Consider the following 121150-nt stretch of genomic DNA (forward strand, 5'->3'; position numbering starts at 1 on the left):
TTCCCCGGTTTCACAGACAAGGCTTAAACCTAGTCCTAGACTAAAATGCAAGTCTGAGCTGAAATAAACTTGCACTGACTGATCTTAAAATATATCAGTGCCTTTGGTTTGTCTCAAGATGCACAGTAGTGATGTTTTTTCTAAGGCACGTTTATAAAAATGACTTAAATGTCCTAGTTGAACTATAGTCTAATCCTGGCTTAGTCTAAGCCCTGTCTGTGAAACGGGACCATTATGTTTAAGTTTAAGTGTCACTGCTACATACTATTTACCACATTGTAAACGGAGACCCACCCCCAGCACTCAACCTAAACTTGTTCGGGTATACATGCCCATAGCTCAACCAAAATCAGACCAGCCCTTATGGTCCGTAATCGGGCCGAATGTGGCTAAATGTGCCGTGTCTCAGTGCAAATCAGGCCAGATCCGCACCTCCACAGCCTAGCCAAATCTGGCAACCATTACTGGGCCAGAGCTGGCTCACTTTCGGTGAGCCGCTGCCAGAACACAGCTGAGTGAGGCGACACTCAGCCGCAATTGGCCAGATTGTGCTGGCTACTTGGGAGGTTTATGATCTACAATCAAAATAGAGAGAATAGCAAATATGTAATTACTACAACACTCATTTCTTGATATAAATGACGTCAAAAGTGAAAAAAATTGGTCACAAACTGACCACCAATCGCAACTTTCAGACACCATTTTTAATTTTTTTTTAACTGTCATGGAATAAGACTGTGGGATATTAAAGGAAGTTAAAAGATACATCTGCCTTCAAAAAATGATCAAATTGAGGCATCTCAGAAGTGAAGCTAACATTGGATTCAGAAGTGCCTTGATGTTTTCCTGCCTTGGAATGCATCCCCCAAAGGCAACATTTTTCAAACTCAATCTCAATTTTCATTTAAGACAATCTCTTGCTGTACTTGTTGTGCATTTGGTACTGCTGTAAAGCAATCCGGGCTTTTCACAGAATTTTGCACCTAAAACTTACATTATTATTATCGGTGTACTATATCAGAATTATTTGAAACTGGTATTTCAAGGTAAAAAAAGAAACAAACTTAACTAGTTTGTTTCGAAACTAAAACATAATTACCTTGTTGAAAAAAGTTTCTGTGATCCAGGGAGCATGTACACTAATATTGTTTGTTACTCCAACAGAAAATTCATGAATATTAAAATATTATATTAAAATAAAACGGAATATCGCAGACACTGGATATTTCAGAACACCTGCTTGTAATATCTTCTGCTGTGTCCAAAATCGCATAATCTGAGTCTCTTAACTCTTATCTCTTAACCAGTAGTCACTTCCAAGCCATTTCCAAGTTTCTGTTCTGATTTATAACTACAACGTCATCTGACAAAATCAAGATACACATCAGTTAAAGACGTTGGCTGTACTGTGTGTTTACATGTAAAATGAGCACTCAAAGAAAAATATAAAAGGGACAACGACTTTACAGTTAAGTTACAGTTATGTTTACATATTAAAATAATCACAGTCATGGAATGGGAGTGAACAGGTTTTGCCAGTTCTAGCTTTTCAGAATCATTACATTGCCTTAATGCTCTAAGCAAAATAAAGAGAAGACGTGTGGAAAAGTCCCTATGGTGTAAGATAGGTGTGGCATTACATATATCAAACCATAAATGTCATTTCAAACATGACCATCTTCACCTTCTCAGGAAAAGAGTTATTTGTTGTAAGGTTTCAAAATGAAAATAATGCAACTAATGTTCTACAGTGACCAGACAGACATCTTACATAATTAAACTACTTTAATGTACAATTCAGCCACAGAGTAGCTTACACTTTAGTGAGTTGAAAAAGAACAAGAACAAAAATATGATACAGCAATGACATCACAGGGTCCTATAATAGCTGTGAGATAAATAATCAAGCCGTCTTGTTGAACGAGAGAGAGAGAGAAAAGAGAAGGAAATTATTTTTAGGTTAGGTTAATGCAGAAGAAATGAAGAAAGAGAACATAAGACAAAGAGGAAGTGTAAGAAAAAAGAAGATCAGAGAGGTGAAAAGAAAGCATACAGAAAATGAAAAGCACCCAAGGGGCAAAATTTGTAAGAAATTAGCTATAAGAATAAATAATGAGCCTTGTGCACAGTGAGAGTCAAAGTGAAAGAAATTGATTAAAAAGATTTGCACGAGTAAAAGCACAGCAATCAGCCCACAGAAGGAATGAAATAGAGAAAAAACAAGAAGCGAAACAGAGAAATGGAAACAAGAATAAACCAGACAGCCAGAGAATAAAAGGAAAAAACAAATAAAGCAGGTAATATTAAAAGGCGTTGGGATAGAAATTATTATCAAAGTGTAAAGGAGATTCTATAGGACTAAAAGAGGAAGTTTAGTAGTAGAAGAAAACAATCAAGCAAAGAAAGAAAGAAAGAGAAAAAAGGATGGAAGAAAAACAAAGAAAGACAGAAAGAAAGAGAAAAAAGGAAGAAAGAAAGAAAAATATAAGAAAGAAAGAAAGAAAGAAAGAAAGAAAGAAAGAAAGAAAGAAAGAAAGAAAGAAAGAAAGAGAAAAAAGGAAGAAAGGGAAAAATATAAGAAAGAAAGAAAGAAAGAAAGAAAGAAAGAAAGAAAGAAAGAAAGAAAGAAAGAAAGAAAGAAAAATATAAGAAAGAAAGAAAGAAAAATATAAGAAAGAAAGAAAGAAAGAAAGAAAGAAAGAAAGAAAGAAAGAAAGAAAGAAAGAAAGAAAGAAAGAGAAAAAAGGATGGAAGAAAAACAAAGAAAGACAGAAAGAAAGAGAAAAAAGGAAGAAAGAAAAATATAAGAAAGAAAGAAAGAAAGAAAGAAAGGCACAGAACATTTCTCTAGAGATGATAGAAAACATCTAAATAGTCTTCAAAATCAATGTTGATTCATTTTTTATCATTTGCCATTTAAAAATTATCTTAAGTAGACATTAATGCGCATAGCCTTTAGTTAAGAAAGAATAAAGTATTTGAAAGCAAACAGGCAATGGAAGTAAAGCACACAACAGGTTAAAATAAGCATGAAAGGAGTTTAAGTGGCAAAAGAGAAGAATAAAGACTGAAAAAGTATACAGAACTAGTTGTTGAAGCAAAGATAGCATTTGAACGATGAGTGGACCACAAATGACTGCTCAGCATGACTTAACAGGAATTGACTAGAGAAAATCAAAGAGGAAAGCACCTTAAGTTTTTGTAAAAAAAAAAAACCCCAAAACAAGATTTTGAAGTAGCTCCATAAGAAAGCAGGTGAATAGTTTGCATTAGTTTAGAATAAAGATGTGTTTAGCTCAGAGGTAGATTACATTGAGAGAGAACATGTATCACCAACCCCAGTGCCATTGCTGTATCTCACAGTACTGCTTCTGACAGCAGAAAAATTACATGCACTCGAACACTCCAAAGACACTCCAACACGCACACAGTCCTTTACATACTAGACAGGTTCAGAGTTTTGCATTTCTCAGTCTGGGGAAAGTTCCACTAGAGGTATCTGTCTTTATCTATCCTTCAGCAGTGCAACAGATCCAGAGGTTGTAATAAAATCTTTTGGGACTCTTTGTTCCTGTGAGGCTCGATAACTTATGATAATTTCTATATGATAACTTCCATATCACGCCATGATGAAAGTATCTGTATGTACTGTACATAACATGATCAGCTAGACACTGTCTGATAAGTAAGTACTATTCTTTTTTTGGGTGGGGTATTTTCTTAAATTAAGAATTAAAAGTCCATAAATATAATTAATTATATTTTAAGCCTGGATTCACCTTTTTTCCCTAATAAATATTATCAGTATTTACAATCTCAAGACCAAACAGTTCCTCAGCAGATAGAAGTTCACACAGCAAGCGAAAGTCTCTTCGTTTGTCAGACGTGAGTCACAGAGCTGATTTTATTCAGTACGGAGTAAAGCGGTTGTAGCCTCCACGGTACAAACTTGCCTGATTGTAATAGAAGAAATAGAAGAAATTAGACATTTCTTTATATCAAGAAAGTGTGTTTAATAACAACTGACTGTTTTCGCCATGTGTGGTAAGTTCACACTGTAACTTACCATTGTTCCAACTCCATAAGTGGTGGTGGGTCCCACTGAGTGATGGTAGGGGTCTGTTGCTGTGGCATAGACTCTTCCGTATCTTAAAATAAATGAATTAATGAATTAATAGATAGATAGATAGATAGATAGATAGATAGATAGATAGATAGATAGATAGATAGATAGATAGATAGATAGATAGATAGATAGATAGATAGATAGATAGATAGATAGATAGATAGATAGATAGATAGATAGATTAAGGTTCTTACCCATCACTGTATGTGGCTGCTGCAGCTGCTGAGGCGGTCTGGGCCACTCGATATGTGGCTGGATATCCTCCCTAAAAACAGGATGGTTTGAGTATTGCATTACATTGTTAATCATTCATAAAACAATTTGAATTGCAAAAACATTTTTTACTACATGAACTCTCCCAATGGAGCAACCTGGTGTTAGGTTAAAATTCATTTTGGATTTTAAATGAAATTTCAAAACATCCAACTAGATTCAAGGTTACAGTTTGAGTTAGGAGTTAGGTTTGATAAAAAAGAAAATAGGCTATTAGCTGATTAAAAAGTCAGTAAAACACTTTGGAGATCAATTCTATTCAATTGACATTTTATTTAGAAACTGATGCTGCGTTTACACTGGCAGAAAAAAATCAGAACTTTTGCCCATATCTGACACAGATCGGAATTTGATGCATGCGTGTAAACAAAAATCTGCACGAGATCCGATTTTTTCGTATCCGATCTGAGCCGTTTCCACGTTCTTTTAAATCAGATACATATCCGATATCTGGACATCCGACCTACGTCTAAACACACATATTCTCCACAGAACTCCCAATGCGAGGGTGACACGTTTGCTCATAAAGATTTTTAATGGGGCAGTCGTGGCTTAATGGTTAGAGAGTTGGACTTGTAATCCGAAGGTCGTGGGTTCGAGTCTCAGGCCGGCAGGGATTGTAGGTGGGGGGAGTGAATAACCAACACTCTCTCCACCCTCAATACCATGACTGAGGTGAGACACCGAACCCCCAACTGCTCCCCGGGCACCGCAGCATTGGCTGCTCTGGGTGTATGTTCACTACTGTGTGTACACTTGGATGGGTCACCATACTTGGCCACACACCCCTTCCCTTAATGGCATTTTAATGCCGGCGTGCTATATGCGCTCGCATTTTATTGAGATGGAAACTAGGTAAGAAATTGCACATTCAGGAGCTGGTTTTCAACCCCTGCCCCGTGAATTTTGAAAATACAACAGCTAAAAGCTACATTATATTTCTCAGCAATGAGGTGATAACTTAGCAGTTTTTGTAATTAAACCGACAAGCTTGTTCGCAATGCTTCACAAATCACTCTCTCCCTCGCACGTGGGTGCATGCGTTTGTTCGTTCTCTCACTCTCTCGCTCTCATTAATTAATTTGAATTAATTTCAATAAAATGCGAGCGCATACAGCACTCCGGCATTAAAATGCCATTAAGGGAAGGGAAGGGAAGGGAAGTGGTGTGTGGCCAAGTATGGTGACCCATACTCGAAATTTGTGCTCTGCATTTAACCCATCCAAGTGTACACACAGTCGGCAGGCAAAGCTGCGGCGCCCGGGGAGCAGTTGGGTGTCTCACCTCAGTCGTGGTATTGAGGGTGGAGAGAGTGTTGGTTATTCACTCCCCCACCTAGGTGATAACTTAGCAGTTTTTGGAATTAAACCGACAAGCTTGTTCGCAATGCTTCACAATCACTCTCTCTCTCTCTCTCTCTCGTTAACTCAGTCGAATTAATTTCAATAAATACAATCTTATATAAATATATATATATAGTGGTGTGAAAAAGTGTTGGTCCCCTTCCTGTTTTTTTTTTGCACGTTTGTCACACTTTAATGTTTCAGATCATCAAACAAATTTAAATATTAATCAAAGATATCACAAGTAAACACAACATGTAGTTTTTGAATGAAGTTTTTTTATTATGAAGGGAAAACAAAATCCAAACCCACATGGCCCTGTGTGAAAAAGTGCTTGCCCCCTAAACCTAATAACTGCTTGGGCCACCCTTAGCAGCAACAACTGCAATTAAGCGTTTGTGGTAATTGCAATTTTGGCCCACTCATCTTGGCAGAATTGTTGTAATTCAGCCACATTGGAGGGTTTTCGAGTATGAACCGCCTTTTTAAGGTCATGCCACAGCATCTCAATAGGATTCAGGTCAGGACTTTGACTAGGCCACTCCAAAGTCTTCATTTTGTTTTTCTTCAGCCATTCAGAGGTGGATTTGCTGGTGTGTTTTGGGTCATTGTCTTGCTGCAGAACCCAAGTTCGCGTCAGCTTGAGGTCACGAACAGATGGCCGGACATTGTCCTTCAGGATTTTTTGGTAGACAGCTGAATTCATGGTTCCAGTTATCACAGCAAGTCTTCCAGGTCCTGAAGCAGCAAAACAGCCCCAGACCATCACACTACCACCACCATATTTTACTGTTGGTAGGATGTTCTTTTTCTGAAATGCTGTACTTTTACGCCAGATGTAATGGGACACGCACCTTCCAAGAAGTTCAACTTTTGTCTCGTCAGTCCACAGAGTATTTTCCCAAAAGTCTTGGGGATCATCAAGATGTTTTCAGGCAAATCTGAGACAAGCCTTTATATTCTTTTTGCTCAGCAGCGGTTTTCGTCTTGGAACTCTGCCATGCAGGCCATTTTTGCCCAGTCTCTTTCTTATGGTGGAGTCATGAACACTGACCTTAACTGAGGCAAATGAGGCCTGCAGTTCTTTAGATGTTGTTGTGGGGTCTTTTGTGACCACTTGGATGAGTCGTCGCTGCGCTCTCTTGGGGTAATTTTGGTCGGCCGGTCACTCCTGGGAAGGTTCACCACTGGTCCATGTTTTTGCCATTTGTGGATAATAGCTCTCACTGTGGTTTACTGGAGTCCCAAATCTTTAGAAATGGCTTTATAACCTTTTCCAGACTGATAGATCTCAATTACTTTCTTTCTCATTTGTTCCTGAATTTCTCTGGATCTCAACATTATGTGTAGCTTTTGAGGATCTTTTGGTCTACTTCACTTTGTCAGGCAGTGAATCCTATTTAAGTGATTTCTTGATTGCGAACAGGTGTGGCAGTAATCAGGCCTGGGTGTGGCTAGAGAAACTGAACTCAGGTGTGATAAACCACAGTTATGTATTAATTCTTTAGAGAAATGTATTATATATATATGATTTATATATATATATATATATAATACATTTCTCTAAAGAATTCTACCTCAGCTGTAGATAAAATAGTCTAACAAATTAAAATTGTTATTTTCCGGTCTTTATCTGATTTTGTGCTGCAAAACATCCAGGACAGCCATGGCTGGCAAATAATAATGGCCATTAGACGTGAATTATTTAAATAATTTTAATAGCACGGCCATTTAAAACCTGAGGGTCTACCATGTGCATAGTAAAGCGATCAATGCAGACAATCCTTTTGAGCAGGAATTAATGTAAACACAGATATCGGATACCAGTCGTGTCTAAAATGAATGCAAACAGACAGGCCAAAAAATCGGATATGGTCAGAAGATCGGATCTGTGCATTAAGACTTGCAGTGTAAACGCAGCCTGATATTAGTTGTAGCAGATATTTAGATAACAGTGCACCACAAGATCCTGGCACTGTACAAAATGTCACATTATCTACTTCTCGTAAACCAAAGCTTCAACAGCCCTCACCATTGTTATTCATAACACATCTTGTGTTTTTTGTTTTTTTGAGCAATCAAGTTTTTGTGGAACTGCTCTTAGAGAGGCTGGTAAATAAAGAGAAGTTGACTGGTAACTTACATAGATCTCAGCACCATACAATCCATCTTGATACACCACTCTGCAGGAGACAAAGTAGGCAGTAAATTACATAATGGCATAAATACAATAAAAAAATTACAATTAAATATAAGCTTAATGAAACTGAATGTAAATTACATAACATATGTGCACAGAACTTTGCTTTTTTTCAACCTATAAATACTAACTAAATGTTTTATGAATGAATGAATGAATGAATGATGCATTTATATAGCGCTTTTATTGTGTATTGCCGTACACCCAAAGCGCTTTACAATCATATGGGGGTCTCTCCTCAACCACCACCAGTGTGCAGCATCCACTTGGATGATGCGACGGCAGCCACACTACAACGGCGCCAGTGCGCTCACCACACACCAGCTACAGGTGGAGAGGAGAGAGAGATAGAGCCAATCAAGTGGATGGGGATAACTAGGAGGCCATGATTGATAAGGGCCAGTGGAGGGAATTTGGCCAGGACACCAGGGTTTTACCCTACTCTTTACGAGAAGTGCCATGGGACTTTTAGTGACCACAGAGAGTCAGGACCTCGGTTTAATGTCTCATCTGAAAGACGGTGCTTTTTACAGTATAGTGTCCCCGTCACTATACTGGGGTGTTAGGACCCACACAAACCACAGGGTGAGCACCCCCTGCTGGCCTCACTAACACCTCTTCCAACAGCAACCTAGTTTTCCCAGGAGGTCTCCCATCCAGGTACTGACCAGGCTCAACCCTGCTTAGCTTCAGTGGGCAACCAGTCTTGGGCTGCAGGGTGATATGGCTGTGCTTTATAGTATCAATGGTCATAACAATATCTACTGACCCTGGATAGGCTGGTACTGCGGCTGGTGTGGCGGCGGCTGCAGCTGAGCGGATTGTATTGTAAACTGCCCGACCACGTCCACGAAGGGCAGAGCCTCTGTAGGCCAAGGTCGGTGTGGGAACAGGGTAAGGAAAGCTGGCGACTAATAAACCAAAAAAAGTGAAAATTAACACCAAATTACATACAGTCAATCTAGAACAGGAAGTTTCTAGTAGCTATTATATTTTAACTCAAAAATGGAATAAAAGTCAAGATTAAATATACCTGTGTAAAGTTCAGGGGCATACATGGCTCCCATTACTGGATTGATTTTCCACCCAGCAGCTACAGGATTTGACATATAGGTGAGAAGATGAATTTGAAGTTGAATGTGAGGAGTAACAAGTATATAGCGTAAAATATTGGGCAGAATGTTATGAAGGAATCTCACTGTTCACTAATGGCGTCTGAGGCTTTTTTGTTACCACCCTTGCTGTGGCATTGTTCACCTGAGAAGCAGAATTATTTAGTTGTTCAGTTGCCCATTCTACCAATGACTGGAAACTTATCACCCTCATACCTCAATCTTCCTTCCTTCAACGATCGTTCCGTTGAGCTTCTCTCTCGCTCGATCTGCTTCCACTGCACTTTCAAATGTCACAAATCCAAAACCCTAAAAAAGGATTGAAATCAGACTGAATCCCAATTGAAACTCAAAAAAAAAAAGAAGTGACCAACTCGACACAACTGGGAATACTTACTGACCTTTGATCCTCTCTCATTAAAGATGATCTCCACGTCTAGAATCTTGCCAAATTGCTGAGAGATAAAAGACAGATATTGACTAAACAGATTTCAGGTGAGAGAATGGGTTTAGCTGAAGGGATTATTCACAGAAAAATGAACATTCGGTCATCTTTAAGTCATCTTCATGTTGTTTCAAACCTGTATGACTGACTTTAGAGGATACTTTGAAAAATGTTTTTATTTTGTCCATATAATGAAGGTCAGATGGTTCCAGTGTTGTTTTGGACCCCACTTTTGTTTTGAAACTTTTTTGATGAGTAATCCATTACATTCGGGACAAAAACTAATTATATTACCCCAAACATTTGCCTGAGGTCTGGGTCCCGAAACCTAAAAGGAATATTGGAAACATGGAGCCTTTTGGGTTGAGCCTTTCCAGCTCCGTCTTCCTCTGTTCCACTTCCTGCTGCACTTCCAGATGCCACAGAAACACTGAGAGACTGTGGGTCAGATGTCACAGGTGCTAAAGAATCGTCCTATGATGGAAACAGGAATGAAAGATAGGGAGGGAGGACAAGTGGAGAAGGAGGCAACAGACATAGAAAGAATGTTGAAGAGAAGAAAAACAGAAGAAATATTAGTATGCATTTCATTACAGAAAACCCAACTACTGCTACTCTATTGTAAGATTTCTTGTCAAACTTTATTACAATCTAACATTTTACTGGGAGAAAAACTGGTTTTATAAAGTGACCACAACAAAACGCAAAGGAGCATTCCTCATCCAGTGATTCCTCTCAAGCAAAAGTGAGGAAATGTGATCAAGTTCCCATTTTAGTGAGCTGTCTAGGTACATGCCTGTTAGATATAGACATAAAAACACAATTTGCTTTAAAAATAGAGCACAATCTTATTTTAACTTCAGTTAACTCATTAAATCAGCAGCTGAAAGTGATTAAAGATTACTAGCATACTCAACAACGTGTCATTTTCTGAGCGCTGCAACTGAAAGATTGTCATATGTAATGCATGGTTACACAGCATTTCCTACTGCACTGATTGTGCATGACTGTGAATAAAATGTCCCCATGCAGATCAATACATAGGAGTATTTGTGCTTCAAACCCAACACATCCACTATCCCACAATGCATCACGATGCCAGTTCGTATGTCTGCACATCCTATACCTCACCAAACAGCACAAAACTGTTACTATAAAAAAAAGGATTAAGTCAAAAAAGGTGTATTAAAAATGTTCAAAAAGAGAAATAGCTAGAAGAAAAAGTAGCCAAGCAGAGCATGAAATGAGGAAGGGAAAATGAAGAAAAGGTCAAGAAAATTAGGTAATAAAAAAAAAAAAAAAAAAAACAGGAATCATGTGACGTGAATTTAAAAGCAGTGGAAAAAATGTTATTCAAATGATAAGAATGGTCATTAGAACAAGAAAGAAGGACAGACAAATTGCCAATTCTTTATCTGTTTCATAAGGATGGAAAAAGTTGAAGCAATAAGGCAAAATGCCCTCTGCTTTAACTCATCCATAACAGATCTGAAGGTTAAAGGGCAACAAAACAGTTCTAATCTGAGCAGAAAAAGGGGGTGCATTCGGTTCATCATGTTCCCTTCCTTTCATTCTACATGAATGTTTGATTCATGTAGAATGAATGTTTTCATTTTTACTATTTTTTAACCATCATCCCAGACATCCCTCCTGATCGATTTTTTCCATCTTTCATGCTGTACATTACTATGTTGTGATGCTCATTTAATTTCATTTTAAAATTAAAAAATATTTTATTTTATTATTGTCCATTTATAGATTATTGCACGTAAAAATGTATTATTTATTTGTATCAGCCAGAATTTAAATATTAATGTATCCCTAATTTATTTAATCCTTCTCACTTTCACGCCATTTCACCAAAAGCTGCATAATGTCTCGGTCATTCTATTTCTCTATTAAAATTAATTTCCACTGCATTGCCCAATAAACAGAATCAGCATTAGAAGATAAAAAACAATAAAGTAGCAAAAAAGAGAAATGATGGGTGTTGTTGATCCTAATATGTCAAGAAGGTGAGGAAGGGTCTAGAACCGAGTGAACCCCAAAACAGAAAGTGAAAGACAGAAGCTCTAAACACAGGGGAATTCAAGCAGCTTACGTATTTCAGCGACTAACTTTAAAGGTCAGCTTTAAAATTGCAACATCGTATACTGCTATTCTTGGAACCAAGACAGAAAATTGTATATTAATAAGGAAGGAAGAGGCAGGAAACACAGAGATTTACGCACAGACACATACACACACACACACACACACACACACACGCAAACAAATCATGGTTATGGTTAACTCTGAGCTGGCCGGGCTGATTGCTAGCTGTAATGACTACCACAGCAGGTGTCACACAGAAAATACTGCTGAAACACCATCATCGTCATCACCATCATCATCATCATCATTACATTCATCCAGAGACACAGGCCAGGGAGGGTTTTTGGGAGAAGTGACAGATTGGGGAAAGGTGTGATGGGAAGGTATGTGATGATATCACGTCACGATGCAGAGTGCTTTTCTGACTGGACCTGGGAAACATAGATGAGGGGGGAGGGGTCATCCCGTCCGACTCCCCCCCTTGACCCCTCCCTCCACGGCGGCGTCTCATAGTCCAAATATCTGGCGCTCTCTAGTGGTATAAGCAATGTGGACAGAAAATGGTGTGACAGAGAAAGAGAGAACTCATTGCATGAACCTTTTCAATGAAAAAATACTTTCATGGTGAAATATTATTTTCAATCCTTCCCACAATTCCCTTGGCACAACTTAAAATGCCTTCTGCAATTACTGTACCCGATGAGCCATTAGTAACACAACAATAACAATCATACACTTATATGGCGATACACATTAAAGAACATAAAGCTATGGCATGAGTCCAAAAAACAATATTTCAGTAATTACAGATTGTCAAGACAATATTTACATCTGGATTCATGACTGACATCTCATTACTGGTGCCTTAAAAAAGCATAAGTAAATGCATTTCTTTGTATAGGTCACACTTAAAAACACAAGATTGAATTTATCAAGTCAAAAAGTCATAGCAAATAATAATTTGTTCAAGTTTGTTCAAGTATTCCAGATTGATTCACTGCGTGAGATACACAGTATATAACAATATGTGTCATATTGTTGAGTAATCACAGGGATTATATCAGGAATTTTCTAACTTTAATGCCAACCACCCCAAAATTGTATGATTCTTCTTCTGATTCTTCTATAACTCAGGTTAACATGTAAACTTTGATAACACTAAAAAATACATTTTGTAATATTTATTTTTTCTCTTGCTCTCAAATTTTCTGCAGAAACAAGCACCACATTGTGGCCCCCTGGGGTTCTCCTGACCTCAGTTTAAAAACTCCTGGCATAAAGTATTACTTGGAAAACACCTGATTCAGAATCAAACTGAATGAGATTCAGTTTAAGAGTAAATGTAGAGTAGAAAGATTATTTCTAAATTAAGATTACTTCAAATTATTCCCTCTTAGAAAAAAGAACTAGAGAGTATAAAAGGAAGTAAGGACAGTATTTCTTCCATAATAAGTCTAAATATTCTTCTATATGGTGCCCTGAGCTAGTTGAATTGCCATACTTGGACAGAGCAAAGGAAGGATGTGTAAAGGACACAAAGGTATTTTTAGCTATCTCAGTCCAGGGGATCCCAGAGGACCAAAGCATGAGATTATATATCAGCAGCCTATACATATTCCTGGCATACCTTCTCTAATGCAAATACGTGAAAAGAATATACACTGATTGCACTACACAATTTACCGCAGTGGGACATTGCTTCCCACTGTAAAATCTTATTTTTTCATACTCACATTGATATGCTTGGTTTTAGGTGAATTAGGTTATTTAAATAAATGTTTGTGCTTGATTTTTTTTTTTTCTTCACTATTTCATATGTTAAGTTAAAAAAACTATTTATTTATCCACATGTACTTTAGATGAAGCTCCCCTTTGTAAACTGATGTTTAAAACACCTTTATCTTCTGAATCCAGTCATTTATTGATTGTTCTTACCGTGGTATTGACAGTTATAGACTCTGACTCTGTCCCGTCATGCTGAGAGCCCTGATAAACTCTCAACTGATGATGATCTGAATATTCAGAGTTTGGATGAACAGCGCTGAAATCGAGGGGTGGCAGCCGAGCAGCAGGTGTGGGTGGGCCTTGTCCAGGTGGAGGATATGTTGGAGGCGGGGCATAGACCTGGGAAAGTGAAGGGTCACCATTGCCTGGCCCCGCCTCTTGGGCAGCGGCACCCTAAAATGAGACAGAGATGCTGTTTACTAACAGAAGCTTATTTCTGTAAACTCATTGAGTCACGGTAACATAGGTTTTACATTACTTTAACCCATCAAAATCATTTTTACAACTTTTATATTATTATACAAGATTCAGCATGATTTTTGACAAGTATTCTTATCAGCAACAAATTTTTCCACAAAAGTAATTTCTGGAAGGTATTGAAAATCTGCTTTTCTAATAGAATAGTCAAAAAAGCATTTACAACAAATCCATACCACCTTCATTTTGGTAAAATACTTTTTATTACACCAAAACTGACCTGAATTTACCAGCTATAAAGAAGCCAACACTCTGTTACAGCAAAACCAAGTCTAACATCAAATAAAGATCCTGACAAAGACACAATGTTTGAATTTAGGAGTATAAATCAGACATCTCACCCCTTCACTGCATTCCGCAGGCGACCCAATACTCACCAACAACTGACGCATGCTTTAATGCAAAGCTTTCACCCGCCCACCCCACCATAAGTCCCTCGCACCCACCAATCACAGAGCACCAAACCAGTCTCAAGGGGGGTCTTTACACCAACTGTGTTCATTTGTTCATGTCAATCATCAACCCATTTCCCCCTCCTACTCTTAGGCACTCAACAGACACACGACTATTTGGATATAAGTTAATACTAACACACAAACAACTCAACTGCTCTGTAAAACTCAATGATCCTATTCATGTTCAGTGAAAAACAATCAAATTGATTTATTTATTTAAACCAGACCAACCAGATTCCGGTGACTACTGAAGTGTGTGCATTGTGTATGCAATAGATCAGGTAAAACAGGTAAGATCAATCAAACACATTGACGTAACAGTTTGCTTAGAATTCTGCAAACATAGAAAATGGGAAACTTAAGATATTAAATTCACTCAAATAAAAACTATAACACTTTTTATGCAGAAAATTCATATTATTGTAGTATCATCAAGCTTTGGTTAACAGACTTTTGTAACGTAAACCTTTAATTTTTTGTAGGTTTCATTACTGAGTCTTTAACATAAAATAAAATTACATAAAATAACATAAAATAATAGACGTAAAGAAATGAAACCAGTTTGAAGCTTTTCACACACACACACTTTTCACTTTTCATATGTTTACTCTTTATCAGCTGTTTCGCTGAGCTGATAAGGCAGAGTAAATTTAGACTTCACTGATAAACTGTGACACTGAGAGACACAGCTTTCTTATCATAGCTATTTTTCAGAACTGGGATATTATACACCCCAGTTACAATGTTACTTACTGATTACAAGAACATGGCATCTTACCTTCATTCCTTTTTTTTTTTAAAAACCCAGGAGCTACTTGACACCCCTGTAAAAGATTTACGAGATGTAAACAGGTGTTGTCTGAAACACTACAGCATTTTGAGTACTGCTGACTCAAAATGTCACTCAGTGTGCCGTTGCTGCTGGCCATAGACCAAGTCAAAGATCTTCAGACTTTGGAGACTTTATCCAACAAGTACAAACAGTACACACATGTTGAGATTTTTACATACACTTATAACTTGCATACACAACACCCTTTCATGTTCTACTGCAGAAGATATGGATAACAAGCATAAACGTGATATCATTGTTCAGACACACTTAGTTGCTATCTAACATGCAAAGGTTTTCTTCTGAGATTTTTTTCATAAACTGTTCTGTTTCCTGTTTAAATAACCTAAAATGTATTTTCTGTCACACTGACTGATAGGAGATTTCCTCCCCCTCACACACACACAGGCCTCATCAGCTGTCAGGTTTGGGGTTATAGATCACAGGCAGGATGCCAGGTGCGTGATCTGACAGCTGCGGGATCATTCAAACACACACACAGAACTGATGACAAGAACTGCTTATGTACTCCTATTACAAGGCTCTGTGGAATACTTGATTCTGATTGGCCAGTTTTGGCATTCTGCGGTCAGATATCTTTGTATAATGACGGCTAAACAATACTGTTTTCCCTGGCAACCAGATTCTTAAATCTTCATCAACAGACGTTTTATCCAAAGCAATGTTATTTTAGTATTTTTGTATACTAGTATAGTATTTATACATATTGCTTTCTTATATTTTTATTGGTTTTAATCCTTTTGTTGTCATTTTTATAATTTTCAAAAAAATATGTTATGATAAAATTAAATTTCAAATAAATATTTTTAGTTTCAGTAGTTTTTTTGGTCATTTTAATTTTTCATTGTAGAGTACTTCAAATTTAAGTTATTTGTCAAGGCAACATTTCTCTATTTTATTTTATCAGCTTTATTTCCATTAATGAAAAGACTTCAAGACTTTAATAATTAACAATAATAACAATGATTCAAAGTGATATAAAAATCTGAATAATTCAAGTGACATTGTTTCACTCGGCAGTCTCTTTTTTTAATAATTTAGATTTAAATTAGCATTTCATGAATTTATTTATTTATAAGCGATGTAATATTGGTTGTCCTAGTCATTATTTCAAAAATAAACAACATTCGAGTCATATAATATTCCTCAGATTAACATCATTGTCCATTTTATGGTTTATTTTATGATATTGAATGTCTGTTTATTCATTGCTCCATTAATAAACAGACATGCACACACAAACACACAAGCCAAATTATACAATTTTGCACGAACACATAAATATCAACCACAATAACCACATAATTCAGCTCAAACACAAAAGGTTCAATTATGTATGTATAGTATGGCAGATGAATAGCAACTAAAGGAGCAGACGCAACTAAGAAAATTCCATTGTCTCAAGTCCTACTCTTTAGATGACATAATCTATCACTGTGTATCACTTCAGATAAAGTCAAGAGGCAACCTAAGACATCTATTTCTATATCTGTGAGAGGGAATCTGCAGCGAGAGGAACAAACTAAAAATACAGTGAGTGTAACAGAGAGAAAGAGCAGGCACAACGTTTATCAGCGGTCCTGGAATTTCGCTCTCACACATACAAACACACAATCACATAGTTCCAGTAGGCCACCTTGCAGGGACAAATATAACTAACAACGGGACACAGCGTCCTTCACTAGCAGAGAGAAACACATTTGATGTCCTCACTGCAGACCTATCGGTGGATGACTGTTTAGTACATACACAAGCCTTTAGCTTGTAAGTGATTGGTTGATTTATACAACATATTACCTGACATGTGACAGAAATTTTTTTAAATAACAATACAAATAAAAACATAATAAAATGTAAAATTAAAAAAACAAACAAACTCCAAAGAGAATGTGAAAGAAGAAGATACAGAGAAAAAAGGGACATGTTTACCTGTACAATGCTGGGGTAGCAGGAGGCTGTCTGGGGATAAACAGGGAGTCCATAGGGCTGAAGGATTACAGTAGGGGAGGACAGCATGGTGCATAGCCAGAAAAAAGGACAGAAAAAGGAAGAGCTAAAAGGGATGGGAGACTGGGGGGGAGAGAGAAGGGAAGGTGAACTCTCTGAATCAAGAAAGTACCAGACTCGGAAAGTTTAGAATCCAAACAGAAGAGAAAAAAAATCCAGAGGTATGAAAAAGAAAAGGAGAAGAAGACTGGGCTGCACTGATGGCTGGTGTCACAACTTCTAGGCGACAAACAAAATAAGAATTAAATAAGGTAGAAATAAGACCCTCTCCAAAAGTTGAGAATGCCAAGTTGGTCTGTTTCACATAAGGCAGAGGAGATCAGCACTGAAAGATCTCTGGTGGACACAGCATGTGTGTGTGTGTGTGTGTGTGTGCCTGTGCCTGTGCCTGTGCGTGCATGTGTGTGTCAGTGGCTATATTTGATAGACAGAAACACATGTTCAGAGTTGTGTTACACTCCTTTATAAATAGTCCACCTTCTTCCTTTAGTTAGTATCACCAATAGAAATTACACAGCTATACAGAATTTAGTCCAAATTTAATGACACAGATGTTTGCCATCTGGCGTCTACTGAAACAGACACAAGTAAAAGGTAAAATCTAAAGACACAGACAAAAAAAAAAAAAAAAAAAAACTATTAAGATATAATGAAAGAGCGTTTTGTTTTGCCTTGCACACCTATTAAGCTATCTCCACCTATAAATAAATAAATAAATAAATAAATAGTTTAAGGCATTTACAATTTTACAGTGTAAGAAAAACTCTATGCTCATTATATCCGTCAATGTGAACCTTAAGCTGTTTCGTACATAGCGCCTAATTAAAACAGAAATGCAGCACGGAATTAAAATCATTCCAATGTCATAATCAATTACCAATGTTAAAACAGTTCAGAAACACGGCGATCAGGTTTCTCACTTGTAAATACGACTTTATTGGTCATTCATGTGCTCGGAACTCATAAATATGATATTTCCAATTCTAACTTACGTTAATTATCTTCTGTTCACTCAGTTCTAGATAATAAGCTTTTTAATTTCCTTTGTGGATCTACATAAAATTCTCTCTCACTTTTTTTATTTATTTATTTTATATTTTGACCAGTAGAGGGAAGCGAGCAATTCATAAAACGTTGCGTTAACGGAAGACACTTCTTGCCGTACTCGCAAAGCTTTGTGGGTAATGTAGTTTACAAGGCACTTATAAATATCCGGATAGGCTGAGAGCACGTTCTCTTTCCTTTGCGAGCCTGACACAGACAGGTAATGGCGGCAAAAACCTCCGTATTTCTGTTCTAATGTCCCGTTATTCGCAAGTTTAACATTCTCCCATAAACGTTATTTAAGGTATTATGTAGTAAGGGGCAGTTTTATACGCGCAGTACCTCGTTAGTAGGGTAAGTTATATTATGTCGAGAGATGAGCTGCAACGTGTTTCACAAGGCGCTTTCAGGCCTAGTCATGAAGTGTTACATTGCGCTCTTTTTCATATTAACAAGAGTCTTGAGCTGTTGAGTTTAAGGTTTTTGTATTAATTTCAGTTGCTGAATCGGAATTTGGTTCCATAATATATTTTGGCATAAAGTGTAATGTAATTAGCAAAAAAAATACGTTTAGACGCTGAGCTTACTGAGTGTTTAAGTTTAAATACGTTACCACTCTAAATTTTTATGATATTATTTATTCACAGGCGTCAATAAGTCGCCATGCCGGTGGCCAGGACTTGGGTTTGTAGTAAGACATATGTCACCCCCAGACGTCCCTTCGAGAAGTCACGTCTCGACCAGGAGTTGAAACTGATTGGTAAGGAAAAATTTATTGCATAATTAATTGTGACCAAAAGGTTTCTTATTTTTTAAATCTGAATTTTTTTTCACAGGCGAGTATGGCCTCAGGAATAAGAGAGAAGTCTGGCGGGTGAAGTTCACTCTGGCCAAAATCCGCAAAGCTGCTAGAGAGCTCCTCACCCTGGATGAGAAGGATCCCAAGCGTCTCTTTGAAGGTAAATTAGCTGATTTGTCAAATTTAATGGCCAGTGATTTAAAAGTGCAAGTCAGATTGTCAGTGTTGCCAAGAATTCCTCGTCAATGAGGCCATGTAACTGCTTATGATAATTTAATGTCTGCTTTGCATCGATCACTTTCCCCTCCCCATTCACATTTAACTTTGACTTCTAGGTAACGCTTTGCTCAGGCGTCTGGTGCGCATTGGTGTGCTGGATGAGGGCAAGATGAAACTCGATTACATTTTGGGCTTGAAAGTGGAGGACTTCTTGGAGAGGAGGCTGCAGACTCAGGTCTTCAAGCTTGGCCTGGCCAAGAGTATCCACCATGCTCGTGTGCTCATCCGTCAGAGGCACATTCGGTAAGATGCTGAAGTATACAAAATGCATGTAGTTAAGGACTTTTAACCATGTAATCTGCAATTTCCTGTACATGTGGGTGTATAATGGTTACCATCCTGATTGTCTGAACCTGTGTATTGAGGTTGTCTTCCTCTCTCATTAGCTGACCATGTTTAAACTTCTCCTGGTGAGAGGGAATGAAATATTCTGCAAGGTCAATTCGGTGATTAAACCGTATACCTTTGCTTGTAAAAAAATAAGCCCCGAAACCTCAGCTTCCCATGACGTCTGGGGTGCTTTGTTGCACGAAACAGAGTCTACCAGGTAATGTGGTTGCTTTGGATAAAATAAGAAACTACACTTCTCTTGGCCAGTGATTTAAACTTAAAACTGTCAGATTGTCAGTGGTGTCAAGAATTCCTCGTCAATGAGGCCTCGAGATCAGCAGCCTCTGTTAAGTCTTAAATAGCCTTTGCACATTTGCCAAGTTATTTTTCTGATGTTCTGCAGGGTGCGTAAGCAGGTTGTGAACATCCCCTCCTTTGTGGTGAGGCTGGACAGCCAGAAGCACATCGACTTCTCTCTCCGCTCTCCATACGGTGGTGGCCGCCCTGGCCGCGTCAAGAGAAAGAACGCCAAGAAGGCCCAGGGTGGTGGTGGAGGCGGTGATGATGAAGAGGAGGATTAAACCCATTCCTCTCGGGGGGGGGGGAAGAACTCGGCAGTGCTTGCTTTTTCTCTTCTCCCTCAAGTTTAATAAATGGTTTATTCCAAATGATTCGTCTTTGCTTGTCATTTGAGTAACTAGATGTTTTATATAAACGCTTACTAGTAGGTATAATCAGTATTTGAAATGAATTGGCCATAAAGGTTTAAAATCCATATTTGTAGAGAAATCACTTCAAATTAGCTGCACTGTTTTAGAATACCGAACACTCTATAATGAACCCCAGCTAGCCTAAGGGTTGCGTTGTAAAATATTTGCCAAGTCTTGAGTTACATTGTGTAAAGTGTATTCCAGTGGGATATGATAAATTAAAGTCCGACCTAATATTTCCTGAGAATGTTTTTGATTAATTACCTGCTACACGTAAACCACTCAAAGAATAGAAAAGTGCAGTAAATGCTAAAACTATTGGTGCTGCAAACCAGTGTTGATACCAAAATAATCTTAAATACTAGTTTGTAATTTAAAACAACATAGACAGGGACATTGTACGTGCATTAAAAATTAGGTGGATAGAAAACTGAATACAGAAAATATGGCTAATCAGGTTTATTTTTTCTCCCATTGTGAACGGAAATATATTTAAAATGTACATAAACATTTAATAGCAGTTTACTGGATTAATTGCAGAAAAATAGTTTGTTAAATTCCAGACATGTAAACCCACCTTCACTGGGATACATCAGCTATAAGCAGCCATCAAATCTAAACTGCCACTTCAAAGACATTCAAATGATAAAATACAGTTTATGAAATCTTATATATTCATATCTTTCTGATTGCACTTGGAGCTAGTCACAACTTACCTTAATACACAGTTTTAGTTAAAATATCTATTTACTTTATTGTGCTTTGCACTCTTCAATGGATCTTGAAGTCTGTGGAAGGCTTTTTTGTGCTTAGGCTTCAGAATAAGTGACATCCATCTACAAGTCGTCCTGGGGACTGGTTTGGCCTCTTGTCTCAGTGTAGCCCACGTTGCTTGTCTGCTCGCTATGAGTGAGACAAAATACGAAACTATAGACTTCTGTGAGCAGCTGTAAGTTGCATTGCACTTAAGATACCTGTAAGATATTTTATGCATTTGTTCTCACCTCTCCCCATCCTTTTCCAGTGTTTTAGCAGTGAGAAGAAGAAAAGAAAAGATGGTCATCCTTTAACATAACTGCAAAAATATATTGTTACAATTATTAAGAGACAATTGGTGTGTTACTGGTATTTGCTGACCTTTGGTCGTTGCCCTGCTACACCACCTGCCTTCTTTGGTACTCCCAAGGTATCGAACGAATGGCTTCGTACCCTAATAGCTCTCTTAAGATGGAGAGAGATACTGATTTGAAGCTCATTTTAATGTCAAACAGTAAAAAGCACAATCCAGTAACGTGATCAAGGCCTATTGTCTATTATTCTCTTTGTGTTTTGAGATTATCTACCTTAAAGTTCTCAATGAATCCTCCTCCACCCTCTGGAACACTCCTCCACCCTTCAGTGAGGGGGATGCTGGGCTGTGACGGCTCTCCCAACATGCATTGAGATCGGGAAGACAGTTCAGACTGCAGTGCTTCCAAAAGAGATGAACGTGTACGTAACTGAGATCATAAAAGGAGAGAAATAGAAGTGCAAGTGTTGTAACTTGAGGCTTTGACATAAATTAATGATTATTCAATATGCTATGTGTCTGGTTACCTCCAGTCGACTGAATTTCTCAGCCTTGTAGCAAGAGATTTCAGCATTTATAAGTTTGGTCAAGAGGAACTCTCTTAAAACTGAGCCCTGGAAGTGGAAATTCAGAGCATCATTCAGAATGAGATCCAGAGTGCGACTTGCATGTTTTGTTGATTTTATAAACCTTCACATATGATACTTGTAAAGGAAATTGAGTTGGTCTATAACCCTGTTTCTTATTTTAAGTCGTATAGTAATTAACTGGATTGATGTAAGAAAGCTGAGAGCTGCCTTGTTAAAACTTCTGAATTATTATAAGGCATGTGATCCCACCTCTGTAAAAATGGCCGGTGTAGGAAGAGGTGGGCCAAATGGGGGTACATCCTCCCTAGCGGTGACAGATACCTGTCAATCAAACAAGAGGCTTTGAAGCTGTGTTGCACAGTGAGTGCTGATAAAGTGGAATGTAGCGATTTATTTATTTATATTTTTACCTGAAATGATCCCCCATCTCCTCCCTCTCCCTCATTCTCTCTCTTTATCCTCCTCACTGCAATGAAACAATGCAAAAAGTGGGATCTGATCACATCCGAAATGAAGGGAGTGTTACCCTCTTGATAGACCAGGGCAACAATATCATTCCCAATGTGTCTCTTTCTCTGCAACTGAGGGGAAAAACAGATGAGTTGTAATTCAAGGAAAACGAAGTTGGTATAAGTATATTGTTATGAAGGACATTTTAGCACTTATCATTTTGTTCCATTCTGTGATTTAGTAGTAGGGATTTCAGTGACTCTTATTTCAGGTTATATTAATACACCAGTAGGTGGCGACAAGTGTCTGTCTTTTTGAGTGAATCAAATCTAACTGAAGTGTTATGTTCAGACGCACTATTCAGGAATAAAACTCATTACTTTACCATAATGCACTCATTAATATGCATGATGGTAAAGTAATTTGGTAAAAGATGTTAACTGAATATTTATATCTAATAATAGGCTACTTTTATCAAATTTCACCTGTTGTGTATCTCCTTCTGTGAACGGTAGTTTAGTGGCAACATGGAACATAATCTCACGTCCATGGAAGGAGGTGAAAACCGCTTCATTTCCTGTCTGGCTATGAGACACATCCAGACCTCCCCTGAAACTAGGAGATGGAAAATGATGATTTCCTTTTGACAGGTGACAACACAATCAAAAGTAGTGTTTTGTTATTAATGTTAATAATGATATTGATACTGATATCAATCAATACGAATAGACATGAGTCTTAACCCTCTTACCCAGTAAATCCTTGCAGTTTGACCGTCTGCCCAAGTATTGATAAAAACTCCAAAAACTCCTCACTTTCCTCATTGTTACTAAGAATATCTTCCTCTGTTAACTATGTCACATACATTGGAACAAAATACAAAACACTTTTACTTTTACAGACTGAAGTCGTAGTCAACAAAACATAAAATAGGTGAATTAAAGAATCATATCTTAGTATCGGCATACCTGTCCTTCTCTCTGGTATAAGGCACCAAATTTAAAGTTTTGAGACACTCTGTGTTCATCAAACGCCATTATGATCTCTGGGGCCTTTAGATGCAGAAATAGAAGATAAATGAAACTGTATTATGTCAGAAAAAAAAGATCAATGAAAATTGTGTTGATTTTGTCAGAAAAGTTTTTACATTATGACATTTGTCAGTTTATAAAATCAGAATGGATCTTTAATTAGCTCTTCCACCAGATCATATTAAACAGATTTGACTTGTACCTTTAAGTAACTCACAGCCTCAAAAAATGTGATGCTGACACTTGAGCACAGCATCTAAAATAAAACAAATCAAAACAAATGAATCTTCTATTCACTTTCATTTAAATGTAAATCAGGTAGAACCAGTTGTGCTGTTGTGAAATACCTTTGCCAGCTCCACTGCCGTGGGGAATTGTTGAAAGAGAGAAACAGAGAATGTGCCATGAATTGAGCACTCCTTCATCCTGATTAGATGAAAAAGAAAACTGATCAGCATCGTCTTGTACAGTCAGTAACTACTGTACATCATTATAATGAACAACATTTAAGGTGCTCACAAAATACACACCTCAAAATGACTCTCAGGCGATTTTCCTCTTCCTCAAGACAAACAGACAAAACTAGGGGCCCAAGAGAGGGGTCACAGGCAGTGAATGAATGATGATGCTGCAGCAAACATGAAAGACAAGCATGAGTGTGTGAGGGTCTCTTTAACAAAGTTATAAGGGTTTGAAGTTTTTCAAATGAATGAAAGAAAATAAAAAATGATCACTGACTCTGTGGCGGAAGAAGTCCTGATAGACTTTAGCTTCACTGTCTCTCTCCATGATGTCATAGCTCTCCAGACCAAAAACCCCTTGTGAGAGAGTAGGGCTGGTCTCCACATGTCTATCCAGGGGAGGGTCGATCCAATAACCTCCAGATTTAGGGGGCAGGATGAGAGGTAAGTCATCTCCAATCTTTAACAGCCGTGTCTGAGTGATCAATAGTTATTGTGTAAGTGGGAACTTGAAACTATATACTCTTCAAAGGTTCTGAGTCAGTAACATTTTTTTATATTTTTGAAAGATGTTCGCCAAGGCTACATTTATTGCTTAGTATGTAAAATATTGTGAATGATATTGTGAAATATTACAGTGTTTAAATGTGTTTTCTTCCAATGATGTCAAAGCTAAATTTCAGCAGCCATTTTTCATTCAAATACATCTTTCAAAAAAGTCTCACCAACCCCCAACTTATAAAATAGGAACAAGTAAATGAGGATGTTTCTTCAATTACAGACACTTTTGGCCCTCTGGACTTTTAGACAAGAAACTCTTTTAAATGCTTTTAAATGCACTCTTACAAAATAATTTAATTTGTCTACTAACAATGCTATATATATAATCAATATACTGTATATACATGCATCACTAGAACTGTCATTTAAAAAAAAAAAACATAATTTCCATCACAATGAAACTTCCACCACATCTCAAATTATGTATTGTGTTTAAAAGTATTCTGGGGTGGGAATGGACTAAAACAGTAAAATACATAAAAAATCTTGGTCTTCATATATTGAAAATGGTATATAAAAGTGCTTAAAGTTGAAGAAACACCCCTTATGATTTCCTAGTATTCTATAGACTGAAACTATACCATAAACAAACAGTTTTGGGCTAAAATCCCTACCCTCAGAGGTGGTGGGAACTCACAACGCTGTTCATCCAATCTGCTACCCTGCAGACAAACACAACCACAGAGAAATCATCAGCATCACTGCAACAGAGCAAGACAACTGTATTTACACTGTTGCTGTTTACACAGGCGAAGAACGTGGAGAGAGAGAGAGAGAGAGAGAGAGAGAGAGAGAGAGAGAAAGATTAGAAAGAAAGAGAGAAAGAAGTTACCTGTAGCTTTTCAATGATTGCAAACAATTCCGTGACCTGCAGCGAAATGACAAGGGAATGACAGAAACAGTGAAAGTCTCAAATAATGCACCCTACCAGGTATAATCAAAACATTACTGATGCAGAATGTGAATTGTCCAGTTTCTCTTCAGTGTTTGGAAACGATTCATAATTCAGATATGAAAATCTGGAGAGACGGTCTTCTCCATATTGTCATTTTCAACATCTTTAGAACAGATTTCTTACCTTCTGACTGGACGGTGCAGAAGTGAGTGGCTTAGCCTCACTGGAGGGGGAATCCAAAATATCCAGTATGCTGTGACCCATGGATTCTGCACAGCTGTAACAGAGACAAGCATTCTGGAAAAGTCTGCATGCGATAACTGAGTTCAAACACCTGAGCACAGCAACAAACCCAAAGTGTAGCTGACCTGCTCTCATTTCCAGTGATGAACTTGTCAAGCCTGCGTACAGCATAAAGACGCCACATGACAAGCAGTCCTTAAGCATTGTGTTCAAATTACAGCAGCGGCTGAATGTTATTTTTTATATCCACTCACCCTCCGTAAGCTCCGAATGTGAAACTTCTTTTCCTGGAGAACAACTTCTCGTTTCTCTCCTCCATGGTAAGTGTTTATTACAGACAGCCACAGAAATATGCTAACCAGGCATGCAGGCCATCACTCCTGATGGTGAATTAACTTCTCTCTGTCTGTGTGTGTGTGTATAGCTCTCTCTCTTTTCTCTCTGCCCCCTGCCACTCTCTCATTTAATCTCTCCCTACATCCTTCCTTGTCTCCTGCTGCCTGTTGACTGACAGGAGTAACTCTTGCATGCCCATCTCCTGCCACTGACATCAGAGGTCGGTGAACTACTGCACATATACAGACCAACTAAAAGCCTTTGAACAGATACAATTGTGAATATTCCCTTGCTGAAATCGTTTAAAAGCGTTTGTGTAGCATTTATGCAGCCGCTCTAAAAAACCTGCCCTGGGAGGAGGCAAAGATACGTGAATGGGCAATGGACTATTGCTATAGACCTGTTACCCTTTCAGTAAGCAAGATTCATCAATTATTGACCGAACTCTCTTAGAGAGAGGAGGCAAGGCAGCAGGGGAGAGAGGGCGAGAGGGAGGGAGCAGGAAAAAGAGGAAGAGAGAGAGGGGGTCAAGAGACTTTACCGACAAGAGAATAGAGAAATGAAAAAGTGATATTGAGGGGGCCGACACTCAAAAATATCTATATATTTTTTCCTCTCAGACAGGAATCTTTATTCATTTTTGCCTTTAACTGGTCATAAAAATATTTATTTACATATTGCTTAAAATGTACAGTGGATATTGCATATAAAGTAATTACATGTAAAAGTGTTACACTGCATTTAATTTGTAAAAATTACACTGCAGTATAGTTCCTCAACCTGGAGTGCGTGAAGTCCTCAACCTTTGACCTTAAACCTAAATTCATCTTAAATTTAATTTATCCTCTCACCTATCTACACATGACATGAGTGTTGTGTTAAAAGCAAATAAAGATCAGGAATTTTGCATGCAGGCAAAGGATTTCCGCATGCAGATTTCACATTGTGGAAGAATGGTCATGGTGTCACATGAATTCGCCATGCTGACCAACAAAAAGTGCTTGATTTGAAAGCGACATTAGCTACTGATTTTGTGTTAGCTACACTTTTGGCAATCTTTTTTTTTTTTTCAAAAAGTGACTGCCTTTTTACAACACGCTGTGTGCGATTCTGCTACTACAACAGGACAAATGGATTTTAAACATTCACTTTGACGCATCCACTGTAGACAGTTGCTGTGTCTGCAAATCCCCACTGTTTTCTCATTCACTGATCCCTGTGCCAGTCCGCTTGAAGGAGTAAATGAAAACGAGTGAATTCAGGCTGCCATTTTTGCATATGTTTTGCTTGCTGTTTGATGATCATTTGGTAATTAGCTAACTGGCAAGTTCCAGTTGTTAACGATCTTGAAATCTGTCATGGTGGTTTTTGCCACTGTGTTGCTATGTGGTTGCTAGGTGTTCTGAATGTTCTTAGCACATTGCTGTGTGGTTGCTGGGGTGGTTTTTAGGTTGCTTTCTGGCCCAAGTCAAAAGAGTCTTCATTTAGTGTAAGTATGGTGTTTTTACCCACTTATATTGGAAAATCATAACTCCAATTTGCTAAGTAACATAATTGCTCCCTAAATACTGTATCAACAATAATCAATAACTTTTTTTCAGAATGGTATTTTCAATTTTCTTTATATCAAAATATATGAATTCTGTCTGGTATGTGAACAACTGACCTATGGAGAAATAAAACTAGAACTATGTATTTTTATAGTTCCTTATTCTAAAAATTCTTCTATTTGAGCAACATCACGTTTTCTCACATTGAATTCGGTAGATCTCAGCCTAACAGATTTGACATTTGAAAAAGGAAAAAAAAAAAAAGAAGCTGTTTTGTTTACACACTGTCCTTAAGATCACATTAAAAAGTATAAATAAATAATAATGATTCTGGAAGTTCTTCTTAAGCTCTAGAGCTTCACTATGTGTCTTTCTGGAAGATCAGATTGAGAACAGCCAGGAAACAGGCCAGAACCTCTTCTTCACAGAAAACACGCAGTTCATCGATTTTCTGCTGTATTGCTTCATTCTTTCTCAGGTAATTCCAGTAGAAATCTCTGGGTTCTCGTCCATTTTTGTGGTAATGTCTGATCACCATGACGGCCCTGTCAGAGGTGAAGCCATGTGTTTGTTTTGCTGCCCTGTTTAGGATGTACATGCTTGAACTTGATAATAGTACTCATGTGTTTCATTCAGGTGTGCATGACGACCACCATTTTTTGGTTTGGTGAAGATTTTGCCCACCATATCTCCAATGGTTCCTTTACACTCAATCACCATTTGTTCACTTTTTTCCCCTTTTACTTCTGCTAAGAAGTCCAGTCTTCCAGAGAGGAATCCAAAGTCTACTTTGTTACCTTTGGTGTACCTCACTCTCATGTTTGTACCAATTTCTCGCAGCTCGTGGTAGAACTTGAGGCATTCACGTTCATCTCCTGGGTTCTGGAAATATTTGCCAAATCTTTGTGGAGAGGAGGTTGTCCAGAGTGCTGACTCGTCAGCATAGTCTCTGTTCTCAATGTCACGGACATTCACACCGGCAGAAATATTTGCAAGATTGTCTCCAACTTCTAAATGTCTCCAGCTCCTTGTCTGTGTTGTAGCATACATTGTGGGTGTAGAGATGGCTTTTGTCTGGTATTTGTCCCTGAACCTGAATCCACAACTTGTGTTTGATACATTCTTTCTCTACTGCGATCTTAGAGATTCCTCTGAATCTTCTCTTTTTTCAAAGAAAATCATCAGTGTGAGTTCAATCATTTTTCCATTGTCTTTCAGTGGCAGTAAGTTCTTTAGTTCCCGGCAGCTGAGACGTGGAATGCTGTTAAACTGAAACTTGAAGTTTTCCAGTTGTTTTACAATATCCTGTGCTTTCTGAATGATGCCTGCATTCTCTGAGAGCCTGATGACTTTCTGGTTCAGGACACCATTGGGCAAGTTAATGCGGAGTGACTTTAGAAGTGCTAGGTAATCACTTACTGATATTCCACTGGTGCTTGAAACAGGCTGAGCTTTTTCAGGCAAAAAAAACCTAGAATAGTGCCCAGATGCTGGTTTTGAACTGCCCCCAAAACCTTGCATTTCTGTTCCTCTTTCATTCTTTCCACCCGTGCTTCCAGTCCAGCCATACCCCATTCTTATTTTCAGTTCTAGCTCGTAAAAGTTGTCATTATCCCGTACCTTCTGTCCATTCAACCAATTTCCATTCTTTCAGCTCCCATCTTTCAATTCACCCACTCTGGATCTGGAAGCCTCCATGTTTTTTATCTTTAAAATTCTTTACACCTAGAAAACATTACCATTGGGGAAATTAACGTAATAAAAAATTTATAAATACAATAATATATATATATTTACTTTAATACGGGGTGGTGATGGCGCAGTGGATAAGACACATGCCTTTGGTGTGAGAGACCCGGGTTCGAATCCACTGTGAGACACCAATGTGTCCCTGAGCAAGACACTTAACCCCTAGTTGCTCCAGAGGCGTGCGACCTCTGACATATATAGCAATTGTAAGTCGCTTTGGATAAAAGCGTCAGCTAAATTAATAAAATGTAATACTCCACAACATTAGGTATGTAAAACATGCAACAAAACATATTCTTCCACCTCAGCCCTTTTAAAAAGGTTATTTAGTATTTCAGTATAATAGTAAGATAAAATAATATTTTTTTAAACAAGATTTAATTACATATTTCTTTAATTCATTATAATGAAGATATCAACCTGATTATATGATGTTAGGATAAACTAACACTTTAAAAGTCAGAGGACTGAATCATTATTGTATACAAATTACGGCACCTGGAAATTTTCATGTCACACCCTGTCATGTGATCTCTACAGTATATGCTTTGTTAGTCATAGGATTTTATTTCTTCTTTTAAAATGTTAACATTTCACTTTTGTTCATCTATGTGAAACATTTATGTTTTTTTAATAATTATGTTTGTATAGCAGTTGTGTATATTTTCTACACAACACATAATCAGTTTTGTCCTGACAGTACTAATATTTCTTATACATAATATACTGTATAATACGTTCCTTCTCTAAAAGTATAGAGAAAATATATACTTACAGAGGTTTTCATCTGATTCAAGCAGTCGAATAATGACAAGACTTCACGCGCATACTTGACTACCTGTGTTTATGTCGTCAGGTGAGACGTCAGCTGAATAAAAGGTCAGCCCAGATTATAAATGAGCCCTTTCATTTTCCATTCACCTGATTGCATGTGTGTTCATATCATGCTTTCATTTGGTTTGTAAATCATTAGATGTCAGTGTAGGTCATACAAAAATGACTTGCATAAATCTCTTTTAAAGATTAACCTGTTTCCAATTTCTGAAATAAATGTTTTCAAATTAAATTATTTTGAATAGTTGAATATATGAATTATGAATAGAATTATTAATATGTTTTAAAATATAAATAATATTTGAATTACGTTTTGTTTAAATACTTTTTTGAAAAATGTGAAATGCTTTAGGCCAGGGTTCCTCAATTAGTTTTCGCTGAGGGCCGAATTCTGCCAACAATACCAAGCCAAGGGCCACTGACCTATATAGGCTACATACATACATACACACATATATATATATATATATATATATATATATATATATATATATATATATATATATATATAAATTATTCTTATTATTATATTATTGTTGCTTTTGTTAAAATAGACACACGATGGTCACAAGATAAATATTCAGATATTTTCCCCCAGTAGTCTGTTTTATTCAAACAATTATGAACATTTAGATACAGAAGAACTTTGCCTGCTGAATGTTAAAAACAAATGAACAAACAAAAAAATCTGGATCTCCATGTCTGCCATGCAAATCAACTATTCCTGCTCAGCTCCAGACTGGATCTCTTCTCTCCACTTTCCGTAATTGCAGATTCAATTATGAGATCTGTCAGCATTAATATTTTCACTTAGATTTTGGGGGGGATCAAACTGTAACACCGTGTGTCCCAACCAGACGTGACGCGACGCGACGCGATAAAAAGTATATTTTCCATGTAGTTTTTGTCCTAACCACCCGCGACAGTGACACGTGACAATCAGCGACAAGGTTTTTTAATTATTTTTTTTCTGCGACGTCGCGAACATACAAAATATGACAGTGATAATCGCAGGTAATGATTATGTGGTTTATTCTTTGTTAAAAGTGTCTAATATGAGTTTGAATATTATTTTGCGTGAGGTTTATAGCCATTAGTGAAAGCAACAATAGATAATTTACCTCAGATCTTGAAAATAAATTAAAACTTAAGCTACTTTAAAACTGTGAACTCACTGCAAACCAACATCCATTACAAAGATGGTTTCACTCACTCAAAACTGTTCAGTCACATTTCAATTACCTATTTTCCGTGTCCACTTTTCTTTACTTCACATTTTCCATGTTTTTGCTGTCACATAGTATCTACACTGGACGCGGCAAAGCATTGCAAATCATTTGTTCTTTGTGTCAGTGCGTCTTAATGAACGAGTCAGCAGTTTTCTGTCGGGATTTGTCGCGCAGCGCTGCATCCAGTGTAGACAGCATCACTGATTATAAAGTCTATTGTATTTTGTTGCGTCGCGTCCGGTGTAGACACGATGTAAGCTAATGTCGCTTTCTGATGCTGCGTTTGAAATTTCATGACACATTATTTGAAATGAGCGTGGGCGAAACATTTTTCTCTCGCGGGCCGAATGTGGCCCGCGGGCCGCCCATTGAGGAAGCCTGCTTTAGGCTGTTTATGCTTATTGAATGAAAGAAAGAAAGAAAGTGAAAGTGTTTTAGTGGTTCACTATTTGATTTTAATTAATTAATTAATTAATGTTATTTATTTATTTATTTTTGACACATATTTGCACTTTTTATTTGAGAAATAAAAATATTTTATTTTAAATTCAAGAGGTGTTCGTGTTTTCGCTGGATATTTTAATCTTCTTTTTTTGTTATCTCTAAACTGTATTAGCGCATGTATTGCAGGTGTGTATTTATTTATTCATTGTACAGACAGAAAGACAGACGGACGGACTTTTATTGTGTAATTATATGACACCGCTGCAGACTTCTATCTGGCACGTCATTTTTGGCGCCGGAAATAGAATAGTAAACAGTGCGGGGGGCGGAGTGGGGCTTCATCGCTTTTTTTTTGAGCCTCATCACAATCACCGTTGTTTGAAGAATTCCAACAATACTTGCGAACGCAAAAATAAATACTGGAACTATATTATATCGATATTATAAGCACCGTTTCCTGCTGGTTGTTTCCATTACGAGAGAGGGAGGCAAAAATATTGCCGATCGCAGAGAGGTACAATTCTGTCTGTTTGGCACTTTGGGAGTCGCCAGTTCGCCAACATTTTTTGCAGCAGCGGATGAGATACTGGGGGTGGACATGGTGTCTATTTTCACCCTGTGCATTGCTTCAGATCGTGCACATATGAAAATAAATAAGTGTGCATGCTGTTATAAAGTCTAGTATACATCGCAACTTATACGTGAAGATATTGCACAGAACTAATGCAGCAGAACCGCGATCATTCATCACCCGCAGATGACAGATAACCTTTATTTATTCATTACTAATGCTGTATACATTAAAACTACTTAACATCGTTGGGGTATTTTAAAGATATTCTATCTAAAGGTTTTAATATGTTAACAAGTGTGCCTGTGCGAAAGTGTTCTACTACTCCATTGTTTTTATTCCAATTAGCTGTTTTAATTAAACCGTAAAGCATTAAACCTTTTGTTGATGCATATTTTTCTCTGGTGTTCTATTACAAAGTTTGATTGACTGGTCGTCCATCCAGTGAGCATGGAGGCAGGAGAAGACCAGACCAGCTCCAGCTCAGCCAATAGCAGTGCAGCATCAGGGGGAAACTCCCGCCCCCCACAAATAGCTCAAATGTCTCTGTATGAAAGGCAAGCCGTGCAGGTGGGTCACAAAGCCACTGCGAACTCCACTAACAGCCAAATTGAAGTGTAATTTAAATCATTTATTCATGTCAGTGCCACTCTGAGACTTGAATTGTGGGAAATGCAGTTGTCTGTACTCTTGAATATGTTTCCAGGCATTGCAGGCATTACAGAGGCAGCCCAATGCAGCTCAGTACTTCCAGCAACTGATGCTGCAGCAGCAGATCAACAGCGCTCAACTCCATAACCTGGCTGCTGTGCAACAGGTCAGACGCAGTCAGGAAATCATATCAAGCAAAATCCACAAAAAAATTATTAGTGATATTATCCCTGGTGAATGAGGAAAAACAACCAAAGTATGCATTTTCTTTGCAAATCTTATTAGCTTTTTAAAATCTCAGTCCTGGTGTTTTAACTTGAGGAGTCATCATTTTTACCTGGTTGGGTAAATTAAGTTCACTACTGTTCATTAAAAAAAAAAAATCAAGGACACATTAAATTGATCAAAAGTGACAGTAAAGACTTATAATGTTACAAAAGATTCCTATTTCAAATGAATGCTGTTCTTTTGAACTTTCTAATAATTAAAGAATTCTGAAAGAAATCCACAAAAATGCTAAGCAGTGTATTAGTTTTCAACAAGCATAAGAATATTCAGCTTTGCATCACAGAAAGTTTCCTTTTAAAATATTTTCATAATATTTCTCAATATAACAGTTTTTACTGTTTTTTTAATTAAATAAATGCAACCTTGGCATCTTGGAAGACTTCTTTCAAAAATACTAAAAAATATTTTACAGACTCCAAATGTTTGAGCAGTGTATGTGATTTTGTTTTACACATGTTGAAATATGAATTAACATGTCTTATATTCAATAAATAAGCATTGTTTTGAACCTTATTTAATTGTAATTGTTTTTCAGCAAAGCGTTTGTGAATTCATAGCTTTCGTGGACTTGCATTGTAGTTGCAAAATTTCCATTATTTTTTGCAAATGGTAATTTATTACTATGGATTTTTTGTAAAATTATTATTGCTAATAATTATTTTATTTATTTGTATGAATATAATGTATTTACCATAATTTCTGTTATTCTTATTATTGTTATTACCAAAACAAATCATAAACGTTGTTATTAATTTTACACCAAAAATATTGTAAGTGCTGTAGTGTTATTCTACAAAAAAAAAAACAGTATTTCACCCTGAGATATTTCTTTTTTATATTTTCAGGCAACTCTTGCAGCCAGTCGTCAGTCCAGCTCTCCCAGTAACAGTGTCTCTCAAGCTACAAGTTCAGCGCAGTGCACAGTGAGTGCTTTTACATCGATTAAATGTGTGGCTTGGCTGATGGAAATGATGACTATGCTCACTTCTAATTCTTTGTTTGTGAAACTGTGCTTACGGTTGTTGACGAGTCATTTTGGAACGTTTTATTAAATAGAAGCTAGAGCTGATCTATGATGTGCCTGTTTTAGGTCAACTTAAGTACAACATCTGGTGGAGGGACCATGTCAAACCCCCGTCCAGTGGGACCTGCCACCTCTGCAGCCTCAACAGCCCTTAGCCAGTCAGTTTTGCTGGGTGGAAACTCGGGTGGACCGGGTCAGATGTACCTGAGAGTAAGTGTCTTGTCAGAGTGCACTTTAATCCAGACCTAGACCTAATATATGTTTTTACGGCTTGTAATAACACTGTACAACAGTATTAAACTGTTTACCTGGGGACTGTTAATGTAATGTTTATCCAAGCTCACTCTTTTCCCAAGGGTGTAATTTGATTGGTCTTTCCACTCACAGGTAAACCGCTCTCTCAGGGCACCTCTCACCCCTCAGCTCATTTTCATGCCTGGTGGTACGGCGACAGCTGCTGTGGCAACGGTTGCCCAACAGCAGCCCCAGCAGCTGCAGCAACAGGAAACAGCTCCCACATCCTCAAGTAACCTCTTAGACAATGATCAGGTGTGACATTCGGCCTTCTAGATGTGTCATAATCTGGGGCAATCTAGTAAAGGATGAATCCTACTTCCTAAGCAACTTCACCATGCGATGAGACCAGGTTGCTTGGTTTTTGTGTCTTTTTTGTCCACAATGAAATCTTATTGGTCTAAAATCCTGCGGAATATCACTGTATATTAAACATCAAAAATATTCTCTCTTTTTTTGTCAAATAAGTTTTTGAATAAGATTTTGAAGATGGATGTGCAATTTGACATAATTCGTCTCTATTAAATGTACAAAGAATACAATAAAAATTATAAAAGAGAGAGAAAAAATAACACATGACAAACCATCCCTTACAAGACCTGTTTACATTAAATTGTAAAGTATGATGAAAAAATATTAAAACATTACATTAACAAATGATGCATTAGTCTGTAGGGTTTCCATCAAAGTAACAGAGAAAATGGTGACAAATTATGTCAAACTGCTCAAATTTTCCCTTTAAACAGTACCTAATTCGTTCCAAATGTAAAGTAGAAATCATCTCTCCAAGCCGTAGCTTGCATGCAGGAGCCTCCTTTTTCTTCCAGAATAACAGTATTAACTTCTTGGTTGTAGTTCAACTGTATGCAAGCAGTTTGAAACATCAAATATATTCTTAATGGTTGTGGTTCTGTTCCATAGCATTTCACTGTCAGTTTTGAATAAAAAATGACTTGTCAGTGGAAATTTGTCTCGTCTGGTTAGACCATAGTGTTAAGATCTTTGTTCATTGTGATGTTGGTATACCCTTCTCCTTTCCACACTTTTCATTGTTTTGGCTCTTGCATAATTTCCTTTGTCTCTCTCTTTTTAGGTGCAGAACTTGGCAATGCGTTGTGTGTCCACTCCAAGAGTGGCTACTGTGAAGACAGAGTTTGCAGACAGGAAGGAGACAAGTGGTGATGATTAAAATGAAGATATTACAGAGCTTAACAATATGCTTTTTTCTGTTTAGCCAGTCGAGCCAGTAGTTCAGATTTCCGCTTGCCCTGCTCCAACACACAATTTTTTTCAACTTAAATTTTCATTTATAAATCATAATGTAGTCTTAGTTTTTATCTATTATAATAAATTTATTATCATTTATCATGTTTTATTTTTAAGTTGTATAATTAATCAATTATCTAACTTTTTAATAAATTAATATATTTTTCACATATACACATTCAAAAGCTTGGGGTCGGTAAGATTTTTTTTTAAATGACAGTTAAGAAATCTACATATTTCAAATAATAAAGTTCTTTTGAACATTATTTTCATTAAAAACTTTAAAAAAAAAAAAATCATGGCTGCTGAAAATTCCACTTTGCATTCACAGGAGTAAATTACATGCAAAAAAAAAATAATTTACAAAAAGTAATCAGTTATTTCAAATTGTAGTAATATTTACAATATTACTGTTTTTACTGTATTTTTAATCAAATAAATGCATTCCTGGTGATACTTTTTTCTAAAACATTGAAAACTTATTTATAAAGAAAATATGCAATTGCTGGATGTTATGCACTTATAAATATAGAGGAAACTCTAAGCCAACAACATTCATAAACACTTTGGCTGAGGGGAAAAACAACAAAAAACAATAGCATACATGACAAAACGTCCTTATCTGACAAGTTTAAATATTAACACATTTATTACTAAATGTCACAGAAAACAAATGTTTAATTTTACAAGTCATAATAATGCATGTAAACAGTCACTCCTTATTGTATTGCCTTGTATTGCATTTCAAATTCCCAAATGTATATGTCTGCTGCAATCATTTCCCAGTTGCACTGACTATGGAATGAACTAAAGTTTGTTTTTCTCTCTCTGGCCTTTAAGGCTCATTCCCACTTAACCAGCAGACTCCGCAGCAGTTTGGTCAGTCAGCCCAGCAGATCCAACCACAGACTCAACCGCTCACCAACACCAAACTGCAAAACTGCTCCAACACCACCAATCCCAGCATGCCTGGTCTCAACATGAAGGGCTCTAATCAATCCGCTGTCACCCCACAGCAAGCTGGAGGTTCCTCCAATCCTCCATCCTCCTCGCCTTCCCCCTCGCTCCCTCTCTCCCAGCTCCTTCTTTCTCAATCTGGCTTGTGCCAAGCTCGAGGAGTACCAGCTGCTACAGCCACCGTTACCCACATCCTGGTGCCCACTTCCAATGTTCCTACATCTTCTCAAGGCTATCCAATGGGCACAGTGGCAAACAAATCTAACATGACTGCCCAGACATTAGTGGTGCAGCCACTCCAGCAAACGGGGGCGAATCTGAGCACTGAAAAACTGGGTCATGGAACAGGACCTGTGCCCATTCAACCTAAAATGGCTCAGGGGCATCGGCTCCCAGTGCAGATGCCACCTCGCCACCCACCTCCCATTCTCCCAGCACCACCCAACAATGGCCAGGCCACGGGATGCCATCACCCTCCCCACGTCCCAGTTCAGCTGGTCGGAGCAAGGCAGAGCACAATAGGAAACTCTCAGGCTTTAGCAGTGGCCCAGGCTCGGACCTGTTGTGCCCAGCAGGACGCTACGGCTGTCGTGCCCATCAATAACTCTGGTAGCAATGTTGTTACAATGGTGACTGCTGTGGAAATGGGCGGAGCCGGCATGTGCCTTAAAACAGCCCAAAGTGCCCTCCCAATGTCTCAGATGCAAACCAATCAGAGCCCAGCGTTGAGTCAGGGTAGTTCTGCTTCGGTCACACACTCGATGGATGGACAGAATAACTCTGGAGATTCTGTTTTCATTCAGCCTGGACCAGCTCATGTTAGTAGATAATGGGTGAACTGTATTTCCCTGTGGTCTGTCCATGCTGTGACACTCATGCAATCTTCCTTTTGTTGTAGACGAAGCCTGGGATTGGTCCATTAAAAAGGAAATCTGAATCAGATTTACCTCATGAGATGTCAGTTGAGGCCGTCAATGCAAGTCCGTCAATGCAAGACTCCGCTCCTCCTCTCTCACCAGCTCCCTCACTAGATACAGGTGGGCCATAGGCAGGAATAGTATGACTTAGTCACAGTGTTTATTGCAAAATACTTCTCTTTTCTTTTTTTTCTTTTTTTGGAAAATTATACGCTATCTTATAAAGGTTTGGATTAGTACGATTTTTTTGAGAGAAATTAATACTTATTGAGCGAGGGCATGGTTAAATTGAGAGTAAACATCAAAAGTAAGAGTAAACACATTTATAATGTAACTAACCATTTCTATTCCAAACAAATGCTGTTCCTTTGGACTTTCTATTCATCAAAGAATCCATTATCCACAGAAACATTATCATTAATCAACTGTTTCCAGCATTAATAAAAATAAATGTTTCTTTTCCATCACAGGAATAAATTACATAAAAAAATATATTAAAATAGAGATATTATTTTATATTGTAAAAATATTGTTTTTACGGTAATTAATACATTTATCCTTGGTGAGCTTCGTTTCATTAGTTATCATAGTGGTTAATACTGTATATTTACCTCATTTCCCACAATTTTTACATTTAGATTACATTTTCTATAATCTAACACTCACTTAAAGTTCATCTTTAAAAACCATAATAATTTATTAATGCTGTTAAATGCAATCTTTAACAGATCTCAAAATGAATATCTGTTTTTTTACACTGTACTTTATAAAATTGTGATGCCTTAATTGTACATCTGACGTTGTTTTGATGTTTTGCAGTAAAAATGTATTTTTATCTTGTCACATTCAGTTCATACCTGCAAGTTTGCATCTAACATATATATATTATAATATAGCTGATGAACTAATATAATTATTAAATGTAGCAATACACATTATATTTATTAAAAATGATGTTTGTGATTAGCAGTGCAGTAAACACTGTTGAATCATTATTTATTCTTCTCATTTGTATGAATGCTTTTGCTCTTCTTCCTGTCTATTTGTTGTTTAGTCCCAGAGATGGCGTTCTCCTCTCCTCCTACTCTCTCTCTTTCTCTCCCTCTTCCTCGTGGAGGAGGACAGGGTGATCGAGCACCTGTCCCACAGGCTGTGGTCAAACCTCAGGTCCTCACTCACCTCATTGAGGGCTTTGTTATCCAGGAGGGAGCCGAACCTTTCCCTGTGAGTGTATCTGCTAAAAACAAATCTAGTCTAGCATTTTTTTTTTAACCACAAAAGAAAAAAAATCCAGTGTTAAGACACTCATTCATTAGTGGACCAGAGGTCTGAGAGGAATAGAACACACATAAACTTTTCCTTCTGATTGACAGGTGACTGGACCATTGAAAGAACTTCCTGTGGCTGTTCCACCCATCCTACATCCAGATAACACCCGCTCTGATAGTGAGTTTTTGTTTCAAAGCTGTGGAAAAATATTTCCTACAATGAAGTTGTTCAGACACATTTATATTCTCTCTGTCACTTACACATTGTGTCTATATATCATTTTCAGAATTAAAGTGTGAATACTGTCTAAGATTTGCACCGGCCAGCCAGTTCAGACGATCAAAGCGCTTCTGTTCCAAAACCTGTGCCAAGAGGTGAGACCAAAATCAGCCCATATCATTGATAGATTCTTAAAATGTCTTATTAATAGAAAAATGTAATTAATTATGAATTAACCTGAAAGAGTATGTGCTGTGTTTTGTATTGTGCTGTGTGTTTTATTTACATCCAAACCTTGTCATACAGGTACAATGTCAGCTGCAGTAACCATTACCGTGTTAGTAGGGGTCTTGAGGGTGTCGAACGGCCACCAGGGGGCCCTGTTGTGCAGGATGTTATTGCTAGACGCAGGGGTCCTCGCAGAAGCAGCTCTGAGATCGCCTGTGCTAAAATATCAGGCAGGCATCTTCCTGTAAAGGTGAGATAATGGACATTGCAGCAACCTGATAAAAAAATATATATATTTTATGTACAACTACCATTCAAATGTTTATGGTCAGTAAGATTTTATTTAAATACTTTTAATTAATACTTTTATTCAGCAAGGATGTATTCAATTTGTAAAAAAAATTTTTTTTGTGCACCAAATCAGCATATTAGAATGATTTTTTTTTAAGGATCATGTGATAATGAAGACTGTAATTATGGCTTCTGAAAAATCAGCTTTGCCATAACAAGAACAAATTACAGAGTTGGTGAGCATAAGAGACTTTCAAAAACATAATTTAAAAAAAAACCTTTTGATCTGCAGTGTAGATATATTAAGTCACCCAAAGGGAACTGAAAATCATACTTATAACAGATGTTATTCTGTTATTTTTAATGAATATACTTTAATCATTGTTTTTTCTTTTGCAGTGTCGTTCAGAATCTAGTCGTTCTGAGGACATTTCCAGCTGTGAGGGTGAGGAAGAGGAAGACTTCTTGTCACTCTCTCCCAGCTCATCCTTCTCATGCCCAAGACCAACCCACTGTGGCCCTCAGTTGGATGACACAGCACCAAGTGGTCTCCCAGTGGATGAGAACCACTTCCTATCTGGCAACCCAGCTCACTGGAGTGTGGAGGAAGTGTGTCAGTTCATTTCTTCTCTTCAAGGTTAGTGTTCTGATGCTCCCCTGGATGTATGCTTTGTGTTCACCTGTATGTTTACTATATTATATCATATACTCCATCTCTTGCAGGTTGTGAGGACCTGGCATCCCAGTTCCTGTCACAGGAGATTGATGGCCAAGCGCTCATGCTACTAAAGGAAGAGCATCTTATGTCCACTATGAACATCAAACTCGGTCCTGCCCTCAAAATCTGTGCTTCTATCAACAGCCTGAAGGATTGAACAAGGAATGGAGGGAGAGAAGTAGCAGGATTAGAGTTTTATACTTCTGTCACCAGCCTGGGAAACTGAAACTGATGGGCATGAAAAGACATTGGATTTAATGGCTGACCTAGAGATTAATCCAAAAAAAAAAAAAAACAGGAACGAATGACATCTGAAGGGGAAAACAAGTGATGCCTTATTAAAGCAAATTATTTACCGTAGTATTTTTGTTTAGACGTGAAAGTCTGGATTATTAATGATATTGTTTTCAATGATGGCTAAATTGGAACTGACTAGTTCTCTCTTTAATTTCTCCTGTTTTAAACAGTTCTAGAAAGAATAATGGGAGTGATCCTAAAGGACAAATAGCACAAAGATAATAATGTATAATCTTTAAATGACAGAATCGATTAGTTAGGAGGTGATAAACATACTACGTCTCGATTCTGGATTTTGAATGTGCTACATGTATAATATCTGGGCTCGCATCTCTTGATTTGAAGCCCTCACTGTAAATGTGTAGTCCTTTTGTGTTTGTCAGTTATGTTAAACAAGAGTAATCTAAGTATGACTGATAATGCCATTAGAGAAAGTAATCAATGTTATACCTGTAGTGCTTTTGACTATCAGTCAAAAATGTGAATAAGTTGCCTTTATAAAAAAATAACAGTATGTTGCCTCTGGCATCTGCATCTTCCTTCAGGGCTTCCCTTATTTTTCCCCCAAAAAGTCAACTTGAGTGTCATTTCACTATTGTTTGGCAAGCCTGTTGTTTTTTTGGTTGATCAGCACTTGATTAAGGGATTGTTGATTGTCTTCAGTGTGCCATTTAGGAAGTTAATACAATTAGATTTCCATACACTATATAACTCTGTCTGCTATGAAACTATAGAAATGCTCATTGCAGCCATTGGTGATTTCATACTGCAGCTTTCTGCGTGTGCATACCTGCTTCACTGCGTGTAATGGTTCAGAGACTGAGAGATGGAAAATCTGTTATGTTCTCAGTACACAGTATTACTGAATGGAAGTAGGTTTTGTTTCTTTTGTAAATCACAGACTGAAGGAATGATTGGATAACTGATCCTAGACCAATAAATTCTTTTTTTTTTCTACAGTAGATGGTTAGGAAACTTTACATTTGTATTAAAAAGTTGCATCATTATTTTTGGGTACTGTTTACCAGCTTCATAAACAAGTATTAGTAGCTTTGCCTGAGAATCTTGCAGCACTGGTATGATGAGGTAGTGTGTAAATGAGAGAGAGCGCATAAGAAAGCTGAAAGAATGGCTGAGTTTCTTTGTATGCTTAAATATGAATAAAGAAGGTGCTGTGACATTCACATCCAGTTTCTCTCAAGTCTTTACTTCCTGCTTGGCAAATTAGTATTCGTTCATAGTCCTCGTTTTAAAAACGAATTGATGACTTTGTCAATTGGATAATGCACGTTTCTTTCTTTTTTTGTGAATTTTTAAACAAATTCAACTAAAAGGCTTGATCTTGATTATTGGATTTGCAACGATTGAATAAATATCTTTATGTCTAATGTCATTGATTCATACAGCTGTGGCTGCTTTTGGATAATGTTTCCAGGGTCACGTTTTTGAAAATGCAGTCGCGGGAAAAAATACAGAGCCGTTGGTTGCAGGTTTTTTGTAATTTATCACAGGCACCAAAAAAGGCTAAGAAAATTGAGAATCGATCCGTTTACTATATATTATTCCTTGGAATGAAAGAGCGAGGAAAGAGGAAAGGAGAAACTAGAGATTACGTGAGTTTCACTATATGTTGTTTTTTTTTCATGAAGATGTTTAAAAATTTGGGGAAGATTCGGTGATTGAAGAGGAATGAAATGGGCCTACAGATTAAATAAATGGCCACATGCTACATATAAGTCTAGCTAAACTAATCCAAATAAGATTTAAAACAGAATATATAAAATCAAAATGTTTATTTTAAGGTCCATTATGGAAATAACGCAGCTGTAAATTGTGATTGGGTGGGGGAAATTGGGCTAACGTTAGATTTCATTCCTTTCGGGTGGGTTTTGAGCACTTATCTATAATAGAGAACATTATATATTTATATATAGATATATATTATATATCAATATAAAGTGGTTTTGAGTCAGCCTTGGGCTGGGACCTGTCAACCCTGATATGGAAGAAATCTTTTTTGCGGAGCAAACATAGACCAAATGACTGCCCATACTGTGTCTAAAAAGTAAGTTACTCGTTTAATTGTTGTTTATTAAGCTGCTCTATAAGAATAATATCACACTCCCAGTGTTGGGAACAATTCTGTTCCTGTAATAGTGTTTAAAATATTCAAGGGTTGAACAAATATTTAATTTTGTTAGAGTAAATGTGGAAATGTACCTGCCACGTGTGGCTGCATCTGCTAAATATGTCTGTCCTGAAAAAATTATATATATTTTACTTTATCAGATGAGTCAAGTAAGTTTGAAACTTCTCAGTGTTTGCTTTAAACTCCACCTTTTCACAGCATCATGTTCAAATATATAACTGTACAATAAATTTAGGATTTAGTTTATGGCAACATAATTGCAATTTGTTCAATGCATTTTGAAGAAAGGATAATATCTGTAAACCTTCTCTAAAATTAACATTTCATACATTCAAATTTTTTTATGTCAGTATGGCTGGTCAACACTCAATTCACTCAGCAGGAAGCACTGAAGATACACAGTTTACACCACAAACACAAAATATATTTTTTATATAGTAATTATAATAAAATAGCATTATGAAGAGTCGTGTGAAGTTTAGAAAACGGTGTAGTTGTTGGATTCTCCATATCCTGCTTCCTTCAGATACTGTTCAATATTGATTGGCTCAGGCACACGGATAACACTGCTGTCATTGGCACTCTTCTCTCCTGATTGGAGTTTACGCCTGACCTCAGCCAATGAGGGGCGGTCATGCTCCTTCCACTGACAGCAAGCTTTGATAAGTGAGTAACTGGAGAAAAGCAGTAGTAACAATTGATTATTTTGAACATACACACTGTATAACCAGGAAATTAAAATATAATAAAAAAAACAAATACAATAATTTTACAAAACAACAATTCTAAAGGTGCATTTACAGTGAGTTGGAGCAATTGTTCGGTTTCTTCAGGGTTTTCCCTCGCTGATGATACTGTAGAAGTTCCTTTGCAGGGATTTCAGAAAAGGGGACCTCACCTGAAAGTATAAAAAATAGGATAAAAATGTGAGAGAAGTTAAAGGTGAGAGTTATTTATCATTGTAAGCAAGATACAGTCAACTTGAATCGTCAGCAAACTCACCAAGAGTCACCATTTCATACAGTAGCAGTCCAAGTGACCAGCTGCAAAAAAGATAAAGAAATACAGGTATTTGAGCTGAAAACATGAACATTGTTTTTCCGGATAACATGTATTGTGCTTTTTACTTACACATCACTTTTTGGAGTGGCTGGTCTCTTGGCCAGTAGCTCAGGAGCCTGCCACTTTTTACTCCCAGGATCTTCACTGTGATTAGCACTTGCTGATGTCCTTGCATACAAGTCACCCAAACCCCAGAGTTTTGCAGTACAAATGTTGCTGACTAACACACTGCGAGCTTTGATGTTGCAGTGGAGAAGATCTTTGCTATGGAGAAAATCCTACAGAGAAAGAAGCAAGAAAGGTTAGAAGATCTCAAACCAAACTATCACACGACACCATCATTGGTGTCATATTTGTTCCAACTATAGTGCTTGCTTATATTGCCAGTTATAATGCTTGGATTTTAGAGCATGAGAAATTACACTCACCAGTGCAGAGGACACATGTGAAGCCATAGTGAAGATCTTTTTCTCTGTCATCTGGTACATGCTGTCTGGCCCAACATTATCCTGTTTAATACCAAATAACAAAAGAATTTGCACCAAAAGAAGTTTATTTAGATGCACAACCTTTGAAATCAACAACATAAGATAAATGAAGCATTTTAGAACTTTCAAAAGTTCACTTATGGCCTATGTCCCACCAGTTGAGAACCGCTTCTATAAAACATCTTGGTCAAATCTCTTACCGGTCTACATCTCCACAGGAATCCGAGCAGATCTCTGTTCTCCATCTCTTCAATAACAGTAATGAGAGGAGCTCGCAGGGATATAACTCCCAGAAGCTCCGGTAAGAAGGGATGGGGCCCTAACTGGGAAAGAAAGGATGCAAATCCCAAGAATGACTGACTTTCCTGGTTACTGGCTGAATCTGAGTATGAGAACAAAAAAAGGAGTGTGAAACTGGAATTCAAGATCTCAGTCAGATTTTATGACTATATCATAAATCACTCGGGCACCATTGAGTACACGCAGCACCACATTTCTGTTTTCCATACGAGCCCTGTAGAGTGAGACGGAGCTGTCTGACTTCAGAGAGTATGATGCTGGGAGAGGAGACACCCCTTTGAAGTTCTCCGGTAGTCGCTGTCGTGGAAGTTCCCTGGGCTTTGTGAAGGCTGAAGCTGTGGCCCCAAAAGAGCCTCCGCCATCGGTAAAGGCCACATTGTTGGCATTGAAGGAGGCATGTTCATGTCTATAGGAGTCTCGAACTGGGCTGAACGTCATGTAAGATGTAGTGTCCAATGCTATGGGCTCACCTTCAAGAGCATTCAGACCCTGGGGAGCTACGTATAGGGAGATAGAAAGAGAGACTGTTTAGGTGGGATTAAATTAATTAAAAGTATGAAAAACAGAACAGGATATTTCATAAAATATATTATCGACCAAGTGTCATGTTTGTTTACTTGAAGTCAATATCAAAACCATTTTGTGCAAATAGTCTCAATGTGTTGATTAGAGATTAGTTAGGCCCTTGCCATGACACACATAACCACAGTGGTTTACATTTGAGATGCAACATTTATGCTTAACACTAAAGCAAATACTTAATCCCTGTATTATGTACAGACATTATGTATGTTATTAATTAGGAAATACATTTTTGTGATTAACTTTTTATTCAATTGTAAAATGTACACATCAATTTTGCTATGCATCATACATGTAACATACATACATTTTTTTGCATATAATACTGTACAACACATTGATATATATATATCAAAGCAACAACAACAACAAAAAACTTTTATTAATGTATGACACTCTTGGCATGTTTTTTTTTTTTATTGATATAGTAATATATAGTATAAACGGATCGATTCTCATACAGTGCCCTCCAAAAGTATTGGAACAGTAGAGACAAAATTGCTCTGTTGGCTGTGGAGTCAAGACATTTACAAATATGATTAAAATATGAATATGAGACAAAACTACAGAATGTCACATTTTATTATTGGGTGATTCAACACATAGATGTTTTACCAGCTAAGAAGTTCAGCACTTTTAGAGTTTCATCCCTCTATCTGATGTGAGCATAAGTATTAGAACAGTTGCCGCACAGGTCTTTCTAAGTGATCAGCTGTGTCCTGTTGCATTAATTCTTCAGATATTAAAAGCAGGGAATGTGTTGTATCAGTTATATCCATTACTTCTGCATTCTGAATCTTGCATTCGATGATGACACACACAAACCAGGATGAAGACGAGGGAGCTGACTTTGAGAGAAAAGCAAGCAATTTGGATGCTAAAAGAAAAGAGGAAGTCAGAGCTCTAGCAAAAACAAAGGGCATGGAGAAATCAAGAGTTTGGAAACCACCAGCGACACCAGCAACCAACAACGACCTGATCGGCTGAGAAAACAACAGTAGTTGATGACAGACAAATCATAAAAGCTGTGAAAATGAACCCTAAAAGACGTGTCTGTAAAATCACTAACGACTTCCAGAAAGCTGGGGTGATGCTCTGACAATTTACTGTCCTCAGGAGACTTTGACACAGAATTACAGATGCTACACAGCAAGATGCAAACCTCTGACTAGCACCAAAAATAGAAAGGCAAGATTAGAGTTTGCAAAAAAGCACAAAGGTGAGCCAGAAGAGTTTTGGAACTGTGTTTATGGACCGATCAGACAAAGATGAACCTTTATCTAAGTGATGGGAAAGCAAAAATGTGGAGGAAAAAAGGGGACTGCAAATGATCCCAAGCATACAGCCTCATCTGTAAAGCATGGTGGAGGTGGTGTCGTGGCATGGGCATGCATGGCTGCCTCTGGAACAGGCCCTCTCAACTTTACTGATGACTTAATGTATGATGACAGTAGCAGAATGAATTTGGAAGGGTACAAAACCATCTTGCCTACCAATATTCAATAAAATGCCATCAGATTCATTGGGAAGTGCTTCATATTGCATCAGGACAATGACCCAAAACACCCTGCCAGTTCAGTCAAGGCATTTATAAGGGCAAAGAAATGGAAAGTCTTAGATTGCCCAAGTCAGTCTCCAGATTTAAATCCGATTGAACATGAATTTCACCAGCTGGAGAGCAGAGTAAAGGCAGAAACTTCCCAAAACAAGCAACAATTGGAATTGGCTGCATTAAAGGCTGGGAAAAGCATTTTAAAGGATGAGACCAAGAGTCTGGTGATGTCTATGGGTCCCAGACTCACTGCTGTGATTGTGCGCAAGGGATCTGCAACTAAATAATAGCTTTTAATCTTTTATATCTGCCTTATGTTCAGCTGTCCCAATACTTATGCTCACATCAATGAGTGGGATGAACTCTAAAAATGCTGTTCTTTTTATTTGGTAAAACATGTATTTGTTGAAAAGGCTAATAATAAAATGTGACATTCTGTAGTTTTGTCTCATATTCATCTTTTAATCATATTTGCAAATGTCTTGACTCCACAGCCAACAGAGCAATTTTGTTTTTACTGTTCCAATACTTATGGAGGGCACTGTATATGTAGACACTCACCATCAATGCCTTGCAAGTTTCTCCTAGTCCTGGTTGTTCGACTGGACCTGGGTTGCAGGCGATCCACCTTCTCAGGACAGAACTTCAGCAGCAGCAGAAACACCAGCGTGACCAAGAAACTCATCAAAAACAACACCGGTACGATTATCACTTCCTGTTCATGCACACGGATCTCTGAGGGAGCAAGTCACATGTTGACAAGGAATATAAATGACTTTTTTAAATTTTAGCTAACAATTTTGGATACATACTCGTCTAATGGTGATGATGCCTTTTTGTTTTATCTGACAGACATGATCTACTCACCACACAATGTGTCTCCAGGTTTACATTCAGAATACGCAGAACTGGAAGTGGTAGCCATGCTGCGCAGAGACAGAATGTGGATTTAAAAGGTTGGAGATTTTTAAAATGAATTGTTTACCAAAGTATAGCTCTGTGTTTCAGGCTGATTTCCAAATATGGAGAACACTGAAACAATGTAGATTTTAATAGTCTTCTATAGTGGCAGTATGAAACATCATGCTGAATTCTGGGTCAGTGTAACATGATCAGTGTTTCTAATCAGCATAAAAGGCTTTGGGTAGGTGAAACACATGTTTGTCAACATCTTCAATGTTCATGAGTGTTTTTTGTTTTTCAGGAGATAACCCCAGAAAGAAAAAAAGGGGAAAAATACTAGGAAATAAATTTCACATGTAAATATTTACTGTGTACGTAAGTAAATTATGTGTGTGTACATGATGAGAGTATCTTGTAAGTATAATCTCATAGACACTGCACTACACACTTGTGCTCCATGTGCAATATGAGATGACCTCATTTGTGAACAAACAGTGAACACCCAGTCTCATGGTTTCTAAATGTCAGGACTAATATTTGCTATATTTTGTGTGTGTTCATGGCTGCAATTGTCAGTCGTGTTGTGCTACTAGATGAATGTGCTCTTTCTATGCCTATAAGTGTGGCTAAATGTGTTTTCAGACTGTGAAGTAAAAGGCCACTGTGTTATTTCTGACATATACACGGAACAGCCTTTTTATGTGTATTATGATGCTCAACCTGTTTGTCTGCATTTTTCATTCTCAAAGACGACACAACGACACGTCGTATACACAGAGGTACATAGAGAAACCCACATAAGCAACTGAGATGTATTATACATATATATCTTGACTTAGTAAATGTATTTAAAAATAGTGTATTTAAAAATTGTCCAGTACTTTTATTCAGCAAATATTCAGTTGATCAAAAGTGACAATAAAGCATTTATAATGTTAAAAAAAAATGATATTCCAAATAAATGCCATTCCTTTCTTTCTTTCTATTCATCAAATAATCTGGAAAAAAATGTTTCACAATTTCCACCAAAAAAATTTTCAACAATGATTATATTATTTGATTTCTGAAGGATTATGTGACACTGAAGACAATGCTGAAAATTCAGCATTGCCAACACAGGAATAAATTACATGAAAAAAAATTTTAAAATAGAAAACAGTCATTTTACATTTTAATAATATTCAAATAAATAGTCTTTTGGGGACTTTCAAAAACATTAAAGAATCATACTGACTCCAGTCATTTGAATGGTAATATAATGCTCTCTCTATAGTGTATTTATCCTTCCTTGACATAACTGAGGAATGTTTTGACACCAACATATGTGTTCTGTGCACTTTATAATACAAACTAATTCACAATAAATAAATGATCAAATCATCTGACAGCTAATTCCACAAGTAGGCCTGCATTGTAAACAAAAAAGTCACGTATTTCACTTTGCTGGCTTTGTCTGCAGGTCTGTATTGACCTACCTGATGGACGATGTTGTTGTAGGTGGTCTTACTTCTTGATGTGCAGTCTTTTCTTGTGTCTCAGATTGTCTCTATTCATATAGTTTTCCATGATGGTAATGATATCCAATTGTTGAATACATCACATTTTCCCATGTTTTACAGTGTCATCACTACCTCTTATTAGTCTTACTTGTTTCTAGAGAATCCCCTTATGGTGTACTGTATACTAAGCCTGCTTGTGTTTATCTAGGTTGCACCTTTGTTGGTGACTTATCTCCACCCTTTTCACATGTGTGCTGTCTCTTCTCTTGCTATTGTTGGTAACACCCTCCTTATATGTAGTGCTAAATAATTTTTTTTACGGCCAAAGGGTTTATTACAGTGCCAAGCCATTTCTACATTTCATAGAGTATCATTTACAGCTGTCAAACCCTGTGAAATTACACTATATCCAGTTAAATGCTCAGACTTTGCCTTTATTTCTACTTGTGTTAAACTAATCGCATCTATCATACTCAGCTCATGTGACATTTTCTTATTCCTGAATCTAGCCTAACCAAAACCTGATTATCCAGCTCCTCAAGTTTATCTAGGATGTTCAGACATCCAGGCATGACTCAATCAATGTCCATTAAAAACAGTAGAAGAGGGCATGCAGGTTTACCTTTCATCCAGCGTTTATGGTTTAGAATGAAAACTGTTTCGTCAGCACTTGCATTCAGTGTCTGACAGCTGATGGTTTTAAGTAGGCCTTCAAATAGTCCATAGTAAGATTGTACCATTCAACATTCAGTTGCATCAAAAACCAGTTAACCAGTTATCGGTTAATCAGCAAGCCATAAATAAAAAGTAAACAAATAGAAATGACAAAGGCCAATTTTTTTTAAAATAAGTCTTTACCAGCTAAAACTACAGAGACCATGCTACTTCTTTTATATTATTTTATATTAATATTAATCATATTTTAAGTTCTAGACATATTATCTGACATGGACAAAATATTTTACACCCTTTGTAAATAAAGTCATTTATTTTATTTTTTGTAAAAATGTAAAATTTTCTGGTAGTGTTAGGGTGTGGGTTAGTTTATAGTATTTATAATTAACTGTATACAGTAGCAGATATAGAAAATGATTAAGAAGGTGGCATGATGACTCTGAGGCATGGCAGCAGCACTAAGTGTCCCTGTGTAGTTCATGTGTATTTCTGGTCTGATATACATATTTTGTGTTAATGAATGTGCTGAACAGTTGCATTACCAGTAAACTGTACTGTTTAAAAACCATCAAAAATAAATATTAAAATATAAATAACCAGGGCACCAAGACTTTGGCTATTAAATCAACATATTCTAAATGTCTCTGAGATTGTAAGAGAGTAGGTCTATCATTAATGCATACACAAGATATTAATAATGCACAGGCTGCTTGGATGACATAAATGACACATTTTAGTGCATCAAGTTTGAGAGCAAAAAAAAAACCTACTGTCTTTTGTGGACATTATGGAAGGTCAGAACACCCTATAGCAACTGCCTACTCTTCCTCTCTCTCTCTCTCACTTTCTCTAAGTCTCTCTTTAACTAGTCAAGGCCTTTATTAAGCCAACATAGTTAATCAAGTTAAGATTCTTAACTATTTATCTTGTTGATATTCTGAGACTCGAGTTATTTGATTCAGACCAAAAAGATTCTTTCAGATCATGATTTGTTTGTTGATGTTACATTTATGCCAGTAGGTGGCGACAAATGAGCCACTGAAACAGGCATTATCCTTTTAAAAATTTGCTTGACCACAAATGTCCACTAATGGTTTTCCCAACAAATGACAACAAAATAGATCTATTTTTCCGTGTTCATATAATCATGAATGTAATAAACACGGACTAGTTTGGCATAATTCTGGGGTGGCAGATGGGGTGGTAGACAGACTTTGCTCAGGCATTTCAGAACGACCAAAACAACATTTCAGATGCTGTGGAACGAGATCAGTCCGCTGCTAGTCAAGTTCTCATCTCATAGCGCAAAGTCACATGAATTTTTTGATGGGCTTGGAGGAATTTATTTGCAAAATGCATTTCCATCTCCCATTATTCACATTAACCCTTTTTAGTCAAAAACCACCTCAAGCGAACATAAAAACCTTTTTGCGAATTAAGGGATTTTTATTCGAAATTTGGTGTTTCCATCACTTGTTTCTCATGTGATACTTCAAAATGCGCATTAAAACAGGGTGATGGAAACATAGCAAATGTCCTCTTTTAGATATAAACGTGTGTGTATGTGTTTGCTGTTGAATTGAAACCATGTCAATTTACACCACTTTAACATTTTATTTAGAAGTTGTTGAAATAGTATGGAGCAGTAGTGATCACATTGTGGCTTTGGACTTGTTAGGGTGAGGCCCCATCCACTTCTCCCCTGGAACACAAAAGAAAGAGAATAACTGGACAATAGCCTTTCTAAAAATAAAAAGGAAAATTTAAATATGTCAATAAACGATATAATTATCCAATTTTATTAATCAAACACATTGTTGGTTAATCGGTTAATGCAATGCTATCTCACGGCAATTCGTATGTAGCCTATTTTACGAGGTGGCTAATTCGTACAAATTCATAAGACCTCACTCGTACCATTTAGTACGATTTGTCTAAACCCCAGTGACGGGTGGGTTTAGGGGCGGGGTTAGGTTTAGGTCATTCATACAAATTCATACGAATTGGCAACCCTAACCCTAACGTACGATTAAGCAAAAATCGTATGAATTTGTACGAGTGAGGTCGTACGAATTCGTACGAATTAGCCACCTCGTAAAATATTTACGAATTGCTGTGAGAACGGGCTGGTTAATCAGTTAATTGTCTACATCCTATAAAATTACCGATGAAATAAGCCATGAGCTCAAATCTGTCAGAACCAAAGAAGACCTCAGCTTTCCCGTTCACATGACACACAATAAACGGAAGACCAAAGCACTGCAAAAGTAGGGAAAAACTGTAAAAGGAGGTTTTATGATATTTTTACCACAAACACATTTTGGTGGGAAAGACTGCGGGTGCAGAGACACAAGTAAAATACACTGACTTTATACTCCAGTGCTTCCTGTGTGATACTCTTCAGCTTGTCTTTGATTGGCTGAGATTTAGAGAGAGTCAGAATTTCCTCCAACTCGTTGGCTGAGAGACCTGCCTTTAATCCTGCCTGTGCAGACAGACATTGGAGAATTGTAGTTATATAGCTGTAAGTTTGTTTTCTTGGTTTAGCATTGATAAATATGCCAGTCTCCATCTTCACTCTTAAAAAAAGGTTCCTAAATGGTTATTTGGCAGGGTGTATGGTTCCATGAAGAACCTTTAATATCCAAAGAAACTTTTCATTGCACAAAAGGTTCTTTTGTAGCACAGAAAGGTTCTTTATAGCACAGAAAGGTTCCAGAGACTATTTTCACACTCATCATGTTGTAAATATTTTTGTTTCTGGAAAGAGAGATCAAGTGAGCTAAATTGTCCTGTCTGGTCCAGAACTCATTCCAGACTCATTTTCTATTAGTTGCATTCAATTATAGTGTAATAAAAAGTATTAATTTTGAGTTATATAAATAGTGTTGTGGTGTTTATAAATTTAAAAAGACCAGTAGATCCTTTCATATCTATTTTAATGCTGTTTTGCATTAAAAATATATATATGACTCAAAAAAAAATTATTAGGCTAGTTATTCAAGTTTAGTATAAAAAAAATACTGCAATCATGTTTTAAAATGAAATAAAAAAGGCTGAGTGAAACAAAATCTTAAAATATGAAAGTGCCACTTTGTCCCACTATCCATTTTGCACCTATGAATTGGTCATAGAACTACAAAATGAGTTTAGAATTTGCGATTTAATATAGATTTAATATGATGTTAAGTTGTTTATGTTTAGCATTTTTGTAAATTTTTCATTTTAAGGTCTGGTGGTTTTGATTTTGTCTGGATGGCATGCTGTCCTAACACTAACTAGTCAGAGCTCAGGTACCACCCAAAATGATGCCATAACCAATCAGAAAAAGAGAAATATATAAAGTCAGGTGATCATCGAGTATTCAGACTTGACAGCGATGATTGATCATGAAAACGATGATTGCAGTGACTTTAAAAAATAATCGATCATTGTCAAGTCGGAGTACTCTAGTACTTGTGCACATCCCTATTAAACACATATACACAGTATTGAGGTATGATGTATACTGCATTGATGTATACTGTAAATGCAATAAACATTTTAATCATACATCTTGTCAAGTCTTGTAACTTCTGGATTTTTTTTTTTTTAATGAACAATCCTATTAAAAATATATATATAGTATGATAAATGTAAGGATATTGATCTGGAAGAAATGGGGCCATAAAGAACCTATTCATAAGTGGTTCTTTCACAAAATGGTTCTTCAGGGAACCAAAAATGGTTCTTCTATGGCATCGCCACAAAACCCCCTTTTTGGTTCTTCCTGGCTCCTTTTTTTAAGAGTGTTGGTGCTAAAATAAGTAATGACATAATTTTATTGACTTCATTTCATTTCTTTTTCTCAGTTATAGATTACCTCAGTGAGTGAGGCGGGCTGGATAATGTCCTGATGAGTGCGCCACATTCTTTTCCAGAGCTCTCTAGACACCCTTTCCAGTGTGTCTCCCTTTTTTTCCTTCTCTGATACAACTGTCACAAAACGCATTGCATTCAAAGAGTCTGAGATTGCAATGGAGAACAGAGGAACAAAAAAGAATAAAAGACATGTAATTCTCTTAGTAGCACATAAATATCTGATTGGATGAGTTAAGTTTAGCATGCACTTACAAAACCTTTTTTTGTTCAAAAATCTTTTTCTTTATAAGAGAAAGAAAACAAATATGGATTGCTTTCTAAATCTAGTCATAAGAACCATCTGAGAAAAATGTTGGCTTGAATACCTTTCTCAGAAAGGCTTGAAGGTTGAAACATTGGGACTCCAAAATACTCCGACAGCCTCTTTAGATCTGAGACCATGTATAGAAGTTTACTTGGGGGGGTGGTTACCTTTAGGAAAAGAATAGACTTGATAATGGTTTCTGTCTTCATCTATAAATAATGCAAACTGTCACATATAGTTGGCAACGTTACAAATGATACTTCAGCAGTTACAAGATTATTGCTCTAGGAAGAGCTTCACATTTAGTGAAATAAAGTGATTAAATAATTATATAAGGAATACATTTACTGTCTGGAATATCTTAAAAGCTATGATAATTAATGTGACATATGTATTTAGATTAGTTGTGATCATGTCATTTCCCCATTACCTGAGCCATATATGACTCCTCCTAAATATGCTGGTTTGAATTTGAGGTCGATATTCCAAATATTTCTATAGCGACATAGCACCTTAAAAGACAAAAAATCAACACATGCATGATAATGATACTGCATTAGCACCGATGGTATGGCAATGAAGTAAGGCCGAAAAAAACAATACACACCTCAAATGCCAGCCAGGAATAAGGAGAGGCAACATCATAAAATAACTCAATCATTTTTCTGGAACTGGACATCTATAATAAATAATTTATATTATAACATTTGTAAAACCAAACGGATACATATAGAGAATAATAGATTAGTATTGTCATTGAATTTACAGGCATGGCACAATACCCTTGGTGTGTTCTTGTTCTTGATCTGATTCTGTTTAATAGAAGAAGGGTGTAACTGCAGGTTGGAGATCATTAATAAGGCAGTGCTTTTTCTGCTGTGGCACAGTTTCGATAGGTAAACAATTCCACGGCACACCACTAAGCATTATTATATATATATATATAAATGATAGAAAGGGGAAAAGTTTTGTTTGTTTTCAATAATTAAATAGTGAACAGTGGTTGGGACAAAGAAAGAAAAGACTTAGGCTAACCCCTAACCTTAACTGTATTTCCCCCTTTTGGAGTTGTACTTCCCCATTTGGATTTTTTCCACTCCAGTTTGGAGTTCTTCTCCCCTTTTTGGAAAACAGAAATCACCAGCCTGCAACCTACAGTATAATGGTGACTGACAAATCAGCTTAGCTGGGATCACTATGTTTCATATGCTTTGTAACTTTGAGCATGTTCTGTAGTTTCTGGGAGTGTACCCTCAATGAAAAGAAAATTTGTTAAAGTAGAATACGGTTAGAATGAGAGACTGATCAAGATCCATTAGTAATGACAGAATGCCATCATATCATATTCACAAATCCAAACACATAAAGTGGACTACAATATACAGTATATTACAATATATTATAGTGGCATTTACAGGCATGATGACACAATACCTTTGCTGCATTCTTGTTCTTGTTCTGATTCCTTTTAACGGGAGAAGGGTGTTGCTGCAGGTTGGAGATCGCTAAGGGATGGGATCTACGAAGAAAGAAAAGACATAGGCAAACCCTACCCCTAACTAACTGTCTGCCGTGTACTCTCCCTTTTAAACTTTCTTCAAACCTGTTTGGAATTCTTTTTCCCTTTTTAGAAATCACTTGTCTTCATCTGTGTGTTTAATGGTGGTTGGCAAACCAACTTAGCTGGGATCACTATGTATCATGTGCTTTAAAATTCATTAGCGCATGCTATACCGTCTCTGGGAGTTCAGACATGCTATATGTACCTTTCTGATTAATGTTCGGACCAATTCCAAAGAAGTGACTGGTTTTACCCTCAGTGACATGGTCTCACTGTGGTACTTGCACCCTCAGCGAAGAGAAGCCTTGTTAAAGTTCAATGAGAGACAAATCAAGATCCGCTATATATCGTCGACCTGATTGCAAAGACACTATTTAAACTTATTGACACATTATTTTCCTTTTTTGATATTGTGCAGTGCTTTGACACAATTTGCATTGTAAAAAGCGCTATATAAATAAAGGTGACTTGACTTGACTTGACTATTTATGGCAGAATACCACGCATTAGTTATGATAACTTAACAACCATTATTAATATGTTACGTTCCGTGGTTATTTATAATAATGTTGGATGCTACATGCTGCTCTGTGGTGCGGTAAAGTTAGTTTTAGGTTTGATATTGGCTGGATATTCACCCTGGCTGCTTTAGGGACCATCTGCAAATTTACCTCTAAGTACAAAACGAAGAAAAATAATTAATACAAATTATTTTTCTAAAGCCATAGTAAATTCCTTGTGGGTAAAGTGACTGAAAATATTTACATTTTTTTAATTACTTACTTTTAAATGTTTTAAATTTCCCCTAATGTATGTACTTACTACAGGAGAAATTTTGCCAATATCTCCCTTACTGTATGTACAGTACAATAATATTTTTAGAAAACAATTACTGTAATTCACCAAAAGGGTTTATTCATGTTTTAAAGGTTGTAGTACATTCCTAGTGGCCAGGCTGACTTACTACAGGGGAAATTTTGCCAATTTCTTCCTTACTGTATGTACAGTATACAATTATTCTTAGAAAACAATTACTATAATTCACCAAAAGGGCTTTTTATGTTCCAAAGTTTGTAGTACATTCCTAGTGGCCAGACTGACTTACTACAGGGGAAATTTTGCCAATTTCTTCCTTACTGTATGTTCAGTAAACAACTATTTTCTTGAAAACAATTACTGTAATTCATCAAAAGGGTTTTTTGATGTTCCAAAGGCTGTAGTAGGTTTGTAGTTACAAGACTGACTTACTACAGGTGAAATTTGGTCAATCTCATCTTTACTGTACATTCAGTACATAATTATTCTCAGAAAACAATTACTGTAATGCACCAAAAGGGTTTTTAATGTTCCAAAGGTTGTAGTACATTCCCAGTGGCCAGACTGGCTTACTACAGGTGAAATTTTGTTAATAATCACCCTTACTGTACATACAGTACATAATTATTCATGGAAAACAATTGCTGTAACTCACCAAAAGGGTTTTTCATGTTCCAAAGGTTGTAGTACATATGTGGTAAGCAAAACCAGTTGTAATTTGAGTCATTCCATAGTTTTAGCATTGTTAATTCAATGCTAACAGTAATACTGTAGAGAACAGGTGAATATTGTGTCGTTTAGGATTGATTATGTGGTTCCTTTTTATTTTTTTAAATTACATTAACTTTTATTTTTCCTTTTAACTTTTCTGTTATGGGACCAATCTGGGAAATGAATCGAGTGTGAAGTGACAATGGAAAATATCTTATACTATGCAACGATCACACTATATTAATCTTTAGTTTAACACTGAAGACAGGAATAACGACTGCTGAAAATGTAGTTTTGCCATTACAGTAATAAATTGCATTTTAAAATATATCGAAATAGAAATATATATTTTTTCTATTATTGAAATTTATTTTTAAAATTTAAACTGCAATAATATTCCACAATATTACAGTTATTACAGTATTTTTTTTATTAATTAATGCAGCCTTGGTGAGCAGAAGAAACTCACAACTTCACAAAAAAAAAAAAAAAAAAAAGGAGTATACACACAAATATCTTATTTCAGTCACCACGGCTAGTTTTTTCCTCTCTTTCAAATTCAGTATGTTTATACTGTGAGAATAATGTGAATGTACAGCATTTATAACATTTTATTTAGAAATATGGGAGAGCAGTGATCACATTTTGGATGTGGGATTGTCAGGGTGAGGCCCCATCCACTTCTCTCCTGTATCACAAAAGAAAGAAAGACGAGGATTGGACAATGAATAGCACATTTTAAAATATTTTTAGATATTAATATCCCAAGGTTAGATAGGAATTTATGGTTTAAAACCTGATCAAATGCAATAAACCACCAAGAAAACTGGGTATAAGTAGTAACCATTAGACTATCCTAAAAATCCATGGTTACCGATGCCATGAGCCATGAGCTCAAATCTGTCAGAACCAAAGAAGAGCTCAGCCTTCCCGTTCACATGACACACGATGAATGGAAAACCAAAGCACTGCAAAAATGGGTGGGGGAGAGATCACTCTAAGGGATACATATTACATTTTTACCACAAAGACACTCTGGTTAGAAAGACAGAGTGCAAAGATGCAAGTGAACGGCACTGACTTGATAGTCCAGTGCCTCTTGTGTGACACTCTTCAGCTTGTCTTTGATTGGCTGAGATTTGGAGAGGGTCAGAATTTCCTCCAACTCATTGGCCGAGAGACCTGCCTTTAATCCTACCTGTGCAACACAAAACAAGTCTGTTTTAATATAGTGGTGAAGTACAACAGAGGTTATCATATAGATGTATAGTTTTATGGCATAATAATAGGAGACAGAACCTGTAAATTAATTCTAATTAGCAATTTTACAAACCAGGTTCTGCATCTGACACCTCTTCTTTTAAAAACAGCTAATCTTGGGTATAGGATACCTCAGTGAGTGAGGCAGGCAGGGTAATGTCCTGATCAGTACTCCAGATTCTTTTCCAGAACTCTCTAGACACCCTTTCCACCAGCACGTCTCCCTCTTTTTCCTTATCTGCTACAGCTGTCACAAAACGCATTGCATTCAAAGTGCCTACATGGAAAGATGGACGATGAAAGAGAATAAAAGAGATTGTGACAGAAAGTGATTAAAATACATCTTTTCCCTTAAACAAAGCATACATGACAGAAAGAAAAAAAATAAGTATGGCTTGCATTGTGCATCTGGTCATGGTTTGAATACCTTTCTCAAACATTGCCTCAAAAACGTTTGAAGGTGGATACAAAGGAACGCCAAAATATCCAGACGCCCGCTCCAGATCTTTGGTCATGTAATGAAACTTATTTGGGACCATTCCAGGGGGCCGATTGCCTAAAAATAGAAGAAACTTCATAATATATTATTTATAAAAGTACACTTTTATAATGCTTTGATTAATTAGCTGTTGCATGATTATTGCTCTCATGACAGTCTAATATTAGTTCCTTTTGACCTATTTCAGTATACAATGCAACATAAATACCATTCTTTTGTTATTAAAAAAAATAGATAATGCATTCTGAAACTAGATAAAAACACATTTTCATTAAAGAATCTAGAACTGTTGTTTTTAATGATATAAATATACACACACACGCCCATTACCTGAGCCATGCATGACTCCCCCTAAATATGCTGGTTTAAATTTGAGGTCGATGTTCCAAACATTTCTATAGCGACACAACACCTTAAAACATAAAATCAACACATTATACGAGAACATCTTGAGTAAATTGGATTGCAATTCACAACTTTAAAGGAGAAAAACAATACGTACTTCAAATGCCAGCCAGGAATACGGCGAAACAACATCATAGAAAAACTCGACCACTTTTCTTGAACTGGCCATCTGTTAAGAAAATAAGTACTTTCACAAAACCGAGCTTAAGTATGTATTATAATATGAATTATTAGAATAATGTCATTTACATGCACACGAGCACCTTAAATTAACCTTGGCGTCACACGTGTACTTGAAGAGAATCCGTGTTAAAGTTCAACACAGTTAGAACGAGAGATTAATCTACATCCATTTATGGCAGAAAGCCCCTCATTCGCTACGAGAGACTAGCAACTAGTGATGTACGGTTCTTGAACGAATCGTTCTTTTGAGCCGGTTCTCAGGAAGTTACAGTAGTGTATATAGTACAGTAATTATGTTTTATATTCGCGGTTGTAGCTAGAAGGGATACAGCTACCGGAAACCAACAATAAATAATTTTTTTCTACCTATTAGATTGTGTTTTATTAACGTCTACACCTACCCCAACCCTAAACCTACCCCTTACAGTAATGCAGATGCATTAAATATTGTTGTTCAGCGTGAGAAAAAGGACGAAATATTGATGTGCGCATGCGTACTAAGCCCTGGTAGGAAAATCTGACGGGTAGGATAAAATGTCAGGACACCGGTTCACAAATCGAACTGAATTGAACTTTAGTTGATGAGACCTGAGCTGTATTTACTAATGTCAGTTCCGCTCTCATTACGGCTCCAGATGTCAGAAACCTGACATACTTAGTCGAGCCAGGCTCCATCGCTGTGACACGGCGGGATTTTATACGTTCCCATAGCAATCTAGAGTGATCGAATTGAAGGTGAATGCTCTTGGTTACTTACGTAACCTCGGTTCCCCGAAATGAGGGAACGAGACATTGCTCTTATTGCCGTGTCACTGAGCTCAGGATCTTGAGTGCACGTTGCTTCAGTCAAAGATTCTGAAAGTTGTACAAGCACTGCTTTATATAGAGTGGGATTCCCGCTCATATTTCGCGCGCTTGAACACCATTGGCCAGTTTCACAGTGATACAATAAGGGTTCAGTAGTATTCGAGGGAAATGTATTTCCCATAGCAATGTCTGTTCCCTCATTTCGGGGAACTGAGGTTACGTAAGTAACCGAGAGCGTTTTCGGATGCAGCCCCTGTTTCAATCAGTGCTCCGCCCCCAGCAGCAGTGAAAGTCCCCGTCTGTTGAAGGGGTTGCCAGATATTCAGATGGCGGCTGTTTTTTCATAGACATATAAAAGTCTATTGTTTTTTTAACCGTTTAATATAACCATAATATTTTAACCGTTATCTTCCTGAAAATGGGAAATAAATTACGTTTATTATTATAAACCTTATAATAAAACCTGCAGTATTTCTGGTCTTCAAATGTCTCTTACAGTCAAAAAAATGAAAAAGAAATATCTCACATTGCACAAGCAATTGTGGTAAATGATAGGACTTTTATAAAGCTATTTTTTACAAGACCATAAAGGTGTTTTGCATCTATTTTTATTGTATAGAAAAAAATATATATATAATTTGTCTCCTCTTTCCCTCTTTTTTTTGTTAACAATTTTATCATTCACGGAAGCGTTTGTTAGGAATATCTGGCAACTCCATGATCCATGAACATATGCGGTAGTAGGAAGTGGTGAGGAGACAACGAGCCAGTGCGGGCGGATAAAGGGGACTGCAGGATATTTTAATATCCCTCAGAATAAATCGTCTTACGTACATCCCCATATATCGCTGCTGTAAGTATTGCTCTGGTTATTTCAGAATTATAGGTGGCATATATGATCCACTGTCACTGATCCATTGTCAGTCTGCTTATCTGTGAGGCCAGTCTATTAGATGCATCTAAAAAAAACCTGACTATTCAAATGTCAGATTTATGATAAACTTAAGATAACTTATGTTGAATGACTGGTGCCTGGAAGTGAGTGCATGAGCTAGAGACCTGTCATGACAAGTTGGAAATGTTTGGTTCAGTAAAGTCATTAATTAAGTACATAAGCATTACCTCAACATCTCATTGTTTCATTTTTAGTAATGTCAAAGATGGGATGACTGATTAAATGTTTGCAGTTTTCCAAACTGAATAAAGGGATAGTTCCCGTAAAGTTTTTTTCTTCCGTACTGTGGAAGTCAGTGGGGACCAGCAACCGTTTGGTTACCCACAATCTTCAAAATATCTTCTGTGTTAAACAGAAGAAAGAAACTCAACTGAAGGGTGCATAAATGATGACAGCTTTTCATTTTGAGGTGAACTCTTCCTTTAACCCAAGCCACATACAATTGAATGTTAGATTAATAATGAAATATGATCTCTTAAACAAGAGGTTCTGGACTCTTGCCCTCGACCTTTGATCAAGGTCGGTGCTAAATTCTGCAGAAAAGTGGACCTCGGGGACCAGAGTTGAGAACCCCTGTATTAAACAAGTGAGACAGTTGTTATACTTATTGTTATATATGTTATTGGTGTTAACAGAAAGATGTCACCAGATGAATTAGTCTACCTAGGAATCCTTGCTGCATCAATTCCTGTAGGATTCCTCTTCCGCTACCTAAGTAAGTCTGCCCATGTTATTCTTTATATTAATGTGTGAGAAATAGGGTGAATACAGGTGAAGCTGGTTAATTTTACATTGACATTGTTTTACAACTTTTTTTTAGAATGGCTCAGCCCATCACACAATGTTGTTTTGTGACAAAAAGTACAGAATATTAAATAAATACTACAGCTTGAAATCTAACTTCATCCACACATAGACCTCAGCTAAAAACCCCGTAGATCACAGTTTTTAATGGCAAATTATTTATTATTATTAGAGTAAATGGGTCGAAATGTAAATATATGTTTGTCAAATAAATATACAAAATTACAATTTATTGCCTTTCCCAATGTACAAGTGATGCCTCATTACTGTATGAATACTTATTAATGCTGATTGGAGTAATGAAATAATAATGACAAGGATGATTAAGCTTAAGTGTCCCTCTATTCACCCTTATATAAAGCACAAAATCAGCATGAAATGAAATTTCACCCTATCCGTTTTAAATGCATGTTCTAAATTTTCTTGCAAATGATTCATCCATGTATATGTTTGATTTAAAAAAAAAACGTTTTTGACCTTGTAATTTTTAATCAAAATGTCATAACTGGATCTTCCAGTGATGTATACAGGACTTCTCCAATCATTTATTCCACTTAAACATCACCCCAAACTAACCACCACCCTGAAGCAAGCTCACTTTCATCTTCCTATATTGTTAAGTGTAATGCCCACGTCTCAAAATCCAGTCAAGAAACTGATGTATGGAACCAAGTTCTCGCCATAATTATTATTATTATTATTATTTTGATAATCCATTTATTTTCGGATGTGTCACAATAGAGAAGTATTCAGAATCGTGACTTTAAAATAACTGCCCTCGATCATTTTGCCGTGTATTATTTCCCAGGTCCTCCAGTCAAGCAGGGGGCAGCATTGCTGTTAGGTTTGATCATCTCGATAGCAACCTGCGGGATCCACACTCTACACTCTCTATGCACAGTGTTAGGAACATGGCTGATTATAAAGATGAACTGGCGGTTAGTATGAAATGTAGCTGTCAGGACTTTTTACATTGGATTTGGCGTGATTCCCCTGTTTGACTTTTGTCTTGTTTAAAAAAATATATATATATATATTTAGAAGTGCCCCTGCTCTGTCTTTGGGTTGGACGTTTCTGTACCTCCTCTTTTTCCGTCTGGTCACCTGGTTTGGCCTTCCTCAACCAACACCTTTTGCCAATGCTATTCAACTTCTTTTAACTTTGAAGGTACAAGCCAATAAAATTAGACACATTTTCCATGTTTTAATCGCTTGATATGTATTGAATGAGCTTTGTGTTGAATGCACAGATGGTCAGTTTAGCCAATGAGATTCAAAGTTATCACTTGGAGAAGAAAAAGGAAGTGAGCACCTTCACCAAATCCCCAGTGGTGGGAGGACTTTCCCATGAGCCTTCACTTTATGACATTATATCATACAGCTACTGCTATGTGGGCATAATGACAGGTATTTTGCATGATTTTTGTGTTGATTTGATTATGTGGGAATGCTTTAGAATCTATTCAAATGTACTGTTTGTTTTGCATGTATGCTAACATGTCTCTCTTTGTTTCTCTCTGCTACTAGTTCAATTATGTGTGAGTCCAATTTCTTTTTATAACTGATTGTGTTTATTATTGCTCCTCTTTTGCCATGATTTGTCCTCCCAAACTGTGGCTCATTTTTCATTCCAATTTTCCATTTGTTTCCATACCTATATTCCATCCTATCTTTGCCCATCTGCTTCATGTCTTCATTGATAACTCTTACCATTCTCTTCTCACGTTCCTTCATTTTCCATTCTTTCTCCCACCCACTCTTGCCGGTGTTCTGCAGGTCCCTTCTTCCGTTATCAGACGTATGCAGACTGGTTGCAGCAGTCCAATCCTCTCGCATTGCCAGGTAAAGAGCCCTGCCTGCAGAGGCTGAAGATGGTGCCCGTTTATGGAGCTCTATTCATAGCCGTCAACTCCGTCTTTCCCTTGTCCTATGTCCTTACTGATGACTTCCTGGACCACAACTATTTTTACAGGTACCTTTTTTTGGGTTATAATACCATTCCAAACAGAGTCTAAAAATTAAATGCCAAAGGAGATGGTAAAATTAAATCATACATTATCACAATTTGTTTTCATATTGAGAGTCATAGTGGTATTATTTTTCAGGCTTTTCTACATGGTGGCAATTTTCTTTGTATTCCGGATGCGTTTCTATTCTGCGTGGTGTGGGGCAGAGGCTGGCTGTATCAGTGCAGGTCTAGGCTGTTACCCCCAGAGGGCTCTGTCCAAATCTGGAGGAGGGCCAACGGTGAAATATAGGTAGGGTGTATAACTTCATTGATAGAGTTATAATGTGCTTTTACAATTTGACTGTAACTTGTAAATCTGATAACTTTAAAGTCCACCTACAGATATATTTATACCAGGAAATAACAGTTATGATCTTTGGAAGAATACAATTGAACTTTAATTATACAAGAAGATAAATTTACCTTTTACCGTAACAGACTTGAAGCAGGATCTAATAAAACACAGTGTCAGACGACTGCAGGGTCACAGTTGTGTCACAGAAATCTGAGCGGCTCATTTTTCACAAGCTTACAAAGAAAGGCTTACCAAAAAAATTTACTGTATTGTTCTTTTTCACATTTTCTGGGTTGGTAGATGGACCAGTTTATAACACTTAAACATGGAAAAAGTGAGATTTTCATGTTATGTCACCTTTAAAAATACTGAAAACCAAAATCGGTCTTTTAATGAATGGCATGACCATTTTCATTTCAATTAGAAAAAGTCTTGATTTTTAATAAGTTGAATATGTTTAAGAATAACATTTAGTTGGCATCGGCAATCTAAATCTGTAAAACCAAGGGAAATGAGCATGCACAATTAAATCAAACAGTACAGATAAATAAAAGTTGAATCTCTTAATATCAGCATTAACTAATATGGTACCAATATATTGTGCACTCCTAGTGTAAATGGTAATCACAATAAAAAAGGCCATATTTCTTAAGCGTGGATATACAAGGCCGTTAAGCTAGAATATCTATGGGAAATTAGAAGCTCACTTGAAGTTTGATAATGTTAATGAAATTTTATTTTTGTTTCAGTCCTGATCCGGACACAGCTGTGGAGTATGACTTTAAAACGATCCAGAACATTGACTGTTATAACACAGATTTCTGCGTAAAGGTTCGGCATGGCATGCGCTACTGGAACATGACAGTGCAGTGGTGGCTTCACCACTACATCTACCCCAACGCTCCTTTCAGAGCATATGCTCTCAGGTGCAAGCATGTACATTTGACCTTTCAACTGCATTGTGCTGTTATTGATCATCCCTAATCTTTAACTTTCTTTTTGTTTTTCTCTCTCTACTTATTATGGCAGGGCTGGATGGACTATGTTAATCAGTGCTTATTGGCATGGCCTCCATGTAGGTTACTACCTCTCTTTTCTTACTATCCCACTGTGTATCGCAGCAGAATCGGCCATGGAGTCATCAGTCAGAGCCCGTCTAGGGCCGACGGGCCAGAATGTCTTTGACTGGATCCACTGGTTCCTCAAGATGAGGGCTTACGACTGCATGTGCATGGGTTTTGTTCTCCTGAAGGCCAGCGACACCATCTACTACTGGAGCTCCATATACTTCATAATTCACATCATCGCTGTTGTTTGTATAGGAGTAGGACAAGTGATGAAAGGAGGTAAAAAGAGCGAGAGAAGGGAGCGAGGTGAAGGAGAGAAAGAGGATGTGGTAAGAGAGAAGGCTGAGTGAAACGAATGTGATGCGATGATCATGCTGATAACCGGAGAGTTGGTATGTTTGCAAAAAAAAACATTTCCCAACATGCACTGTAATAGCCATCAACTGCCATTCAAGGTATTTTGCTTTTTAAAACACAACACAAAAGTGTAATGCATGATGAACCCAAGGACATCAATCTGAATTTTATTAACAGTGAAAATAGCTTCAAATATTTCCATAATTACGATAATTCTAATGTTATCGTTTATTTTATTACATATGTTAAAGTGATTATTTTTGTTATCTGATGATAAACAGTGCAACCAGATTAATTCTGACCAGGTTAGTATTGTTTAAATTATGTTCTTTATGTAAGTTACAACTGGAAAGGAGTTTGTTTTGTATTGTTTTGTAGTGGTTCTTTGCTCATCAGTGACCTTGGGACTCAAATTAATCTCCCACACAGAGTACTTATAACTGAATCCATCCATTTACAAAAAACAACAACTAATGAATGTTCAGTGTTGGACCCGTTTCACTACTTTGAGCACAAATTTGTGGAGATTTACTCTCTCTGTATTGGTGTCTTTAAGGTAATACAACCTTTATGATAAGGTGTATGGATTGTCATTAAAAGTTAGTCTGCCTTGTTTTTCATCCATTCTGATGGATGGATTAAGTATCCATTGATGGTTAATGTTTGTGTCATATGTAACAATTAGTGCTGTCAAACGATTAATCGCATACAAAATAAAAGTTTTTGTTTGCATAATATATATGTGTGTTCTGTGTATATTTATTATGTGTAAATACACACACACACAGTATATATTTTGAAAATATTTACATGCTTATATTTATAATTTATATTATAAATATATTTAATATATAAACAAGATTTTTCTGAAATATATATACATGCATGTGTGTGTTTATATATACATAATAAATATAAACGATGTACGTATATTATGTAAACAAACACTTTTATTTTGGATGTGATTCATCGTTTGACAGCACTAGTAACAATATTATTATTCTACAAAGAATGTGAAAGTAGTTAACTTTCACTTTTTCAGAAAGTAGGAGTGAATGTTTCTGCTATTTTGTTCATTTGTTTTTTTTAGCTTGATACCACATGATGTGAAGTGCATCTTAAAATGATCAAGTTAAAATTTTGCACCAATTAACATGTTACAAAGTAAGATCTTCTCAAAAGAGCTCAAAAGTTTTGTTCTTACAAAATCAAATTATAATGAACAGCTCTATTTTAAAACATTCAGATTATTTTGTCCTCATACACTGGATGGCAGTGCTGGTGTTTAGTTAATTGATCAGTTCAGATTGTGTCCTGGTTCCTGTAATATCTACCTGATATGTTGTATCTCAAATGTTTACTTTCTGGAGTATTAAACACAGGATGTTCCACTCCAATCTTTGAGTTTTTGTTTGAAAAAAATCACAGTATTTTCATTAAAACCACAGTGATTTATTTATTTTTTTTTTTATCCTGGTGAAATGGAGACAAAATGTGTTAACAAGTATCATCTGATTTTGACAAGAAGTGGCGCCTCAAACATTTTTGTGATGGATTTTTCTCCCCCCTACAGTAATAGCTCACATTCGGCCTTGACTTGAACTACTCTTTAAAAGTTTGGGGATTGTAGAATATTTATATTTCTTACATATTTTTTGAAATAAATTATTTTTTACCATTTTAAACTCTTTTCTAATACGTTTTATAATTAAATTGATTATTTATAAACATTTCAGTTTTAATTGTCACATGATGCTTCAGAAATCATTCTAATTTGCTGATTTGGTGCCCACAAATTTTTTTTTACTATCATTGTTGAAAAGTTCTCAATATTTTTGTGCAAATTATGATACCATTTTTTCAGGATTTTTGGCACTGAGAGATGGAAGTTTTTATTATTTAATTCTCTTGTTTATTAACAATGTGTGATAGTGATAAGATTTGATATTCTGTTAATATAAAGACTCATTGGCTCATGCAACAAAAAGGTTATTCCCCTTGTCTCTATGACAACACTTTTAACAGGCAATAAAACACACGGAGACACTGACCAAAGCTCATAACCAGCTTATAACTTTAACTCATAATTTTTCAACAAATAAACTTAATTCTTCAAATATTAGTCATTACTTAAACAGTCACAAGCAATTTAGTAAATCTGTTACGAGTCCACAGAGAAAGCAAAATGCTTTAAAATGTTCACACATTGTAACTGGATCTCTCAATAGGTTGCAACTGACAAGACACAATTAGTCTACCTATAGCATGCAGCTAGTGATCAGCTGGTAATATGTACAAGGAAGTGTTTCCAAAGTTTATTTCCATGAGACTCAAAGTCCAGATGACAGAGTCCTGACGCACCAGTGTTCTTCTCCGTCGTTGGGAATTTGCCAAATTACAGACAGCTGCTGTTTCTGGATTGTGCTGTTTGTCTTTTAGTTTGTTTTATGTGGAATCCAGGTTGATAGTACCTGTTTTCTGATGGAGCTGAGAGAATTCAACAATCAAGTCCATCCACATCCAGGTAAGACCGTGTGAATATGTGTGTAACAGAAAGTCAATGTGATACATGTGCAAGGTTAGCTAACAATTAGTCCAGAGTTTGTTTTTTGCTGTAAAATGTACATTAACACTACAATGAAGTAATAACTAAACCTTTTGAATATAATCTATATAAATTCTGAAAATGCCTTTCCCATAAATTACAAGGTGATTCAAACTTTTTACTTCTAATATAAAAATGTATTTTATTTGAATATATTTACCAAAAAATTATTTAAAAATGTTAAATAAATCTAATTAAATTGTAAAATGCCATACATATTTTTACACATGTTTTAAATTGATACTATTTAAATATATATATATATATATATATATATATATATATATATATATATATATATATATAAAACAGTAATTAACAATACAATTAACCATTGTTCTCTCAATATAATGCAGATCTAATACAGTTAGGTCTTGTGACATTTATTATACTGAATAGTGTAAATCTAACCTTAGTTTCACCCATGTTCAGTGTGAAGTCTATGGTGTAAAGTCGATGTTATTTTAGAAGTGTTGAAGAGAACTGGCAGGGATGTGCATATATAGGTCAAGGCTATGTATAGAAATGTAGTGCATAGAATATTTTAAGAGTTCATGGGGAAATGCTGCTCCATTTTGTTCTCAGTCCCAGTTTTTAACACAGCCATTACTGTACTTGACTATAATGTCTCCAAGTACAGTTAAGCGTCAGTATTATCCATTCCTTGCCATGTATAATTTTTATATAATTGTGAAATACATCTCTGAACATGTACAGACTACCCTAGTCCTCACGGTTCCCTGAGGTTGCGGACAGTTCCAGTCCAAGACACAAGTGCGGTTCAGTTTAATTGGGTCTCCCCACCTGAAGATGCTGAAGACTCCAACGAACCTCGAAATCTCCGTGAGCTGCCACTGCACATGGGTCTAAAGAAAGCAGTATGGTATACATGCATTATCGTTTTATATAAATTTACCAGGGTCAACTTTTTAACTTTTACATTACCAATATTTAGGGATACCTTTGGATTGAAGAAAAACAATTCTTGTTGTTCTAACTAAAAATGTTGCTTGTTTTCGCTGTCTTCTTCCAGGCAGGTGCATCAGATGAGAGTTCCAGTAACTTCTAGCTCTTGGAACATCAAACAATCACAGACATTTCGCCGTTTCTGTGAGGTTGCCAAAGACATTCTCAGCTATCTCGTTCTGTGGAAGAGGGGAATCCAAAGGATAGGAGGTGATGAAAATATGAATTAATGAACAAAAATGAGAAATGCTGCTCTCATTTGCACATACATGTGTTTTTCCACCTTAAATGATAGGTAAATCAACTGGTCGTCTGAGATAAGACACCAAGAAAGAGCTAAAATATAAGCCTAGTGGAAATGGAAGACACAAGATCATTAAAAATAAACTTCATCCACTTGTTTTTTTTTTGTAGGTCACTTTGGTGGAGGAGTCCAATCCTACTTCTTGTTCCTGAGATTTCTTGTGATCCTCAACTTCCTGTCCTCCTTGTTAATTGGAGCATTTGTCCTCATTCCCAGCATTGTGTTTCGCTCCATGAACTTAAACTCCACCATCGCCTCCCCAGTCAATCTAACCGGTATACAACACAACACAAACTTCTCATGCTCGATTGCCTAATTTCCCTCAAATGAGAACATTCTAACTGGTTATCAGATAACAGGATAATGGTATTCATAAAAGCAGCAAGACCAGTCTGACATGTTTAGTGCCAGTTCCTTTACAGTTTAACTTCACAAAGTTATGTTAGATTAAAAAAACAATAAACTCACATGATGCCGTGTTTAAAAGCATTTTTTTTTTAATTCAGTTAATAATTCATTATAATAAATAATCCTTTCAAAGAAAACCTTATTACTTTATAAACGGGTTGGCTGTTGTGTTTGATTGACTAAACTGGGTTTTTTCTTCCCTGTTCCGATATGTTTACCTAATGCAAGGTTGTTTCCTGCAGCAATCCTAATAATAGGATTCTCCCTAATTTCCCTAGCCCTTTACTCCTAATATGATGGGATTCAGGGAAAAACACTATTAGGAATTAACCCTCTTTGTCGAAATACTAATATGCAGACTAATATACTTTTTTACATTTAAAATGAATAAAAAGTAAATATTATGACATTTTAAGAATGCTTTGTCCATTTTCAATGAACTGAATTAAGTGTACTTTAATAATAATGTTCTATCTATCTATCTATCTATCTATCTATCTATCTATCTATCTATCTATCTATCTATCTATCTATCTATCTATCTATCTATCTATCTATCAGATGTGGAGATATGCTTGCAGTATGATCCAAAACCTGGTGCCCTTCTGGTGTTTTACACATACATTCTGGACCTGGTTTCAGGAACAGTAAGGGCACGCATTCAGATTTTTAACATATCTGAATACATAGTATGATGCACTACTGTTTGCGGTTTGAGTTTAAAAGAGGTCCCTTATGCCCACCAAGACTGTATTTATTTCATCAAAATACAATAAAGTAGTAATATTGTGAAATACAATTACAGTCATTTTTAATGTAATTTATTCCAGTGAAGGCAAAGCTGAATTTTCAGCAGCCTCCACTCCAGTCTTCAGTGTCACGTGATCATTTAGAAATCATTCTAATATGCTGATTTGATGCTCAAGAACCAAATCTAATTATTAATTGAACACAGTTGTGCTACTTTGTTTTTGTTTAATGGATTGTTGCTGAATAAAAGTAAAAAAAAATTACAGTAGTGTAATTATATGAATTTAATAACATCTTCAGCACTGTCATCAATTTTTAAATAGCAGCTTTTACCAACATTTTCATTTAAACTGAATTTAAATACTTGAGAAACAATGTGGCAAATGGAATGAGAATTAATGAGAATTATTATTATGCTTGTTTGTGAGCCTGAAATAATGTGAAATTTAATTATGACTCTGAATCGAAAATAAATAGAAAATGATCTCAGTTTATTTAGTTTATCTGAAATCATATTTTTTGTTGTGAATATTTTCTTAATGATCTTCACTCATCACAATTATCTTTTTCTTTAGGGTTTTATGGAGTATTCGTACCTGTTTTACGGCTATTATAATAATTCAGTGATTGAGGGTAATGGCTTCTCTTACAACATCCCTCTGGCCTATCTATTGACGGCAGCCTTCTACTTCCTCTTCTGCTTGATTTGTATGATTATTAGGTGAGTCTTGTCAGGTTTTTCTATCAACATATTGAAAGGACATTGCTGAAGTGTTACGTTGACATCTCTGACTGGCCAACAGAATGGGTGACACGGCTCGTGTTGTTGTAGTGACGGGTGGAGGAGCAGTAGGGGGTTACAGTATGCTGGTGTTTACAGGATGGGATCATGGTCTCCAAGGAGACCGCACAACAAAACTTAAACAAAACAATCTTCGCCACCGATTACAGGTCTGTGCATTGGAAAAAAGTCTGAAATTGTCTTCAGGTGTTTTATATGAAAATACAGTGAGTTATTGTACTTGGGAAACAAAATCATTAAAGGTATAGTTCACCCCCAAATGCAAATTTGCTAAATGTTTGCTCACCACCAGTCTGTCTGATATACGGGAGTTTGTTTCTTCATCGGAAAAGATTTGGAGAAATTTAGCATTACATGCTCACCAGTGGATCCTCAGCAGTGAATGGGTGCCGTCAGAATGAGCGTTCAAACAGCTGATAAAAAATATCACAATAATCCACACTACTCCAGTCCATCCGTTATCATCCTGTGAAATGAAAACTTGTATGTTTGTAATAAACAAATCCTTTATTTAGGCATTTTTAACATCAAATTGTATTGCTTACAGCTAAATCATGAGTCCAGTATTTATAATATTGCTTTCTCTAGTGAAAAATTGGCTTGTCTGAATCAAGAGAGAAATATGCTCAGATCAAGTACCATTTACAAATTAATACAGTTCTAAACAATATGTTGGTGGAATGTGATGTGAGGGGATAACAAGGCTTGGACTTTTTCACTGGAGGAAGTGTAATTATGGATTATAGACTGGTATACTGGCCAGAAGCAATGGTTTAAATTTTAAACATTTGTTTCTTATAAACACAAAGCTTTTCTCTTTACAATACATTAATTGATGGACTGGAGTCATGTCGGTTACTTGTAAATTATTGAGATGTTTTCATCAGATGTTTGGACTCTGTCTGATGGCATCCATTTACTGCAGAGCATGCATTGACAAGTAAGTGATATGAGTAAAATTTTAACAAATTCATTTTTGGGTGAAATATTCCTTTAGAGGGAACTACTAGTGCAGTATATTTATTATTTTTGTCTTTCTCTCTCCCACTGTGTCTGTCACCCTTAGGTGGATCTAGAAGAAGAAAGGCTTAAAAAAAAGGCTGCCTCCCTGACTTTGGGCCAAACAGTCTCTCTCTATGCACTCCGTGTTTTCCTTAACCTAGTAGTCTCAGTACTCATCGGTGCAACTTTCTATGGTATTGCACAGGCAACTCAGTTCAGCCAGGTTAGCTGAAGTTATATTGCATAATGCCTTGGGCCAGTAAATTCAGATTCATGATTTGTTTAAGTGGAAGTTTTAAGATGATATACAAGTAAGATTATAAAATAAAGGAAAACTCAGTATTTATTCAGTTGGTTGAGGTTCTGATCACCCTGTCTGGCTTTATTTTTCAATGATTAATTCATTAAAATCTCTCTTTTTCTCAGTCCATGAAAAAATCGGACTTTACAGGGCTGCTGTTGCAATACTTACCCTCCATGGTCATAACAGCAAGCAATTTTGTGGTGCCGTTACTGTGTGACAAGATTGCATTACTGGAAAAGTATTCTCCCAGTACCACCGTCATCCTGGCCCTGTTGAGGTTCGCTCAATACTCACACCCACACAGAATAAAGATATCAAAGAGGACACAGAGCAGATGAAGAGCGGTACTTGTTTAGCCTTGGTTAGAGCATCATTGAGAGCTCTTCGCCTGCAGTTTCTATTGTGACCCTCATTAAATAGCTTTCAAAATGAATCATTTCAAATGAAGCATTGTCATTTTCTCTAAATACATTGCTCTCTTTGATTTGGTCTTTGTCGTTATTCTTTTGGAGACTCTTCTACTTGCTTAATGTTACTCATTCTATCTGTTGGTCATTGTAGGGCGGTATTCCTTCGTTTGGTGAGTTTGGGTGTTTTGCTGTACACTCTGTGGGACCAGATTACCTGTAAGGGAGAAATCAGCAATGAAAACTGCAATCCCTGTAATTACTATTACGACCAATATAAGGTAAATATTTTTACAATTTAAAATAGCTGTTTCTATTTTAATGTATTTTTAAAATGAAATGTATTCCTGTGATCGCAAAGCTGAATTTTTAGCAGACATTACTCCAGTCTTCAGTGTTACATAATCCTTACGAAATTATTCTAATTTGATGATTTAATGTTCAGGAAACTTTTCTTGATATTAATTTTGAAAACGGTTGTGCTGCTTAATATTTCTGTGGAAATGTAATACTTATTTTTCAGGATTGTTTCATATGTTGGACATTCAAAATCACAGGAATAGAAATCTTTTGCAACAATGTAAATGTCTTAGGCCGTGTTCACACTTGGCGTCTTTTTTGACTAGAAAAAGTTGACAAGAGCGTTTTTTTAATGAAAAACAAAGCTGGCAGCGTCTGTTACAAATAGCAGCTGAGAGCGTCTTTTGTTATCATAGCAACAGCTGCAACAGTAGCCTAGCGCTGTGTACCGCAGAAATGTCAAGAAAGAGTAAAAAGTTGGCTCTTGCGTTGACTTTTGAAGTTAACGGGAAAGAAAATGTCGATTCACAACGACGTTTGTGGGTGCACGACATTATACGGGGAAGGAACCAATATTATGATAGCGTTTTGTGCTCATATCATACAGCTCCTTGTGCTCTGAAACTAGTACGAGCAGTCTATCTACCGGCACCTTCTCCATTTTTCTTCTTGTTGTTATGGAAACGACAGATCTCGCTACTCGCTTGTCATTGGTCAGCTGTCAAAAAGGCGCTTGACGTAGGGCGTTTTTTTCAGAAAAGTTGAAATTTTTTCAACTCGAAAAAACGCTCTGAGCTGCAGAAAAAGACGCCGGCGGTGGCGTTTTAAAAAGCGCTCAGGACTTTTTTGAAAACACGGTTTACTCCATAGGATTATAATGTAAAACAGACGCCGGCAGCTTCGAAAAAGACGCCAAGTGTGAACACGGCCTTAACTGTCCTGTTTGATAAATTAATGCATCCTAATGCATGAATCAATAATTTCTTAAAAAAAAACATACTTTTCCCAAACTTTAGAAATTTTCAGTGTAAGTTTTAGGACAGATTTCTTGCTGTTTAATGGCTACAGAGTCTCAAAAGTTTGCCTCTTTCTGTCTCTGTTTATTTTTAAACTTTGAATCCCTTTCTCACAATTATATAGTGCTGGGAGACACGTGTTGGACAGGAAATGTATAAACTAACTCTTTTTGACTTCCTGATTACCATCGCTACACTTATCCTGGTAGAATTCCCACGCAGGTCTGTTTACACATTTGTGCATTCGGTCATACATTTCTATATTAAAACTTTAAGCCTGTAACTTCTTATCGCCATTTTCAGGATTGTGGTTGATCATTGCTCTTGTAAACTGACTCAGTGGGTCGGACGGCAGGAGTTTCTGGTTGCCCCGAATGTTCTCGCTCTAGTTTACAGTCAAACGGTGGTTTGGGCTGGAGCTCTTTTCTGTCCATTGCTACCATTCATCAACACCATCAAGTTCATACTCTTCTATTACTGCAAAAAGGTACCATGAACACGTCCCTCTTAGACACACACATCTAAGTTAACAATTGATTGCAATTTCTCATTTGTTACTGTTTGCTTGTGTCAGATAACTCTCTTCCAGAATTGTCAACCGGCAACAAGAAACTTCAGATCCACCACCTCCAATTTCTTCTTCCTGTTGGTTCTGCTCTTTGGATGGATGTTGTCCAGCATGGTTCTCCTTTACAGTGTGGCTAAGTCAGTGTGGCCTGTAACACTTTGTTGTAGCACACTGATTTTAGTGACAGAAAGAATATTTGTGTATAATCATGCATATGTCAAGTGTTATGTTGACTTTCTGCATATCTCTCCTTTTTTTTTGGTAGGATCCATCCATCTTATGGCTGTGGGCCTTTCCGCATGAACTCAGCAATGTGGGAAGTTGTACCAGGAGCTGTTAAAATGCTAAGCCACACCAGTAAAGAATTCCTGTTTTATATCGGCTCCCAGAAATTCTCCATACCACTCTTCATCTTCTGCTGGTCAGTATAAACCTTTCAATTCAGGATTTCTTATGGTTTCATGTAAAATTGTACTGTAACTGTAATTTGTTTAAAAACATTGATATTCCTATAAAGAGTTGCTTTAAGGGATACTCCACCCCAAAATAAAAATTGTGTCATTAATCACTTACCCCCATGTCGTTCCAAACCTGTAAAAGCTTTGTTCGTCTTCGGAACACGATTTAAGATATTTTAGATGAAAACCAGGAGGCTTGTGACTGTCCCATTGACTGCCAAGTAAATAACACTGTCAAGGTCCAGAAAAGTACGAAAAACATCGCCAAAATAGTCCATCTGCCATCAGTTTTGTACGGAAATAAAACAAAAATAACGACTTTATTCAACAATTCGTTGTTTTATTTACGTACAAAAAGTATTCTCGTCACTTCATAACGTTACGGTTGAACCACTGATGGCAGATGGACTATTTTGGCGATGTTTTTCATACTTTTCTGGACCTTGACAGTGTAATTTACTTGGCAGTCAATGGGATAGTCACAAGCCTCCCGGTTTTCATCTAAAATATCTTAAATTGTGTTCCGAGGATGAACGAAGCTTTTACGGGTTTGGAACGACATGGGGGTAAGTGATTAATGGCAAAATTTTCATTTTGGGGTGGAGTATCCCTTTAAGAGATAAATGTTGCATAAGTAATATATTGCTGCAGGATTAGGACTGATTTTTGATTTTTATTATATACAGTGTGCTCCTGTGCTATGTGAACGCTTTAACATCTGTCCATGGGAAAAGTGTAACATTGCTGAAATCTCAGTGTAAACTGGTAAGTTCTTAGTTATAGAGTAATACAAATCTATGGATTAGAATGGTTATGCATATTTAAATTGTGTAATTGTATAATATAATAATATTTAATTGCAATACATTTCCTTTGTATACCTTTTTAAGCACAAAAAAAGTGTTTGTGGTCTGAATATTAGATAAAAAACCGCTAAGATAAAATAATGGGGTGTGATATCTTCTGACTGGAACCAATATTAATCTATCCTTTAATCCATATTTATCTGGGTGCAACAGGAACAGCGTGACAAGCAGTTCTTGATCAGACAAATTGAAGAGCTGAATGCCACAGTGCAGAAGGAACAACATGAACCACAGCAGCCCCAGAGAGAGTCCAAGCCCTTATACCACACAGCAACACAGATGAATCAACATTACAATTATGCATGTGATCCTGATGAAGACCCAAGGCCATATTAAAACTTCAGTGCAGTGTATCCTGGAATTCTGAAATCTGTGCACTCCATTATTTTACAGAAATAAAACCAATGATATTTTTACTACCGTTCAAAAATTGTTTTTAAAAGGATGCATTAATTTGATTAAAAGTGACATTGAAGTATAATGTTACAAAATGTTTCTATTTCAGTGTTCTCTATTCATCAAAGATTCCTGAACACTGTTTCTACAAAATTAAGAAGCACAACCATTTTTAACAATGACAAAAAAAGAAGAAGAAATATGTTTCATTTGCACCAAATCAGCATATTAGAATGCTTTCTGAAGGATGATTTGACACTCAAGACTGGAATAAGGGCTGCTTAAAATGTAGCTTTGCCATAACAGGAATATATTTCATTTTAAAATATGTTAAAATAGAAAATTGTTATTTTAAATTGTAATAATATTTTACAATATTACTGTGTTACTGTATGATTAAATTCATGCAGATTTGGTGAGCATATGAGTCTTTCAAAAAAAAAAGTTAATTTATTAAATATATGCTTTTTTATGAGCCAGTGTTCCTTTTTTTTCCCCTCAAATCTCTTACCATGAAAAAAGATCATTTAAAACTGCATTCTTTAAAACATTTTCAAACATGAAGAATTAAAATACACTATCATTATAAATTGCTGAGCGTTACGATATATTCAAGTATTATAAAATTCTGAAAATTGTTTCCCTGGCAAACAAAAGGCTTTCGTTGAGTGTTTGTTTTAGCTGCGCCATCATGTGGTAGCCTACATGTACTGCATGGCTTTTCAATGCTTCACAGACATTTTACGTGTGACGTGATCACGCCACGGCTACTTCCGGTGTTTGCAAAGCATTTTTTCTGTACATTTTAGTCGGTATATTTTTTTTTCGAAAGCTGTTTCTTTTGTGTTTTTTGTGAACATTCAGAATGGAAGAAACGCATATAATTTACACAGGGATTCAGTGGCGAGTTTGAATTTCGCTGCGTAAGTTAGTTTGTTGACGAGTCGGTTTGTTTTGAGCCATAAACTAAGCTGTTGCCTCATTTATTGGACCTTATGCGAGGTTTGACAAACTTGCTACGAGACTAGAACTACATTTTTCTGTTTCACTGTTCTCATTAGTATTACATAATGAACATTTTGCCCAAAAAAAGCTGGCATGTGCGCAATAAGGACAACATTGCGCGCGTGCGACGCGACGAGGCTCAAGCAGCAGAGGAGCAACGCGAGATTCAGCGGCGAGTGGAACGCGCAGAGCAAGAGGTAACCATAACAACCCAGCATCCTTCCACTGTTTCTAGGTTAATTTACTACATTCCCATCCCCTCCTGCTCTCAGTGACCCCTGCATGAGTCCTCAGAATTACTTTAAAATAAATAAAAGGTGTATTTTGGCTATCTTTGTTTGTTTGGCTGGTATCTTAAATATAATGCATGCATAAATGTTAAGTTGCTATCTAAATTTTATCTTATGGCTTGAATTTGACCTGAATGTTGGTTTCTGATCCCATAATCCCTCAGGCTCGAACTGAGTATTTGAGAAAGAAAGCTCAAGCAGCCCTTCAGCAGACAGGAAAATGGACAGAGGATGGAGAAACGGCGGAGACCAGCCGAGGAGCCCAAGAGATCGAACACTTAAATCTGTTTCCTCTAGAAGACTCGTCTGAAAAGAAAGGAAATGCAGAATACCTCAAAGAGAAGAAGGAAGAGAAGGTGAGACAAAAAAGACTAAACGCATCCTTACTTACAATATTAAGAGTTGACATTTTACTTTTTATACTGCACATAGATAATTTAAAATGGTCTGTTTTTTTTTGTTTGTGATATTTTATTTTAGGAGAAGCAGGAGCGTGCTATTGGTCTTTTAGTGTCTCTAGGTCCCGCTCCTGGAACAGAAGCAACTCCCTGGTACCTGAAAGGTGGAAAAGAAAAAGAAGAAGATATAGAGAAGAAAGAAAAAGGCATAAACAAGCCAAGAACCATAACTGAAGAGGAGAGACAAAAGAAAGACAGGAAGCTGAAAGACAGTTTGGATCCTCTTAAGGAAATGAAGAAAGCACTGGCAGTGAAGGACAGGAAGGAGAAAAAGCATAAGAAGAAGGAGAAGAAAGACAGAGGAGAGAAGAGGAGTGGAGAGAGGTGTGAATTACATTTTCTATTTCTGTCAACACCAATAAATCATCTTGTCTGGCTACACAACAATGTAGTCATTCTAAATCCAAACCTTTTGAACAGTAGTATGTATGCGTTTAGAATTAGTGTGTTTTTGCTTTCAAATATCTTTCTGATGTCATGTTAAAAGAACTTAAGAGTTTCCAGTTTTCTTCTGTTGAGTAATACTGCAGTCTTTAATTACAAATAAATACAAAAGTGTTACGTAAATTAGACTCTGAGAATTGTGTCCCTTGCAAACAGGTTCACTTATGCATGAGTACATGCCCACTGCGGTAGTAACTTGTTTGACTCCATTTGTCAACTTTTTCATTCTAAAATGATTTATTTTCCTCTCATGACAGTTCAGTTGAGAGGTTACGGGCTGAAAGGCTGCAGAGAGAAGCGGAGGAGAGGAAAAGGACACAGGCTTTACTGGATCAGAGGAGTGGAGGCGGGAAAGAAAAACAGCACGAGCGAGAGATGGGGGATAGAGACAGACCATACAACAGCGCCTACTTTCCTGAATTGGCACGGAAAAGGCAAAGGAGAGACAGAGATCAGTATGGCTTTTATTAGCTTTCAAAGGCATCGATTCAATAAGTCTAGAAATTGCAGAACTGTTTTGTGGTCGGACAAGAAATTAGCCACGTGCAAAGTGTGTAGACCATTAAAATGACTGATTGCTACCTACAAGCCATCGATCTGGCCTCTACAACACTTTTATCGGCGTCTGATGACTTGGAAAACAAGAAAACCTCCTTTTTGTTTGTGCTCACAGCAAAAGAGTGATTAAGTTGTTGTAAAAATGTCATCTTATGATTTGTATGGTCTGCATCAGAGTTGTTTTCCTGAACAATTTAGAGGTATCAGCATTACAATGTGGACAAGCCATTATTGTGAGACTAAGAACATTTTTTCTTTGCTGGTGATATTGGAATCCATAAAATGTTTTGTTCTTGTCATGTCTAAATACTTCATTTTACCCTGGTATTGCACAGCTGGGCTACATTGTAAAAAGTCTGGCCCATATTGCCACTTATTCTGGCCACAAACTGCCCTCTTACTGTCCTAATCTAAAGGTAAGATCATAATATACATGATTCCGAATAGGACATTAGAGAATCGCACACAAGTTCTTGATTTGCTGATATGCTCTTCATGCCAGAGTCCAGTATCCTTTGAACATATTTTATTAAATTGCACTGGTTTAATTTCACTTAGGAAATTCTATTACTCTGCAGAACACTTACAGAGTCAACCCTGAATCCATTTTAGAGTTTTTATCTAAAACAAACGTGATGTAATTTTTTTAAATTGCTCTTTTATATTATGTCAGCTTGTTACTTGCCATGAAAATAGCCAGGGACGCTAGCATGGCATTAATTCACCAACCAACCCTGATGTAAAGTGTTGACATGTTGTTTTTACATGGCAGTTAGAGAGGTTTATCTCAGATTATACCACAATAATATATTTTTGCGAAAAAATGGCATAGCATTCTCTTTAAACAGTTGTACAGAAAATGCATGTCGCAGAAAATGTGTGCAGTCTCAGTATCGTGCAGAAAACAAGTGTAGTCTATTTCACAGAAAACAAAGCAGAATATACATTTTTTGACAGTCACATATTGTGAAAATGCCATATAAAGTTGCTACTAGAAATACTCATTATGCCTCTATATCCTTTGTGGTTCATAATATAAAGTGCAATTATGAATTTAATTAATTAATATGCACTGTTTTCAATCTAAGCAGATATGTTTTTGTGCGAATAAAAACAAATGCTAGGAGGATGAGATTATAAAATTAGTTGGTATTCAAAGCATCAATTGGTATTTAAAGACATCTTTGTGGTGAAAAAATGTGGCCTTTTCCAGACACAGACAGAGATTTGCATGTCATTAACTTGAAGGCCACAAAGAATTTGAATGGCACGCTCCGTGCACCTGTCCTCCCAAACGGATCATGTCACCGCTCCGTGGAGGTGGTCCGATTTAGGGGGATTTTGATGCAATGATACCCAAGGCCACGACACGGGGGTGTTGACGTTCTCTCCAGTCTAATAAACAAACGCTTTTGTTGGCGGGCAGCAGGTACCTGAGCGAAGGGCATCGCGTAATCGTTCTACCTGCGAAAATTGCCGCGAGGCGCACGCAGCTCCACAGAGATAATAGCGCAAGCTCGGTCGCGTCTGACGTAGAGGGGCTTCTTGGAAGAAAACATAGCTGGACCACTCACATGACACTGACACTCCATATAGGATCGGTATAGAACCAATAGAATGACTTCACTGGTGTTTTCTGCTCGTTTTCGACCGATGGGACGCGATGAGGACGGAATGGTAACAGCGCGCTGGTGAGGATGAGGATCGCAGGATTAAGCTGACACAAAAGAGCGTTCACACCGTGTTTAATTGCGGATTAAACGAGGGCATCAGTCTTGTACAACAAGGAGACGGTTCTTTATTAGCGGGGAGCCAGACGCGCGGCGGGGAACGTTGACCGCGTCGCTCGGATGGTGGTGCCGTGGACCGCGCGACTATGTCACTACAGTGCTGGGTGATTGTTCTGGTGGTGCTGATGTCGTACTTCAACCCGGAGAGAGCTCTGGGAGCCCCGCAGAAGGAAGGTGAGCGTGTCGTTCAGATGGTATGATGTTATTGATGCGCTCGAGGGGGGAGGAGGCGATGAGACGCTGTATGAATAAGGAAAATGTGACAGTCTGATGTGAATATTTTATATTTTAGGACGTGGAGTGACTCGTGTATTATTTCATAATTCATATCTATTATACCTAAGTTTAATATGTGTCGTTATATTGAGCCCAGGCATCCTGCGCTAATGATAATAAAGGTGTCTGGCTGGTGCTGGTGCGCATGTATGATTCTTCATTGTGGGCCTGCAATACCGCTCTCCTCTATGTAATTTTACTTATGGGCCTGAGGTAGTACATATTATTTTACATAACGCGATTTTCCCTGAATCAACATATACCCCTGTTTTGGCAGAACTGCATCATCTGCGGCTTACTATTATGTCTGATGTTTTATTCCGCGCGTTATTTTAGCAGTATCATGAACACAAATGTGCCACAACAGGCCGGCGTGTTTATTTGTGTGCTCGTATGCAGTATGTGTAACCATATGGTCAAAGAAGGGAACTGCGTACAGGTCCGTGTCTGCCAATGTCGGGCCACTGTTCCTCGAACAATAAAATGTTATCAGATGAATAATAACACCCTTCATGTATTCACACAGCTACCTGCTCATTAGCCTTTATATTTCCACAGTTCAAGTGGACGAATTCCACGGGTGATTCTCGAATGCAAAACCCGTGTCTATTGTTAATTGCAAGCCTGGGATTTGTGGTAATGATTATGGTTTTTAATATGCATTTACGCGAATTTATTTATTTATTTTTGTCATGGGTGACTGGCCTGTGCATTGATCCTTAGCGACACAAGTAAGGTTCGAGTGTTCTGACATCATGTGATATTTAGAAATGATAAAGCTGTACAGTAGTCTCCATAAAACGAGAACAAGATAGGCTTCTGATATTCTGAATTGTGAGATACTATATAAATTATTTTTTATTTGTAAATGGTAATAATGCTAATAATGACGACGTATTATGTAATGTTATATTATAATTATTGTGATAATATTAATAAAAAATAATAATAATGTTTTTTGTTGTTGCTGTTAATAATAATACCTACTACTTTATAGTTGAGAAAAGGTGTAATAATATTCAGGTTTCTGTTATTTTCCTAAAAAATGGCATCTATAAACTTCAAATTTGCACAGCCTCAAATGGCCTGCACAGTTTTCACACAACAGACCTAAATGACTGCTTAGTGACTCCTTTTAAACAGCCTTTCCCAGCTTCAGCCGGGACCTTGCTGTCAGTCCCAATGTGTCCAAAAATGTCTTTGTGGTGCCTATGCTATTTTAGGAAACCCATGGTCCATTGCCTCTAAAAGTTACATTACTTTTTGCAAATGATTAAGAAATATAGTAACATCTGTTTCTCATCACAGTTTTAAAGAATTGCATTATTTTTATCATCACTATTTTCAGTGATATTCTCAGTTCAAACATATTTTATTATATGATAGTTTTTATTTTTTGACTTCGTAAAAGGGAGGCGTAGAGTCTCTAGCAATGGCATGTGCACTAACATTGATGAATAAACAATGAGGTTTCAAATCAGTTGAATACATTTTAGTTTAGTGGATATTCAGTTTAGCATCTTAATCACAATGCCAAAGGTATTTAACCTCCTTGCCCTCCTCCCCACCTTCTCTTCTCCACAGATGGCTGTCCTAAAACAAACGGCCAAATTGAGGTACAAAATCAAGTATGGCACCTTTCCTTCTGACCCAGCAACCCTGCAGATACAAGAATCTTTTTCAATAATCCAGTCCCTTCCCTTAAAAAAAGGCCTTTCCCCCAAACAAAACTCCAAATACCTTTCCTTCTTCTTCAATAGTGACGAGTACAAGAAATGTCTTGTATGATGACTCTCTGGTTTCTCTCCTTTGCTTCCCTTAAACCTTAAATCTCAAACCCCTTCCTAAACCCAATCTGAAGGTGATCTATTCTGAGTTCCTCTGCTTTTCTCTCTACTTTCACCCTTTGTGCAATGAAAACACTTCATTGGATTCCTGTGCTATGTTCTGAATGTAACGCAGCCCTTTTCAATTTTTCCCTGTTAGGAATATATACAAGTTCTCTTTCACTCCCTCTCTCTCTCTCTCTCTCTCTCTCTCTCTCTCTCTCTCTATCTATGGATCAATCCCTTAGAATTTGAAAGGCTGGATATGTAAAACTCTACCCTCTTTTTTTCCCTCAGTCTCTCTGTCCCGGGACGGCTCTCTCTCTCCTCCCCCTTATGTGATCATTCTCATCTCCTGCTCTGGGCTGGTCTCTTTTGTTCTTTTGCTTCTCACCTGCCTTTGCTGTAAGAGAGGAGGCGTGGGATTCAATGTAAGTCTCTTTGGTGTGTGTTTTATACATGTGGATTTATGTGAATTTTGCATAAGGTGGGTGTTACTGATATGAATCAGCATGAAACATGTGTTTTCTTGTTCATCTGATGGTGGTTAAATATCTTTTTTTTATATATTCCCACCTCCACCTTTCTCTTTCAGGAGTTTGATAATGCCGAAGGGGAAGAATGCTCTGGGGATTCCAGCCCTGTTCCTGAGGACAGTTTGTCTTCCTGTCCATCTCTACCAGAGGTTTACACACTTCCACTGCGGGATAAGAACTGCCCCACTCTTCCGAATGGCACAGGTAAACCCATTTACTAAAGGCAATATGCACATCTTGCTCCATAACGTGTTCATAAGTAAACTGTCAATGTATAGATATACATACAGATATATAACTCAGTCCTATTAAATCCCACAGACAGCTCCCAGTGTTTCCGAAGGCACACTCTCAACTACCTGCAAGAGATTGGAAATGGCTGGTTCGGGAAGGTAGACACATTTAAATGAAAAGATTTGTATTTTCAGGAACAGCTTGAATTGTAACACTAATGGAAACCAAAAGTGGTGGGGCTGCCTAAGAAAAGTGAAAGGTGTAGTATTGTAATTTTATGTAGAAAATTGTATCTATTTTATATAGGCTGTTTTGTGCAAACATAAAACTAGAAGTAATTATTGTGTTTTTATTTTTATGGATATGCACTTGAAACTTTTGAAGCTTCTGAATCAGTTTCATAGTCTGATCAAACTGATCATTCTACACAAGCAAGTATTGAATCTTTGAGCTTCAACAAGTAAAATATGGCATTTCTGGCCATGGTCTCATTTTCAGCCGTTTAAAGATCACTCTTTCTTACTGGATGACCATCTATAATTACACTGACCTGAATTTGTAGTCTAACGTCTGGGTTGTCCTAGTCTGTATGTCCTCACTGCACTTATTTTTTTTAGCTCCATTCTACACACTTTCTCTTTCTTTTCCTCTTTTTTTATTTGTACAGATATGGTGTAGTAAACTGATTTTTTGATATAACTGTTTGATCTGTCTCTGGTAGGTAATCCTGGCTGAAGTGCTGTGTGACTGCAGCTCCTATCAGGCTGTGGTGAAGGAGCTGAGGGTCAGTGCTAGTCCTCTGGAACAGAGGAAGTTCTTGGCAGAGTCCGAGCCGTACAGGTCAGACAAACTGGGCTGCTCTGGCTGGCATTATGTCTTGCTGATTGTTGTTTTTCCTATTTAGTCCATGTTTAAAAAAAAAAATAAAAAATCATATTAGTGGAAATTCCTGCTGCTTTTTATTGAGGCTATTATTTCCCACATATCTAACACTCAAATTGCTCATGCAAGCAATGAAATACCTTTTTTTTGTGCTTGTTTATTTGCATTACAATCGCTTGTGATGGCTAGGAAGGTTTCATTTGAACACTAGACAAATACATATATACACACATGATTTTTATAGGTCCAGATGGGCCCAGGAATGCTAAAAAACATTACAGATCTATTTATTAGACCAAAGTTTTAGTTTAATTACATTTGCTCTCTCCCATTCTCTTCTCCCTCTCACCCTGTATAATGTATGTTTACAAGAACAATGACAACACAGCTAATCTTTATTGATTTGTTTCTCTCATCTCACAGAAGTCTTCAGCATCCAAATATTCTGCAGTGTTTGGGGCAATGCAGTGAGAGCGTTCCTTTCCTCCTGGTCATGGAATTTTGTCAACTGGTGAGAACCCAAATTTGGACATTGAGACCAATTTTAGACAAACTTTTGTAGAGAAAACAATTACTGCCTTGGATGATGTGTTTGTCTCTTATCGGTAGTTCAGGGAAATATAGTCAATGGGTCTCATTCATGAAACACTGGCACATTCAGTTAATTGAAGCAATTTATGTAAGAATGGATTTATTATGTATTGGATTAGATAGTTAATGAGGTTTTTTTTTACAATTTTCATAGAAATTAATTCTGAATGTTTCATGAACAAGGCACATTGTGTACTCAAGGGACTGGAATAAATTTAAATATAGCATTTCATTATGTGATCATAAATTGTCTTTGCACTTTTAATAAGGCATTTGATCCTATTAAATAATTTTCTGGATTTCTTTCTTTCTTTTTGTGTATGTGTATGTGTCTGTATCTACAGGGTGACCTGAAGAGGTATTTAAGAGCTCAGAGGAAGTCTGATGGGATGACCCCTGACCTGTTAAACAGAGACCTCTTGACCTTACAACGAATGGCATATGAGATCACCTCAGGTCTCTTGCATCTCCATGAGAACAATTACATTCACAGGTAAGACTGATGAAATCTTTCACTTTTAAGTGTTCAGGATCATGTGAATGACAGACAAAGCATTTGTGAAACTGGACGGAAATCAAAAACGATTATACTATTCTCTAATTGTCTGTTGTTCTCCAGTGATTTGGCACTGAGGAACTGCCTCCTCACTTCAGATCTTACTGTTCGGATCGGAGACTATGGCCTCTCGCACAATCAATATAAGGTGCTTAAACAATTACTAAACAGCATTCCACTTCAAATAGACTTTTATAGAACAGTACCTCAATCAATCAGTATTTTAGGATTTTTAGTATAGAAGGCTTTTTTATGTTAACCTTAGAAGGTAATTTGTTAGTATTCAAAACAAATATTTTGTATTGCATAATCAGCATATAAATGCATGTATATAAATGGTGTTAGAGCAGCTTAGCCTATTTGTTTTATTTTTTTATTTTTTATTTTGATAATGTTGTTTCCATATTTTACACAAACAGGAGGATTACTATCTAACCCCAGACAAACTGTGGATACCTCTCCGCTGGATTGCCCCTGAACTTCTGGAGGAGTTTCGCGGGAATCTGATTGTCACTGATCAAACCAAAACCAGCAATGTGTGGTATGAAAAATTATAGACAAATGGATTTAATGGAAATTTAAATGGAAGAGTCTAATAATAATTTTATTATTATTATTTTAAAAAAATTTTTAAAAATTTTTTTTAATTATAAAAACAAACCATTATAGGGACTTTAATAATACCATATAATACAATATTCTTTGACTTCAATAATACTGTATAATATTTTGACTTTATATTCCGAAGTGTCAACTTGTTTAATTTTATGAATTTTATCGCAGTCTATCAGTTGTGCTACTCTTGGTTTTTCCTAAACTTCAACCACTTTTTCCCTTTATATTACAACTGACAGGTCTCTGGGTGTTGTAATATGGGAACTGTTTGAATTTGGGGCTCAGCCACACAGACACCTGAGCGATGAAGAGGTTCTCACTTTTGTCATCAGGGAAAGACAGATCACTCTGGCTCAACCTCGCCTCAAACTCGCTCATGCAGACTATTGGTCAGTATTTTTAAATCCTTTAAATAGATGAAGCTGTATATGCACATAGATGCGGATACAGATTCAGATTCACCTACAAAATGTTCAACACTTACAGAAATGAATAGTACTAGTGAAATCCCATTCCCATTAGCGTAAAAATTACTTTTTCCTTAAAATAAATGAATCTTGAGTGTATTTTGTCTTACTGCACTCTTAATAAAATGAGGCAAAAATGAAACAGGATTTGTAATCTAAAAAAGTAAAAATGTAGTATATAATGTTACATACTAATATGTGAACTCTATTTTTGTATATTTCATTAGGTACGAGGTCATGCAGTCTTGCTGGCTACCTCCATCCCAGCGGCCAAGGGTCAACAAAGTCTTCCTCCTCCTCTCCTCTCTCCTTGCTGCAGAACTAGGAAGACGGAAGAGTGCTAGAAGAGATGAAGATGAGGAAGATTATGAGGAAGACAGTGGAGAAGGAAGGAGAGGAGAGAGCGACGAGTCATTTGAAAGACGATGGGATGCCCTCCGGCCCCCAGCTTTTCAGTCAGCCGCACACAAACTTCTGAGGGAGAGAGAGTATGGGAGGGAGGATGGCTGCCTCAGAGAAAATGGAAACTCATTTCCCCTTTTGGACCCTGTAGACAATATGATCACTCTTACATCTGAGCTAGATGACATCCTTACTGTAACAGAGACCAGCAAAGGGTTAAACTTTGAATACTTCTGGGAGAAGGCCCATGGCAGGAGAGGGTACAAACCACTTCCTCCACCTCAGCCAATACCAACACCCAATTCTGGCCACAGGCAGACCTTGGACACACCCACCGTCGTCCCCGTAATCAGTGCCCGCAGCCCTTCACTGGCCAGCGAGTATTACATTCGCCTGGAAGAGCATACTCCCCAGGATAAGTCCCCAAGTCTAGGAAAAGGTCGGTCGTTAAAAAAAAGTTCAATGTGTCCTGGAGATCTGGAGCTGGTCAAGCTTCAAACAGGGACTACTGGAAAAGACAGACCAGCTTTCAGTCAGCAAGATGGCTTTGCGAGAGGCACCTCTCAGACGGTTAGATCCAGTGAGGTAAAGGTTAGGGTTCCAAACACTGGCTTGGTTGAGTTTAGTAAGGAGAGCTGTAACCGAGTGACGGATTATGCTGTTATAGACATTGGAGAAGCAAACCAAAAGTCCCTTAGTCCTCAAGCTCCCATTCTCCCGCCTAAACCTCGTTCAATGTCCATGTCCTCTGGCAGCCATCTACACTCACGTCCCCTGCCTGCTCCTCCGCTAGGTTACGCAAGAACATACGGGTTAGACATCTACCCTGGATCCTCGTTCCCGACAGGCAAAGTTGAGACCTCTGATTCTTTACTAATAAGTTCGCTGTCAAAAGCCAACTTTGACCATTTAGGCTTAAATCGCACTCACCAGACACTGCCCCCATCTCCATCACTCTCTCCTTCTATTCCACCAACTTCTGTTAGTCACTCCCTGTTTCTCCCACCTCAAGCCTGTCCTCCACCTCTCCCTCCCCACTATAGACTCCAAAAGGGTCAAAATTACTCTTCAGAGACATATTCCAGATACAATGCGATGCACTTACAAAGAGACCCACTAAGCTGTGACCATACTGATGAGAGAAATGCTGACAGAGGCATGACACGGTCTCAGTCTTTGTATAATTCAAGAGATGCTCCAGAGACGTACACTATAGACAATGAGTCCAGAATGACTCGATCTCAATCCACAATTCCAAAAATTGAGAGAACATCATCCTCTAGCCCAGAGTTTTCCAAGGATGAAGATTATGACTATGACTATGATGATTCACCCTTCATGTCACCGCATAGATCCACCAGTGGAACAACCATTCAGCACACCAACCTGGTTGCTGAACCAGACCCAGCTACGACCGAGCTTTTCTCAAGGGGAATGAAGCGAACACAATCCCGCCTCGCCACCATCCTGCCGGCCATTTGGAGGGAAGATGCAGTCATGCAACGTGAGCGACTTGTAGCTGCTAGGAAATCTCCCATACATTTGTTTCTAACTGAGATCTCCAATGACCCTGTGGACATGAAAGATGGAGAAAGCTCGTGGGCACGAGAAAGTGATGGAAAGAAAGACAAAGGAATGCGGAGATCCCAGTCTCTTCTCACAGAATTTGACTCATCCTCACAAGTTTGGGCCTCAGACAAAGACTTCCTGCCTGGATATGAAGGCCGTGGCAAAAAGAGAGATTTGTTCCTTACAGAGATTGAGACATCTGTGTCAGATTGTGAGGATGCATATGATGGCGAAGGTGGCACCCCGGTTTCCAGATTTGGAACTACTCCTCATCCTTTTGCATATCCCTCAGATCTACCAGCGTATGCAGAAGCTGAAGAGGCTTTTTCATCAGGGATAAAGAAGTCTCATTCCCTGCTCTCCGAAATATCCAATGAGAGTGTTGAACCTGAGCTGAAGAAAGGGGAAATGACGAGAGAGGAATTCCTGAAGGAGATTCAATCTGCTGAAACATTTCTAACTGAAATCATTACAAGGCAACTCAAAAAGGAAGAGAGTGTATCACCTGCTCCATTGTCTCCTGAGTATGAGTCAATATGCATTGACCCAGAATCATCTCAGACAATACAGTTTGAATCAGAAAGAACAAGAGCAGGAAAGCTGCCAGGTGACACAAAAGAAGCAATTTATGCTCAAGTCACCAAGCGGGCGAAAAGGAGTGAAATAAAAGTTGCTATGCGCCCAGAAATTCCAGTACTTCAGATTGCATCTGAGTTACAAAATCTTGAATCAGCTCAGAAATTAACTCCAGTCAGTCACTTTTCACCTGAAATGGGGCTAGAGAAGCATTCCCTTAATGATTTTCCTCCCTCAGAGGGAATGCCTAAAAATGGGCCTCTATTGGAGCAGATATCTCCCATTATAAAAGAGAAACAAAATTCTCAAGAGTCTCACAATCAGCATGACTGTGTAAGTGAAGGTCCAGTAGAATCCAGGAATCTTCACACTGTTGATGGTTCACCGAGTTGTGACAAAAATCAAATCCCTGATGATACACAAATTGTAAGTGCAAATGAAAATTATTTGAAGGGCATGTTTGTTCAGGCAAAAGAACTAATGCAGAAAAATGATCACAATGTTTCAGCTGGCATCGAGGTGATGACATCAAATGCAACATTTGAATATGTACACAATGAGAAACTGCCAGAAGATCCAAACCAGAGGCCAAATGAATCAACTTTCCTTGATCCTTCACAAAACAGTAATTCAGCAGGTGGCACAAGCTCTACAAAGGAAAAGGAATACAGTTCAAATATGAGTCAAGACTGCCCCACTGCCAACTTGCAAATGGAGACATCCTCTAAATCTCTTGTACAAACCACTTTACCTTACAAGGAAACTAGTTCAAGCACGGCATGTCATGATAAAGACATGAAAATGGCAAAAGAGCAGATACTTCCAAGTGAATCTTCACTCTCCTTGAATGAATTAAGCACAGATGTGTTCCACTTGCCTATGATACATGAACCCAACTCTGATCAGTCACTTTCCACCATGACCCCCACAGATTCCGTCTTGTCATCTTTGACCTCTAGTTCACTGGATAGCCTGACACCTGGAGACTCCTGGTTGGGTGGAGGAAGTGGTGGATGGAGAGCCCTGGGAACTGAAACACCACACCGGGATTCGGCCTACTTCTCTGACAGTGACTTGGAGGGTGGAGAGGGTTTAGGCAGAAGAGGCACCGATGTACTTGGTGGGAATCGAGGAATATTGATGGGAATTGAGGAAAAGATTGAGGATGAAGGACTACTGGAGAATTTAGAAAAGGAAGTGGAGATGAAACAAGATATGCAGGAATTGTGGGGGTCAAATGAGAGAGTTGATGTAGAGAAGGGTCTCATACAAGGTACTGTCATTTCAAGAGATTCTCAAAGTGAATGCAATGCTGAGTTTATTGCCAGGTTGTTTTCTAAAGGAGAGGATGAGCCAAATAAGGGAGTTCCATTTAGCAACAGCTCCCTCAACATCCAAATCTCCTCTCTAGTTAAAAATAGTGAGCTGGTCACATCTCACACCTTTTCAAAAGAAAGAGTGCTTCACGATTCAGGTGCTACAGATCTTAGACTGCTCGCTGACATAGTCTCAGACCCTCAAAAACCCGTTTCTGGACCAGTTTGTCAAGAACAACTCATCGAACATTGCTCATATTTGCAAACAACGAAGTCTAAGGAAGCACGTTGTACATCACCTGAATTCCCAGTTGATGAAAAGTCATCAGACAAAAGTAAATCCAGGTTATCACTGTTTTACAGCTTACAGTCTGATTATTCTAAATGCATCATCAGCCCTGAGATAAACACAAAGCACAGCAATGATGACACCAAATGCGGCTTGGCCCAGTTCATCTGGTCTGAGACGAAAGCTGAACAACCTACAGGAGAGGAAAAGGGTAAGCTTGATATTCAAGACATAGATGCAAATGAACTAGGCTTGAGAAACCTCTCGTATTTAGAAGAGAGTGAGGATGAACAGGCAAAGGAAAGGCCTGAAAGTCAGCTAGCTGTTGGGGAGCTCTGCTTCACTATCAAGGAATCCCCCCAAGATTCTGCAGATGAGAAAGTCAGCAGTATGGAGATCTCAAAAGATGAATGTTCTGATGAATTCGGCAGAGGTACCTCAATGGGTCTTGAACTGAAGGAGAAGGAGTTGTGGATTGCCCTTGAGGAAGATTATGGTATAGAGGAAACTATGAGAGGGGAATTCAACTGCCAAACATTTCAGCAGGGAGAACTTCACCTTTGGCCTGTAGAAAATGACCAGTGGGCTGCAGCTGAAGCTCAGACACCAGAAGCAGGGCTTGGATCAGAGCTGTTCCAGAGTTTTGGAAAAAAGGCCTGGGGGGAGGAGGAACACTTAGTGGTGAGTCATGAATTTTGGGAATCTGAAGCAAATGATGAGCTTGCAGATAGCGAGTATCATCCCTCTACTCAGAAAATATGTGAAGATGCATTTAATGATGAGAAGCTAGGACAGGCTGATTATCCACCACCTGAGAGGTTGATCCTTTCTACTGAGGCAAAGGAAGTTCAGCAGGCACTTGTAGAAAGGTTCGACTTTCAGCAAGAGGAGAACATGGAAAATCCAGACATGGAAAATGGAACATCAGCGCACTATACTAGCAATATAAAAATGGAAGTTGAGAATCTTGAGAACCCAGAGCTGGAGGCACATGTGCAACACAGACCTGTCGAGGTGGAGATAGATACCCAGAATTCAGAGACATGTTTACAAAATTATGTGGGAGGTGAATTGTTTGGGGATAAAGATATTAAAGAGTTTGACAGTCACGAAAACATAGTGGGTGTAAGAGGTTGTGTGACTCACTCTCCCTCGTTTTCTATTGCAAATGCTTCAACTGATGAGTTGGAACCTCTACAATACCACAAAGAATATCTTTCTAGTCATAATAACAATGTACAAAGGGACCAAACCGAAGCCACATGGGCCCCTAAGACTGAAGCAAGCAAAATGTTGGTTGCAGCCCTTGAAGACCGTCAAACCTGCACAATAGATATGTCAAACTCAACCACTGACTTAGCTGATAGTTCTCACATGATTTCAGCATATCCAGAGTGTCTCAGTACAGAAACTGGTAGACATAATGTTGACAGTAATCACTGTCCTGCCACAATCAGTGATGTGTTTTTTGAAAAAGAAAGATCAGATTCTCCATCTTGCCCAAGTCTCACCATTAGCACTGATCCAGAGCCATGTAAAATTCATAGTAGCAACATTCAGTGTTCTGCCCCTGCACTGTTTTCAATGGAGCTTTCTGAATGTTCTGCTTCCACACATGCAGGAGTGGGCAAGTGCCAATGTCCAAGTAGTTTTCCGAATACAGTACACCACATAGAAATCAAGACCAGTTCAAGTCTGTTCTGTGCTGCAGATCAAGCTTCTACTAAAGAACATGAGGAGCCTTCTGACTGTTCTGATGATGTTAACTGTTTAGATCATTCTCTTGAAGAACTTGCCAAGAGTACCACCACTCACAGCAAAGGTATCACTGCAAACCTGGGACAAAAATTGCACACATCTCTCGTGAAAGAAAACCACATTCACCCAGAATCAAATGCTGTGGACGACGGAAATAGCCTGTCCCAGAAAACGGCCCATCCACCTCTCTCCCAGTGTTCTCTGAACTCCATACCTGAGTTGTTGATCTCTGAGTGGAAGGACTTGGATGAGGAGCCTCTGGAGGATTTTGAAAAATTGGAGCAACTATGCTGCATTTCTGGGGATGAAGAGACCCTTGGAGATCTGTTTTTAGGAAACTTAGATCTGCTTGAATCTTTGAAGAGAAATCCAGGGCAAAGAACGAGTGGTGCTGGTGGCATAATAAATCATCATGACTCAGCAGATGCAGAGGGGAAGACGAGAGTCGAGCTAAAAGAAGTTGACGGGATATCGAAAAGTACTACGGCTGTCTTGCAACAGTCAGAGCAGTATGAAAACATTTCTACAAATTTCCCAGGAGAAGCTCAGCAGTCAGTGGAGAAGAGAACGGGCCAGCATGTGCCAACGCCTCTCTCACCATGCAATTCTACAGATGGTTCCAAAGGGCAGAGGTCACTCTCAAAAATGCAGGCAAAAAATGGACTGATGATGCAGGTGAGTAAAAATTACCGTGACCTGTACTGTATTGATGCTCTGTTATTTCTGAAACATTCTGTCTTTTTTTAGGTTTGTGAGGAAAGACTTGAGTACTCTCTCAGTGAAAATGTTAAAACCAATGTCCTGTGGGGGTCTACAGTTAGTGACAGCGCAATTCTGCACCCTTGGGGAACCTCTTCCATTTCATCCTTTGAAGAAAGTGTTGCAAGCAAAGATTTCCAAGAAAATGAGAGGTGTGGCTATGCTCCAGAAATACTACAAAAAATAGATGAAGTGATGAATAAAACAGATCAATATTCTAAGAGAGAGACAATATATCTATATAATACTATTCTAAGAGGGTTAATACTGTATAACATCCCTCACTATTCTAGAGATTATAAATCATAGTCAGATATTCTGTATTTAATCAGTGTGAACTGCAGAAAATGTGATGTTAGCACATTTAATGTAACCACAGTCTGTGCTTTCAAATTAAATTTAACTGAATGCATTTCTTGGTTAAAGAAGGTAAAAACCAGACTTCTTAGTGTAAATGATTTATCTTAGCAGCAAAGAGGAGTCTCAACCCTCCTCTCCCTCTGTGTCTGTGAGTGAACCTGCTGAAGCAAAGACAGAAGAAATGACTGTGCTTGAACAGCCTGAGGTTACACCTTCATTGCCAGCTGCAAATCAAGCTATGAAAGGTACTGTGAAATGAAAACACTCAACAATTTCATTTGGATTTGTTATAGTCAGTTGTGCATTTTATGCTGTTGTGCAATTTTAAATATTTTTGGGCAAATGAACCAAAATTGGAAACCAAATATTTAGAAGATTATTTTAATTTAATTAACCTATTTGGCTAATTATCCAGTTTAAATCACATCAGTCTCTGGGTTGACAGCTAAAAATGTCAGTATATATTTAATATATTCTTACATTTCTCTCTCTCTCTCTCTCTCTCTCTCTCTCTCTCTCACACACACACACACATACATATACCACCATTACTGATGTTTGTCTTTCATCTCTCCATCTGTACTATCATCCCATTTCAGCTAAGCTGGCCCGTCTCTCCTTGTCCCTCCCTCCGCTCGCTCTCTCTCTTCCTCTCTCACCAAACGCCAAAGGAGGATTCTGGGAAGGGGGAGAGCACAGAGGGGGAAGGAGGAGGGTTGCTTCAACAGGTAGCGATCCAGATGAAGAAGAGGAACAGGAGGATGAGTCTCCCAGGCGTGTCATCGTTGTCACGGAAACAGATGTTGATAAGAGAGTGGGTTTGCGTAGCTTGTTGAAATCACCAAAGGAGCCCGTGGACAAAGAGATCCGTGACCGCGAGAGGAATGTGTCATTTTTTGATGATGTCACAGTCTATCTTTTCGATCAGGTACGTGAAGGGTGTTTATACAGAAAAGCAACAAGTACCTTCAGTTGCAAGGTTTCACATTGTTAAACATTGTCTGCTTTGTTACTTCTCTGTATTATGCTAGGAAACTCCAACCAATGAACTGAGCTCTGGATCTACTAGTTCATCTCCCAAAGGAAAGCCCCCCAACACTGATGGTTTTGGTAAGTGTGTTCAGCAGAAGTTATAATAATTTGGGCTTGATGCGCATAACGCAAATCAAATATGAACACATTTTTCGGTTTTGTTTTTTTCTTCTGCCCTTTTTATCAGGATCTGCCAGCCACAAAGCTTCAAAAAGTAGAGACCATGTAGTGAAGCCAAGATCTCCATCCGGAGTAACGTCCGGCTCATCATCAAGGTTTACAGTGAGCCCTGCCAACGACCCGCATTTAATGTGACATACTACTGTTCCCTAAACACCTGGACAAAATGTACCCCCCTGGAGTGATTGAGTGGCCCCCGTTGTCATCGGTAACTATGACGGCTCCTGGAGGTTATTTTTTTAACTGCGAGAAAAAGAAGGACTCCCGTTTCAAAAGGCTGGAGGCAGTCCAGGTTTTACTCACTGAAGCAGCTGGAGTGGTAAATCCACACATAGAAAATACCTTCCAAACAGCCAAAATCCTTGGAGTTATGTAAAATCTGACATGTACTTTTCGGCTATGCAATGGGAGTCTTATTATGTACCAGCTTAACTGTTCTATTTTCATGGCTTCTTGAAGTACGTTTGTATTTTATTCCCTTTGAATGAAGGGGCGCACTTTCTCTGACCAGTACCTGTCTATTTGTGAGCTTAGAAATATTGACATTGTAAATTTGTTCTCATTGCAGTCAGACATTCTTGTTGTTTGTGGTTGAGGAGGGAACCGTCTCTTTCCAAATCACAGCAATGCAGTTCTCATTCAGCATTTGTACAAACTTAAAATGAAATTGCAACAGAATACAAACTCATTTTCAAACCATTTATTTTAAATGTATTCTTAGATGCACGAAAAAATAAAACTGCAACTAACGGTTATGTTTTATACTGTATTTTTTATTGCAAATGCTATTTATTTCTGTATCTAATTTGTTTACTTAATTGTTTATTTATTCTGCATTTGTTCTTTATTTAAATATATGTTTGTCTGTTGGCCTAATTCACTTCATAAGTTTAAGTAAACTGTATATTTACTTTGTATTAAATTATTTTGGATTTATGGCATTTGCCGTTTAAATCCTAGTAATAACCACCTCAACAAACATATATCTTTGCATAGGTACAAACACTTTGAAATGTTTTCTCTAATTTAGCTATTTCTAGATGTCAGTCTGTATCTAGTTGTCTTATGATGTGTCTCTACACAGGTGATATTTTCTAATAATGTATTTGACATTAGCTTTTCCTTTATTTTGAAGCAGTAATTATTGCTTGGCATGAAAAAAAAGAGAAATCAGCACACATAACTATTAACTGACTTATTTATTCATTCATTTTTTGTTTTCGATCTTATCGTTCATGCAAATGTCTGAGGTAATCCAGATCATTACATCACGTTCAGCATCTGTTTCATTTAGAGGTTTCATATTATTCTGTAAGAAGCTGAGGGAGTCAAAATAACATTGTGAAACATTTATTGAACTGTTTGATGACAATAAATTGTTCTGTCTTATAACTTCTGTGTATCATTTTACTTTACTTTACTTACTTACTTACTTACTTTACTTTTGTCATTTAGCAGACGCTTTTGTCCAAAGCGACTTACAAATAAGAAAAAGTAACTAAAACTAAAAAGTTACAACTCTATAATACTATCTACCCACATATTTAAGAAAATAAAGAAATTAAATAAAATTAACACATGCATATAACAACAACATTTCAATAATAAACATATCAATGAAAAAATTAAATAAAAAGCTACTACTATCCCTTGCCGGTGTACTTTTTTACTAACCTTGTTTTGTAATATTATTATTTTAGTGCATTTTTCCGTAATATAACTTATAAACTGGCATAAAATAAAGATTAGTATTATGAAACAGAACAGGTTAAGAGATGTCAACACTTTGGTAACCCATGAAGCACAAATCCTATGTTTATTTTTGTTTGACTTGTTAGGCCTATCTGACAGAAAATTTGTAGTAAAGGTTAGTCAAAATTATTAAAAAATAATAAAATATTGAATTATTATTATTATTTAAATACTATTAGCTTTACCTTATATTATCTCATTGCAATATAAATGGACAGAAAAAAAATAAAAATGTGGCACCCTAGGAACATTATTTTGTGCCTTGATGACAAAAATTATTCTGTTTTCTCAGTTTCTTATTCATAACCATGCTCAGCCTTTTAAATATTTAACTTATTGCTTATTGAAAATTGCAAGGTTACACAAATCTATCTATCTATCTATCTATCTATCTATCTATCTGTACATCTATCTATCATATGAGAGGCACATTTGCAAACTGTTGTAATTCCTACACCGTTCACCTGATTTGGATGTAAATACCCTCAAATTAAAGCTGACAGTCTGCAGTTAAAGCACATCTTGTTCGTTTCATTTGAAATCCATTGTGATGGTGTATAGAGCCAAAAATGTTAGAATTGTGTCGATGTCCCAATATTTATGGACCTGACTGTATCTGTCTGTCTGTCTGTCTGTCTGTCTATCTATCTATCTATCTATCTATCTATCTAAAGTCAAATTACAGTTTTTTCCATGTAGTGATAGCTGCAGCCCGGAGACCTGCAAGTGGGAGGAGCTTACGCCAAGAACAGCAAGTAGGAGGAGTTTGAGAACAGCAAGTGGGAGGAGCTTATGCTGCAAGTAGACAGGATTTCATGGTAGTTTAGAATGACATAAATATAACACATTTTCATAGTAGTTTAAACTGGAATTCATAGTTTTGTCATTGTGTTTGTCCAATTTCACTGTTAACAATGAAATGATGTCTTATTCTTGGTTTTGTCATTATTATTTGTATTCAATACCATTCACTGTCAAAATTGAAATCATGTCTTTACACCTTTTACCATGCTTCGTGATGGTGTCATTTTAAGTCCTTTAACTGTAGTAATTTAAGCATATTTCTGGTTATTACATTTTACTTCTACAATTCTTCTACAGTAGCCTTTTAAGGAACATTAAAGTGAGATGCAATTGCACTTTGGAGGTAAATGTGTGATACATAAAGAAAATGTTTACTGTTAAGAAAATGTAGTTACCATTTGCCTGTACTGCATTTTTATTTTTCATATTTTTTTAAAATCAAATTACAACACATGACAGACTAATGTTCTTCAGAACATGTTACACAAATCAATGTATTAATCTGAAATCTCAGGGTGGGTAAATGATTTTATTTCTGATGACTCAAATGATGTACAATTACTCATTCAGCACAATAGACTTGCATGAAGAGGACACTGCAAAATCCCATATGCATTGCTTCTGAGTAAATTCCACGGAGCTCGTCTCGCTTGTCCTTTCTAACATAACCTGGTGGGTACACAAGAAGCACAATGAGCATTAGGGTTAAACCAAATTTAAAACATTCTCCCCATGCCATCCAAGATATGCATGACTTTATTCTCTTGTTGAACATGTACAAACATTTCAAGAATAATTTCTCAGCTCTGTAGGTCTATGCTATGCAAGTTAATGGTGTCCAGAAATTTTAAGTGACGACATTAGGCCAAGAAAATTAGTTTTTATTACTATTTTTATATGAAGTATTCCTTTTAAAAACCACTAGATAAAATGATAGTTTATTCACCATTAATTTACACAAAACTGATTATTGATTATTATTAGTATTAAATAGAAAAAGGTTATTTAAACTATGTTTTAAATATATTACATTGTGGATTAGGAGGTTAGGAGATGTGTTCTAATACTTTTGAAAATGTACCTTATTCTTTAGAAAATTACACTGTAAAAAGTGAACAGCTGGATCAACTTAAAAAAAATACTTCAATTGGTAACATTTAATAAAAAAAATTCAACTTCATTTATTACCTTTATTTGTAATAAGTTAAGTTGAAAAAAACAAGCATTTATTTAGGTGTTACCAATTGAAGTATTTAAAAAAAAAGTTGATCCAACTGTTCACTTTTTACAGTGTATCTATCATAGACTGTATAAAAACAGGTATCTATTAACAAACGTTTAAGACATTTAAATTTATAAATCAGTGCAGTCCAAAATGTAAAAAAAATTAATTACGGTAACACTTTCTATGAAGCCCATATTTATAATACATATTATAAATATATAATATGTTATATTGTCAATTTTAATATTATAATGCTTACACATTTGTACATATAACTTTTAAGAATATGATTATTTATAACACTGAACACCATATTAAATCTACTTTTAAACTGATAATGGACTATATATCTTGACATTATTTAAGATCTGCACAGTATCTTACTACAGTACATCTTGTAAGTTGTCAGGTGTGAAGTGTTATTTGTTCCCTGTGAGGCTAATATTAATTTTGATGTGAGCTAGTTAATAATTTCAACAGAAAAAAAAAAAAAAAGCAATGTTTATATGCTAGGTTACATTTTATTTTGATGTCCCCTTTGTCTATTGACTAGAAGCAACTTTGCAACTCTCATGTCAACTAGTATTAGTAGGTTTAGGTTAAAGTAAGGGTTGGTAGAATGTTGACGTACTCATAAAGTTGCTTAGATAGTCAGTTTGTCTGTTGGGGAACCATCAAAATAAAGTATTAGCATATATTTAGCAGACAACATACTACTATACTCCAATGACTGCTAGTTGACATGTAGTTGCACAGTTACTAAACAGCTGTCTAAAAGGTACCATCAAAATAATCAAACTGATATTAAAATAGAAATAGTTAAAAGCAATCTGATCTGATATCTGATCTTATGGCTTTTTGAGAGAAAAAAAATACTATTATTACTACTATACCTATAAGTGGTCATTGATAGCTTTAGGTAAAGTAGCTTAAGAAAGGTAGCAAGATATGAGACTTATAATACATTATAACTATGAGAAATATAATCCATTGTAATTTAAGTGTATGCAATCTGTTCACTGTGTGTTATAAATCATCATACTCTTAAAAGCTATAACCACTAATAAGTGAATATTATAATACTAATATAATACTAAACTAATCATATTAAACTGTTCTTATAGTCACAAGATGATATAACATAAGGTTGTTGTTGTTGGTTTTTTTTAAATAATGCATAATGCATTCATTATAATGCCTTAAAAATACCCTTATAATGTATTATAAATATGGGCGTTATCGAAAGTGTTACCAAAATTACAATGCCATGTAATTACATTACCTGCTTATGGTCTTCGGTATCCATAACTTGGGAGAGCCATTTTGTTGTATGTAGAAATAAACAAAGATATTGTCAGTCAGGCACATTACAGAGTGTAAGCTGTGTGTGGTATTAAGAAAACGTTGTACAAAAGCCACCAAGAAAATACACTTTTCACAGCTTGTAATACTTTTTACAAAACAAAACAAAAAAAAAGTACATCACGCTTACCTCTTCCACTCATCCACCGTGCCACCGCTGAAAGTCATCTTCTTCGTTTATTTGACGGATCGCAAAAAGATTTGCACACTACCGCTACCAGGAGTGTGAACAGATACTACAACCCACACATTAAGCAAACCAATCAAAATCTTCTGTTGGTTTGTACAGCCCACTTGCAGCTTAAGTCCCACCCACCTGCGGCTGGCCCGAGATTGAGGTCTCTGCAGAGTAAAAGAGGGCGTTTCTGAATTTGTGGGTGTTTTCAAACTGCTGGGAGTTTCTCAATCATACAAACAAAATGATCCCCCTTACCTAACCCCACCCCTAAACCTACCATCACTATGACGTCAGCCAATCAGGACACATGGTCTAAAAACGCCCCGATCTGGTAACTCCCATTACTTTGCTGCAGAGACCTATACTTGCGCTGGCTCCGACCTCCGTTTATACCCATCTCGTTTTTTCATGCACTCGTTCCTGAACACATTTCCCAGAAGCCTTTGCTGTAAAACATGTGACGCAATTAACTTGCGACTTCAGTGCGTTGTTCGGTGCTGTGCTTTAGTATTTAGTTGCATGTTGGCTGATATTGGTATCTTCTATTGAAGTGAGAAGAAAAGAGGCGCTACGGAAATGTAAGTTTAAGCTCATTTAACTACTCGAAGGGCTATTTTAAAAACCTCGTTGAGCAAATAAACGATGTTTTGATCTATTTCGCGTTTGTTTTCTCGCTCTGTTTGCAGATGTCTCTGGCAGACGAATTGCTTGCCGACTTGGAGGAGGCAGGAGAAGAAGAGGACGGACTGTATCCCAGTGGAGAAGGCGGTGAGAGTGATGGGGAACCCGGGGAGAATCAAGCCGATGGGGGTCTGGAGGACATACCGGAGGAGATGGAGGTGGATTACAGTGGGACCGAGAGTGTCACATCCATAGCAAAACTAAGACACAGCAAGCCAGTGAGTTTTTAACTTCATTCATTTGACGTTTATCTCTAAATGGATTCATATAAGTAACTTACCGTCTCTCTGAAACGTTACACTAACTTATTGCAAACATCTCGACTTCGTACAGTTTGCTGAAATCATGGATAAAATCGGTCATTATGTTGAAAATCAACGCAAAAATTCAGAAGGTCAGTAACATCCATCTCCTTTACGAACATTCTGGTAATGACAAATTTTCCATGTTTAACACATTTTTCCTCTTTCTTCAGTGTCTGGACCTGTTGAAGCAGACCCAGAGTACAGACTCATTGTCGCCGCCAACAATCTCACAGTAGAAATTGACAATGAACTTAGTGAGTTTAATATAAATTTTATATTATGCAAAATTTTTATAGTCAAATTTCAATATTTGTATCACTTATCAAGCACCATAACATAAATTCCTTTTTATTTCCTCCTCAGATATCATTCACAAGTTTGTTCGTGACAAATACTCCAAAAGGTTTCCTGAGCTGGAGTCTTTGGTGCCAAATGCACTAGACTATATCAGAACTGTTAAGGTATGAAAAAGCATATTTGATGGGCTGATCATTTTTGAGCATCCTATTCAGTGGTGTAGTGGTGCCTGAAGAAGTGGGTATACTCTCCCATCCCCCAAGGAAACGCCAACTAAACCTGTTGCCTTGACTTGCCTGTACATGCTACTATACCAGGGGTCTGCAACAGGGTTTGAAATTAACTTTTTCACTCACCATATTTTGCAAATACATTTTTAAGTTACCGGCCATTAACAACTTCTACTAGCCAAAAAACATCAGCAACATATATAAAGGTTTTATATGGGGCAGTTTTTTTTCTTATTCTTATTAAATGTGTCATCAACCTTTGTTTCATAAAAAAATCCAGTTAATATAATACGACACGAATAAAATGGAAGAAGCAGAAGTCAATAGCATTTATTTGAATTTACACAGTTTAATGATACTGAAATGTAACATGAATGCTTTTTCCAAAATTACAACTGCATAAATAATGCTATGTGTTTTAAAATTATTTTTTTTAATATACAAATATGTTGGGGAAAATACAGTAAGCTACTTTTAAATATAAAAGTAAACCGCCAGTAGGTGGCAGCAAGTGAGCCATTGAGTTATTTATTCAAATGATTTGATCAGATGACTAATTCATTCAAGAATGAAGCAAGTGCCTCTATGAATGGTTTATTGAATCAATGACTCAAATGATTAATTCAGTAAAGTGTGTTGCTCTGAGATGCGCAACTGTTCTGCTGTGATCTTTGTTTGGAACTTTTTTTTTTTTTGTTAGGTTAACCAAATCGAGTAGAAATGGTCAACATTGACTGTCTAAAATAAATTATACAGCACTTAACGTTAACTACTCATTTGAACTCTTGCATAAAATCAATGCCAAATTTGCAATTGTATTGGTTTTCAGGGGGAAAAATTAACTCTCGTGTTGCTTAATTAGGCATCATATGTTATACATAAAAAAACTGTCTTTTTACCGCAGTATGTTTCATCTTTGTGCAGTTATGTTAATTTGTTTTGATTTCTGAACAATATTCTCTCCTACCGGCTGCGCGAGCCTCACCTGGCGCGTTGTTTTAGGCTACTTTCAGTAGATTTTCTCTGTATTAGAGCTGTTTTGAACTTACTGTTTGAATCCATTCGTATACTAGATCATTGACTGAAACGTTAACAGGAGATCATCAGTTTAAGGAATTTCTGATCGTTAAAACCTTCTTTTCATTTTAAGATATTGTTTTCGTTATAATGTACCGATTCAAATTAGTCAATAATTAATTATTATTTTACCACTCTGCGGACCTCTCGCGCATGAACAGGCAGCATTTCTGTCTCTGTCGGCATTCTCTCGGGAGCGGGTGCGGGGGGCGGGCGCAACCATATTTCAAAGCAAACCGCGGCGCCACGGTCCTGACCGTCTTTACTAGGTGTTTTTAGAGAATATTAGCATTTATTCACATGCGACTGGATTAGCTATTCGTGTGGTGGACTGTCATGATTTTGGTTAATGCAGGAGTCAGGACACTATACTGAATGTTGCGCATCAGACGGGATTTAGAAGTGGGTATACGCAAAGCCAACTGATAAAGAAGTGGGTATACGCGTATACCTGCGTATACCCTCCACTACACCACTGATCCTATTCATGCAAAATTTTGGTGTCACATGATTTACATCCTCTAATCAGTTTTGTGTTAATGAAGCTTAAACATAAATTCTCATGTGTGTTTTATCTACAATAATCTGTTTGTGTGTCTTCAGGAGCTGGGCAACAGTCTAGAGAAATGCAAAAATAATGAGACCCTCCAGCAGATCCTGACTAATGCTACTATCATGGTGGTCAGTGTTACAGCCTCAACCACACAAGGGTGAGTGAGCAGATATATTTGGTATGATTACAGGAAGAGAACCTTGTTTTTTAATAAACGCTTCTGTTTGGAGCCAGTAGGATTTTTGTTTTTGAAATGAGTTTTATTCAACAAGAATATATTCAGTTGATCAAAAGTTACTGTGAGGACTTTTACATTGTTCCAAAAGATTCAAATGCAAATAAATGCTGTTTTCGAACTTTCTATCCATCAAAGAATCATAAAAGAAAAAATGAACCATATTAAAAGGAAGTCGTGGCCTAATGGTTAGAGAGTCGGACTCGTAATCCAAAGGTTGCGGGTTCGAGTCTCAGGCCGGCAGGGATTGTAGGTAGGGGGAGTGAATGTCCAGCACTCTCTCCACCCTCAATACCACGACTGAGGTGCCCTTGAGCAAGGCACCGAACCCCCAACTGCTCCCCGGGCGCCGCAGCATAAATGGCTGCCCACTGCTCCGGGTGTGTGTTCACGGTGTGTGTGTGCATGTTGGATGGATTAAATGCAGAGCACGAATTCCAAGTATGGGTCACTTCACTTCACTTAAACAGCACAACTGTTTTCAACATGATGTTATTTACAGGTGCATCTAAAAAAATTAGAATATCGTGAATAAGTTCATTTTTTCTTGTAACATTTCAAAAAGTGAAACTTTCATATATTTTAGATTCATTACATGTAAATTAAAACATTTCAAAAGTTTACTTTTTTTTTATTTTGATTAAAGCTTACAGCTCATGAAAGTCAAAAATTTGTATATCTAAATATTAGAATATTTACATATGAGTTTCAATTAATGACCATCCCTACAGTATAAATTTCGGGTATCTCTTGTTCTTTGAAACCACAATAATGGAGAAGACTGCTGACTTGGCAATGATCCAGAAGACGAACATTGACACTCTCCACAAAGAGGGTAAGTCACAGAGGGTCGTTACTGAAAGGTGTGCATGTTTACAGAGTGCTGTATCAAAGCATATTAAATGCAAAGTTGACTGGAAGGAAGAATTTGGGTAGGAAAAGGTGCACAAGCAACAAGGATGACCACAAGCTTGAGAATACTGTCAAGCAAAGCTGATTCAAACACTTGGGAGAGCTTCACAAGGAGTGGACTGAAGCTGGAGTCAGTGCATCAAGAGTCACCACGCTCAGACGTCTTCAGGAAAAGGGCTACCAAGCCACTTCTGAACCAGAGAAAACGTCAGAAGCGTCTTACCTGGACTGTGGAGAAAAAGAACTGGACTGTTGCCCAGTGGTCCAAAGTCCTCTTTTCAGATGAAAGTAAATTTTGCATTTCATTTGGAAATCAAGGTCCCAGAGTCTGGAGGAAGAGTGGAGAGGCACAGAATCCATGTTGCTTGAAGTCCAGTGTGAAGTTTCCACAGTCAGTGATGATTTGGGCTGCCATGTCATCTGCTGGTGTTGGTCCACTGTGTTTTCTGAAGTCCACAGTCAACGCAGCCATCTACCAGGAAATTTTAGAGCACTTCATGCTTCCTTCTGCTGACAAGCTTTATGGAGATGCTGATTTCATTTTCCAGCAGGATATGGCACCTGCCCGCACTGCCAAAGGTACCAAAAGCTGATTCCGTGACCATGGTGTTACTGTGCTTGATTGGCCAGCAAACTCGCCTGACCTGAACCCCGTAGAGAATCTATGGGGTATTGTCAAGAGGAAGATGAGAGACACCAGACCCAACAATGCAGATGACCTGAAGGCTGCTATCAAAGCAACCTGGGCTTCCGTTACACCTGAGCAGTGCCACAGGCTGATTGCCTCCATGCCACGCCGCATTGATGCAGTAATTCATGCAAAAGGAGGCCCAACCAAGTATTGAGTACATATACAGTAAATGAACATACTTTTCAGAAGCCTGACATTTCTTTTTAAAATATATTTTTTGTATTGATCTTATGTAATATTCTAATTTTCTGAGACACTGAATTTTGGGTTTTCATTATCTGTAAGCTATAATCATCAAAATTTCAAGAAATAAAGGCTTGAAATATTTCACTCTGTGTAATGAATCTATATATTATATATGGGTTTCACTTTCTCAAATGAGTGACAAAAAATATTGACCTTTTTCATGGTATTCTAGTTTTTTGAGATGTACCTGTAAACAACAAATCAGAATATTAGAATTATTTCTCAAGGATCATGGGACGCTGAAGACAGCTGAAAATTGAGCCTTGCTATCACAAGAATAAATTCCATTTTTAAATATTTTCAAATAGAAAATTATTTCACAATATTACTATAGTTTTGATCAAATAAATGCAACCTAGGAGAGGATCAGAGAAATATTTCAAAAACTCTTACCAGCCCCAAACTTTCCAACTGCACTGAAATTTAGCTATTTTTTATTAAATGACTGTATTTTTGCAGAACAATGCTTGGTGATGATGAACTTCAGCGATTGGAGGAGGCATGTGACATGGCCCTTGAGCTCAACCAATCAAAGCACAGGATCTATGAATATGTGGAATCCAGGATGTCTTTTATTGCTCCAAATCTTTCAATTATTGTTGGAGCTTCAACTGCTGCCAAAATTATGGGTGAGAGAAATACTGCTGAATTAAAAGGATCGTTAGTTACCCAAAAATTACAATTCCGTTATTTACATGTTCCAAACCCACATGACTTTCTTCTTTGGGACACAAAAGGTAAAAAAAAAATATTGGGGGGAAATATTGACTTATAGGCCTACTTGATCACAATAAGATGTGGTCCTACTGTAAAAATCCCTTCCAATGACAACATAACCTTGATTTCAGGTGTTGCTGGTGGTCTGACTAACCTGTCCAAGATGCCTGCGTGTAATCTGATGTTGCTGGGATCTCAGCGGAGGACACTGTCTGGATTCAGCAGCACATCCCTGTTGCCCCACACAGGCTACATCTACCACTGTGACGTAGTGCAGTCTCTACCTCCAGTGAGCATCAACCTTTTTGCTTTTGCTTACTTTTCATTGCTTGTATTTGATCATTTTTATTCAGAATATCATCAATTTTTCTTTGTTTCCAGGATCTGAGGAGAAAAGCAGCTCGTCTGGTTGCAGCTAAATGCACTCTGGCTGCCCGTGTGGACAGTTTTCATGAGAGCGCGGTTGGCAAGGTCAGCAGTGTCATCATGGTCTACACTGTTCAGTTTAGAGTTTACTCACTTCATATGATAATTAAAGCGAGACCGTATTTGCTGCTAAAAATCTTTAGAAGTGCTATGCTACTATGTCTTGATTAACTTGTTTATTTGTTTATACACAGGTTGGCTATGACTTGAAGGAAGAGATTGAGCGAAAGTTTGATAAATGGCAGGAGCCCCCACCAGTCAAGCAGGTGAAGCCTCTTCCAGCTCCCCTAGATGGACAGAGGAAGAAGAGAGGAGGAAGAAGGTGAGGGTCAAAAGGGGTGGGAATGATGGTGTCCTTATGAATCTAATGAAGCATGCCAAGAACTTTCATTCCATGAATCATTTCATAATATTTTGTGTAAAAGAAAGTTTTTCAAAGGGTTTGAGAAAAATTGAAAGGTGAAGTGCATTTGTTTTTTAAATTATATATTGTATCGTTTTATGTTGTATTATGTTCATTTATTCTTAAATATGCTGTTAACATGGTGTTTGTGAGAGAACTACATTTTATATTTAATCTAAAAGAAACTGGGGAAAAAAATCATTAACTATTCTTGACAAGCAAAAATAAAAAAAGGGAAGTACAAAAATATGTTTTGCTTGCATTACATTATTCATTCTTAAGACTACTTGACAATATTTCATAATTGTTATTTCAGTTTTTGCATTGGGATGTTTTTCTTGCAAATGAAGCAAAATAAATTTGGAAGGGGAAAAGTACACAATATTATTTTTTATTTTTTAATAAGTATTACCTAAAAAAATAAAAACAAAAATATAGAAACAGTAGAAACAATTTTCACTCAGAAATTGGTAGTAAATTTCACAAAGAATTGTCAAGTGAAACACTGAATTAAACACGAATAAACATGACATTTTGAAGTGGAAAGACTGAAATAGTATTTTCTTCTAAACTTTTTTTTTACATTGCATGAACCTGCCTTTTTTCTCTCAGGTATCGTAAGATGAAAGAGAGGCTGGGTCTGACAGAAATCAGGAAACATGCCAACAGAATGACATTTGCAGAGGTTAGTAGACCTCTGTCAGTATTGCTCCATTAGCATGCTTTGTTGTAAAATTCTTTGGATTATAAACGTTCTGTCTTTCTCCTTGTAAGATTGAAGATGATGCTTATCAGGAGGATCTGGGCTTCAGTCTCGGTCAGCTGGGAAAGTCTGGCAGCGGCAGGGTCAGACAAGCTCAGGTCAACGACTCCACCAAGGCCAGAATATCCAAATCCTTACAGGTATACTAGCTTACAATAGCATTAGTTACAGAATTGTAAGAGAAAATTTAGTTTATTCTAAGTTAAATGTCTTATTTATACAATACCATTCAACAGTAAAATTCTGGAATATTATAACTTAAAATAACTTAAAACTTAAAATAATAAAAATAACTGCTTTCTATTTTGTTATAGAAAATGTAATTTATTCCTGTGATGGTAAAGCTGAATTTTCTAATATGAAATCATTCTAATATGCTGATTTCTGGAAACCTTGTTGCTTTTTTTTTTGTATTCTTTGAATGGAAACTAAACAGGAACATAATTAATTTGAAATAAAACTTTTCCGTTTAAAAAACCCCCCAAACAATTCTTTAAAAACTGACCCTAAACTTTTTAACGGTAGTGTAGATTTGGATAATATAATTAATGGTTCGTTGGTATTTAATGAGCATTTCCATATGGACTCATGAATGTTTTGTTATTGCAGCGGACACTGCAGAAGCAGAGCATGACGTATGGTGGCAAGTCCACTGTCAGAGACCGATCATCTGGAACCAGCTCCAGCGTGGCTTTCACTCCTTTACAGGTACACAAACTCTTATTTAAAATTGATTATTTTTGCTGTTTTTTCCTGCCTCTAGGGTGCATATGTTGCAGCCTTCACGTTCAAATTGTTTTCGCACATTCAAGTGCAATTGCTTTGTTTGGTTCCCTTACTAAAACACTGACAGACAGCTGTGTTTGATTTTGTAAGTTAACAGTCTGTACACTGTCTGCTCTCTGTCAGGGACTGGAGATTGTAAACCCACAGGCTGCAGAGAAGAAGGTGGCTGAAGCCAATCAGAAATATTTCTCCAACATGGCCGAGTTCCTCAAGGTCAAGCGCGAGAAGGATGATAAAGTGTGAGGCGGTGTGTCAGACGAAGGAAACCATATACACTGACAGCCATGGTCGGATTCACACTTCAACTGTTAATTTATACTCTGTCACACACCCACTCAGACAGACTTGTGTGGGAATGGTAATATTATGAGGACAGCACAAGGACACATGCCTGGAGATTCTCTTTCTGTTCTGAGGAGATGAAGAGGGAGAGCAACATATTCAAGATTTTGGTTTTTCATTTTTATCTTTTTAAATGTATACTAAGTAATTGTGTGTTGTCTGTATGTATAACAAAGAACGGTAAATGCAAGTTGTTTTTTTTCAATTTCAACTACTTTGGACATTACTTTGATTGAATAAAGTTGCTTATCTAGTTGTACACATTGTCTCCAGTCCTTTTTCATGTGTGATGCATTTTTTGTCCCTAAGGAGACTAATGTTACACTCAAAATGGACTGAAATGGCTCCCATAGATTTAATTTAGTTTAGATTGGTAGGCATGTTTGCATGAAATGTTTCTGAATATACAAGCCTTTCATTCACTGACTGTCCTCCTATCAGAGACGCACTGTTATCACTATTTTGAAATGCTGTTATGAATTAAATATCTTAAAACTTCATATGCGGAATTAAAGGCTAAATGTCAAAAAGGTTTGTGAAATTCATTTTGAATGTTCAAATTATTTTCTGGTTGTCACCAGTATTGCTTTCCACTCTTTTTATTGTAGGATGGATTGTGGCAATACATTTTTGTACAAAGGAGTTTTAAGCAACAAAATGTTTATATGTATTTTAAAGTCACTTTTATCCTGTCAATCCTGTTATGCCATATTTCATGGTTATGTAATACATTTTATTGAATTATGTGACATTTTCACAGCGTCAGCTCTTACATGATGACCAAGGATCACCATATATATATATATATTTTTTTTTTTACTAGAAGTACATTACAGATAAGTTGACTGAAAGTGGTACACCACTAATTTAAAAATAAAAATAATGATCAAAACATGATCGTTTTAATATGCTTATTATACACCTCTTGTTAGTCAATTGCAGAATAGTCTATTATTATATGTCAGTAGTATGCTGACTAAATAGTATGTTTGACTCTTGCCTCTGGTAATGTTTGTACAGCATTCTCACATGATAAAATATGAAACGTATTATTTGGTAAGAAGGTGTGCAGTAAATGGGGTAATGAAAAGTTAGACAATTGTTTGCTTAAAGTCTGGTTGCAATTGTATTTTGTCATTTGTATTGGTTTTATGTATGTGACCCTGGACCACAAAACCAGTCATAACGGTCAATTTTCTGAAATTGAGATTTATACATCATCTGAAAGCTGAATAAATAGTTTATGATAGGCCATATTTGGCTGAGATACAACTATTTGAAAATCTGGAATCTTTAAATCTGTCCAAATGAAGTCCTTAGCAATGCATATTACTAATCAAAAATTAAGTTTTAATATATTTATGGTAGGAAATTTACAAAAATATATTCATAGAACATGATCTTTACTTAACATCCTAATGATTTTTGGCATAAAAGAAAAATCAATAATTTTGTCCCATTCAGTGTATTTTTGGCTATTGCTACAAATACACCCCAGCGACTTAAGACTGGTTTTGTGGTCCAGGGTCACATATATGTATACACACACACACACACACTGTATATATGGTCTAGTATATGGAGACAACAAGAACACTGACATTGCATCACAAAAGTATTTTATTGAAATTTTACAACTCTGTTTTTTGTTTCCTCTCAACCTACGAAGCGACATCACAATCGCAAGCTGTCCTGTCCATGTCAAAAAAGGCAAGGATGATGGTGTTTATTACTGGAGAGAAATAGACAAATGCAATCAGCTGCCATGTGCATCAAAAATACTTTGTCCCATCACATTTATATAATTTTGTGTGTTGGTCGAGTCCGTCGTTCTCCCCAAACAATAGAGGAAACTGAAATGAATGGAAACTCAAATGAATGGAAACTCACATGGGATCGTGTCACAATGTGGGGTGTTTGGAAAAGCTTTGCCTAATAAATGGAGTAACAGAACAATGATATTTTGTTTTTATTTAAGGAAACTGTCCAGCAGAGAATGTGAGAATCATTTTGAGATGTGACGTCTAAAATAACTGAGGAAAGTTCGGGGAAGGCTTTTGTTGTACTTTACATGCAAACTTCCACACAACAAAAATATTCAGCCATGGACAACCTAAAGGACACTGAAAGAAAGAAAAATAAGGGTTTTAACTTGTACATATTTTAATCTTTGTCTTTTTATTAGATATTTTTGAAGGGAGATCACTCATGCCATGTTTAACAGACATAATCACACGCCACTTCGAAGGCTGACAACTTCAACCCACCTTGCTTGTGAACATATGTAAGATAGATGCTACAGAACATTACCCCATCAACGCCAACTTTTTTTGTGGTGTAGCAAAACCACATTTAGGTCATGATAAAGGTAGGGAGGTCGAGAGGAATTCAATTGCATAGCAATTTAATGGTCGACACGTTATCTCGCAAGGCAAAGTCACAGTGCCTAAACACTCCCAGAGGGACTCGATGAACTAAGGACAACCAATCAATGCATTAGACTTGGGATCTCGCACAGTGCCGGTACATCATAGTCAGTATATGTCATCTAAGAGGATAAGACTCGCTAATGCAGCACTCCACCAAACACAAACTACGAGCAAAATGTTTTGTTTGTGGCCGAACCAAATTGTTTCCTTTAATTTCTGTCATTTGACTAGATGGGGTTTTCAGTTAGAACAGAAATGAAGGGGATACAGACTCAATGTTGAAGGAGGTTCAAATGTTTGCATGTAAACAGGCACTCGACCCCCAGCTCTCTCTCACTCTCTCTCTCTTTTAAAGAAAAAGGCCAACATCACATCCAACTTTAACCACGACATGGAGTTCATCTCGGAATGTCAACAGCAGCGTTTTCTCTGTCGTAGCGATCGCTCTCTCTCCCCGTCTCTTCCTCCGTCAGTCACTGCAGGTCTCTGTCCTCCAGGTATCTGTACTCAAACGTAAATCCTTCCTTTTTTCTCTGGCCCCACTTTTCATAGTCAAAGTAAATGTAAGTGCCCTACAGACAGAAAAAGAAAAGCAATTTCAAGCATATTATTATTAATGCATTACATCTCATAAACTATTGTTCTTAAAATGCAACGTAGTTTTATTGTATATTATGTACATACACACGTTTATTTGTATTATATTTATATTTTTAAACTGTCGAAAAATTATAGAAATACATTAAGAAATTACTTTTATTTAGCAAGGATTCATTAACTTGATCAAAAGTGACAGTAAAAGATTTATATTGCAAATAAATACTGCTCTTGTAACTTTTAATTTATTAAAGTTGCTTAAACAAAATTATCAAAGATATTGCTAAAACAACAACTGTTTTCAACATAAGAAATGTTTCTTGAGCAGCATACTGAAGACTGGTTACTGAAAATTCAGCTTTGCCAAAGTAGTGAATTACATTTTAAAACATAAAACGGTAAACTGTATAATATTTTACAATATTAGTCTTGTTGTATTTTTATCATCAAATAAATGCACTCTTGGTCCACATAAGAGACTTCTTTCAGAAATGTCACAATTTTGAATGGTAGCATATGAAACAGAGTTAAAATGTGAACTTAAGTAATACTTATAAAAAGTTATGAAATGTGAACTTTTTAAATTCAGCATAATAAAAATTCATCAAAACTTGTAGTCTTAATTTTTGTAATATACACACATTTATTTATTAACAACTGACTACTTTTATTATTGACTACTTTTAACTAGTATTGTTATGGCTCTACATAAAAAATTAGAAAATGAAACTCAGTTTACCATTTTTATTTTCAGCAGTGAGCATGAGAACAGTGCTGGGTTTGTACCTGTTCAAACTCATCAGTGATGGTCTTGGGCTCCTCGTGTCGTTGGAACCACATCATGTATTTGGTGTGGAACCGCCACGATTGCTTCTTCAGTGCTTTAGCCGACAGGTACTGTGCCTTTGTGCCCTGAGACAAAATGCCAACCAAGAGAAAAAGTTGGAAGACTGCAACACCCAACAGATGGGCTTATTTAAAAGCAACAAACACAGACCTCCAGGTAGTAGAAAATGAAGAAGAGCGTTTCAGTGGACAATCTCTGGTAGAACTCTATAGAGTCTGAATGATGTGGGGGCACCTGGTGGTGGAATGGCGGTGTAGGACAGGGGTTTCTCATCAGGTACTGCCTAAAACCGGACCAAAAAAAAAACAGACTTGCGTCATATTAGGCCCACATCTTCAGCTTGGGGGTCAGCTGCTTGCTTTTGAATGTCTTGTTTTAATCTGCGTTTAGACTAGAGAGCATATTGTGTACCTGATTCTCTCTGAATCGGACGGGTGGGGCATGTGTGTCCATGCTGACTCCTGCATTGCCTGTTGGTAAAGCTGCTCTTTAGTGAGAGGGGTGGGGCCTAACGGACACGCCCCTAAAGATGGCGGAAGGTTGACCTCTGAAACAGCAGGCTGAGGAGCCGTTGTGGGTCCAGGTGGGGCTGAGAACAGATTTAAAAGAAAGAAATTTTTAATGTTTGTGATGATTATACCAGCTCTGTACCTTATGTAACATCTAATCTGGCACACCAAACTGCAGTCTAGCTGTTAGACAGGGTGTGCTGCGTGTGGTTGAGTCATTTTAATCATAAGCTTGAAGGATACTGAGGCGTGACAGTTGACTGCACTACAAACAACCATGCATGTCAGTTAAATAGGTGCTGAAATGAGCTGTTTTAACTACTATTTCCCATGATTAGTTCAGTGAACTCTGTATTAAACAGGTCAGCATGTAAGGTACCTCGATCTGGTAGGTGTAGTGATGAAATCTCTCCATCCAGTGTCAATCCCAGTGCCGCCCGTTCTGCCATAGCTTTCAAAGAGCTTGGTGGTTCAGGAGCCTGCAAGAGATCAAATGGAATTACATAAGAAACAGCACAATTTAAATCTACAGGAAACCGATTTCATTGTATTCGATGGGAGTGACTTGAGAAATTTGTGTGTGAATTCTGTGCCACTGGCAAACTGAATCTAGTCTAGCCAGGATGAAAAACACACCTTGATGGCTTCTGTGTTGAGTGTGTAGGAGTGTGGGCCATTTAGCAGACTCCCACCACCAGGTGTGCTGTCAGTGAAAGCAGGTGATGGGGAGGAGGGGGGCAGAGTGATAGAACTCAATAAACTGGGGCCATTATCCAGACTACAATACAGAGGAAGTTTGGAGAGAGAAAGACGGCGACAATTAATCAATCATATTACTATTAGATTAGCTACAACTCAAAGAATGCAGATACTCACGTTTGACTGGTTGATGAGCTTGAGGATGAGGAATGGCTGTTTTGTGATTGGCTGGCACTGCTGAGCAAGGAGTCTGGTGTGGTGTCCGCAACCACAGCACTGTAACCTGTATGGAGAAAAATAAGAATACATTTTTATTTTTTTAAATATTGAAAGAGATAAAATAAAACATCAAAAAGATAAATAACAACACAACAGTATTAGTAATAATTGTTATAAAAAAAACTACAAAAATAATATTTATGCAAAAGCAATAATTTAAAATGGTCATACATTTAAAAAAATTAAATAAAAATGTAAAGATGAATTACTACTAATAATTATTATTCATATAAATAAAATGCTAAAAATAACAACAATTAAAAAGCGATTAAAAAGAACAACAAAAAAACAATTAAAATTTAAATATCAAAATATAGTTCAAATAATAATAATAATAATAATAACAACAACAACAATAACCATATAAGAAACCTTAAAAACATAAATATTGAAAAACAAGATTTATAATAATAATTAAGAGATGAAGGAGACAGCTGGAAAATACAGCCATTATCTCCAGCTAAACATTTATTCCTACACATAAAATCAAAAATAAAAATGTGAAATTTGTAAATACAGTGAATAATTAACGGCCAGACTCACTGGTTGCTCCATTTTGTTTGAGGCCGCTAGGGGGTCTTGCAGGCGCTACGTTCGTCCCCACTCCTGCACTCGCCACAGAACTGCTTCCATTTCCCCCCAATCCGCTCTCTCCAGTTCCTCCTCCAGGTGTTGTGACTACATGGCTTACAGGTATCTGTGCAGACCCCTGGAGAGCCATCTGCCCCTGTACCAAGTTTAGAATTCCTCCGGCTAGGGCACTGTGACTCGAACTGGACCCTAGCAAGCCCATACCAACCCCTGTACCCGTACCATTACTGGTCGCGCCTGTGTTTGCTCCCCCTGCACCTGCACTCGGTAAAGATATGCCAGAACTTATACTGCCACTCCCCACCGGACCACTGGAGACACTACCTGTTGTTCCGCCTGCAGCCGCCTGGGCGTAGGGGGCAGGGGTAGAGCCTGAGAGAAGCCCTGCCATGGTGTTGAGAGAACTGGACAAGTCGGTCAAGCCCAGACCTGACATCTGAGCCCCACTACTGCTGCTGGTCACCGTCACGCCCCCTTTCCCCAGGCCCAAACCCAAACCCAGTCTAGAGCCCTCAACCCCAGGAACAGATGAAGCCTGGGACTGGGAATTGGAAGTAACTGGGCCAGGTGTGCTGGAACTAGGCAGAGAGGAAGTAGTGGAGACAGGAAGCGTGGGGTGGCTAGGTGGACTAGGTGTGTTGTTGGAGGGAACGGATGTCGAGGAGAGTTTGACCTGTGCTTGCTGTTGAGACTGAGGAGCATGCTGCTGCACTGCGCTGCTAAAGCTTCCCAGCAGGTTGCTGCTGCCCCCAGAGACCGCTGTGCAGCCACCGACAACAGTAGCCATAGAAACCAGCGAGGAGGAGGAGGAGGAGGAGCCTGAGGAGGCGGATGAGGAGAAGGATGAAAGAGATGGGTTCCCGTTCTTCACAGGAGACTGATCGGAGCAAGAAAGCCATGAGGTTAGAAACACAAATATCACTTTTCATTAAGAATACATGTCATTTTTGGGTGAACAATCCCTTTAAAAATCACATTTCTGTCAACACAAAGTATAAATTCAGAAGATTGTGCTGGTTATTCTGCTCCACATAATTATAATAGACATTTCAAGCTTCAAAAGAGACACAAAAGCAACATAAAAGTGATCCATACAACTTGTGTGCATCACTGCATATTATATCAAGTCTACTGAAGCCATACAAGTACTTTTATAGTGCTTCTGCACTGTAATAAAGCCATACAAGTTAAAAACAACAATGTGAGTGTATAAACCTATAACTGGTAATGAGGTCTCACCTGACTGACTTCACTGTCTGTCGATCGACCTCTCTTATCCTCAGAAATCTCCTGAGCAATACATAGTCACACATAACATATAGTAAGACAATCAATTCTGTGACTAAAAGTCAATAAAAGACCAGAGAAGAGCATGATTTGAGTATCTGAGTGATTATAAATGATGGAGATGCTCTGCAGACTAGACTGAGACAAGAGGAAGAATGAAAGAAAGTGGATTACCGTTGTGCCTGTGGCAGGAGATGGAGGGATGGGGGAAGAGGAAGTGGTGGAGGTCGGTGTGCTGCAGGACTGAAGGAACATCTCATCTTCAATTTGGCCCTGAGGAGACGTCGCCATCAAAGTTGTCGCTAGTGAGAAAGAGGTATTTATAAATGTCACCTATCTTGACAATATACGTCAACAACAACATTCATCCCAAACACACGGACTTACGTATTTCCTCCAAGTCCAGATCATCGTAGAGGAACTCATTCTCTTCAAAGTCTGGGTCTTGCGAAGAGTCAATGTAATACTCCACATCATCTTTGATCTTATGGATAGCATCGACCTGGATCGAATCGTTATCCAACATCCTCAAGATGGTCTCTAACATAAGAATGTGGTACCGGTGTCTTTCGATTAACCTCTTTAGTTCTTCAATCCGATCCTGCTTCTGAAGACAAACACAATAAACACCTTTCTGTAGATCAGAATGGAATGAAAACAAGTTGAGGTTTCTAACAGTGAGCGTTCACATAATAGTGCAAGCATAAAAAAGGAGGACTTAAAAAAAAGACCTAATTTATAAAAAAACAGGAAAGTGGTGGAACGAAAGGAGGGAGAAATGGAAAAAGTGAAATTTTGACCTCCTTGTCTCCTTTCTTTTTCCGTGTTTGGACAGAGAGGGACTCAACTTCACTTTCAAACTGGTCCACCTGCATGTTCAAAGTGTCTATTGTGTTCTGCAAGAGAGAGAAATCATGTCATTACTGCACTATTTGTATCCTGTTCAAAGTTTTTCTACCCCCCACTGTTATCCATGAGCCCTCTTGTACCGTGAGCCACTGTTCCATTTCCTCCTTCTCTTTCTGTGCTGGGTCTACTTTCTGAGCCAAGCCCAGCCCCTCTTTAGAGTAGGCCTTTGTCTTGGTTTCTCTTTCAACCACCTTAAATCGCTCCATTTGCTGAGGAGAAAGTGACAAAGATTCAGGTTAAGGGGTACAAGCTTGACAGATCAAGCGTGGGAAGCGCATCTAAGAATTCATGAGGCAAAATGTAAACGTTTTGCCAATGCACTGATATTTCTAGCAAAAGTACAAAAGAATTTTGCAAACTGACATGAGTGTTGAAGTAAAATAGCCTTAAGGAATGGTACCGTTTCAATAAGCTTCCGGTTCTCCACTAGCTGCCGTTTGTCTTTGATCTCATTGGATGCCACCCATGTCTTAATCTGGTCTCGTAGCCGCTAAGAAGAATAACAGGTGAGAACAATTATACTGATTGAGAACACATATTTTTCCCATGGTTCTTAAAAAAAAAAAAAAAAAAAAAAAAAAAAAGTGTACAATAATTAATTCTATGCAACAGCTAGTTTCGTTCCTCTAAACTGATTGCCCAAGAAGTGTACCGAGAGTGCAAATACCAAGTCCAACAGCAAGAAATGCTTCTGTGCTTGTATTATTCCACTTATCCATGTTCCCACAACTGCAATAAGCCTTTAAATAAGCTAAACGTCAAATCAGCACATCCTTACCTGGAGCTTTTTAATTTCTTTCTTGAGATCAGCCTCATATTTTTCCTTCTGATTGGCATTGGCTGCATTGTGAAGCTGAGAATGAAATAGCTTATTAAAATACAACATCTAACAACAGTGCACGATTTATTTAGTTCCTATTTGCACCATGCATTGGTTCTTGAGGTGTTAACGTCCCACCTTTTTCCAAATGTCTTCAAACTGTTCGACGCCTTCAGCGACTTTTTTCAAACATCGATCTATTTCACCTGGTTGTGTAAAGCATATGATTATGCACAAGTCATAAGATCATATAATGATTCAGAAAACCTCTGCACAGAAACTACTGTGTACAAGCAATTGCGGCAGGGGAGAGCAGCGAAGATAACATTTTCTATATCATAATATCTTACCTTGTAGTTTTCTCTTATCAGCCATGGCTTCGCTATGATACTGTCTTCATACCTTCTGTCACTGCAAGCACATCAGAGAGACTGTTAACTCGCACAGTATTCAGTGTGAGGCAGATGGTAAGTGTTTCTACTGCTGTTGACAGACAGATCTCATCTCAATAGAAAAGGCTGATATCAAACACCCTGCTCGATTAAGGTTACTTTATTTGTCTGAGCAAAGAAAACGGTTAATAACTTAGTTATATTTAACTCGAGTTCTTTCCAGATCACCAAATAAACGCAACTGTCGCCTTTGCAATCCCCTTAAATATGAGAAATTATGAAGAATTTTAATGACAGCGCGCCTTGATCGTTTATTTCACTTATACGGTAACGCCAACACAACCAGTGTGTTTACGCAGCCTCTGATCACTGAGCACTAGCCACCAAGATGCTAACGAGTAAGATCAGCAGCATTTCATCACCATATCTCATATGCACTGATAATATGTCACACTGGCAGTTTATATATAGACGGAATACTGTATATTTCTGCAGTTATCATGGATTAAGCTGTTGTTGTTGTGATGTCGAGCAGCGCTGACGGCTAACGCTCTGCTAGCACACACACATAGTTTTTCCAACAGGTTTGGGGGATTTTAAACTCTCAAATTGAATGCACAGTCGTCCTATACCTTTTTCAAAAGTGTGTAATATTCGTCAGTATCTCTATGTGACAGCCACGACCAAAATATCCGCCAATTCCTTATTTCAAATTTGGTAATGTTTTCAGCTCGTCAATCCCCCTTCTGTCCAGTACATTAAAGATGGACGGCAGGCTCCGCCCACCGCTCGCTGCTGAAGTCCCGCCTCTCGTCTTTTTCTCCTTCTTATGATTCATTAAAAATGTCTGTCAATCATTTCTCAAATTGTGACCATTTCCGCTGGACCGCTGATCCCATTGGATGAAATATTGGGTGAAAGGTTATATTTACGGAAAAAGACCGTTTGACTTCTCTTAGGGCCTAATATAATTTTTCTTTATTTGTAACAACTGCACTAGTTTGTATTGAAAAATTTCATAATTGGAAAAAATTAGTTGTTGTTGTTTTTTTTGATTGAGAGTCGGTTGAGGGTGTAATAATGATGGAATTTTATTTGATTGGATTTTTATTTCACATTTTATTTCTAGGTACAAAATAGCAATAGCAGAAAAAATAATGATTTAGATATAGGGACTATTCCTATGGGGATATATATTTTATAACTATTATTATAATAATAATACATAATAAGCATAACAGTCACAATCAATTTACCACTTATTTGTCTTCCTGGACTATATGATAAAATTAGAAATAATTATAATTATAAAAACTGAAAATGTTATTTCCCCCTCCATCATTTCTTATCGGAACAATCTATTTAATAGCATAAGGTGGAACCAATTTACCATTTTCTAAACAGATATGAGTACAATAGATTTATAGTTTTAATTTCATTAGTCAGATACTTAACCTACATATTTATGTATAAGGTTCTCTTTGTGAAACCTTGAATCACTTTAGCTGCATTTAAATAAACTTAGTTGGAAGTTAGTCAACTAAATTTGTTTATTTAAATGTAGCTAAAATAACCACTTACCTTAAAATTTTTTGTAAATTCAATGAATTATTTTTTTTCCAGTGTAGTTTGATTTTTACCAATTAACTCAATCTTTAGAAAAGTATTAACGTCTTGATTGTTTTTACATACATAAATTATATTTTCAATTATGATGAACGTTATATTAAACATTTAATTTAATTTCATTCCACATCTCCAGATGCGGATATACAAAGTGTAAGCCTCTTTTCACAGCTTCATTATAAAAGAAATAAAACATTATACAAAATATATAGAATTCTGTTAATAAAACATGATCAAAAATATTCTACCCTTAACGTTTTCAGTCTTTTCTATGGCTTATTTAACCTTTGTCAAATTTTTTATATCTGTGCGATAGCTTCAGTATTGTGCATAATTTGACTGAATATAACTAAACACTAACTGTAAGTTACTGTATATTTAAAATAAATGAA

General features: G+C 37.2%; 12 protein-coding genes across 28 annotated transcripts; 6 read left to right on the plus strand and 6 right to left on the minus strand.

Moving 5' to 3' along the window:
- Positions 1-1770: 1770 nt before the first annotated feature.
- LOC306877851 (RNA binding protein fox-1 homolog 1-like) lies at positions 1771-18284 on the minus strand. Of its 2 annotated transcripts, XM_079429847.1 has the most exons (13): positions 18163-18284; positions 17093-17386; positions 13529-13771; positions 9794-9973; positions 9456-9509; positions 9271-9363; positions 9142-9199; positions 8976-9035; positions 8712-8853; positions 7886-7925; positions 4321-4391; positions 4067-4148; positions 1771-3953 (listed from the first exon to the last, which is right to left on the minus strand). In XM_079429847.1, exons 2-13 carry the CDS (start codon positions 17177-17179, stop codon positions 3909-3911), a joined length of 1155 nt encoding a protein of 384 aa, XP_079285973.1. In that variant the 5' UTR covers positions 17180-17386; positions 18163-18284; the 3' UTR covers positions 1771-3908. The 2 variants fall into 2 exon arrangements, with proteins under 2 accessions (XP_079285973.1, XP_079285972.1); XM_079429846.1 differs by lacking the exon at positions 18163-18284 and having other exon boundaries at positions 17093-17544.
- Positions 18285-18370: 86 nt separating this feature from the next.
- Positions 18371-20295, plus strand: LOC306877883 (small ribosomal subunit protein uS4-like). Of its 2 annotated transcripts, XR_013784904.1 has the most exons (6): positions 18371-18434; positions 18862-18974; positions 19051-19173; positions 19349-19535; positions 19679-19839; positions 20026-20287. XR_013784904.1 is itself a non-coding variant. In XM_079429899.1 (5 exons), the coding sequence occupies exons 2-5, from the start codon at positions 18878-18880 to the stop codon at positions 20201-20203; spliced, it is 585 nt and encodes a 194-aa protein (XP_079286025.1). In that variant the 5' UTR covers positions 18371-18434; positions 18862-18877; the 3' UTR covers positions 20204-20295. The 2 variants fall into 2 exon arrangements, 1 of the variants encoding a protein (XP_079286025.1); XM_079429899.1 differs by lacking the exon at positions 19679-19839 and having other exon boundaries at positions 20026-20295.
- Positions 20296-20769: 474 nt separating this feature from the next.
- On the minus strand, positions 20770-26401 carry LOC306877665 (rap1 GTPase-activating protein 1-like). Of its 4 annotated transcripts, none has more exons than XM_079429563.1 (18): positions 25887-26401; positions 25758-25790; positions 25573-25666; positions 25327-25362; positions 25109-25156; positions 24211-24408; positions 24003-24100; positions 23820-23898; positions 23675-23728; positions 23410-23493; positions 23193-23293; positions 22927-23056; positions 22402-22572; positions 22241-22312; positions 21929-22015; positions 21676-21831; positions 21456-21553; positions 20770-21235 (listed from the first exon to the last, which is right to left on the minus strand). In XM_079429563.1, exons 1-18 carry the CDS (start codon positions 25949-25951, stop codon positions 21169-21171), a joined length of 1671 nt encoding a protein of 556 aa, XP_079285689.1. In that variant the 5' UTR covers positions 25952-26401; the 3' UTR covers positions 20770-21168. The 4 variants fall into 4 exon arrangements, with proteins under 4 accessions (XP_079285689.1, XP_079285690.1, XP_079285688.1 ...); XM_079429564.1 differs by having other exon boundaries at positions 20778-21235; positions 22927-23050; positions 25887-26194; XM_079429562.1 differs by having other exon boundaries at positions 20778-21269; positions 21470-21553; positions 25887-26178.
- Positions 26402-32085: 5684 nt separating this feature from the next.
- Positions 32086-41949, plus strand: LOC306877583 (polyhomeotic-like protein 1). The gene is made up of 15 exons (XM_079429430.1): positions 32086-32288; positions 32766-32915; positions 33052-33162; positions 34130-34207; positions 34375-34518; positions 34696-34857; positions 35696-35780; positions 36709-37643; positions 37724-37862; positions 38797-38966; positions 39116-39188; positions 39298-39385; positions 39537-39708; positions 40149-40386; positions 40473-41949. The coding sequence occupies exons 2-15, from the start codon at positions 32796-32798 to the stop codon at positions 40622-40624; spliced, it is 2667 nt and encodes an 888-aa protein (XP_079285556.1). The 5' UTR covers positions 32086-32288; positions 32766-32795; the 3' UTR covers positions 40625-41949.
- An 869-nt stretch (positions 41950-42818) lies between these two features.
- On the minus strand, positions 42819-49540 carry LOC306877986 (tyrosine-protein kinase STYK1-like). 3 transcript variants are annotated; one of them, XM_079430060.1, is made up of 10 exons: positions 49276-49539; positions 47765-47823; positions 47459-47632; positions 44973-45260; positions 44664-44845; positions 44404-44484; positions 44045-44253; positions 43916-43956; positions 43715-43811; positions 42819-43587 (listed from the first exon to the last, which is right to left on the minus strand). In XM_079430060.1, exons 2-10 carry the CDS (start codon positions 47820-47822, stop codon positions 43392-43394), a joined length of 1326 nt encoding a protein of 441 aa, XP_079286186.1. In that variant the 5' UTR covers position 47823; positions 49276-49539; the 3' UTR covers positions 42819-43391. The 3 variants fall into 3 exon arrangements, with proteins under 3 accessions (XP_079286186.1, XP_079286185.1, XP_079286184.1); XM_079430059.1 differs by having other exon boundaries at positions 42825-43587; positions 44934-45260; positions 49276-49540; XM_079430058.1 differs by having other exon boundaries at positions 42838-43587; positions 44934-45260; positions 49308-49491.
- A 2086-nt stretch (positions 49541-51626) lies between these two features.
- Positions 51627-54646, minus strand: LOC306878559 (glutathione S-transferase kappa 1-like; the record flags this gene model as incomplete). The annotated part of the gene is made up of 6 exons (XM_079430988.1): positions 54570-54646; positions 54201-54306; positions 53837-53979; positions 52343-52459; positions 52140-52233; positions 51627-51676 (listed from the first exon to the last, which is right to left on the minus strand). The coding sequence occupies exons 1-6, from the start codon at positions 54576-54578 to the stop codon at positions 51627-51629; spliced, it is 519 nt and encodes a 172-aa protein (XP_079287114.1). The 5' UTR covers positions 54579-54646.
- A 2704-nt stretch (positions 54647-57350) lies between these two features.
- LOC306877862 (glutathione S-transferase kappa 1-like) lies at positions 57351-60440 on the minus strand. 9 transcript variants are annotated; one of them, XM_079429863.1, is made up of 8 exons: positions 59666-59694; positions 59489-59560; positions 59317-59398; positions 58915-59043; positions 58619-58764; positions 58309-58425; positions 58102-58195; positions 57351-57915 (listed from the first exon to the last, which is right to left on the minus strand). In XM_079429863.1, the coding sequence occupies exons 2-8, from the start codon at positions 59558-59560 to the stop codon at positions 57866-57868; spliced, it is 690 nt and encodes a 229-aa protein (XP_079285989.1). In that variant the 5' UTR covers positions 59666-59694; the 3' UTR covers positions 57351-57865. The 9 variants fall into 9 exon arrangements, with proteins under 9 accessions (XP_079285989.1, XP_079285991.1, XP_079285987.1 ...); XM_079429861.1 differs by having other exon boundaries at positions 57583-57915; positions 59655-60440; XM_079429860.1 differs by lacking the exon at positions 59666-59694 and adding an exon at positions 60332-60422 and having other exon boundaries at positions 57636-57915.
- A 671-nt stretch (positions 60441-61111) lies between these two features.
- Positions 61112-66605, plus strand: LOC306877824 (lysophospholipid acyltransferase 7-like). Its single transcript, XM_079429804.1, has 9 exons — positions 61112-61234; positions 61972-62051; positions 62949-63078; positions 63182-63308; positions 63391-63547; positions 63917-64112; positions 64246-64398; positions 65193-65369; positions 65473-66605. Exons 2-9 carry the CDS (start codon positions 61976-61978, stop codon positions 65858-65860), a joined length of 1404 nt encoding a protein of 467 aa, XP_079285930.1. The 5' UTR covers positions 61112-61234; positions 61972-61975; the 3' UTR covers positions 65861-66605.
- On the plus strand, positions 65985-77107 carry LOC306877823 (transmembrane channel-like protein 7). The gene is made up of 17 exons (XM_079429803.1): positions 65985-66172; positions 68328-68391; positions 69190-69355; positions 69506-69648; positions 69853-70017; positions 70712-70797; positions 71476-71621; positions 71704-71851; positions 72769-72927; positions 73131-73285; positions 73570-73696; positions 74856-74953; positions 75035-75218; positions 75306-75436; positions 75565-75720; positions 76444-76522; positions 76777-77107. Exons 2-17 carry the CDS (start codon positions 68349-68351, stop codon positions 76957-76959), a joined length of 2169 nt encoding a protein of 722 aa, XP_079285929.1. The 5' UTR covers positions 65985-66172; positions 68328-68348; the 3' UTR covers positions 76960-77107.
- A 666-nt stretch (positions 77108-77773) lies between these two features.
- On the plus strand, positions 77774-80777 carry LOC306877674 (leukocyte receptor cluster member 1 homolog). The gene is made up of 4 exons (XM_079429576.1): positions 77774-78221; positions 78479-78670; positions 78795-79096; positions 79474-80777. Exons 1-4 carry the CDS (start codon positions 78090-78092, stop codon positions 79685-79687), a joined length of 840 nt encoding a protein of 279 aa, XP_079285702.1. The 5' UTR covers positions 77774-78089; the 3' UTR covers positions 79688-80777.
- Positions 80778-101446: 20669 nt separating this feature from the next.
- On the plus strand, positions 101447-110032 carry LOC306878259 (U4/U6 small nuclear ribonucleoprotein Prp31-like). The gene is made up of 14 exons (XM_079430493.1): positions 101447-101687; positions 101796-102008; positions 102124-102184; positions 102266-102349; positions 102459-102556; positions 104303-104409; positions 106796-106965; positions 107185-107342; positions 107435-107524; positions 107674-107801; positions 108495-108567; positions 108657-108785; positions 109255-109353; positions 109555-110032. Exons 2-14 carry the CDS (start codon positions 101796-101798, stop codon positions 109672-109674), a joined length of 1530 nt encoding a protein of 509 aa, XP_079286619.1. The 5' UTR covers positions 101447-101687; the 3' UTR covers positions 109675-110032.
- A 1339-nt stretch (positions 110033-111371) lies between these two features.
- On the minus strand, positions 111372-119916 carry LOC306878258 (CCR4-NOT transcription complex subunit 3-like). 2 transcript variants are annotated; one of them, XM_079430491.1, is made up of 18 exons: positions 119765-119905; positions 119091-119151; positions 118879-118946; positions 118699-118773; positions 118321-118410; positions 118001-118129; positions 117812-117907; positions 117399-117618; positions 117186-117313; positions 116964-117014; positions 115677-116601; positions 115032-115137; positions 114792-114933; positions 114535-114634; positions 114058-114235; positions 113797-113929; positions 113586-113711; positions 111372-112774 (listed from the first exon to the last, which is right to left on the minus strand). In XM_079430491.1, exons 2-18 carry the CDS (start codon positions 119113-119115, stop codon positions 112676-112678), a joined length of 2691 nt encoding a protein of 896 aa, XP_079286617.1. In that variant the 5' UTR covers positions 119116-119151; positions 119765-119905; the 3' UTR covers positions 111372-112675. The 2 variants fall into 2 exon arrangements, with proteins under 2 accessions (XP_079286617.1, XP_079286618.1); XM_079430492.1 differs by having other exon boundaries at positions 111378-112774; positions 117399-117612; positions 119765-119916.
- Positions 119917-121150: the final 1234 nt, after the last annotated feature.

This window comes from Barbus barbus (assembly GCF_936440315.1).
Source record: "Barbus barbus genome assembly, chromosome: 12".
Classification (NCBI taxonomy): domain Eukaryota; kingdom Metazoa; phylum Chordata; class Actinopteri; order Cypriniformes; family Cyprinidae; genus Barbus; species Barbus barbus.

Coding starts and splice junctions, on each gene's coding strand:
- LOC306877824 (XM_079429804.1), top strand. CDS start 61,976: ATGTCACCAGATGAATTAGTCTACCTAGGAATCCTTGCTGCATCAATT. Junction 63,309..63,390: donor AACTTCTTTTAACTTTGAAG/GTACAAGCCAAT, acceptor TTGAATGCACAG/ATGGTCAGTTTAGCCAATGA. Junction 64,113..64,245: donor GACCACAACTATTTTTACAG/GTACCTTTTTTT, acceptor ATTATTTTTCAG/GCTTTTCTACATGGTGGCAA.
- LOC306877851 (XM_079429847.1), bottom strand. CDS start 17,179: ATGCTGTCCTCCCCTACTGTAATCCTTCAGCCCTATGGACTCCCTGTT. Junction 8,854..8,975: donor TGCCCCTGAACTTTACACAG/GTATATTTAATC, acceptor TTGGTTTATTAG/TCGCCAGCTTTCCTTACCCT. Junction 4,149..4,320: donor GCAGCCACATACAGTGATGG/GTAAGAACCTTA, acceptor ATTTATTTTAAG/ATACGGAAGAGTCTATGCCA.
- LOC306877883 (XM_079429899.1), top strand. CDS start 18,878: ATGCCGGTGGCCAGGACTTGGGTTTGTAGTAAGACATATGTCACCCCC. Junction 18,975..19,050: donor CCAGGAGTTGAAACTGATTG/GTAAGGAAAAAT, acceptor TTTTTTTCACAG/GCGAGTATGGCCTCAGGAAT. Junction 19,174..19,348: donor TCCCAAGCGTCTCTTTGAAG/GTAAATTAGCTG, acceptor TTTGACTTCTAG/GTAACGCTTTGCTCAGGCGT.
- LOC306877583 (XM_079429430.1), top strand. CDS start 32,796: ATGGAGGCAGGAGAAGACCAGACCAGCTCCAGCTCAGCCAATAGCAGT. Junction 32,916..33,051: donor ATGAAAGGCAAGCCGTGCAG/GTGGGTCACAAA, acceptor ATATGTTTCCAG/GCATTGCAGGCATTACAGAG. Junction 39,709..40,148: donor GCAGGCATCTTCCTGTAAAG/GTGAGATAATGG, acceptor TTTCTTTTGCAG/TGTCGTTCAGAATCTAGTCG.
- LOC306877862 (XM_079429860.1), bottom strand. CDS start 60,367: ATGTCTCGTTCCCTCATTTCGGGGAACCGAGGTTAC. Junction 59,561..60,331: donor TTTCGGGGAACCGAGGTTAC/GTAAGTAACCAA, acceptor TTTTCTTAACAG/ATGGCCAGTTCAAGAAAAGT. Junction 57,916..58,101: donor GCTCATGGCTCATGGCATCG/GTAACCATGGAT, acceptor TTTGTGATACAG/GAGAGAAGTGGATGGGGCCT.
- LOC306877674 (XM_079429576.1), top strand. CDS start 78,090: ATGAACATTTTGCCCAAAAAAAGCTGGCATGTGCGCAATAAGGACAAC. Junction 78,222..78,478: donor TGGAACGCGCAGAGCAAGAG/GTAACCATAACA, acceptor ATAATCCCTCAG/GCTCGAACTGAGTATTTGAG. Junction 78,671..78,794: donor AAGAGAAGAAGGAAGAGAAG/GTGAGACAAAAA, acceptor ATTTTATTTTAG/GAGAAGCAGGAGCGTGCTAT.
- LOC306877823 (XM_079429803.1), top strand. CDS start 68,349: ATGGAGCTGAGAGAATTCAACAATCAAGTCCATCCACATCCAG. Junction 75,721..76,443: donor CCACTCTTCATCTTCTGCTG/GTCAGTATAAAC, acceptor TATTATATACAG/TGTGCTCCTGTGCTATGTGA. Junction 76,523..76,776: donor TGAAATCTCAGTGTAAACTG/GTAAGTTCTTAG, acceptor TGGGTGCAACAG/GAACAGCGTGACAAGCAGTT.
- LOC306877665 (XM_079429562.1), bottom strand. CDS start 25,951: ATGGAGGAGAGAAACGAGAAGTTGTTCTCCAGGAAAAGAAGTTTCACA. Junction 25,667..25,757: donor ATCACTGGAAATGAGAGCAG/GTCAGCTACACT, acceptor TCTCTGTTACAG/CTGTGCAGAATCCATGGGTC. Junction 21,554..21,675: donor GATTCATTGAGAACTTTAAG/GTAGATAATCTC, acceptor CTCCATCTTAAG/AGAGCTATTAGGGTACGAAG.
- LOC306878258 (XM_079430491.1), bottom strand. CDS start 119,115: ATGGCTGATAAGAGAAAACTACAAG. Junction 117,015..117,185: donor CTCCTGCCACAGGCACAACG/GTAATCCACTTT, acceptor TGTATTGCTCAG/GAGATTTCTGAGGATAAGAG. Junction 115,138..115,676: donor CAAACAAAATGGAGCAACCA/GTGAGTCTGGCC, acceptor TTCTCCATACAG/GTTACAGTGCTGTGGTTGCG.
- LOC306878259 (XM_079430493.1), top strand. CDS start 101,796: ATGTCTCTGGCAGACGAATTGCTTGCCGACTTGGAGGAGGCAGGAGAA. Junction 104,410..106,795: donor ACAGCCTCAACCACACAAGG/GTGAGTGAGCAG, acceptor GTATTTTTGCAG/AACAATGCTTGGTGATGATG. Junction 108,786..109,254: donor GAATATCCAAATCCTTACAG/GTATACTAGCTT, acceptor TTGTTATTGCAG/CGGACACTGCAGAAGCAGAG.
- LOC306877986 (XM_079430058.1), bottom strand. CDS start 49,366: ATGGAAAACTATATGAATAGAGACAATCTGAGACACAAGAAAAGACTG. Junction 44,846..44,933: donor GGTGCTGCGTGTACTCAATG/GTGCCCGAGTGA, acceptor TCTCATACTCAG/ATTCAGCCAGTAACCAGGAA. Junction 43,588..43,714: donor AACAATTGCTCCAACTCACT/GTAAATGCACCT, acceptor GCTTTTCTCCAG/TTACTCACTTATCAAAGCTT.